General features: G+C 41.1%; 4 protein-coding genes across 5 annotated transcripts in view; 3 read left to right on the forward strand and 1 right to left on the reverse strand.

Moving 5' to 3' along the window:
- The window catches only part of tshz2 (teashirt zinc finger homeobox 2), a 129,479-nt gene extending 120,232 nt beyond the window's left edge, over positions 1-9,247 (reverse strand). Inside the window, exons 1-3 of one of the 2 annotated variants that reach the window (XR_003692993.1) lie at positions 9,123-9,247; positions 8,769-8,853; positions 6,782-6,841 (exon numbers count right to left, since the gene is read on the reverse strand). The gene's annotated coding sequence lies outside the window, so the exon portion shown is untranslated. Of the gene's footprint in view, positions 1-6,781; positions 6,842-8,768 lie in introns of both variants that reach the window. The other variant, XR_003692992.1, reaches the window with a different exon arrangement.
- A 416-nt stretch (positions 9,248-9,663) lies between these two features.
- Positions 9,664-12,997, forward strand: zfp64 (zinc finger protein 64 homolog (mouse)). Its single transcript, XM_028583162.1, has 6 exons — positions 9,664-9,918; positions 10,094-10,264; positions 10,374-10,520; positions 10,744-10,806; positions 10,909-11,160; positions 11,277-12,997. Exons 1-6 carry the CDS (start codon positions 9,897-9,899, stop codon positions 12,671-12,673), a joined length of 2,052 nt encoding a protein of 683 aa, XP_028438963.1. The 5' UTR covers positions 9,664-9,896; the 3' UTR covers positions 12,674-12,997.
- A 40,126-nt stretch (positions 12,998-53,123) lies between these two features.
- sall4 (spalt-like transcription factor 4) lies at positions 53,124-60,776 on the forward strand. Its single transcript, XM_028582491.1, has 4 exons — positions 53,124-53,294; positions 55,750-58,200; positions 58,310-58,614; positions 58,725-60,776. The coding sequence occupies exons 1-4, from the start codon at positions 53,228-53,230 to the stop codon at positions 59,166-59,168; spliced, it is 3,267 nt and encodes a 1,088-aa protein (XP_028438292.1). The 5' UTR covers positions 53,124-53,227; the 3' UTR covers positions 59,169-60,776.
- A 2,829-nt stretch (positions 60,777-63,605) lies between these two features.
- atp9a (ATPase phospholipid transporting 9A) lies at positions 63,606-107,413 on the forward strand. The gene is made up of 28 exons (XM_028583450.1): positions 63,606-63,796; positions 66,314-66,458; positions 70,961-71,074; positions 71,286-71,394; positions 72,705-72,763; positions 74,690-74,741; positions 76,120-76,214; positions 77,462-77,542; positions 78,073-78,148; positions 78,826-78,902; positions 79,299-79,459; positions 79,571-79,713; positions 81,190-81,302; positions 82,214-82,423; positions 86,363-86,524; positions 88,586-88,678; positions 88,814-88,897; positions 90,831-91,001; positions 91,895-91,993; positions 94,385-94,474; positions 94,745-94,889; positions 95,756-95,820; positions 96,789-96,944; positions 99,308-99,372; positions 99,599-99,707; positions 99,815-99,872; positions 103,352-103,555; positions 105,527-107,413. Exons 1-28 carry the CDS (start codon positions 63,729-63,731, stop codon positions 105,661-105,663), a joined length of 3,141 nt encoding a protein of 1,046 aa, XP_028439251.1. The 5' UTR covers positions 63,606-63,728; the 3' UTR covers positions 105,664-107,413.
- Positions 107,414-114,353: the final 6,940 nt, after the last annotated feature.

Here is a 114,353-nt window from a genome sequence, read left to right on the forward strand (position 1 = left end):
TCTCGTTGGCATCTTTTATCTTTTTAAGGAATTCTGACTAAAAGCTCGAAATTAGACATATTTTATACGGATTCCATGACCGAAGCAAAAAAGAACAACACTACATCTTACATCCACACTGTAGATTCTATAGTATATGAAGAGGCATTCTCTTCGTCAATAAATGCTAAGCTTCAGCAGACAAGTATCATTTCCTCAAGCAAAATGAATCCTCCCGTGTCCATCTATTCACTCACAGACATGCCATTTTGAAAATCTCTCCAAAGTGACATTACTCTAGAGATGGAAACCACTATTTCATTGAGCAGAAAATTGCTATTGAATTTGGAGCTGAATAATTGGAAGCCATGTTCCAATTCAACCCGCAGAAAAAAGGTAGAGCTATGTTTTACTGTCACACTCAAACCAATGACATTCTGAAGCTGAGCGGCACAAATGGTATGGGTATTGTTGGACGGGACATTGCTCTCCTTTGTATATGAGCCATATCAAGCAAGGAGTTGGAAGGCAATTTGGAAAAGGATGCAATTCGCTTTGATTTGATAGAAGGCCATGAATGGAGTCAAAAAAAAGAAATCAGCATTTTAAAGAAAAGATACACGCATTGAGCTGTGTAGCTACATTTGTTGCAGTTTTCAAAGCGTTGGAAATATTGGCTATACTGAAATTGAAAACAGGGCTAAATTCCTCTTTCAACGGAAAATGGAGGGAATCTTTTTCTTTGTGCAATATGTAAGTCAAATGTTTAGTCTACGTATAAAATATGTTTCCATGCATCTAAACCACTAAGCCACCATTTAAGAAAAGAATTAGTGCTCCAGTCGCTTTTTATCCGTTAGCTGTATTTCTTGTGTTGAGGTTGGTGGCACTGCCCCCCACCCCCTCTCTCTCTCTCCCTCCCTGCCCCTCCCTTCATCCAGTGATCGTTTTGTGAACCCGTTAGCCTGTCATTGGTTTAGAGACTCCAAATGACCCTGTGTTTCTGCAGAAGACTCATTCATCCCCTCCCTCTCCCTCCCCATAGCGATACTGATGACCACCAGAAAGACACACACGGACACACACACACACACACACACACACACACACACACGGACACACACGCATGGACACACGCACGGACACACGCACGGACACACGCACGGACACAGGCACTTACAGACAGGCATTAGCACATGCACGTACACACACACACACACACTGTTGGCTGCTGTGGTTAGCTGGTGTAATGTGCTTTGTTGTGTGAAGGTATCAATCAGAGGGGAGCAGATTATTAGAGTGTCTGAAAGAGATCAAACAATGTTGCCGTCTGCACCCACACATGGCTGATTTACAGGCAGGCTGATAAAGTACTGCAGCTCTCTGTCAGGGGCTACATGACGGCTCGCCGCGCTCTTAGGATAAATTATTGCAGAGGCCCGCGGTAATGTCTCTCCACCTAGCAACCAGCCGCCCCAGCCGCTGCCAGGGGAGCCCTGCCTCGTCTGCCATAATGGCACTGTGTCCGGGGTCAGCAGTTACTGTATCGTGGCAGGGTGGGAGGGATATATACACACACACACACACATATACACACGCGTGCGCGCGCTTGGATGCACCGCGCATGCGCGCCTGCACACCGTTTCCTCGTTTGTCTCTACACCTGCCATCGGAAGCAATGCCAAAAGACACTCAGGGATGACTGCAGGAGGACTGAGTGGACACCGGGGAGGCGCTGATGTCCCGCTACAATTTTGCAGTAGAGCAACATTTTGAAAAACTGACGCCAAGGTTCCAAACAAGACAGTACAGGGGTGGGGGGAGCATTATCAAAAAATAAGGCTTGGCAAACACATTATGAAAAGCCATTTGTTACACTAAGTCTGGTCTCACTTATTTGATTGGCAGAGGGGGAATTCAACAGACACATTACTTCATACTAAGTACTGCCCTTATGTCAGTATGCAGGCCTGCACAAGAACAATCACTTCCTGATTGATAAGAGCCTAATAGGCACATTTCTATATACTAGTGTCTTTATGACAAAACACAGTATCTACTTGATCCACTTACCACAACAAGGCTACACATCTGGAGCTGTGCTTTAGCAGGCAGTGACAAAGATAGATATATACTGTAGATAGATAGGTAGAAATCAAAATGAATAAGTCACCACCCAGAAGTGGATTTCACTTACAGTTGACGCATAACTATTTTATATCCTGCTGAGCTCCTGGCCCTTTATTTACTCAAAATGGCATTTGTTTTCCCCCCACTACACTGAGCAAGGTCAGAGAAAGTAGAATTCACCCAAGAAATTGGCAGGGAAGAAGAAAAAAAGGAGAGTAGAAAAACTATACTGAGATGCTAAAAGATAGATGCTGTCGATTGAGTGTAATGAATATTTTACTGAGGCTTCTTCCATTAGAGTGTTTCAACAGTATCTTTCTTTATATAAAGAAAAAAAAAGAGAAATGTTAAGAAATAAAAACAAAAACAACTTAAAAAGAACCAAAAGGTGGTCCACAGTTCAGAAACTGGCTTTGGCAAGTCGTCTGCCATTTTAGTGGCTGGGTGATCGCCTTCTCCCTGCCCCCTCCCCTGTGTTATCTCGCTCAAAGCAGTGCCATCCCTCCATTGTATTAATGCCGCTTCCCAGCAGCCCTTGCAATGACCTTTCTTTAATTAACTGCATCTTGATGAGCAGATCTACATAGAATGTGAAGGTTAATTAATGAAGTATCACTGCTTAGTCTTAAAACCATCACCTAGCGGATGACAGCCAGCCCACCACTCTCAATTTTACCCCCCGATCTCATTAGCGATGGTAGGCCAACGGACAGCTCTGCTTTGGCCAGGGGATCTCAAGTAAATTGTATCAAAGACAGGCCCTCTGATATCCTTCATATGGCCACGTAAGACCATATTCTGACTCTACACTTTGAATAATATATGAGAAATGCTCACAAATACACACACACACATTCTTGCCTCACATAATGTGTTCGTGTTTTTCTCTGAGGTATGAATCTAGTCGGCAACCGCATAAATAATTCAAATGAAGGTAAAATAATATTTCAATTAAGATCCATGTAATCTGTTTCCTGCAAACAAATACATGATGGATGGTGATGGATGATTCTTGGATTATTGCACAGTTTCATCTTGATAAGCTTTCGGTTTCCGTGTGATTTCATTTCAGGGGCGCATTTCAGCGTTGCTTATCGTTGCAATTTGGAAAGAAGATCCACATTAGCAAACATTGCCCACCTACTAAAAGTGTCTTCCTGGGGCAGTTTTAAGTTGGTAAAAAAAAAGATGGTGATCCGGGGTCTACGGTTACAGCACATTTCCCAAAAATCTGGCTGCGTTCGCGCCCGGCTTTCCGTCTATCTATAATCTATCACAGGAGAGAGGGTGATGGGAGCTATCGGTGTATGCACAGCACTTAGAGCACAGACACTAGCTGCACATGTGACGCTATCCATCACCATGGATGCTAGTTTCTGTTGCTGTTGATTGCGAGGGTTTCCCTCCTGGGTATCACGGGCCCGGGCGATGCCACCTGGGCTCATTTACCTTCCCACCTGGCCCGGACGTTGGAAAATTAAACCGCAAGTATCCAAGATTACGACAACCGGGCTGGCTTTTCTGGCTCCTTTTCATGTTTTTCCACCAAATGCTTGCTCGGGGGCGGACCTAGACCTACTCTTATCTGTAAAGTGTCCTGAGATTAGTCCTGTTGTGATTTGACACTATAAACAAAATTGAATTGCATGGTGAACGAGAGCCCCAGTCAAAAAGGGGATGATTTTAGAATTCACTCAGATGTTGCACCCAATTGAATATTGTGCCGTTCTGTCATTATCCTGCTATAAATCTGCCAGCCTGTGTGCATTGTGTGCAGTTTCACTGACACCTAACAACTTCTCTGAGTGACTGTGTGCTGCTGCAGCGTATACAAAATGTGCACGGAGATCTCCATAAGGTATCAATATTGTCTCTGTGTCCGTATTTCTCAGCACTGAGACACATGAGTGAGGTTCTCCAAGTACCTAGCCTCCTAACCCTTCTCCAAGTAATCTCGCTTTAGGTCTAAAGTCAAAGCGTTAAGGCGTGGCTCGACTTTCACCTAGCAGTGGGGGCACAAAACAACCTCCGCTAGACAGCAGAGTTTTGACAAGCGCCACGTTTTATCGTTTTTAGCAAATATCTGCAGAATGAAGAATAAATATATATGACAGCTGTGCCGCGGCCACTCTGGAATCAGCTAACCCACGAGCAAAGCTACCAGTCTCTATTTGTGTCTGTAAGCACTGCAAAGTTATTGATTCTTACCGTTTACCACTACAACCTTTTGACAGCCGACACAGCCACGTATGTAAAAGCTGACATGGCTGACTTCATGACAAGCTAACAAAGAGTGATACCCCCCCTGCTGTATCTCACTGAGGTCTGTGTATTCATCCAATAGAATAGAATAGAAGTTTCTCTTCTAGTGCTATATCTATACCTTATTTATACGACAGTGATTCCAAGGCCTCATCTATGGATCGAGTCACGAAGAAAGACATTCCATTTTGTTTCCCATCAATTGTTAAGATTTTGCCAGGGTAAACTCAATCCCTAATTGGTGTAGCTTTTTGCTACGACTGATCCGGTGTCAACGCCTTCGCTGACGACTGTCAGGTAAACTTTCCAAATAGAAGTAGTTCTCCGTCGAAGCGTTGAATCTGATTTCCCTTTCAGCACACTTCGAATGACACCCGGCTAAAAAGGCGGCACGATGCGCTTTTCCCCCCGCCGCGCACACAACGCTGCTGTCACCAAAGACAACTCGGGAGAAGCGAGTGTTTTGAGAGTTTGAAACAAAATAGCTGGTGCAGCATTTCCCCGTTTTCCGTCTGAAATGCTTGACACCAGAGGATTTACAGTGAAGTGAAGTGGGTGCTGTATGGAATGAGCTGTGGGGGCTGAGTTAGCTGCGGTGTCTGTGTGTGTGTGTGTGTGTGTGTGTGTGTGTGTGTGTGTGTGTGTGTGTGTGTGTGTGGGAGGGGGGGGTCCACACTACACTCATGCTGACAGGGATCCTCCCTGTAGCGCGTGCTTTTTTTTTTCCATTAGTTCCTTACTCACTCTCTTGCCCTCCAGACCTGCAGAGTGAGGAAGATTTAAGTGGCCAGTCAAGTGAAATCCCCAAGGTTTGGCAGGTGTGAGGTCTGGCTTCATTATCTACAGACACCTCTGTCCAATTATGAGCCTTTCTCCCTCTGTGACGATGATGATGCCGTGTGTGCATCCATGAGTGTGTCTGTAGGTGTAGGTGTAGGTGTGTGTGTGTGTGTGGGGCCTCATTGCTATCTGTCTGACTATCAAGATTCCCTCCTCCATCATGACATCATTGACAACACACATTCGCACATCAGGCGCACACATGCATGCCCATCTTTGCGTTCGGCTGCGTAGGTCTATCTAAAGCCCAGGTATTCGGCACAGGGCTCGGTTTTCCTGCTCTGTCCTACTTGGGCGTAGAAAGCAACACCTGAAACCTACTTGTGCTAGGAGGCTAACGGTCAGTTCCACAGCGAACCACGATTAGGGCTCAACTAGGTGGAAAAGCACAGAGCCGCAATAACATACACACACACACAAACCCCCCCCCACACACACACACACACACACACACACACACACACACACACAACCATCCTGTAATCAAAAGTTCCACTGGTTTTGATACATCTCCATGGCTTCTCCATTTTGCTGACCCACTGGTTCCAAAATGTCAGCTACTACAAACTGGAGCACTGCCTTATAAGCTGCTTCAAACAAGCACGGGGTCTCTTTTCTCTAGCCTGATTTTGGACACCCCCTGCTGACACGACTGCAAAGTGCAAGGCACCTGCAGTGCCTTCCTTCCAAAAGCAGACGTCACTAAAAAAATAAAAATAAAAAAACCTTAGTTTTGATAGAAAGGCACTTTTAATACGCTAATGTTTCCTAAGTAGCAATTGCATTTTACATACCTGCAGCTATGGCCACAGTAACGATTGTGCACGCTTGTGTGTCAGCAAAAACTGATTTCTTAACAATATCAAAAATGTGATCCTACATTAAAAAAAACAAATGCTACAAATGTGTCTTTATACATCAAAGCATGTTTCTTAGGCTAGAATATTCTGCTCCTAAGGATATGGCCTGCGATTGTCTCTGATGCCACATGTACCCTCCAGTCTCTGGTTAGCCTGCACTCTTCTGCAGCCCTATCATCTGCATCAGTTGGCAGATACAAAGAGCACAGCGCTGTTTTGCGTGTGAGCATGTGCGCCTTTTGTGTGTAGCACTGCTGCACTTGTGCTACACAGTGTGTGCGTGCGTGAGTGCTCTGCTGTGTGCGCGCTTGTGTACACTGTCTTTTTACATGATCAAGTGGGAGTGTTGGAGGCATGTGATGGTTCCCAGACTTTGGCTCTGTTCTATCTGATGCTGAGATGGCAGCTGTTGACCAAAGGAATTCATACATGTGTGTATAATTTGTCTTATGGTTCAAAACAAACAAGGGGCTCGGGACATCTTTTACACATTCAATTTGACATGACACAAACAAGAGGTCCCTATGTGTACTGTGGGTCTCTGAGTCGCTTGATTATAATTTCCGTGCGGTCTATAAATAGAACAGACCACAAATCTAAAGCACATAACAGTGTTTTCTCAGAAGCGTACATACACAGTATAACAAACTATCAACACACTTGAACAAATGTGGGCCGAAAGCATGTTGCAAGCGTAGCTTTGAACTCACCATTTTATTTGCCTCCTCTTAATGATAATCTCTGGGCTGGCAGCGGCGAATGAGCCTCCCCTGAATCGCAAAAAGGGGAGGAAAAAAAATGACATGAATTAATAATGAGCAAAATTACTCAAACTCGGCACACCGCGACCTGCCGCAGCACGGTGAGCGGCGGGCCCTAAGGTGACAAAGCTAGATAAATATTTTATGTCTAAATATGATTTTGGGGGTCCTGAGCCTGCTGTCTGACAATCCTGCCCAGGTTATTGCCGCACATGGATAAACCATTAAGAGAAAGAAAAGAAAGAAGGAAAAAGAAGGAGAGAGAGACTTGGAATCCGTCTGTGGCTCTTGTCTGGACAGAAGCAAGGCAGAAGCCAGCTTCTGAGGCTCGTGTCTTGCCCGTGAAGTGAGTCGACAGTGTTCTTTGGGTGCCCTCAGGTGGAAGCCTGGTATAATTGCTGTTGACAACCTACAAGTCATTGTGCAATTAAAGCATCTGCCGCTCCTGTGTGGCAGCGGGCTGTGATGCCTTGTGACAGCTCGTAGCCATTAAGCAACTGTAAGCAGCTGGCGTGCCTCGGTGGGGGGAAATAATGTGACAGAGGCACTCTCCCCCCCCCCCGTATTGTTGCCCTTGTCTCATTGGGGGAAAAGAGGAACATTACATCACTGGCCAAATTCTCGGGCATCTCAATGAATGGGAGAGGAGCAAGTCTACAAATTAAGACTTGGCACCGCAGGATGTCCAAATGATACTGTTGTTTCCGAGTACAACAAATGAAAAAAGAGCTTATTGTTTTCAAAAGACAGCGTTTCCCCCCTAACTCTGGTGACAAAACAGCCCCCAGCACGCAGTGTACTCAACCAGCTGAGGTTGGTATTGCTGCAAATTAGAGCGTAATTCACTTAGCGATTAGTCAATTGACAGGAAATTAATTGGCACTTTTTTTTTTTATCGATAAATAATTTAAGTAATTTGTCTAGATTTCTTTTTGTGGTTCTTGATATTGATATGTCAATTTTTTTTCTTCTTTTAACCTAAAAAATAACTTGCATCTTAATGAATAATAAAAATATTTTCTAGTTGCAGTCTTACTAAGAACATTTGTTAATGGTAAACATCACTGCGTCGGTGCAGTGTTTCCTCATAAATAAGGCGTAATATTGATGTGAATAAACTGCTCCCTCATAAAACCTCTTAAGCTGCAAAGTGTGAAAAGTGAAAAACGTGATTTACAATTCTTTTGATTGTACAAATGCGGTCTAGATCAAAGCACAGAGCATGCTGGTCTGTTCTGCACTACTGTGGGTTGGGATGACATAAGTCTTCCTTTAATTAACCCATCTCTGAGTCACTGAGTGAATGCGGTCTTTGATGTGCATTTAACTGTACTCTTGAGTTTGTGGAGGGATTTATGTGCGTATGATTTGCACACTCTCCGGTCAGATCAAATTATTTATTTCATTATCTCCTTTTTAAATGTCTCTCTCTCTTTCTTTCCTTTTTGGACCGAGTCATCACTTTTCAAAATGCCCTGAGAAAACATTACTTTTCTAGTAATATGACATAAACTGTTACCATACATTTATTTGAACCTATGGGGACAATCCTGACAGAATCAAATTCAAATACAGCAGTAATCAACTAGTCAGATTCGTTTGGGAAGGCCATGCATATTGTGTGTGTGTGTCTCAAGGATTTGCTGTTTCAGCAGGGAAGGAATCAGTCCTGTGCCTTTGCCATGCAGGGAAGTCAGCGTAAGGAAATTCCTGAGCTTCACAGTGGCAATCAGGCAGTTAAGGACCTGCCACTGAAAATGGAGCTGTGTGTCAGTCACTTTCATGGCTTATTCACACTAGCACGACTTCTCTTGGCATACAAAAGAGGCATTCTCATTCACTCACCCCAACAACCCAGTAAATTGCCCTTACTTGAATGATGGTAGAATATATATAGTTAAGTGTCCTACAGAAATTGCTACATCTGAAAGCTTACCTTCTCACACGAGAAATATTCTTTTACTCGGTACCACAGAAAGGGCTAGGGCTATTTTCTGAAATGTGCCAACGTTGCAGCCACTCTGTAAACAATATAACAGCTAACGTTAGCAAGCTAACAGTGGACTTTTACACCAACTTCGGTTAGTATGTTATTTATATGGTTCAACAAACGAATAGTTTTAGTAGCCTGTTCTTGGTAAGCTAGGCCATTGTGGGCCTTTGCATTTGACTTCCAATACGACAGGTGGCGGTAACTTTAACTTAACGGTATTACTACTTTTTAGAAACGAAGAAAAGACGGTAATAACATGGGTAAGGTAATAGAGAAGATTCTTAAAATGTCTCTCACTCCGAGCCGAATGTTGTTTACATCTTAAAGTTTTATATAAGTAGGAATTCTGTACTTTTTAAAATAAATAAATAACATTTTCAAAGGGGAAAAATCGTCCAGTGGTGGAACAACAATGATAATGCTGCGTTCAGGTGCTCCTAAATATACCCAATACTCCAGTGTATTTTACTGAAGATTTTTTTTTTTGCACAATTAAGACCAGAAGACAGCTTATGATGTACCGGCAGAAAACAGAGGGAGAAACACCAGGCTTACAGTTGGTGTTTTGATTAGATGACTTTGCAAATGACAAATATATACTTGACAAATTAAAAAATATATATATAAATTCTAGCATCAATAGTTATTGTAAAAAAATATATCTATTGTTAAAATACATTATTTTATTAAAAAATCATCGCGTAACCAAAATTTAACCACTTTTATCGTGATATTGTCCATGCTCAGAAGTGGTAAATAAGATTTTCCCCATCGTTTTAAAAGCATCATGTGACGTCACCCGGACAAACGCATGCTTATCCCTCTGCCGTAAACCCGACGTAGCATGACGTAAACCCGATTTATATCCGTGTTGTCAAGAGAAGTAAAACTGTTAATGAATAATGCCGTTTATATGCTATACCGCGGTAGAGTTCGTGTTTGAAATGTGATAATAGTCGTGCCTGGCTGCGTCTCCAGTCGAGCCGGTGCAGTTTAACAACATGGTGGACGTCGTGTAGGCTTTTTGAGGAGCCAGAAGATGAGTTGATCCCCAGCAAAACAAGCTCGAAAATGGCAACATACAACGCCGAAGGTAAAGAAAAAAACAGTTGTCAAGAAGATCCCGAGCTAGACTAGATATCTCTAACATCCCAGTCGTGGTTTTGCGTCGTAATATTGCAGTAATCCTGTGTGCCAGATTCATATACGTGCATCATACAAGTCATGGGTCCCTGTTTTGTGCTTTCTGCCTTCTGATGTCGGTGCAGGACAGTCTGTTGTGGTGGAGGTGAGCCCAGACATCCACATCTGTGGCTTCTGTAAGCAGCAGTATAATCATTTTGAGATCTTTCTCGCCCATAAGCAAAATGGATGCTCCCTAGCGACCTCTGACCCCCCATCCACCACTGCAGCAGCCACGCTCACAGGTCAGATGAATGGTAAATGCACTTTTGGTTTTTGCTGTAAATAATTTGCATGCAGTCTTGATTTACAGTCTGCGCGTCTCCTGCACTCACAGCCTGTCCCGGTCTTGTTCTGCTCCTTCAGATTCCGCCACCGAGTTTGTTTTCGAGGAAACCTACCAGACCTGTGTTATGAGAGGTGTCAAAAAGATCCTGACCAAAGCGCAGAAAACACCTTCCAAAAAATTAAAACCTTCCTTGACTTCAAAGAGACACAGCTGCTGTTTCTCAGGTGGGTGCCTCTCGCCGTTTACAACTGTAACACATTCCTTCTTTTCGGCTGCCCGAGCAGGGGGAAAAAAAACAGAACTTCCTGCCAAGTCCCATGTCATTAGCTTTTTTATTTTTTATTTCTTTAGGACACTTTTAGATACATTTTCCACAAGCACACAGCCTACACACACACACACACACACACACACACACCTTGTAAAAGCATTACTGTTGATCTGCAGGTTGCACTTTTAAGACGCAGTATGGCCAAAAAGACATGGAGCGGCATCTCAAAACCCACACCGGTATGTCACAGCCTTGCAAGTTGATTCCCTGTTGCTTAAGCCCTTCAGAATCCGATATGGACGTGTATTTTTATTTTATTTGTTTTTTCACTCGCCATCCAGGTGAGAAGCCATTTGAATGCGAGTTGTGCCACAAGCGCTTCAGTCGCCGGGACAAGCTCAACATGCACAGCCGCTCGCACACGGGGGAGAAGCCGCACAAGTGTAAACACTGTCCCTACGCGGCGGCCGACAGCAGCAGTTTGAAGAAGCACCTGCGTATCCACTTTGACGAACGGCCGTTTAAATGCCAGATCTGTCCGTACGCCAGCCGCAACTCCAGCCAGCTCACCGTCCACCTCCGCTCGCACACTGGTAGGTAGTCAGAAATCCAGAATGGTCCATCGACCGTGGGATGATTATGTTTTTGTGCATTGAGAATCATTTTTTTTTTTTTTTTTATCCTGTCATTTATTTAATTTCCTTCCAAGGGGATGCACCTTTCCAGTGCCAGCTATGTGACGCAAAGTTCAAAATCAACTCGGACCTGAAGAGGCACGTCCGGATTCACTCCGGCGAGAAGCCCTACAAGTGTGACTTTTGTGAGTACCGCTGCGCCATGAAGGGCAACCTGAAATCTCACGTTCAGATCAAACACAGCACGGAGAACTCCTTCCGCTGCGAGCACTGTGATTTCCAGTGTGCCAGCAAGAATGCCCTGCGGCAACACGCGCGAGAACACCAGCCCACGCAGGCCATCCAGTGTTCCGAGTGCACTTACTCCTGCGCCAGCAAGGGGGCGCTCAAAGTCCACGAGAGGATCCACTCGGAGGAGCGCCCTTTCAAATGTGACTTCTGCAACTTTGCCTCCAAGCAGCGCAGCAACCTCGTCATCCACAAAAAGAAGTGCCACTCGGATAGGCCTGAGAAGAAGGGCGGCAGAGGTGGAGGGACAAGCGGAGGAGGAGGGGACTCTCCGAAGCCTGTCGCCTCCAGATTTCGGGCCAAACTCGAAGCGGCTCGAGCGTTCTGCTGTGACTCGTGCGACGCTTCCTTTGTGAGGGAAGACTCCCTGCGGAGCCACAGGAAGCAGCACAGAGACACTCAGAACACGCTGCAGCTCCAGCTCTCCGCCCCGGCCGATGCCGTCGGCTTGGTCGCAGCGTCGCAGAGCAGCGCCCAGCTGGAAGTTCCTATCTCGGCCGACTCGATGGCTCCTTACAGCAGCGCGCAGCTCAAAATCATCGTCTCTCACCCTCTGGGCCAGGAGAACCGCTTAATCCCAGCTGGTGTGGATGGTCAGCACAAGACCAACATGGTCCTGTTAAGCCCGGAGAACCAGGACATGGTAGTCAACTCCATGATCCAACAGGTCAACCTGCTGGCGCCCATGCAAGCCCTCGGGTCGTCCCAGACGGCAGAAGGTCCTCTCGAACCCCAGACGGTCCTGTTGACGCAGCTCGGCCCCGGCGACGGCAACAACCCGCTCCACCAGGCCCTGCTAGGGACGGCCGTAAGCGCTCAGGACCCCGGCAGGGGCTCGCAGACTTTCATCACGACCTGCTCCGAGCTGGGGGGCCTCAACGCCCTGATCCAGGAGGGTGGCACGGAGGTGACAGTGGTGACGGAAGGGAACGCCGCCATGTTGGCGCCCGCGCCCGGCATGGCGTGCGGCCCCTCGGAGGACATGTCCAAACCAGCAGGGACAGTGATGGTGGTGGAGAGCGCCTTGCCCTGTGAGGAAAGTGCCTTGCTGGTGCCAAATATCAGCCTGGGCAGCCAGAATGTGGTCATCCACGCCGTTCCACTGATAGTGTCCACTCAGCAACAGCTCTCTCCTCACACACTCTACTCCGATACACACACACTGGAAGGCATCCCGCAGTGAGTGGAGGCCTCGGCGGCTTTTTCTGAACATAGAAAGACTGTTAACTGCATCATGGGTAGGGTTGGGTATCGTTTGGGTTTTGTTTGTTTACGATCCCGGTAGCCCGGTGGACACCAGACCCTTCTCAGCTGGGTCTGGGGAAGGTTCATTCACAGCCCATTTCCAAAGGGGCGTCCCCAACGGCAACGCTTGAATGCCTCTGGGCACAATTGGATAGACCTAAAAACCAATCCGAGCGATGAAGGAGATGACGCTATCGTCATCGTGTAAAGCCCGCCTCAACGGTTGTGATTGGTGCCTCGATTTGGAAAAGTTCGTCAGGGTTTTCCCAGGCTACCGTACCGGTGATAAAATGATACTTTTAAAACGGTCCCGGTGCCTTAACCGATGAAGAAAAAAAAAAAAAAAAAAAAAAAAAAAAGAGCACAAAACAACAGTTGGTGAAGTTAAAGAATGGCTTGTTTATTGCTAAGGCCGTATGGTCACATTTCAGTGATGTATTTAAAATGTAATAACAGTAACTTATAACAATAACTAATTTCACCAATCAAATGCTGTTATACGACAAAAAGAAGAGCCACTAGATGGTAGAAGGGTATTTTACAACAACATTGAATGAACCGTGATCTTACAAAGTGCAGTTGAAGGCACCATTAAGTCCCATAGGTGTAGTTTCTCTGACAGTGTCTGGTGTCTCTAAGGTCAGCTAGTCTCCTCTGTGTCTTTAGCTGCAGACTGTTGGACTTCCCGGTGTTGGAATCCTTTCGACTGAAATACAGCCACACGTAAGACCGTTTAAATAAAAACTAAAGCCATCAAGAAAAACAAAAACTAAACTGAAACCGTATTGCCAAGGTTAAAAAAACTAATCAAAATGAATCATTTCAGTTTATAGTTTTTCGCGGAAACCGAACGGAGTTGACATTGACGATCCAGGAGATGGGGCGGTGCTGTGATCTCTTCACATCGGACACTGAAGTAGCACAAAGTTGAAACAATGAACATCAAGGCTATTCCTATACAGCACCCACCATGTATTCTGTATGTATATGTAGCTACATACTTCTGAGACATTATACCAGGACCTAAGAAATCAATATCAAAACTACAACTGAATCATTCTGAAAAATTGAAACTAAACTAAAACTAGCAAACGCACTCTGAAAACTAAGACTAGACTAAAATTAAACTGAAAATTCTAAACTATTATTACCTTGCAACACATGCAGTAATGCTTCTGGTGCCTGTAACCATAGGCGTGGTTATAATAATGCAAACTTGGCTTCAAGTGTTTGTTGTTGAGTTTTTGTCACCTTTTTTAAATAATTTTTTTTCGACATTTATCACATTTTTGCCTCTTTTTATAAAAAAAAAAAAAAAAAAAAAAAAAACTATCCCTGGATAGTTGGAGATCTCAACCCACCCAATGTTAAAACCAAAGTTAGGCCCTTGCCTATAACGTCCGTTTCAGAGCACCAGAAAGCAGTGCAGGCATTTAAGAGGCACCGGGATGAGGCACCAAAACTTGCGTTAGGTCGTTAGGTCCGGTAGGTACCGGACCAGTGGTTTAGGATGGCACCGGGCTTCGGTACCCAACCCTCAATCATTTTTTTCTTTGCTAGTAAGAACTCTTTGGCCTAAAGGTTACCAATGTGCAGGCCATTAACAGTAACTGCTTTTTGCTTCTAGCAATTTAATCATTAACCACTGAAGTAATAATACTGTTGACTTTGTTTGTGTTTTCAGATTCTCAAATAATGAATTGTTGTCGTAGCGCAATAGTTTAATCCAGAAGGTCGTCATGTTTTAACACTGAATAACTTTTGAATATGAAAGTTAATGATTTGGGGACACCATTTCACATTCTCCTATTTTCAAGGATCAATATTGGAAGCATTCAAATGAACCTTGTATTAAATGTAACTATTTAATTAAAATCGGGTTACTTTTCAGGCAACATCTATTTCTTTCAGGCATTTTTAGGCCTTTATTTTTCACAGGACAGACGAAGACATGAAAGGGGAGGGAGAGAGAGGGGGGAATGACATGCAGCAAAGGGCCGCAGGTCGGAGTCGAACCGTCGGCCGCCGCGTCGAGGAGTAAACCTCTACATATGTGCGCCAGGTCTACCAACTGAGCTAACCCGGCCAGCAGGCAACATCTTTACAAGAAACAAATGGGACACAAACTTGAAATTGAATGAACGTCTTTGTGAAATGGACTTCTCCAGTTTGTCCAGTAGGTGGCAGCAGAGTGATAGGCATGACGGGTGAAGTTCTGAGTCTGAAATTGTGGAGTTTTGCCGTGTTGTATTGATTCTACATATTCTGTATATGTAGCTTTTTTTTTTTTTTCATTTTGAAGTTGTCCTCCTGAATCCAGGAAGTCGATGTCCTTTGTAGAAAACATTAGACTGCATATTAAGGTTTTAAGTTTCCAAAAGCCAAGTTGCTCTCCCAATAGATTTTTCAATAAAGTGGCTGTTTTGCTTTGTGGCCATCTATTATTGTGGCCTTTTTTACACTCAAGACTTCAGCACTTATTTGCAGAGAGCCAAGGCCGCAGCTGACTAGGAGTCTCCTACGAACACACGGCCATTGATTTCTTTCTAATGGCTCTGCTGAATGCAGAGCCATTAGAGTTTTCACCTCGCAGTTCAATTTGTGTTGCAAAAAGTGGAACTGTCTTCTGCCGTAAAAGGAAATGGCATCCTAGCAAATATAAAGGCCATACCGTGTTGTTGCCGTGCATTAAGATGGTGGGATGTGTTGTATATAGTTTGATTGTTGGTTTCTTCTGTTCCATACAGAAGAGGATTAGGCCCACATGTGAAAAATGTATTTGAAATTTGACTTTTTCACCTCCAGAATTCTGACTCAGAACTCAAATACGTGTTTCACATGTGGCCCTAATCCTTTTTTGTAGTTCAATTTATTGCCTGTGATTGCCGGGACATTTTTAATTCATACATAACTGTTATAATAATAATAATAATAATAATAATATGTATAGTTTATTAATCCCGCAATAGGAAATTACATGTTTTCACTCTGTTATTACACACAGGCCTGAATTACACACACATGCTCAGTACCTATACATGCACTAATGGAGAGATGTCAGAGTGAGGGGGGGGGGCTGCCCATGGAAAGGCGCCCCAAGCAGTCGGTACCTTGCTCAGGAGCACCTTGGCAGTGCCCAGGAGGTGAACTAGCACCTCTCCAGCTACCAGTCCACAACCCAACTCCCTACCGACTGAGCTACTGCCACTATCGGTGGTCATGTTTACTTAAGTACCGTAGTACAATTTAGAGATACTTTTCATGAGTACTACCGTTTTATGCCATTAACACTTCTACTTATTGTACTTTTTACAACATGTACCTGACAGCTATGGCTACTAGTTGCTACTAGTTACAGATTAAAGGACTAGTTTGGCATTTTGAGAAATGCTTGCCGAGAGTCAGATGAGAAAATAGATAGTGGTATCAATCTTCCCATCTAACCCATGTAAGAAATGTCAAACTCTTCCTTTAGGATTTAACATACAAAACCTGTGATCACTATAAAATGGATTAGACCACGCAAACTATTTTAAGTGGTTCAAATAAGCTCCCTTTTGCCTAACTTCAACATTAGAATACTGCTTACATATCAATGTCAAATAGTAATCCAGTGATGTAATCCTGCTTAGGGATGCAACTAACGATTATTTTCATCCTCGATTATTTCCTTGATTAATTGATTAGTTGTTTGGTCTATGAAAAAAAAAAACGTCCTCAAATGTCTTGTTTAGTCCACATTTCAAATATATTCAATTTACCGTCACAGAAGAGAGAAGAAACTAGAACATTTTCCCGTTTAACAAGCTGAAATAAGAGAATTCTTAAGTTTTTTTTTTCATAAAAAATTACTCAAACCGATGAATTGATTATCAAAGTAGATGCTGATTAATGTAATTGTTGACAATCCATTAATCTTTGCAGCTCTAATTCTGCTGCACACTTTTAAATGTATACTTTAAGTAGCCTACATTCTGCTGATAATACTTTAGTACCTATACTTCAGTGCATTTTGAACGCAGGACCTTTACTTGTGATGGAGCATTCATCAATAGTCATGTTTTACTTCTTCCACCACTGAACTGAATGACGATTGATTGCGATCTATCAGCAATTCAAATCCTAACTGATAAATGAGCACGTCCCCCCCCCCCCCCTTTAGAAGAGACACATGGGAGATCTAACATTTGAAGTGACTCCCTACAAGTCAAAGTAAACACTGCCAATTAATAACTAGCAACCCCTTCACAACTTCAAGGAGCACAAAGCAAGTGAAGAATAGTGAAAAAGTGGAAGCCATTCATAAAGAGCAGCGTGTTGTGATTGGTTGCTGGGTCTGGACTCTCGCGGTGTCAGTATACCTGCACTCGAGGCGCCCATTTACATTCTAATCCCAGCAGTGATCCGGGGTGTCGGTGCCGACCCTTTCACAAACAGATTGGGTGTGATTCCAGGAAGCCGAGGCTTGTCGCCTGATCTTCAGGTGGAATTGCAAAAGAGCTCCTGACGTTCCATTATGTATGAAGATGAGCGTTGTGTGGGAGAGAAGAAGAAGAAGAAAAAGAAGAAGTGCTCTCCGGTGGATCTCTTTGATCTGTTCTAACACACTTCCAGGCCCTAATCCTGAGCACCCTTGAGGAGGAGAGCCCCCCTTTTCATATGTGTGTGTTTGGTGGGCTTTTGGTCGAATAACGAATGGCACCTTATTTTCAAGAATTGGCTTTGAAAATTGAAAATGGGAAACTACCTCCATTCTATTATGAAAACTTTTTTCTTTGGTTAACAGTAGGGCTGTTCGATTATGGAAAGAATTATTATTACAATGTTTTTGGTCAATATTGAAATAGGGGATTATTTAACGCAATTACTCATTGACTATAAAATAATGGCTGTTCTTGATTACATTGTTCTTGTGACTGTTAGGAGCCCAAAATGGAAATGGCGACAATACTTGGATTCATTGCACAGCCCTAGTCAGACGTTATCTCGTTCAGAAAAGGCACAGCAGGGGTTTTTAACTGACTTTTTGAAACTGTATTTAGGGCCCTTCTTCTCAGGTCCTTCCTTCCTGTGTTTGAGATGTCAGCCTTTGAATGGGGTGGGGTCATAAACATCTCCCCGAAAAAAAGCAATTTCCACTCCCAGCTGCTTCAAGAAATGGTAAATTGGGATGCATTCCTCCTGGAAATAAACAGATCCGGAGAGGAGACAGGTGGAAGAAAGACAACAAGCCGAACCAGAGAGCAACACATGAGCGCTGGCCATTGGTGGAACGTAAAGAAGTACATTTCCTCCAGTACTGTACTTCAGTACAAATGTTGAGGTACTTGTACTTTACTTGGAGTCTTTTCTTTTCATGCCACTTTCTACTTCTACTCCGCTACATTTCAGAGAGAAATATTGCACTTTTTACTCCACTACATTCATCTGACAGCTTTAGTTACTTTACACATTAAGATCTTTGCACATGAAACACATGTAGTTTATATTATGATGTTTTATTATGAATGAAACTAGCAATATAACAATATAACTCAACAACATAACGGCCTACAAGTCCAGCTGAAATGATTAGACCATCAAACACAACTGGTTGGATCCTTTCCAGTCTCTAAAATGGGAGGATTTTTCTGCATTGAGTACTTTTACTTTTAATACTTTAAGTACATTTTCCTGATGATACACACTTTTACTTGTAAGAGTATTTTTTACAGTGTGGTATTAGTACTTTTACTTAAGTAAAAGCTCTGAATACTTCTTCAACCGCTGGTGTTGGCAGAGCAGGACAGGCATAGGCGTATTTTACAACCCCTCCCACACACACACACACACACACACACACACACAATAATCAAAACTGGCCAGTGCAACCCACATCAAAAACCTATTATAATTCCCTATACATACAGTACAGGCCAAAAGTTTGGACACACCTTCTCATTCAATGCGTTTCCTTTTTATTTTCATGACTATTTACATTGTAGATTCTCACTGAAGGCATCAAAACTATGAATGAACACATATGGAATTATGTACTTAACAAAAAGTGTGAAATAACTGGAAACGTGTCTTATATTTTAGATTCTTCAAAGTAGCCACCCTTTGCTTTTTTTTATTAATAAGGGAAAAACTTCCACTAATGAACCCTGACAAAGCACACCTGTGAAGGTAAAACCATTCCAGGTGACTACCTCATGAAGCTCATTGAGAGAACACCAAGGGTTTGCAGAGTTATCAAAAAAAGCAAAGGGTGGCTACTTTTGAAGAATCTAAAATATAAGACATGTTTTCAGTTATTTCACACTTTTTTGTTAAGTACATAATTCCATATGTGTTCATTCATAATTTTGATGCCTTCAGTGAGAATCTACAATGTAAATAGTCATGAAAATAAAGAAACACATTAAATGAGAAGGTGTGTCCAAACTTTTGGCCTGTACTGTAAATGAAGACATTTGCACCATAAAATAATGAAGAAAAGGCACAAATTGTTGCGGAAAAATCCACCAGAATGCAGAAATCAAAGTGTTTGAAGTGAAGATTTCAACCCCCACCCCACCCCACCCCCCCCCCCCCCCCACCCCCCCCCCCCCACCCCCACCCAAAGTAACGCTTGAGGACAGGCGCTTAAAATAGTTTGAAAATCTCAAAGAACTTGAATGAATTTCGTGTTCTGGTATAAATGGTTCAGACAGCCACTGAGTGCAAACACTGCGCTCCTCCCGGTACAATCTGTCACTTCAACAATACATTTCTGACCTTTGCTTTGTTTGTGCACAATTTGCTGTCCCATCAGTAAACAGCACTGAACGCCTTAATGAAATTAACCGATTGGTGAAGTATTGATATGGATTTGTTTTCCCAACGCAGGCATCTTATTCACTGTGACACTATTGACGTCTTAAGTGAGTTTTGATGTCTCAGTACACTGGAGGCTTTTATCTTGTCTCTGTCCCATTCTCTCTCTCTCTCTCTCTCTCTCTCTCTCTCTCTCTTTTTGTCTGCGGGATAGAAATACAACGCGGTAGAGCTAATTGATCAGCTTTTTACAGAAAAAAAGACACTTCAATCCGCCTTTCTGAACGCCATGTGATTATTCGCCAAGACATTATTAGGCTATTGTCCTGGAATCAATAGGTTGATTCCAGGACTTTAGTTTGTAAGAGCCTTTGTGGGTGGTCCTATGTTTTTATTTTTAATATTCCTTTTCTTCATGCACAATTTAAAGTGATTTTTCTGCCCAAAGCTAGACATTCATTTCTCTCAGGGCTCCTTTCACATTTTCTAAAAGCTTTTGTCACCTTATTTGTGCGGTATTCATTTGGCATTTGAGTGTTTAGGGTGTTGTTTCTGTCTTTTTTTTTTTTTTTTTTTTTTTGTCTAGCCCAGGTTGTCAGGAAGCATTACCCTGAGAGGCTTTTGCTGTTGTTGCTTTAAGATTAAAAGCAGCGGTTTTAAAAAAGCAGTCCTCAGGCGGCAGAAAAAAGATAAGTCTAATTTTGAGCCAATAGGCACGGCTGGAGGGAGAGCGCGCCAAAAGCCCATAAAAAAAACAGTCCTTTAAAATGGACAAAGGCTATCCTACACTATACAGTATCCTCCTGCTCTCCACAACACAGAGCCGGATGCCTTTTTTTTATAACAACGTCCTTTATAATGATGTGGGTTTCACTATTTAGCAATGAGCGCTGAGTGTGAATCTCGTGAATGCAAATAAGCAGCTATCAGCTTTTGTGGTTCAGCAACAAAGACATGCGGCCATTGTTTCCCCCTGCCTCTGTTTCTGTGCCACTAACCCCAAACAAATGAATGTTTGCATGGTTTGGACCCGTGCAAAACATGCATTGGCGCTGGAACAATCGATCGATTTTTTTTTTTTTTTTCTTTTATTCCATATTTTTTTGTGGTATGCAAAGTCGCTGCTGGGGGGGGGGGGACACTGGGCTAGGTGTGTTAGCCTTGGGCCATCAGGTTTGGCTCTGCCGGGATGATTTTTTTTTTTATGCTCCGGTTTGTGACAGCCTCTGATCGTTGTCACATGTCAGCATGTTGCTTTGTGTTTTCTCTCTATCCGCATTCTCATAGTTTGCAGTGCAGGACGGCCAGTGTTTGTGTGCTCCCGCACTTTGTTTTCATTGCAGAGAGATTCCATTGTTCTTAAGCATTCAATAATTTAATGTAATAGTAAACCTGATATACTAATACATATAAATGGCCCTGCTCGTTGCTTTATTTTATTTCCAGGCAAAAATAAAAGTGTGAAAAGCAGCTGTTGGGATCCACAGTTCAAAACCCTTTACTTTTAAATAAATACGTGTGTGTTATCTCAGTCACAGTGGCCAGTGTTAGAATAGTGTTCCCAATTAAACAAACCTATTTACAACTTTTTTTTTGGAAATACCTCTGGTTTCAACAGATGGCTTTAAACAAGCCAAATATTTTCTTTGTTCACACATGCCTTATCCTAAGAAAACAAACATGTTGGAAATCTGATCTTTACAGACACAAGCCATTGTTGTGTGTGTGTGTGTGTGTGCGTGTCTGTGTGTGTGTGTGTGTGTGTGTGTGCGCGCTTAAGTCTGTGTTTACCTTTCCTGCTTTCAAAGCCCTTAATGCGCACAGATACCGCTGCTGCCAAATTCATTCTTATGCAATCTGAAAACATCAAACTAATCCAGCGTATAGGATGCGGAGCAATTAGAATAGCAGTGGGAGTTCAGTACTAGTAGCTACAATCCAAATGTAGCATGTTTACAGGAAAATTCATATAAAGTATATATATATATTTTTTATCATATTTGTTTCCAGCAAGTCACAAACCTTGTGAGAAAATCCTTTGTATGCATGTCAAAGATAAATACATATTTTAAACTTCATAACTGTGGGTTGCCATGTTTTTTTTTACATCCTTCATTAGACATTGTGAACAGAGAGATATTCAGCGGGTCATGGGTATTCTTGTCCTGCTATTCAATATTCAGTGTGTACAAAAAAAAATCTTAAATTACAGTATTTCAAATCTTAAATTACAGTATTTCAAATCTTAAATTACAGTATTTCAAATCTTAAATGACATATGAAAAAAGTAAATTACATATATAACATAAAGTATATAAACTTAATAAATGAATAATGACATAAATATGTCGATGTAACTCATTCAGTGGCTACAGAAAGTCATTCTTCAAAATATGTGTGTACAGTGCGCGTTCACTTTTTTTGTTTGTCATAAGGGTTTATGTATCAATGTTTTTTTTTTTTGGGGGGTTGTGTAAGTATGAGATTGGTCATGTAACTCAAAGGTTTATTACTACATCTGAACCAGTGTAGTCTACGTGATACGCAGGTATACGCAGTATACCCACTAAGAAAGCTCCAGGATTTCCATATACCCACTTATAAATGCCCAATGACACGGAACAGCATATTCTCCATTATATTTTAAATATATTTTGAATTGTCATGTGCGTTTTTCTTCTTCGCATAGGCTAAATAAAGGTATTTCCACTATAAATTGGTGCATAAAAGTGTATCCGAATACAGGAAATGAAGTCGTTGATGCTCAAAACTTCCCTAAGGGAGGACACCCTGACTCCCCCACTATGATATGCCTCCCCCCTACCTTCCCCAATATACAGTACAGTATACCAACTACAATACATTAGACTACACCACTGATCTGAATTTAGTGATAATGTCTTTAGGCATCATTGCTATAGAGCACATGTGTCAAATCCGGCCCCTCTCAAATTTAGATTCCCGCCCGCATATCAATTTAGCTTCACAATAACAATTTGGCTCGCCTAGTTGTGCGCCAAACCAAAGACACATGAAACTAATTGGGCAACACTCAAAGCAGAGTTTGGCAGATTTGCCGACTTTGAGAAGAGAAACGTTCAGGCTGTGAAACAGGTTGCTGTGAGTTGACTGTACTGTCTGGTAGCAACTTTTAAAAAATGTAATCCTAGTTTTCGCTCGATTTGCTAAATTCTATGATGGCTAAGGAACTTCTATGCTGTCTTTTTAGGGCTTTATGTGGACCAAACTGTAAGTGAGGGGGGCAAACTATTTGACCTTTTTGAAACAAAAGCAAAGAGATTCTCACTTTCCAGTGTGTGCAGCCTTGTTAGAACCACATCTGTCTCCAGCTGTGGTTTGGCTGTATATCTGTTTGATTACCGGTGATGACTCACACCCAGGAAACGGTCTTGTTTTCATTTAGATATGGCGTGGTGTTTCTCAGCAATGGAGAAGTGACTAGAGAGGGTTTGGTGATGGGGGGCAGAGAGAGCAGATAAGATTAAGATGCTTTTTTCAAGTTTGACTATTTGCAGAACTTAAGCCTCCTGTTGTCCTCGGCTCAAATTTGACCTATTTTCAAAAAAAGGTAATATATCAGTAATTTGGGGGGTTTGATCAAATTTTCAACAACAAAAAGCAACGCGGATGGTTCTCTACAACGCTCTTCACAAGTAAAATAAAGGATCAGTTCGCTACTTTCATTGAATTGGTGTGTTTTATTTCATCTTAATAGCATTTGGAAAAGGAAAAAAAAGAAAGTGACAAAGGTGTTCGGAGAAAGCATCAAAAACGCAAGAGAAATCCCACAAAAATGTCAAAAGGCGCAGAAAAGAAATTGACAAAAACATCAGAAAAAGTGACAAAAAATGTTGGATAAAAGTGACAAAAATGTTGACTCAGAAAAAACTAAAGTTGCACGGTCGACGGGAAGACAACACAAGGGTTAAGGTTGTAAAATAAGTCACTTCTACTTATTTCTATACCGGGTAAAAAAAAACAAAACAACTAATGCCTCTATTCCTGTCGGTGCTCATTCTTTTTCTTTTTATGACCCCCTTAAATGAAGTTCTCTTACCGCCACCATAATGTCCACCCAACCCCATGATCTAAGTCACGGCCTGTCCATATTTGCTGTTTGGTTGACCCCATAAGGGCACGAACCCTGGCTGATCCTTCATCTGAGGACAAAGCTTATGTTTGCTGTGACATCATAAATGCCTGTGCAGAGAAAACAATGGCTGATGAATTCAGGGAACAGTGGACAGCAGAGACACACAGTGGACAGGAGAGACACACAGAGACGCAGCCCGAAAAAAACGGTGTCATGGAAAGGTTTTTTTTTAAGACGAGGAGCTACACCTTGGTCAAACACACACTGAGTGCTCCCAAAATGAAGGGGAAGCTGCAATCTGAAGGGATTGAATTGCGGGCGGTGGTTGTGGAGACAGTGACAGGGAGGGACTGGGTATCGCTGGGATTAGGGCTGGGGGGGGGGATCATATGCTTTTGTCCCGATGCAGTTCTTTCACGATACATGGGTGTTGATATGTTTGTATCGCGATTTTCATTGATTGCGATTCTAGGAGGATTGTGATTCGATAGCATTGAGAATTGCCATTTTTTCCCCCCTATCTTTAACAAAAGAAAAGTTGAATAATCCACTTCTATAGACAATATGTTAAAAATTCTTTTTTTTTTTTTAGGGGGGGGGTTGAGATCTCTTTTGAGCAAAATTGAAATTTTGAGCGTCAAACACTTCATTTCCTGCATTCATGGTGAATTTTTCGGCAACAATTTGTGCCTTTTCGGCATCAATTTATGGTGCAAATGTCTTGATTTATGTATATTATTTTTTTTTTCGGGGGAGGGGAGTGGCACTGGACAGTTTTCTTTATTGAGGGGTTGTAACCACCCCCTGTAAATTTCAGCTATGGGATATGATGTAGTCGCCGTTAACATATTTCGGTCAATTACTGGTAAAATAAATAAATAAAATATTAATTCTAGGGAAAAGAAACCATTTTAAAACTTGTCACAAAACAAATCATGATACATACGATTTTCGATTCCCCCCCCATTAATAAGATAAGTTTAGATAAGATAGACTTTATTAATAGTAAGCTCAAAAGAAAAGAAAAATTATCAGAATAACACAAATACACATTAAGTAGACATAGGAGAAAAAAATATACATAAAGTATAAGAAATATTAAAAATAGAATTAGTTCTAATAATAATAGTATTAAAACAAACATATTTACAAAATAAACACCCTTACAGACAGTATATAAACACAGATACACAGATGAGTAAGGTGCGGATGAATAGAAATGACATATTGCACAGGTGGAGAACAGAGTAATACATAAATACATATTATTAAGCTATTATGCCCTAGCTGGGATCATCAGATTATGACACTGAATGTTGAGATGTTGGAGGCAGTCAGAGATGAACATGGGGGGCTCTGCTCCTTGCTGGAAGAAAGACACTTTGTTTTTATAGGCTTCCTGGAATGTGTCAAGGACCGTGGACATCTGCTTTATTAGCATAAGGGGTTCCAGCCACCCCCCAGCTATGAATCTGCTGGTGGTCTGATAATGTGTGTCTTATAGTGATATCTGTAAATACAGACTGTGTGAAGGACTGACACCATGTCATGAATGGGAGAGTCCTAATGAAAGCGTTTGAACCTGGGGACTGGAACACAGGAAGTGAGCTTCGGTTACTCGGTTGGGCCACACCAGAGATTAGCACTATATGCTGCGACGTTTTTTAGTCGGGCTCTCCCGGAGCTTATTGGTGTGAAAATTCCTCAGAAGCATTGTCAGAGTCGTTCATTACAGATGCATCCCACCCATGCACTCATACTGGCTCATGGATTACCATTTTCTTTGTTAGGCTAATTGCATTATTGGGGCTTTTCTTCTTTTCTTTTTTCTTTAAATCAAGCAGGGGGTATATGGGCCTATGTATGAATGGATGTATGGATGGATGTATGAATGGATGTATGTATGAATGTATGTGCAGTCACTTATTAATGAACTGTATTTTCTTCAAATGGATATGAAATCGTTTCTCTTGACATATTTGAAGATTTGAATGACTCGTGCTTAGAAGTGATAGAACATTTGTTGCCGGATGTCTTTTTTTTTTTTTTTTTTTTTGTATTAGCAATTCTAAAATAAATCATCTCCAACTCTTCCCTAATTAGAGTTCTTCCCCTCCCACCCCCCGGTTCCTGGCTGACCCACAACAACAAAGCCCCACCCGGGGTATTTCCTGTTCATGCCAGATGATCAGTGGTGGAATGTAACTAAGTACATTTACTCCAGTACTGCACATAAGTACTAATTTGAGGTACTGTATTTGAGTCTTTTTCTTTTCAGGCCACTTTCTACTTCTCCTCCGCTACATTTCAGACAGAAATATTGTACTTTGTACTCCACTACATTCAACTGGCAGCTTTAGTTACTTTGCAAATAAGTTTTTTGCACACAAAACACGTTTTTATAAAATACCATATAAATTAAACTAACCAACAATATAAGGGCCTACAAGTGCAGCTGGAATGGTTAGACCTTTAAACACACAACTGTTTGGATCCTTTCCACTTTCTAAAATATGAAGATTTTTCTGCATCGAGTATTTTTACTTTAATACTTTAAGTACATTTTCCTGATGATACTAACATACTTTTACTTAAGTAGCATTTCCAATGCAGGACTTTATCTTGTAACAGAGTATTTGCACAGTGTGGAATTAGTACTTTTACTTAAGTAAAGGATCTGAATACTTCTTCCACCTCTGCAGATGATACATTAGTTTATGAATGAATGAATGGTACCTTTTTTTTTTTTTTTTTTTTTTTTTTAAAGCCCAGTGATAAAGATCGCATGACAAAGTCTCTTCAGACAGATATCATCTATTAAATAGACCAGGCCCGTGTAAGCTGACACCTTTTAGGGAATGCACTCAATCAGGCCTATTGTTTCTGCTCACATACAGTTCCCTCCGTGAGATAAGCGTGGCCTGGCCACTGAGATAACAACAATGCCTTAAAAGCATGGATGAGACGTTCACTGTCAACACCTCGGGTCCGTAAGACTCCGGCTCAGATTTAATGTGCCAGGTCAGCTCAGAGTGGAAAGAAAATGATTCTAATTACCAGCGTATATGGAAAGTTATATTGCGGTGGTGGCTCCGCAGTAAGCCATTGTTTGTAATATCCCATTATCCCTGACTAATATGCAGCCCATGAGTCAGGATGTAATGAGGTCAGTCGGTGCCTGTGCTGTGATTCACGCAGCAGTTTGACGAGGGCAGCTTGTGAATGGGCTGCATAAATATTATGGCGCGGAGGATGTGAGTCAGGACAGAGAGGATCCAGCTCATTGGGCCATTATTGGAGTTGAAAGGAAGGAGAGGAAGTTGGTTTGAAGATTTGTCACCAGCAGATCTCTCTGTTTTAGGAAGGGGGGGCGGGCTCTGCACAGCTCAGGAATGTGAAGAAAACAAAAACCCTGGGTGTTAGGAGGCTTTTAATAAAAAAAAAAAAGTAGTAAGTAATTACAAAATCACGGTTTTTCCTCACAGCTAATGGTTGTAATCGGCCCCCAGTGGACTTCTTTAGCAAGTTTTGTCTTCAAGCTTTTTTGATTGTTATGTTCTTATGATGTGCTCTAGCTTTTTTTGACATTTTAGACACATATATGGTAATAATAATAGTCCAAAATGATGTGCAATTGCTTTTTTTTTATTGAAAAATCTAACATTTTCTCTGAGGGAGGACCCCTTAACCTGAAAATGATTGACGAGGAAACTTATTTTTAATCTCATATTAATTCCACTTTATATATTGCATCATTGCAACTGAATGAAAAGCATTATATCTGTATAAAGCCTGTTGTTCGAGTTGTTCTCAAAACGCGCTGCATGTATGTCTTGAACGACTGCTTTCAGACGTCTCAGAGCAACAGGTAAATCAGAAACTGACTACAGTCTCTTTGGTTTTGGTTTTCTGTCCCCTGCTCTGGTTCAAACTTTCAAACTCAATATTTCACTTTGTTGACACTCCTGCTAAAAGTTCATTTGGAGGCAGTTGTCCCGCTCAGACACTCATCACCGACGGTGGGAGGCTGATATATCCATCTGCGCCAGCGAAGGGGAGCTAATCCTTGACAACTGTGCCCCTTTGGCACCATATCCGTTGCACTGCTGGTTGTGTGATACAATGGACTCCCCTCCTTTGTGCTTGAAATTGTTTTAATTAGCCCCACGGTGGGGGTTGGGGCTGCAAACATAAGACTGAGTCAATGGGATTGACAAAATCACAGGGGCATGATACTACAGGCTTGGAGATGACAGACAGGCGTTTAAAACAGACCATCTGTCATAAAATGGAGAAAAGTGACAGATCTAGAATCAGCTAAGGCTTTGAAAGCCCAATGAATCATTTGCATCAGCCTTGGGCCCCAGCTAAAAATACAGCTATCAAAAAGAATGTGAAAAACTTTATAAGACTCTCAGGAACACTTTTTCACTTTCATTTTATATTTATCCTTTACCATTTTTCTGTACCATTTGGTTTTGCCTTACTGGAATCTGGAATGTATTTATTGTATTCTATATAGGCCTGTCACAATAACACATTTTGCTGGACGATAAATTATCCCAGTAATTATTGCGATAAACGATAATATTGTCGTTCTGAGACCATTTTCATCTAATACAATGATAATGGCATAATAATGCAGGTACACCTTTTCAAAGCTCAATAAACTTTTATTTCTAAAGAATATTTAACATTGGAACTGGAAGACATTTTAAATATCCACAATAAATGAACAAAACAACCAAAAACAATAAATAAAATGGACTCTCAGTCTCTGTCAACAAAAAAATGCACTGGAATAAAAACCAAACACAATCAAAAACAATAAATAAAATGGAAATTTTTCCGGCCGCAATAATTTCCATTTAAAAATGATCCAGCTCATTTTTATTTATCATGCGATTAATTGATTTATTGCATATTGTGACAGGCCTAATTCTATATATTCCTTATCTTTTCTCTTTTGTACATATTGCACCGTGGGTCACAGGGAAACATATTTGTGATTCCTCTGTATGTCTGGCACATATTGCAGAATTGACAATAAAGTTGACTTGACTTGAACTTTGGGAACTCCTAAATTTGGATCCATAAAGGTGTTTAAACATGTATCAGCGTATGTCTTGAGAGTCTGATTATCCTGAACTTTAAATAAGTGATTAACCTAATAGAGGATGTGAATGCTTCAGAAATACTCTTGCAGTGTGAACATCCCGCATGGAATGTAATGAATATTTCTTGAGTGAAAAACCTGCTGCAAAACACACAACAAGACAATGAGCCACGGAACTCATTTTCCTCGAATGTGACTTTCAGCGCTTATTGGAAACTGATGAACCTGTTCTGCTTGCTGGCCCATGGCTCACCACACAAACGCCATGTAGGCGGTTGTTGTGTGTGAACATGCACGTGTAAGGTCCCATAATAAGCCACATGCACTTGCTTGTCCCGTCATCAGCATGGACCACTGGGACGTCCCAGCCAGCCAGCCAGCCAGTCAGCCAGCCAGCCCTTTTACGCCATCCAAGAGGATCATGGGACCTTTTAAAACACCACTATAATCCAATATCCATGTCTGGTGCACAGGTCACCTTCTATTGGGAAGTTCATACAAGGAATCTCATTAGCAGCAGTTTTGAATACGGGGGAGGAACAGCTGTAATTTAGAGCAGTGGCTCCCAACCTTTTTGGGCTGATTTTTTTTCCATACAACTGAACTGTCAATATTTAGGTTGGTTTGGTCAGCAATCATACTACTACTACCAATACTGCTACTACTACTACTACTACTACTACTTGGGAGTGAAGCTGAATGTTCTGAAATGTGCATCCATTGTCTGATTTACCTGATTGTCTAAACTTTGTGTTTGTTATCTGTTGTAATTTAAATGTTATTGTGAATGTTATTAAAATGTAATTTGCTGAATATGCATGCTGTGCATTCGGCCCCATTGAAAATGAGGGTCTCCCTCAGTGGGCCCCCGAGTTTTAAATAAGTTTGAAATGAAATGAAATTGCAAAGTCATGTATAAACATTTGAATTTGAACAATGTAAACTGTTCAGTCAGTAGTTTCAGCTGACTGTTTGAACCGTTAGGTCAGTGCTTTTAGCGAACCATTTCAGCCAATTATCCATTACTTTAGCTATTTATTCCTTTAAGCTACCTGTTTAACATTCCTGTGTTCAGGTGTAACAGCTAATATATTCTTTACATTCAGTCATAATTTCTATTTCTTCAAATTAGTTGAACTGCTCCACAATTTTTCTAAGTAACCCCTGGCCCTAGCAGAAGTACCCCCAGGGCTACAAGTACCACCGGTTGGGGAATCACTGATTTAGAGCAATGGCTGTCAGACAACAACAGAGTAACTCTCTATGGGTGAAACATAGTTTGGCCTTTTTATGTAAATGCTAATACCCCCTTCCAAATTCAGCTCTCTCAAGTCAAACACACCCATCCCCCTCGAGTTCTCCTCCCACCGCTGGCCCATGGGAGGAGGGGTGCTGGAGAGAGAGAGAGAGAGAGAGAGAGAGAGAGAGAGATCCCAAACCATCTGAATCCCTTTTAACTAAATGAGTGGTCAGACAGGAGTAAGGGGCAATTATTCCACCACGATGCATTCCTTTTTCAAAAGAGGATACCACACATGGAATGCAAGCTGTGTTATGGACACTGAATGTTACATCCTCCAACCGCTCACGCCAACAACAAAAAACTAGAGCCGTGCATCAGGAGCTAGCAAAACAGGTGCTTGATTACATGCAAATGCTTCCGCAACAAAATATGTCTAATCTGCAAATGAACATGCACAGGGATTCAAAAAGCATCCCCAAACTCTGCCGAGTGCATTCACAAATCTATTGCATGGGTTCATTTACAATCAGGAAAACATATTTAACGGATTTTCGGTGTCGACGTGGATGCACATCATGTAGCTTAACGTAGGTCAGGTACGACACTTTGTACATTTTCCAAAACATGATAGTTGCCAAGGAAGAAAATCCTCCTGTAGAGCTTACGTCCTCAGTTCTATCTAATTGTTCTCCAACTGTCTTCCTCATTCTGAAACCAGAATAGCAAATTAAAAAAACACATTTTCACTTTCGCCATCTAAAAAGAGACAAAAACAAAATTGGCCGATTTTTACTATTTTCAAGTATAGGTAGGGGAAATAATCTGACGTTGACAGCATTACTAATGTTGAAACCTATTTTAGTTCTACAACGCTGGAGCAGGGTTCACAGAAGGAGTGTTTAGGTGCTCACAAAGGCATTAAGTGCTGCATGCACAGTGGGAAACAAAATATGTGTGGAGGGGGGGGGGACTGCTTACATGTAAATGCTTCCACAGTATGCTCAGTGTGGTAATTTACTCTACACTCACTAAAGGCTAATTTATCAAGCAGCCAAGTGGATGGACAGTATTTAAAGGTGTAAACATTGTCATCGTCTGCAAATTTACACGCACAAGAATTCCAAAAACATCACCAAACTGAATGCTGCTGCCCGAATGCATTCATAGATCTCTTTCATGGGTTCGTTTAATAATCGGAAAAACACATTTAACCTATTTTTGTTGTGGATGTTTGGATGTGCGTCATGCAGGTTAATGTAGGTTATATATATAGGCTACGACACTTTGTACATTTTCACCGGAGCTGAACCAAATGGTGTCCTCGAGATTATATTATCTGTTGCTTATGTTTTAGGTCACTTTCCCGCCACTATACAAACACCTACAAACACAGGCGTAATGACGAAAAATACTGCTGTGGGACGTTTGAATGGAGAAGCCTACAATTAACAAAGATTAATAACGGTGTTTGCTGCTCCCCCAGGCAAGAAGTTCTGCCAGGGAGGAGAAAAAAAAGTGTTTGTTTATTTTAACCCTTCATAGTCATGCTGATTATAAGAAACTGGAGACGTTGCATTCTTGTCTGCGTGGAATTTGAAGTGTCCACCCCCCCCCCTCCCCCCTTCTTCATTAGTTCATTGAAAATGGAACAAAAGAGGGCGTGTTGGTTTTTATAAAACAAAATGGTGAAGACATCGCACAATGTATTTTCTACATGTTATATCAATGCATATTGCCATTTTTTGAATAAATAAATAAATGAATGAATGACTAAATAAATGCTTAATTTTTGAACATGTAAAAAAACAAATACAATAAAAGCTTAAACAACAATAACAAAAAACACCACATTATCTTCACGTGTCCGAAAAGGAAAAGGAAGAAGCACAAGCTTGTTTAATCCTGCCTCTTTTCCCACTTTAATTATAACCATCATGCATGGCTTCATATTTATATCATACCCTATAATATATATATATATATATATATATATATATATATGTATATATATTTTAAGATTTTTCTTGTGGCAATTTTAGGCCTTTCTTTGTATAGGACAGCTAAGCCTTGAAAGGGGAGAGAGAGGGGGAATGGAGTCGAACCTGCGGCCGCTGCATCGAGGAGTGAACCTCTATATATGGGCGCTCGTTCTACCAGGTGAGCTAACCGGGCGCCCTCATATCCTATTTTTTTAACATATCTATCATTATAATTGTTAACATTATCTTTAATCTTTATAATCCTATTATTCACTTTTTAAAAATTTGTTATTATTTGGCTGATTTTTTATTTGCTCAAATTCATAAATCCCTTTCTTTCACTGTAACTGCCTTTAAGACGAAGTTATACACACTGTTTTATGAGCAAAGATTTTAGTGTTGTGAGGCCTCACTCCCCCATCCACCCCCCCAACCTGTAGCCTGTGCAGTATTGATTGCTCCTGCGAGCTCCACGCTCTACAGTGGTGTTTAATGGAGCTCATCGTCCCCTACCAATTCTCTCACCATTTCCTCTGAAACTGGACACTCGTGTCCATGTTTCATCCAACAGCACCTTTCTTAGGAAGCGACTGGAGCATGCAGTGAGAGCTTTAACACTTCTCTTTAAAAAAAAAAAAAGAGTTTAAGACAATGAGCGCAAGACAAATTTCCAGCGGAGCAGCTGTGCGGGGGGAAAAACCCCTTTGGCTTTGTCCGATCCTTCCCACAGTGGCATAGGGGCTGTCATACGCTGAGCATTTGTTTGACTGTCTCAGATAGGGTTTTTGAATGCATGTGGGGTGGAACCAAACACATTCTTATGTGTGTGAAAGTCACAGGGTGCAAAGACAGATGTAGCGTTGCTCCACTCCTGTTCTCCCGCCTCGTCTCCGGTATGACTTCACTGGGCCAGAATCAGCTGGGCTGTGGTATTTGAAAATCATTTTCCAGATGATTTTGTCATGCGAGCGCCTATTTCTTTTTACCCACGTACAGGTTTATGTTGATGAAGCAACCATTTGACATTTTGTGAAACATGTTTATTCACTTTCTTGCTGAAAGTTTGATGAGAAAATCAATACCATTTTCATGTCTGTACAGTAAATAAGAAGCCTTTATGCTAAAACCAGGGGTGGAGCCAGATGTTGTAAACAATCGGGGCTCAGGCCCAAACCTGGGGGGGGGTCTTGGGTCGTGCTCCCCTGGGGAGAGTTTTTATTCCATTTATGGCAGCTGTTTGCACTATTTTTTAAGCCATTTGATAAGAGAATACATAGTTACCATAGAATACCATAGTTGCCAAGGAAGAAAATCCGGTAACACTTTACTTGAAGGTATCTACATAAGAGTGACATGACACTGTCATGACACAGTCATGACACATGAACCCTAACTCTAACCCTAACGATAACCATAACTTGTCATGACAAAAACCGAATGACGCTTACTAAAAGAAGCGTTATGTCATAAATGTTTATGATTTGTTTATAATGTCCATGACATGTTCATGACAGTGTAACCGAAAATCCTCCTGTAGAGCCAGCGTCCTATTTTGTTATTTTATTATGGAATTGTTCTCCAACTGTCTTCATTCTGAAACCAGAATACAACAAATTGAGAGGATGACTTATTTTCACTGCCACCTAGAGAGAGGCAAACATTGTCTGATGTTACTATTTTCAAGTATAGGTGGGGTTAGTCTATATCCAATGACGTTCCACTTCCGGGATTTTCACCCAAATTGTCAAACAATTACACGGATGGTTCCATACAAAGCTCCTTGCGAGTTAAATGAAGGATCAGTTCACTGCTAAAATGAATTTGGGTGTTTTTCTTTTCCAAAAATAACCGGTTTAAATGGTTTCAAAACAGTATGAAACTAAACTTTGACAAAACACAAAAAATTTATATCATTTCATATAAATGAGGTTTCTTGACCATGACTTCGAAAAACAATTAGTGTAAAAGTTGTGGTAATACATTGGTGTGAGTGGTGTTTACAGTATACTGATGGTAGTGTAAAAAAACACCAACCAAAAAGTGATAAAAAAGCGTAAAAAAGCGCAAAAAAGCGCAAAAAATGTGTTCAATTTGACCCGGGAGGACAACACAAAGGTTAAAAGATCATGGTGTGTCAAGGCCTTAACTTACAGTAAGACATCAATAAGCGTTATTCCCAAAATGTCAAACTTAACTCCAAATTGCGGACATATTCACCACTTGAACGTTTAAAAGAAAAGACATTAGTTAGAATGTTGTCTGTATCTGAATCCTAACTTCCCAGCGTCTGTGTCGTGTTATCAGGCAGATTCTCTGCCCTGACACACAGACAGCAGCCAGCCAAACCTGTCTGTGTGATAAGGCCAAGCCGAGCCTTTCATCCTCTGGACGCTGGGACAGAGACACAGACAGGTCAGGGTTAATGACGGGCTGTCAATGCACCTTTAATGTACTACGTGTTGAGTAAAGGCCGTTTATGGATAATGGTTTTGAAAGGGAAAAAAAAAGCCAAATCTGATACATGAAAGGATTTTGAAGATCAAATAAAAAAAAAAAAAAAAAACTACAAGCTGTAGTTACACGGTCGGCTGTATGATTGAGAGGGTTTTGTGAAGAAAAAAAAGTCTTTTGGATTTATGATGAATTCATCTCCCATCATACATCAGCACAAAGGTGAGTTCATATTCCATATCTGTGCAACCTAGCTCCCGTCTCTCTCCCCACACGGTAACATTTCCTTTGGATCGGTCTGACTGTAACGGAATACTTGTTAAAAAAGAGAAGAATGCGCTTTAATTTGTCAAGGGGATCTGAGCTGACAACTTTAGTAAAGTCCACTATAACAACCTTCCAGGGCCCCTGACCTAGGGAGGGAGTGACCCCTGACCTTATTTGGGCCTCTTTTATGAGGACTTTTTTTTTGGCTCCGGCCAGATGGCTAAAATATCAAAGGGGTTTTTTTTTTTTATGAGAAAAATCTGCAGGCGGGAGCAGAGTAGTATATTTATCTCATTGTGTGGAGGGCGAAGCGATTGTAACTTCCGGCTAGATGGGTTGAGAAAGAATTGGCTACACAGAAGGGGTGTGTGTGTGTGTGTGTGTGTGTGTGTGTGTGTGTGTGTGTGTGTGTGTGCCACCACAGCTGGACATCTGAAGAGTTGTCAGTTAGCCTCTTTTTCATGAATCATACACAGGTAGATGTGTTGACCTCCATATTTCCCATCTTCTAATGTCTACCGCTTCATATTCAAACACGTTTGTGCTCACAAACACTTTGACCAAGTGATATGATTGCCAGATTTTTTTTGTAGAATGATTTGGATTGCCTGTCCTCAAATCAATTCTCTTGGCGTCTCCATCTCCAGCCAACGCTAACAGCAGCAGCACACAAAGAAAAAAGAAAAAAAGATATTGATTTAAATGTCTTTGCAGCGCCAAAGCAGCTGCTTGTCAATAGGGGCAACCAGACAGTAGAATTAAACAAACAGCTTAGTTTGTTGAATAAGACTGCTGTTCTTCTATTTAAAAAAAAAAAAAAAAAAAAAAAACTGGGAGTTTTTTTTTTTTACAGGTAATGTAAAACCAGTCTACGAAAAGACTTTCAAAATGCTACCCTGTAAACTGATGCGACAGTTGGCCCAAATCGCAGATGAGTGCAAATCAGTGGAATTTGCGCGTTTGAGGAAAAAAAGGGAAGAGTTGTGTGTCCCAGGGTCACTATAACTCGCTCTGCTCACATCACTCATGTGGCGTCTTTATGAGCGATGGGCTGTTTTGTTGGATTAGGTTTCTGGGGAAGCATTTAGGGGCCGGCCTGTTTGCGGAGCAATACAGGATCCGGATTCAAGATCCCGCTCAATGTTAGATGTGGCGTTTTGATATGCACATAATCCAGCGCGCATTTCTGTATGTGTATTTTGCATGAATCTGACTGGATAGAATGATAGAAATGCCACTATATTTGTGCCCCTGGTGAAAAAAAAAAAAAAAAGAATAACCCATAACCCTCTCTCAGCAGGAAGTGGGTGCCTTCTTATACACACATGAATAGTCACACAGCTGTTGTAAGCATTACCTGCTTGTTGTTCTCTGCAGACACCAAATCAGCTGCTCCCTCTGAGCCTACACATCATACGTCTTCTGACCTCTGCATGAACAGGAGCAAGATAATTTCCAGACATGTAATCCGCCTGAGAGGAAAAAGGGGGATACACAGGAGGTTGAAAGTCCTTCCGCTAATGTATGTCAAAGAATTCAAAGGAATCCTACCTCTTTTTTTCTTTTCTTTTTACATTAGGGTACCAAAAAATGACAATTACAATAATAATACGACATGCATGTATAGCACTTTTCAAAACAGATGTTACAAAGGGCTTTACGAGACAATAACAACAGATAAATGAGGCAATAGTGAAAGTAATGATTAAAACAGAACAGCATATAGCAATAATAGAATAGAAATTGTAATACAAGGCAATAGAAACACGTTTGTAAACATAAATGTGTATAAATATATGCATACACACAAATAGGTTGTATGAAACATATACCCATACAAGCATGCTCTGTACTCATGCTTCGCCACACATATAGATAGACACATAACTATGGGATATTATCAAAATGTCATCCCGTGATGTTGCCTTGATGTCAAGATATTGTGTTTTTGGTATTCATAAGCTTCCAAAATGATTCCCAGAGAAAGCCAATCAATCATTAGTGAACATTTGCAGCTTTTCAAATAATACCTAAGCCTCCATAACTAGGGTAACCCAAGCTGTCGCCGGGCCGGGTTGTTTTAATGTGGCCATTCCTTCCTCCTGATTGCACTCAGAGGTCGAGCGAGATCTGAAGTCACTGGAAGCAGTTAAAATAATAGGAGCTGACCATGTGTTTGAGGTTATACGAAGGGGAGGCACTGCTCCCCTTCACACAGGGCCAAAACAGCCAGGCTGCAGTGGTAAACGGTTACTTCAACATCATCACAACCTGGAGAATATGACGATAAAACATCAGCTGCGAGGGAACGTCACGATTCGTCGTAGTTGTTCAGCGGGAGCGTGACTGATTTTGTGACTTGTTTTGAGTGTTTTTTTCTTGATTTACAATATAAAAAAATCAACACTATGTCTGTTCATGCCTGATTTGATTCGCTATCTTAGACACTGAGGACCATCAGTAGACCACAGAAGGTCCTATTCCATTCTCAAGCCATATTTAAAATGACTTTTGCTGAACACCTGAGCTAAGTATAAGATTACAGCAAAGTAACTTAAAGCAGGCTAAAAGAAAACAAGTTTAAACTGAAGTGTACACCAACAGAAAATACGCAAACTAACAATACAAAAAAAAAAAAAAATATATATATATATATATATATATATATATATATATATATATCTCAATTGGTAATTCATGCTGTGGTGTGTACATTTCCTAAAGTCTGTACACACTTGCCTGTTGGCCGTGGCTCAGCACATGTACGCACACATGCACACACTCGCCTGCTTTCAGAAATACTAAGCCACACACATGTACATACACTCCACACATGTCTCCTCCCATTTTCATTCACAAAGAGAAGCGTGGTGAGAGTCTGGGAGGGGGGAGCATTAAAGCTCGCCCAAAATGTGTCACTGAAAGAGCCCACCAGGCATCTGCTGTGTGCTGCGGAGAAAGCCACCTATCAGCGATACTTGAAACAAAATGGTTATCATAAAGATGCTTATCAGCGGGTTTACGAGTGCTTTTGCTCCATGCCGTTTTGACTTCACAGTTTGATTTTGTGTGTCTTGCAAATGAGCTAGAACCAGAATTATGAGGTGGGGGGGATCCTTCACCTTTTTTTTTTTCCTTCTGTGTCACTGTTAAATCTCCTGAAGTTTGGAACACAAAGACCCCTGAGCGCCGGGCCAGCCCACCCTGCAGATGGCCGGAGGATCAGAGGCTGTCAGCACGCTTAAACGAGCCAAGAGTCGAGGCCTCAGCCCTGCGGGGGAGGACAGGGCATGAATGGGCTATTTCCACTAACCTCTATAGCCCCCCACTGGGCATTTGTACTATGATTTGTGGCAAATTTGTTTAATCAATATGGATGTGGGGGTTTGGGTTCCCTCCTAGGACAGAAGCCTTTAATCCCCCCCCTTTTTTTTGTTGTCTTGCCTGTAAATGCACCAGTCGTCACTATGTGTTAGGAAAACTCAGAGTTTAACTTTTGGTTTGTGTCTGTATGAGTACAAAAGTGAGCTGACACATATCTAAAGAGGGAATTGCTGGAATTGTTGGGTCTTTGTAAATGATAGAGTGTGGTCTAGACCTACTCTATCTGTAAAGTGTCTCGAGATAACTCTTGTTATGATTTGATACTATAAATAAAATTGAATTGAACTGAATTGACAGTTGGTGATCGGGAGAGGATCCGCCAAACGGCACAGGGGAATCAGACAAGTAATAAGTAATACAAGTTTTTTACAAAAACTATTGCATGTGTGTCCGGTAAGGGGGTCTTTCCAGGACCCTCCTCTGTTGCTCCTCCTGATGTTTTTTTTTTTGTTTTGTGTGTGTGTGTGTGTGTGTGTGTGTGTGTGTGTGTGTGTGTGTGTGTGTGTGTCTGTGTCTGTGTCTGTGTCTGTGTCTAAAAATAGAGGGTGTCACATTCTGTTCAGATTGTAAAGCCCATTTAGGCAGTTTTGTGATTTTGGCCAGTAAGAATTGACTTGACTTCCATGAATTCTTAGTTCCCTCTTTAGCTGCGCGATGACATATTTCTCAGTGGATAACACCATGAACCTTTTCATAATATTATCAACTAGGGCTGGGTTTAAAAAAAATAATCAATTTTCATTTGAATGATTCAAAATCGATTCATAAAATCCAAGAACCGATCTTTGTCCGTATCATATACAGTATACAGTATGTACGAAAAACAAGAAGACCTGAGGAATCCACCGGTACCAACTTTGGCATCCTGGATTGTCAGGAAATTTCTCGCATTTCGGCGAGGGAAAAACTGTCATGGCCAGTTTAAAAGGGATCCCTTGACCTCTGACCTCAAGATATCTGAATGAAATGTCACTCAACACTCCCTGACTGTAGAGTCTGTACAGCTGCACTTTATTGCGTAGACTGCTGTAGTGTGTTCATTTATTGCCTCGTCTGCTCTGCAGCGGTGTAGTCTTCGTGATACGCAGGTATACGTAGTATACCCACTATGAAAGCTCCAGGATTTCCATATACCCACTTAGAAATACCCAACGACACGCAACAACATATGGTGCATTCTTTTTGTCTTGTAATCGCAACTAGTAGCTCGAGTGTGACGTCACATCCGTGTCGAAAAACGAGAAACGAACTCGGGTCCTCTGAGTTCAGACGACTTGACGATTCGTATACACAACCTCGGGGGCGTTCTTTTTTGCAACTTCCGGTTCGTAACTCTGAAAATCGACTCGTATATAGACTTCGGTGGACAAAAAGAACGCACCAATACTCTCCATTATATTTTTGATATATTTTGAATTGTCATCTGTGTTTTTCTTCTTCACATGGGCTAAATAAAGGGATTTCCACTGTAAATTGGTGCATGAAAGTGTATCCCAATACAGGGAATGAAGTTGTTGATGCTCAAACCTTTTGAGATTTTCATTGACATTGTTTGTGATGTCAAAGGAAGGGTGATATACTGTAAAAAAAAAACAAATGACACGTTTGAATGTATTAGGCACCCCGGATTCCACCCTAAGCTTAAATCCTTCCTCCGTCATGTCAGGAAGCAACAGTGCTCTCTCTTTTCATCAGTGTGCGCGGTGGCTCTGCTGACCGGCAGGTGGCTTCAATCCAGTTCCACCGTGGCTGCTGTCCACGAGGAATCAAAGGACAAAAGGCACTAGAGGGGTTTCTTCTTTTTTGTATAGCTTGTGATTTACAGTTCCCATAAAGTAAACCACCCCCTCTCACTCTCTGTCTCTGTCTCTGTCTCTCACACACACACACACACACACAAACCTTTGCTCATTTTTGCCTCGTCAGAGAGGAGAGGGAGGTGTGGTCTCTTCACCTCCGCTGATTTCCTCTCGTCAGTGACTTCTAGAAAAACAGAAAAGTCCGCGTCAACTCGTCACTTCCTGAGTTTTCAACTCAAATATTCATATATCTCCACCACTGATGTCAGAAGAGAAAGAGAAGTACCGAGAGGCAGAGAACGGAGACCTTGTGATGCTGCTGCGGTGTTTATTGATGGGCATTCTGCAAACATGGCTACTTATTTCAATATTTTAACCTTTTTATTTTTTTAAAAATATGGGTTGTATATTCCATCTTATGCTATGCATTCAATGTATTCTATATCTATATTATTATTTTCTAAAATGATTACAAAGTATGTTTTATTTTTTTTTATTTTCCAGGTTATTTTTTACTTATTGTAAACGTCTTGAATGTAATGTGCTATACAAATAAAGTGTATTATTATTATTATTATTTTTTAAATTTTTTAAATTTTTTTTTTTTATTATTATTATTGTTATTATTAAGTCTCACACCACACCAACACATTTATCTTCATAGCTCACACACAAGCCCTGCTCTTGTCATTTGCTCGTTGAAATATCTTAAGTCGTAGGTGTCTCCATATGTGTGTGTGTGTGTGTGTTGTGTTGTGTTGTAGCTGCCTCTGGTTGTTCACCTGTTGTGTTTATGTCCCATTATGCGTCACCAATAAAAGCACGAAAAAAATAAAAGGCACAAGAAAGTGCTGGAAGCAGACATGTTGGACCTCTGCATAGCTCTCTGGCTGCTGTGCGCTTGTTATTCTCCACAGCCTCTCCAGCTGGACCTTTCTGGCTCTTCCTCTGGAATTGTTTGCCATTATAAACCATGCACAGCACATAAGAACTTTTGTCACGCACTTTTTTTTTTTTTTTTTTTTTTTTTTAACCCAATTGAGTTGAATAACTTTAACGGCCCCTCCCTTTTCTCTTTTCTTCTTCTTCTACTTCCCGTTAGAACAGTGCTACCGGAGAGAGCTTATGCGCATCCCAGTTCCTGCACAGATGTTGGCAGAATTCCTAATTTCATTCTCCTTCTCTCAGCCTGTCAGTTTTGAAAGGGGGAAGCAGGACAGAAAATAATCGGCAGAACATCCCATAAGTCTGAATGGGGGGGGGGCAGCAGATGTGGGTGTGGAGTGGGTTGCCACTGAGGCCCATCTGACTATTGTTCAGCACAGAAGCCATTTCTGTGGTTGCTATAACAACCGTAATACACTCTTGTCCACGTCCCTGCGCTCATGGTAGTATATGAGCTCTGATTCTTTAACAAACTCAAACATGCCTTTTGAATATCCAAGACCGCAAGATGTCTTTTGGGAGATTTGTCTCGGGGGGGGGAAAACCTCTTCAAGCTTCATATTTAAAGAAAAAAATCCAAATGTTTACCTGATTTGGACATCAGACATCACAGGGCCCAAGAAGCCGACATGTTTTCAACAAGGCCATGGTGATATGGGACTCGTCTTACAGGGGAATGTGAGCAGGTTGGACGTGCCAGGGGAGTGAGGATTGTTGACTACAGTAGGCAGAGGGTGTGGGGATTTGTTGACTACAGTAGGCAGAGGGTGTGGGGATTTGTTGACTACAGTAGGCAGAGGGTGTGGGGATTTGTTGACTACAGTAGGCAGAGGGTGTGGGGATTTAAGAGTTCTCCTTCAGGGGCCACAGAAGGCAGTCATTACCTCTGAGGTCCGCGGCTGTCTTTGTCCACAGCCGCTGTAAACCTACATTGAAGAGGCCGGAACAACCCACCAGGTGCTGTATAAGTCTCTGAGCCCCATGAGGACCGACCACATTCACTGCCAAGTACTTTACACAGCGTCTTTCTTTTGTATTCCAGGAGGTTTTCACACTTCAATGCCCAAGGGCACTTTTCAGAGCTTTTTTTTTTATTTTGCTTATGCTAAATGAACCCTTCACAATTTGCATTATTTGAATCATTAGGTCCTTATTCTAGGCGTACCTTCCGTAAGTACCGTCTGTAATATCTGTTGCCACTTCTGCCACTGACAAGTGTTACTAAACTAAAAGTTTTTATCAGAAATACAAAGATGACAATGTGTTTAGGTCACGGAACATGGGCAATATACATTTTTGTTTTTAATTTTCTGCCCATTTTGACATTTTTGTTTGTGCGTGTAAATCAACATGACCTCAATATTTTTATTTTTTTCATTTTATTGGTTTATTTAATAGGGACCATGCATATTTATGAACATTGTTGCATAAAAAACACCATGTAAATATGCCAGAATTAGTAAAAATTGTGTGTGTGCATGTGTGTGTGTGTGTTTGTGTGTGTGTGAGTGAGATGGTGGGTGTGTCAGCATGAGATCATGTTAACGCGGGCGTGTTTCAATCATCAATGTTTCATCAGCGCCATACTTTACGCTGGTCACTTTGCCATCTGGCTGCGCCTTTCCACAAAACTGACAATAACACAATCAATGTATCTATCTCCAAATTGAATTATTTGACTCTTGTTTGGCCAATATAATTCACAAGAAATGACGTGCAGTTTATGTTTAGGTAAGTCTCTATAGTCAGAATCAGAATCAGATTTATTTCCAAGTAAATTTGTACTTGCAAGGAATTTGCCTTGGTGTCTTAGATTAGATTAGATTAGATTCAATTTTAATGTCATTGTGCAGGGTACAAGTACAAAGACAGCGAAATGCAGTTTGTGTCCAACCAGAAGTGCAAAAAAAAAAGCAGAAAAGTGCAATGCGATGTACAAGTATAGACAGGTGGTGCATAGGCAGGGCAAGAAATATGTTGCAGTGTTATGAGAGCAGAATAAATATGGCAATGTAATCGGAACAGTGTATGAACAACATGTACAGATATGTGCAATGATATTGATATGAATTGAATGAATGAATGATAATGATGTTGATATTAGGTGCACACAGTAAACAATACTAACACAAAAAAGGACTAAACAATAAAGCAAAGCGCCGCTACAGTCAAGAACACGAATACAGAATAAGAAAAGAAAAAGGATTGTCCCAAAAGTGAAACATGCATACATTTCGTCTTTGTTTTTCGCGCTGATGCGTGATTCACTCTCTCCTTTTTGGCTTTGAATGGATTTCAGCCGAAATTAACACTTTGAAATGACAAAAGCAGGAGTGGGCACTGTGTTGCTGTATAACTGCTGCATTCTCATAAGCTAATTAGAAGTGAGAAAGGACTGAGATCCTGCAGGCCTTCTGCTCAGCACTTCCCACCCTGTAAAATGTTTATGACCCCAGCCCAGATTGCATCTGAGATTTGAAGGATTGACCCCCTGTTGACTCACAGCTTGATGGTGACTGCCGAGCTCTCCCTATCTCTTTGTTTATTGTGTCTCAAATTCTTCAAGTTTGACCTCTTCATCCCCAAAACTACAATTCATCTTGCACATATATATATATATATATATATATATATATATATATATATATGTGTGTGTGTGTGTGTGTGTGTAAATTAATAGCAGGATGTGACATATTCTGTTCTTAAAACCTCCCTGAAAGTGCCATTGATTGGTTTTATTTCATTTATTGTTATTTCTTGTAATTCTGTATGGATGTATGTATTATACCTGCTGCTGTAACACAGTTTGGGATTAATAGAGTCCATCTATCTATCTATCTATCTATCTATCTATCTATCTATCTATCTATCTATCTAGCTCTCAGCTCTGCAGGCTAGTTATTAAACAGACTCATCATCCATTTCTTCTTCTTGGCTGGGAGGCTCATTGGGAGAGAAAGTGAGAAGTGGACACAGCGGGGTTCTTTTCATACAGTGGGTCCTTGTTGACCCCCAACACTCTATTGTTTATTGATGGAGGAGCTTGTCATAGTCATGCAGTAACAAAAGCCTGACTATTGGTGTGTTTACCTCTGCACAGGAACCACTGGGCAATTCTCCATTAAATTACAGCCATGTGTGGGCCACTGATCTCTCCCCTCACCCGCCCGCCCCCTGCACACACTCACACACTCACTCATTCACTCATTCGCATGCACGCACGCACAAAACACAACCACACACATATATGCACCCACACAGAGCCCACACTCAGTAATGAGCAGGATATTACACTGTTACCGTCACTATAAACCAAGACCTTAACTTTTTTTCTTTTTCTTTTATCACCTGTAAGGAAATGTTGGGGGAACGCAAATCAACAGTGTTTACAAAAATCTTGACAAGAATTCTTATCCAAAACTAAAATTTGACTTGAGAATCTATGACCAGAGCAGAAGTTGTTTGTGGAATGCTGTGGCTCATCATTTCATCCAGCCCCCCAACACCCAACCTCCCAGTCAACAGTGGGGGACAAATAAGCAGCCATCTTGTTGTCTCCGGTTTAAAGACAGAGTCTTTTATACTTCCTGTTTCACCCAGGTGTTACCACTATTTCTGGTTGAACTCTTAACATGCAAATTGGACTTCTTGTCGTATATAGTGTTGCAGTCACGTTTTGTATTCAAAGATCCCCTACAGACATGTTTTAAGACAACTATATATAAAAACACTCTGTTTTGGATAATAACTACTTTCACATTGCCAGTAGATGAATATGCCTTCTGCTTTTTTTTTGGTGTGTCTTGTAGACGTCACCAACGTGCCAGAAAACAGGGTTAGTAAACAGCAGAAAGCAGCAGCGAGGCTACTGACAATGTCATGGCGGTTGCTTCTTTTTTTTTTTTTTAAATATCCGTTACTTATTCAGTCTCTCTTTCAATGGGGGGAAAAATGCGAAATGTGTGTCTGTGGTGGCAACGAGTCACAGAAGTTACAGACGGAGATGACACGCATCATAGCATCACGCCGAAAAAAGGGGGGCAGAAATTAGCGTGTCCACCCGGGTGCGATATTACAAATCCCACTACGGCCACGCCAAGACCCGCCCTTCAATAGCATTTATTGGCCAGGCGTCCATGCTTACCGCAAGGTAACGTAACCCCATTTGTACAGGTCCTATCCCCTGACCAATCGACTATCCTAACCTTAACCACTCGAGGTCAAATGCCTGACCCCAACCAATCGAGCTGCTTCGTAGGGCGGGTCTTGGCGTGGCCATAGTGGGATTCGTAATTTCGCCACACTGGTGTCATGTTTCCATCACTGCTGATCGGAGCCGGAGCCAATAAATACTTCGGATTCCGACTGCCGATTGTAACTTTTCCCACTGCGGACAAAAGCCAGATGTTAGTGGGTGTAAGTGGGGTTTTTTGGGGGCAGTGTAAAAGTTTTTCTACACATACACACACGGACACAAACACAGAAAATCTGCAATCTATGAATATGAAAATATCTTTTTGTTTCTCTACTGAAAAGTCCGCTGGAGTTCAAGTTTCCACATCCCACTTATGGAAGTAGCATCTTGGCTTCCAAACCGGTTGTGATGTCACAAAATCATGTTCACATTTTAAACTCAAAGTGCTCCACCTTAAATCGATAAATGTGGAAAAAAAACTGCTTTTCGTTGTCAAACTCTGCACTTACATCCTTCTGCACAGTAAAGCTCAAACATCCAAGTGAAGAAAAAAATTGCACATTTTTGAATGGAAGGGGAGCTTTAAAAACTCAATTTATTACAGAAAATCCACTATAATGCTACTACTACTACTACTACTACTACTACTATTACTACTACCTATCCAGTTAATCAGTAGATATAGAGTATGTGGCATGCAGTATGACTCATATAGGTAATGCTTTTCAAAAGAGCTGCATTCAATGGTGGAAAACAACAATATTGGTAGACAAACATCCAATACCTTTCACCTCAGTGCCCTCAGTCTGTATTCTAGGCTGAGGTTACCCAACAAAAGAACTAAATACATGTGTTCATGAAAAGGAGGACATTTGAAAGGGTGTTTGCTGATCAATAATGAAAACAGTCTGACACTATAGTGATTGCCGTGAGCCTCTATACTTGTATTTGCTAGATAATGCCATGTTTAGATGATTGCACAGTGAAAAAAAACACAGGCCGGCAGGGAAAATTACTGCACGGTCTTAACAGAGCTATCATAGAAAAAAAAAGTCGCATTGATCGGCTACAAGCAGAGCGCGTGTTGCGATGTGACTAATATGAGCGGAAAACAAAAACAGGATCTAGGTAACAACCAAAAGGTCACCGGGACTGTTTTCATTTTATGCTTGCCTATCATCGGCATTACTTACCCTTTCCATGGGAATCAAGTGTTGCATGAAAAGAACAAACTTTCCCCCTTTGTCCTTTGTGTGAGTTTAATGACGTTATTTATGACTACAAGGGAGGAAATGTTTTAAGGGGCACCTGAAGAAAAACCAACAGAGGATAAAATAATAAAACAGGATATAGGAAATAAGCAGAAATCCTGGTGTCAGTGAGCGAGAAACTGGTCAACCATTAAAAGACTATTTGTGGCGTCCCCCCACTGTGGAAGAGAGCGTCTCTGAAATGGTGAGAAATGAGGCGCCTGGCTGTGTTTTCAGGTCCTTTTGTAGGAAAAAAATGCGGTGTTTTCATTGTGTTTCTCCACAAGGCAGTTCATTATTTGCAATCTAGCGCTTGTCAAGTGTGTGATTCAATGCAGGGAGCGCAGGATTGTAGTGAAATGTCATCATGCATGTTGAAAGGTTATGACAAGTTGAGAAGTGTTTTTTTCCTGGTTACTTTCCACCATAAACTACTTGAATCCAAGTATTTGTGTTCAGCGTTGGGGAAGTCACTTTTTTTTTTTTTTTTTTGAGTCCAAATTTAAAACTGAAATTGGCATAGTGACGTTTTAGTCACTTTTTTCCAAGTTTTTTGTCACTTTTTCCGATGTTTTTGTTCTTTTTTTACCACTTTTTTTAAATCTTTTTTTTTTTTTTACATTTTGTCAATTTTTTCAGTGTTCTTGTATAATTTTTTTTTCTCCAACATGCTATAAAGTTGAATAAAACACCCAAATTCAATGAAAGTAGTGAACTGATCATTTATTTTACGGAGCCAATAAATTTTTTTGACAATGTGGTTGAAAGAAACCCAAATTTTCTGATATAGAAACTTTTTGAAAATGGGTCAAATTTGACCCAACAACCGGGCGCCCGGATAGCTCAGTTGGTAGAGCGGGCGCCCATATGTAGAGGTTTACTCCTTGAAGCAGTGGACCCGGGTTTGATTCCAACCTGCGGACCTTTGCTGTATGTCATTCGTTCTCTCTCTCTCCCCTTTCATGTCTTCAGCTGTCCTGTAAAAATAAAAATGCCCCAAAAAATAATCTTTAAAAAAACGACAACATTTGACCCAAGGACAACAAAGGGGTTAACAGGGATTCAATATAACTTGAATGAGCACAACCACCGAAACAAATCATAAGGCGTGATTTGATCGGCCGGTGCAAATTCAGAAAACCAATCAAAAACAACGCTTAAAATGTGAGCGCGTACTGCCAAATGAATATAGAGGTATAGAGACAGCTGATCCTTGACTGGGTCCCAACAAACAACAAACCCCTGACCCATAGCTGTTCAGAAATATGCCAAAAATTTTTTTATTTTTTGCATGTCCAAAAAGATGCAAAGCAACAGAATGGAGGTTATATTCCACATAATGAGCTTTTGACCAAAAAGCTATATATTCAGATGTTACCCCTTTGTGATCACCAACATTTTGATTAGTAACTGTAATTTAACTACATATTTTTTTTCTCGGTAACTGTAACGGATTACAAATACATTTCATTTGTCATGTAACGATAACTCCCAAACACGGTTTGTGACAACTATGGATACCCAGCTTTTAAGACTAGTTTATTGTGTCTGGTATGGTTTCTCCACCCAAAACAAAGTCAACAAACATAGTACAGAAAATTCTCAAAAACACATCTATTCCTTCTCTCTCATTGAGGCTAGAATATGCAAAGATGTTATATTTCACAAGTTGAACTGCTGGACACAAATACTTTTGCATACTGGACCATGATTGGCTTACAAGATAGAAATGATATCCCGGGGCGACCTCCCAGGAAGAGCGTGCACCCGGTGTAGGCTGAGGCCTTTGCAGTGGCCCGGGGGGGTTCGAATCCGACCTGCGGCCCTTCGCCGCGTGTCATCCCCCATCTCTCTCCGACCGTCCACTCTATCCACTGTCACTGTCAAAAAATGAAGGGAAAAGCCCCAAAAAATAAGCTAGTAACGACATCACAAAGCATGCTCGTACATCCACGTCTGATTTAAGGCAGAGGTATTCCTTCTTCAGATAAATGTGAAAACAGCCTTCTGGTTCTATTCTACACAGTGAGGGTCAAACATCCAAATGAAGTAACAATATGCAGACCAGTACTGAGTGTAGCTCGACCAAGTAAGCATGGGATTTAAAAATAAGGTTGGCTACATAAAACAGCAAAGGCACATAAATTACAAAAAATATGGATAAAATGAGGATGTGTGGACTTATTTGTGTGTGTGTGTGTGTGTGTGTGTGTGTGTGTGTGTGTGTGTGTGTGTGTGTGTGTGTGTGTGTGTGTGTGTTCTTGTTTAACTTCATTCGTGGGGTCCTAAAACCGGGAATACAGTATACTTATGGGGTCCGGACAGCTTTGTGGGGCCAAAATGCTGGACCCCCACAAGTTTAAAGGGCTGTTTGAGGGTTAAAACTTGGTTGTAGGATTAGGGATAGAATTAGGTTATGGTTAGGGTGAGGGTTAAGGTTAGGCATTTAGTTGTGATGGTTAAGGTTAGGGTAAGGGTTAGGGAATGCATTATGTCAATGACGGGTCTCCACAAAGATAGTGCCACGCACTGTGTGTGTGTGTGTGTGTGTGTGTGTGTGTGTGTGTGTGTGTGTGTGTCAGTTAGGGATTGACTTATACAGTTTTTTTAAGGTCGATACCGATTATTAGTCAATGAAACCGATAACCGATATTTGGAACTGATATGCATTCACAGGGAAAATTAAAACCTTTAAGTCAAAATTAAGATTTTGTAATGTTACAAACTTCAACACAAAACTTTGTTTAAATGCTTTAAGCAATTATTTAATAAATGAGAAACGTTCAACATACTACCCAGTAACAGAGAGTCAGATATTGTTGGGGGGGCCGGACATGAAGTCAGACTCAGTGGTGAGTGAAACTGAAACAGAGGGACAGACACAGAGCTGTAGCGGAGACAAAGAGGCCCACTTTTAAATTACTTAACCTTTTAGGTTGTCAGGCAAATAAAACGCCAATACAGATAATCTGCAAACTGCCAAAAAAAAAATCTCTAGTCTATCGCTTATGTGAGTGATTATGCGAGACAGGAAGGCCAAACAAAATCAGATTAGAACAGTTCAAATCAGTATATACACAGTTAGGGTTGGCTCATCAGAAAGGTCCTATAGCCTCTTTTCATAAAAATTGGGCTTTTTTTTTTTTTTTTTGGCACCAGTACTGATTGTCACACTGATGTGAAATCCTTCCCAACTTGGCCTGTGCCTTTCATCTTTTACTGAGTCCTAAAAAAACACATGTTCAATCCACAATTCCTGAGCTAGTGTTTGAGGGCGTAATTGTTTGTCCACTGCAAGGCCATCGTAAAGCTCGGCACATGACACGTGAGAAACTTAACGTCTCTCCATCTCGCCTCTTGCGTAAACTCCAAAGGGAATGAGTGCAAGATCAGGGTATAGAAAATACTGAATAACCATCAGATACCAATATATATACATATATATTTACTGTTGTCAGATGAATGACAGGCCACAGTATGTGTTATGGTTTCTGTGCTCACCGCGAAACACACCATGTATACATCTCTTCTCTCTAAAAAAATGGAATTGGCTGACATTGGCCAGCATAAAAGGATCACCATGGACTCCAGCAGCTGGGAAACAAGTATCCCTTTAACAAAAGGCAGAGAAAAGGTCAAGGATCTATCCTTCTATATGGTTTATTACTTTTTACAGCAGCAAGATGGATTTCTATTCTTTCACATAATCACTGTCTCCATTGATTGTGTGTGTGATAATTGATTTTTATTTTTTCAAAGAACCTATCTCTTATTATTGTTATTTTTATACAGTTTCATTTTTTTTGTGGGTATGCCATTTAGATGATATATCACTCTGGTTCCCACAACTTTTACAAGTTTTTTACAACTGCACACATTTTGGGCTGTTTAGATTGAATGTGGAGGAAACAGCGTATTCAAGCATAGCTTCTTATTGGGGCAATAAAGCGTCTAGACAGAACTCCCCTCTTTTTCACCTTCACCCAGTCCCTTAAAGGGCATTTGTTTATCTGAATATATTGGCCTGTCTTTGTCTCACACTTATGTAACACATTAGGACGCCTTTTAGACTGAATATAGAATGCTAAAAGGCCAATGTCAGAATCGGAATCAGGAGCAGAAAGGAGTTTATTGCTACAGTAGTTACCCTACGTTAAATTTGCCTTAATAGGTGCATACATGCACAAACAAAGGTAAACATTAATAAGAAATAAACAATAAAAAAACATCATGATGATGTATATCAGCTCATTTAAATGATAGGTGTAAAAATGAACTAAGCTTACCAATGACAGTCACCCCTCGCACCTCAAGTATGAATTACTTTTTGGTGTATGTAGTCAATTTATTGTCTTTGAATAAAGTGTCAACGTGTCAAAATAATCATCACAGGTTGATAAAAATGATGCCTTCAATTATTAATCTTTGGTCCATCAACAATAGTCTTCTATTGTTGTGTTCAATGCTTTTATTTTTTATGATTTTATTCTCATTTATATCAGAATTGCCCCCAAACATGTATAAATATTCACATTGTGTAGTGGTTTATTATAAAAAAAAACGGAAGAGGATTAGGGCCACATGTGAAAAAAAAATATTTTTGCTCTGACCTTTTTCTTAGAATTATGACTTTTTTCTCAAGAACTCTGAGATTAAAGTCAAAATTATGTTTCACATGTTGCCCTTATCCTCTCCTGTATATGAATATGGTTTGCTACTCTTTATTCCCTTTCATACATGATATCATTCTATTTATATCTCAGTATACCAAGAGGATTTTTCCCCCCCATTTCTCTCTTCTTTTACATCTCACGTATAATCAATTTGTATCCAAAATACATTTTGCCACAGTCCACTGATCTCAACTGACCCCTCGGTGTCCGTAAATCAGCGTTAGCAGCCTACACAGCTTGGTATGTCCTCGGTGTGTCACATTCCAAAAATAAAATTCCCTGCTTGCATAAGGTAATCTGAGAATGAAGTACAAGCAAGTCAGGTTCTATATCCTGTCCACATACTTCATATCTTCACGCTCTGATCATCTAGAAGATTAGAGGCGTGGTCTGGATTCTTTTGTAAAGCCAAATCAACATACGTGCTGTGTTATCACTGAACATGTCAGGAGCTTTACCCTCACACATTTTAAGAGAAATCACTGTGAGATTGTAGTGGTATCAGAAGATGAAGTAATGTTGGGTTATTGATTAGCTGATCAGCCATTCAGTTGTTCTATAAACCACTTTTTTTTTTATGGGGGTTGCAATAAATAGGAAGAAGGTTGTCACGACACTAGTAAAGGTCTCCTCCCCCCACCAACCCCCCACCCCCCCTTGTGTAAATGCCCTTCAGTGATGTGTAGTGAACTTCCTGGAATGTTTTGGGTACACCAACAATGCCCAAAAGGTGACTGTTAATATGGAGCAGAATCCTCCTTATTTCACAACACAACTCTTGATTTTTGACAGTGCAACTCTTAAGCCAGTATTATAAAACATTTGAAGATTAGCGGTGCCATTTGACATTTTGTCTGACATTACGAGCATATTTTGGGGTATTAGAGCTCAGCACATTGAGATGTAGGAAACACAGGACAAGCTATGAGACAAATTCAGCCTCATTAATAAATACTGCATCGCTGCAAATGGGGAAAAGAAATGCAAAAACCACCAGTGTAATGCTACTGTGCTTTTTATTGTTTGCATTAAACTTAATATCCACAGTTATTACGTGACCTCTGTCTATAATATTTAAGAATACATTTTGGAGCAGCGACACAAGTTTCTGGGCATAGCTGTACATATAAAAGTGGGGAAAAAACAACTTCCATTAACAATAACAACCACCATGAATCCCCCAAAAAAGCATGTACGTTACCTTATGCCATATTCATGTTATGCTTGGTACTATTTTTGTAACGTCTTCTGTAAACCTACATCATAAATACTTATGTCAGCCTAAAAAAAGATGTGCAAACAGAGTTGATGTGAGCGTACCCTCCATGACTGCACATTCCTGCTCTAACTTTTGACTGTATTTGGAAGAGTTTAGATGAATATTTTACCCTTACTACTAATAAACAGTGATCCCATGTTTTGGGGAATATCCAAACAAATCTATGAATGCCCCAAGTAATAGGAGAACATACAGTATAGTGATACCATATATGTGTCTGTGCGTGTGTGTGTGTGTGTGTGTGTGTGTTTGTGTGTGTGTGTGTGTATACAAGAATGATTACATTACTATCAACTGCTTTCCTTACACACAGATGCAACACATTTGCCTACAGGACATTGTAAATATAATATGTGCAAACCTACTTCAGTGATGCTGATAAAGACAAATGTGTTTGCTGTAAGTGCCATGAGTCTCTGCAGAAAAAGACCACACAAGATCAAAAACTGTACATCTATGCATTTGGAAATCAAATAAATACCACAAAGTACATAAAGTTACTATTTAATCGCATCCGGGCACATTTTATATACTATTTTTTTGAGTTGAAAGATCCACAGGTTGTACACAGACTACCAATTTAAGATGATGTTGTTTGACTGATCTTTTGGTCGCTCGTGTCTGTCGGTGACACTATTTATCTTCTTTTTTTTTTCTTTCTTTCTTTTTTTTTTCAAGAACAAGGGAGAGAGCGATGAGTTGGGTGTTATTAACCCTGCCTCCATCCCGCAGTCCGGCCACTAGCATGGCTCCTCCCGCCCCCTCCTGGCACTCCGCTCCGCTCATCAATAGGGAGTACATTTGAATAATGTGCGAGCACTTGGACCGGAGCCAATCAGCTGTCGGAGGACCGTGATAAATCGCAATGCATTATTGATAATAATAATTACGTTGACATGCGCATTTCTACTTGAGGGGGGGCTAATTTTCCAAGCCGAAGAAGTTGTCGAAGAAGCAGAGGGAAATTGTTGGCAACTCTTTGCCCCTGATGGTTGCACCATGTCGAGGCGCAAGCAAGCCAAACCGCAGCACATCAACTCCGACGAGCCCGGTGCGTTGCAAAACGGTAAGTTTACACACAAAGATACATGAGAGTTTGGTTACTCAAAAGTCTAGCTCCGCCATGCCATGTTGCAAACTATCGACATTTTATCACGAAGTTTTTTTTTGGGGGGGGGGCGGAGGGTGGGCTGCCTTTCACATCGTTCGCCCTCGCACTTTGACCCGCTGCTGTCCGTTTGAATTGACCAGGAGTCAAACTTAGCCCCATGCATGGCAAAGCTACACATTCAGAAATGATTTTTATTTTATTTTTTTTAACACAATACAGGTGTCCCGCGAGGAGCGTTTTTAAAATTCAACACTGTACGCTTTTACTTTGTTCACATAAAGACAGGTCAAACAATAAAGTGACCGGTTATTTGTAACTTTTTTTATGTGGTTTTAATGTTTAACTAATTGACCGGTTTCATCTTAAATCGATTAGCTACTTGTCCAGTAGTAGTTTCGTTAGCAACATTGAAGTCGGTGAATCCGTTTGAACTTTTTTTTTTGTGGCTACATTGAAGCGTGTGTTACTACCTGTTGATTTTTTTTTTTTTTAATACATTGTAGATTAATTTAGGAAGTTGTGTGGCAAAGTGGCTTTTATGTGTATCATTTGTCCTCTTTATATCGTTCAGATATTCCCAACTGGTCTCATTTATCATGTCACGTTTGATAGGTGGCAAATATTAGTGCGTAGATACTTTTTGACTGAATTTAGATGGGTGTTGTTACAGTTGCCATTGCTTGTGTTGTGAATGTAGGCCTACTGATTCCAATTTCTCCTTTTTTTTTTTTTTTTTTTTTTTTTTTGCTAAGAATGCTGCTGCGTATAATGTAACATACATATCCTATTTGGAAATTACTATTTTTTAGGTAGGGTTTGTTTGGCAAGTGTGCGCCAATATTGAGGTTTTTAAAAACAAAGGTACCGAACTACCAACCAACAACTGTATGAAATGTGACTCTGCAGTAAGCTGACCTAAAGGCAATAAATCCCCCCCCCCCCTCCTCCCAGTTTAATGCATGACTGTTTCCTTTCGTACATATGTGGAGAGGTGGGGGATGGAGCAGTGGCCTTTTTTTGTGGAGACTGGGTGGGGGTGCGTTTTGGTGTTGCCATATGCAAACTCCCATAGCTGCTGGTAGACCTCACCTTTTTTTTTATAATTAGGAAAGTTAACACTGTCTGTAAAAAGCCGCGGTGCATTCTGATTTTGTATATTGCCCTTTTTTGGACATCGTTGTCTAAGATATTAAACATTTAGTGAACCACACTGGCCCATGTATTGAACGTTTTAGTCTGACCTCGTGTCATGTACCCCACCAAAGGTGATCACATACAGGCCATGCGCCGTCAAGTGGTGACCTAGAGCGTTGCCTCTTTACATTTTTATATCATAATCGACGACTTTTGATTTGATCGGAATTGGTAGTTTAATGAAATGTTCTTCAGTTACACATTGTTCCTGTCTGAGTTAATTGAATTATGATAAGAGTGGCTGTACTGTAGTACACAAATGGGATGTGAGCCCTACATACTGTGTCCCCACAGATCAGAATGTAATGCAGTTAGCAACTTTTTATTTTTTTGTGACACTTCAATGCCTCCTGGTGAGCAATTAACAAGTCCCAACAGTTTCCTTAGGCAAATGCAAACAGGTGGTCTACCCCCTTTCTCTGAGGCATTAGCATTTAACAATACACCCAGTTGTGAAATGGCCTCTTGGTTAGCAGACAAATTAAAATGCCCACTTGGAGCACTCTTCAGGCTTTCACAGGCTGTGAAAATGCTTAAAGGTAATTTACATTATATTGCCCATGTTTGCATAGTAAACCTAATCTGGTTTTTCCTGTCTACTCTCTATTTAATACCAAGTGGGACATTTGATATCTGTTTATAGATATTTCTTATTGTGAAACCTAGATTCCAGTTTGATTTTTTTTTTTTTTTTTTTAGTGCTTCATGGACTTTTTCAGAAACACAGTAATTTAATGCCCATGGCTCTTTGTCTTCTGGACATTGTTCTGAGTAATGTCAAAGGTAGATGATTGCCCTCTGCTGGCCCTGAAGGCACATTCAAAGTCCTTAACAGACCAGTACAGTGATCTACAAGGAGTGGACAAAAAGACAAGAACATTTCACCAGATTATCCAGTGAATACACAAACAACTCGGCAACATGAACAAACAAAAATTCCAATCAGGGTCAAATCATCTGTCATAATGGCAACAAAAATTGAACATAAGCTCTGCAAAATCTCTTGCAAAGCTGCTGTGCTGCATTTCAAAATATTGCATGGTGGGATCTTGTTATTTATTAATGCAACTTGACTTATTTTGACACATTTATAGTATTTTGTACAGTACATTGTTAATGTCGGTTTCTATTCTAATTTTTGATTACTTGTATTGGTCAGATATTGTCATAACTGTATGAACAGCTTTAATTAAAATCTTGTATCCTCTTGTTTTAGGGATTCTTCAAGACGATCAAGCCGAGGAGACTGGAAATGATGTCAAGAGGCTCAGAATGGACGAGACCAAGGTCTGCAGCAAGTGTTGTGCCGAGTTCTTTGACGAAGCCGAATTTCTCGAGCATGAGAAAAAGTGCACTAAAAGTCAGCAAGTGGTCATCATGAAAGATAGAGATGGCAATGCAGTGCCTGAGGAATATTCACAGGGCTCTCCTGACGGCCTTATGAGTGACCAGGATGATAGCCAGTCCAGCAGTCATTCGCTATCAAATGGCAATACTGATAACCTGGAAAGAACCGAGGAAGGGTCCAGCATGAATGCAGAGGACTCGGGACAGCAGGAACCGACGGAGATGCCTGCGAGCCCTGAGATGACATTCCATCCCTCACAGAAAATGCAAGATTCAAATGTCACTCTTGAAACCATCGCAGACACTAAAGTGGCCGTCTCCCAAAATTATTCAAACAATAAGTCTCTGACCTCATCGCAGGAAGCGATACAGACCATCCCGATGATCTTGGAACAGCTGGTGTGCCTCCAGCAACAGCAGCTACAGCAAATCCAGCTCACAGAGCAGATACGAATCCAAGTAGCCATGATGACTCCACAAGGTTTCCAGTCGTCAGTAGGGGCAGTAATGGACCCTCTGAAAGCCCTCGGTGCACATCTCTCCCAACAGCTGTCTGCTGCAGCAGCTCTGATAGGAAGGAGGACCGGCAGTCAGAGCCTTTCTATGGAGACAATGAAGCAAGGCAAACTACCTCTGCCCACGAGCATCCCGACCTCTCTGCCTGGAGGACTGGGATCTATGGCCTCTAAAACAGACATTTTCAAGGGTATTCCAGATCTGGCTAGCCGTTTACCAGCACAGCTGCCCCAGTCATCAGGTGTCATGGGTTTCACGAGCACCTTCAACGGCGTCCAAGCAGGGATTGAGTCCTCCAAGAAAGTCAAGGCGAAGATGCCAAACCCCCCACCAGAAATAAAGAACGGCGAATCGTTGTACAAGCACAAGTGCAAGTACTGCGGAAAGAGCTTTGGCAATGACAGTGCTCTCCAGATTCACTTGCGCTCTCACACCGGCGAGAGGCCCTTCAAGTGTAACATTTGCGGGAACCGCTTTACAACCAAAGGAAACCTCAAAGTGCATTTCCAGAGGCACAGGGACAAGTATCCTTACATCGGCATGAACCCGCATCCTGTGCCAGAGCACCTCGACAACATCCCCACCAGCAGTGGCATTCCCTTTGGCATGTCCGTGCCCATGGACGAGTCCAACATGACCGACGCCGCGCCTATGCCCGGTCCTCCTGCTGTTAGCTTCCACCCGTCGCCCTCGCCAGGATTCAAGACATTTGACAGCTTTGCAGGGGACCAGTTTCCCCATAGACCCTCGCCGTCGACAAGTGATGGCTCCCCATCGGTTTCCTCTAATGCGTTTGGCCAAGAGACCGGAGCAGAGCCCAATCAGAAGGATACTAAAGAACTGCTTGGAGCGCTGCATCATATGAATGGTAATTCCCTCCTAGGAGAACAAAGCTCTGGAACCGCGAAACTTCAGCAGATGGTGGACGGCCTGGAAAAGAGGACCAGTGACCCAAACGAGTGCGTTATCTGCCACAGGGTGCTCAGCTGCCAGAGCTCGCTCAAAATGCATTACCGCACGCACACCGGCGAGAGGCCCTACAAGTGCAAAATCTGTGGTCGCGCCTTCTCCACCAAGGGTAACCTCAAGGCCCATTACGGAGTGCACAGGGCTAACACTCCCCTTAAAATGCAGCACTCGTGTCCCATCTGCCAGAAGAAGTTCACCAACGCCGTGGTTCTGCAGCAGCACATTCGCATGCACATGGGTGGGCAGATTCCCAACACGCCGATGCCAGAAGGCCAGTTTGACGCAGCAGAAGCGATGGAGTCCTCCCTGTCAGAGGAGAAGTCTATGGATATCAATGGTTTTGAGGCGAGCATGGAGGATCACGAGCCGGAGCCAAACTCCCAGAAGCCCGACGACCCTTCCGATTTCCTCCCGCCCGCCTCCGAGGACCAACCGCCGAAGCACGCTGCCCCCGCCGTGTTTTCCAGTCTCGACGTTTTGAAGAATCTCACCTCTGCTCTTGCACTGAAACGACAGAGTAGCACCGCTTCGGAAAGTGAGGCGACGTCCAAAGAATCGGCTCCCAGAGAGCAGGAATACCAGAATGGCCGCAGCCCGGCAGTTTCGGACTCGGCCGTGTCGTTTCACTCCTCTTCCCCGCTAAACAACAACCACAACATGAGTAGTAGCAAGTCTCCAGAGTCCGCTGCGAATGAATTCGCCCACCGTGTGCCTCAGCCAGAGTGCGACGGCGCCGCCCAAGGTGGCACGGAGTCGAGCGGAGCCCTCGACCTCACAGCTTCCAGCAGCTTCATTCCCAAAGCGATCAAAGAAGAGCCCGGCATGCCAGAATATGGTGAGTTTATTAGAAAAGTAATTTTACTTGAATCCGAAATGTATTTTCAGAGGCAGATACGTTGGATGCTTAAATCTAATTTTCCACCTCCCCTTTTTCCCCCAAACAGTTCCTGGTAACATGTCTTTCATGAGGATACCATCGAGTCTGGCAAGCCTGGAGATGAAGCTACCTCCAGAGAATCCTTTGGGCGCCCACGGTTTGTTCAGCTCCCATATGCCTCAGGGAACAGCCATGACCTCGTCCATCTCCTCCGCACCGCGACGATCAACCAAACAGCACGTGTGTTACACGTGTGGCAAGAACTTCTCATCTGCCAGCGCCTTGCAGATCCACGAGCGCACTCACACCGGGGAGAAGCCATTTGGCTGCAACATCTGCGGCCGGGCTTTCACCACCAAAGGCAATCTAAAGGTACGACATTGTTGCCGAGTAGGCAATTTTTTTTTTTTTTAAATTGATGAAGTGATGTAATATCAAGTGTCGTGATGGGATTGTAATCAACTGTGTGTCTTATCTTTTAGGTGCACATCGGCACTCACATGTGGAACAACACGTCCCGGCGCGGCCAGCGTCTGTCTCTGGATAATCCCATGGCTCTGATGGCCATGGGCCCCGAGGCGAAGATGTTGCCAGAATATTTGCAGGCCCCCAAAGAAGTGGGCGTTCCCCCGATGAACTTTGACCAGTCTGTATGGAACCAGTACGCTGCCGCCTTCAGCGGGGGCCTGACCATGAAGACCAATGAAATTTCTGTCATCCAGGGCGGTGGCATCCCACTCCCCGGGAGCCCTGCCGGCGGGCCTCTGATTGGCTCCACCGGAGGCCTGGTGAAGATGGACGGCTCCCACGCCGGTTTGCCCGCCGCCATGGCCGAAATGGAAAAGAACGGCTCCGACAGCGTACCAAAAGCTCAGTTCCCGCATTTCATGGAAGAGGGTAAAATTGCAGTTAACTCTGCTTTTTAGCCTTCAGTCAATTCACCACCTGAACTCCAGTTTTTGAATGTCTCCCTTTTTTTTTTTTTTTTTTTTGAACGAGGTACAATCAATATTCCGAAAAAAAAAACCACCTTGTTGAATCTGCTTAGGTTGGTTGACTTTTCCAGTTACTTCATTGCAGCTCTCTCCCCCTCCCCAGATCTGAAAGATTCTCAAGTGTTATTTTTTTTTTTAGTTGAACTTGATATAACTACTGTAGTTTTTATTTCATATAAATATATATATATATGCGGGTATTTTTTTTGTGACTTGTTTTGCTGTCTATCCAGAAGTTTGAATGTATACCTTACTTGAAAACCGCTTTAACTCGGACTGTCTCCTTGATACTTTTTTGAAGGATCGTGAACTTTACTAAGAAGTTTCGGGGCATGACTTTTTAAGGACACCGTGTCTCAGTGTTCAGAAATGATGGTGTAGTTAACTGCATGTATCTAGAATGACTACTTTCCCTCTCGCGTGTGTGTGTGTGTGTGTGCCATAGGTTTTATGACCTTGTACATTTTTTGTAGTGGTAAATGTCAATAGCATATCTCATTTTGAAGGGGTCTTTGATCAGACTGGCAGATTATTCCAGTGTCTTGTCCGTTACGTCATAGCACAACAGTCCAGTCGTTGGTTTCGGATAATGTAGTTTACAGAACGGGCTTTTTATCGCGGTTGCATCGGTGCTAAGGTACAGTAGGTAAATGATTTGAAACCATTTTGCCAAGTGCCTGACCTGAATTGTACAATGTTGCTGTTGTCTTTCGCTGCACCATAAGGTTGTTACGAAGGCTCTGTTAGACTGATAAATTAGTGTGTTGTAGCATATTATTTCATATTTTTCATCAGTTTACAAAAAAATCAATTTTCCTCCCCCCAACATATTCCACTTGTCAATCTGCATTGTCAAATTTAGTTGGCTGAGCTCTGAAAGCTATGCTATGCTTAATGTTCTCATGCCTGCACTTTATTTCAGGTTTTAGTTACATTTACATTTTTATTTTTTTTTATAGTAATATTTCACTGCTTTTATTGTGATGGCTGAACGGGGGAAAGGGCACATCAACAATTTTGTAACTTTTTCGTTCCTGTCAGATTTTATGTGACGCAACCATTTAGAGTAATTGTCAGACTTTTCTTGGTTATCGTATCGACTTGTAGCATGATTAATTTATTTATAATTCACCAAATGCTTGAGGTTAGGGGGTAAGTTCTACCTCGTTTTAGATTTTAGTTGTCCTTCACTCCCCCTCTACTTTCAACACAATGTTCTGTACATTTTCCGATTACATTCTTTGAGCATACGATAAAAGATTTTCTTTCTCAACCTGCTGAGTTGAACAGTAATGACTGTATCACTGGACACTTTACGCAACTCCGAATGGTCCGCGTACTTTGTAGGCCCCTGCTGTACATTCCTTATCGATATGCATTTGCCAAGTTGTGCCTTTATTTAGCAAACCATGTAAAACTGCTTTCAAGTTCACTACAATTCAAGTGATGTTGAGCCGATTTGGCCTGTTTACAATGTAAATGTTTTGTTTTTCAAAATGTTTCCTACACCTAAATATTTTCTGATTTTTGAAAAATAAAATCAGGGTGACTTTTTCAGTATTTCTTTTTCCTGTCATTACTTCACAACTAAAGCCACTGTTGCCAAACTTACTTGAGCTGATACCTGAGGATGACTGCATACAGTAAGATGGGAACTTATTTGATCGTGTAACACAAGCTACTGAAATGTAGCCCCTATGCTAATTTCTACGACAGCACAGGCAAGTTTAAATGCACATAAAATCCCTAATTTACATATGCTCACCTTCAGATGACTCAAGTGTTTTTTTTTTTTTTTTTTTTTTTCTTTCTATTGTCATGACCCACCAGTAGCCATTAATCCCTTGCCATTTTGCATCCTCAACGAACAACTATTTGCATCTACAAGTGAAGCACGCTCTTCAATCATGTATCCACAATCCATTTTTAGGTCAACTGTACAGTGACCTTATGATACAAAACTCTGCTTAAATGTCATTACAGCGCACTCCGGCTACTGCAGTAGTGGGTGCAAATGAGTTAGCAGAAATCCCTGTACTACAATAAATACAATAGTCATAATGTTCAAATTCAATTTGTGTTGTGTGTCAGACCGTTTGGTTGGATTTGATTCTGGCGTAGACGAAACAACACGGGTGTCCAAAACCCTCAACAACATCAAATTGCAAAAGACATGGATATGCAAAGGCAAATGCATGAAGCATGGTGCAGGCTAGAAACACTAAAAGGAGTGTTTGCTGCCTCAAATCATAACAAATACTGCAGTGCCTCTTCTACATTACAAATTTAATTTAAAGTTTGGGGAATGTATGATACAAATAGTACATTTTTCCACAGTAGTGTACAGACACCCATCTCTGGTCTTTCTATTTTATTTCATAACTAGTTTTTGTACCTGTTTTTAGAAGCTAAAGGATTTAGATTTAAATCTAAAAGAGACATCTGCCAATTCTAATTACATTGCAGAGTATTATACTGTGCCTACGCTGGCTTTTTGCTCAAACACCGGTATCCAACCAACACCATAAACTTAAGCCTTCCAATTGACCAACACAAATCACACTTCTGGCAGTGTTGGAAGTAGGGCTGGGCGATAGGGAGAAAATATCACGATATTCTTGACCAAATACCTCGATATTGATACTGCGGCGATATTCTAGGATTTGACAATTGGTGCTTTAACATAATGTCTTCACACTTTTTATTTTAGATAAATAATCATCAGTAATGTGGACATAATGTCTAAGTGGGGAAAAGGCAAATAATAGAACAGCTAGAAATATTGAGATACTTTGGTAAAAGTAGAATTAGGCTACTATAATCTAATACTATACTACAAATAAAAGTCTCCCATTAAAAAACCCTAGAGTGAAAGTATTTTACCAGCAAAATGTACTAAAAGTAACAGAAATAAAAGTATTTGTTATTCAGAGTGTTGCATGTATTTTATTTAATGTAGCTTGTTGGGGTGGAGGTATATACATTAATGTATGTATATATATATATATATATATATATATATATATAAGATCCTGCACACACATGGTCCACCCCCTCGAGTATTTTTACTTATTTTTCCCAGGAGTGTTTTAACATGCACAGACTGGGCTTGACTGACATCACCTCTCACCTGTATTTAATCTCTAACGATGCTTCATATTCTATACGTTGATCATACGTCTTTGCATTGTAATATTAAATACTAGTAACTAGTGTTATACCAATGTAGTGGAGTAAAGGTAGTTTATAAAGTAGCAGAAAGTGGTAATACTAAAGTAAAGTAAAAGTAGGCCGACCTAAAAAATTGTCTTGTTATTTTCCACCACTGCTCAGTACTTTCCCAAAAAACAGCACCATATAGGCCTGGAGGTAGATGGACAGGTATTTTAATATAGGTAGCACATCCCCTGATCAATATTTTGCACACCATGCACTAAACTGTACAGCATTCTCATTATAAAACACATTTGCAATAATATTTTATAGTATATATATTTTTGATAAAGCCTATATCGTAATTTTCTATTCTATGTTAATGTTCTTGACTGTTACTATGCCTTTTGTTCTAATTCCTCTTACTATGTGTATTGTATGCACCAAACACCAAGGCAACTTCCTTGTAAGTGAAAACCTACTTGGTAATACACCTTATTCTGATTCTGATTGATGTTAATTTCATATAATGACACAAAGAGTAACTGATAAGAAATGCAGGCTAACTCCCTACTAAAAATTATCACTCAAGCAACATACATCTAATATTAACTGTTGATTTGTGTCTATCCTACTGTCTACTTTATTCCCTTATAATTCCCATATTTAATGCTGTCTTTTTTAAAACTTTATCCTTGCACTGCTAGTTTTTATATAATGTCTACATTATTCTCTTATATTGTCCATATTTAATGCTGGTCTCTAGACTTTATCCTTGCACTATTGGACTTATTTGCACTGACCACCATGATCACCACTCATAGAGCACCTTAACCATGCAGACTGAATCACAGGGTCCAGTCCCTGCCCTGTCGCTGCAAGCGCCTCATCCTTATACATCCCTTAGTACATTCATGTGGACTTTTTTATTTAGTAGCTTTTCTTTTATTGTCCATATTATTCATGTGGATTGTTATTTTATCATCCTGTTTATGATGTATGTGTATGTTGTGTGTGATGTCTTTAAGCTATTGGGACCTTGAATTTCTCTTTGGGGATCAATAAAGTATCTGTCTATCTATCTATGTATCTATCTATCTATAAATACATCGTTTTTCAGTCTATTGACAACAGAAATCTAAAATCTAAAATCTAATGTTATGAAATGGGTGAGTGGCTCATGCTGAGCTAGGTGTGCTTGGTGTGGTACTGTATGTCCCAGCAGCAGTGCTAACCTGCTGACTGTGTCTGTGTGAGTGACAGCTGGGAAGCCTCCGCCCAGTACCGCGCTACAGCCAGGCTGCCTCCAGCCTCCACCCGCTACCAGGAGCTGCAGGAATGACCGATAATATCCCACTACAGCCCGTGAGACGGCCGAAAAGACACGACGGTAAACACAGAAATGGGTAAGGGAGTCATTCAGCACAGAAATAACAATGCGAAGCCATTTGTTAACGTGTTTCGCTCGTCGTCTTTTGCTAATGTCAGTGTAGCCATTAACAGTGTTTACAGGAGCGCGTCGACATTGTCTCAATAACTAGCTTAGCGGCGGCGTGTTTTAGGGCATAAAATAAGCAGTTAAGACGAAAAAAAACAACGGCTAGCAGACAAATGTATGTTGTTAAAAAACATTGAGCCATTCGTTGTAGCTTTAAAACAGCTAGCAAATAGCTCCAGAAGATATCCTTGTTCCGGGGTGCAATTGGAGCAAGTGTATGAGACGCCCATGTCAATATTTGCTCGGTAGACTGGAGCTCAGTCTGTCAAAGAGCAGACACAAACGTTATGCAGAAATGTACGTTAGGCCTTGACTTAAAAAAATTTGCAGTGTGGTAAATTCACATGCTGGCTAAACCACAGCATAGGCATATTAAGGGGCAGGCCTAATAAATGATGATGGAGAAACACGGACAGGGCACAAACAGTTCTGAAATGCAGCCACTAGTCTGATCAGGCTATCATGGTGATGTGATGTGATGTCACCTCCTGTAATAATCACAAAGACAAAAGCTCTGAACATGAGCGTCATAATGCAGAAATATTGGCCTGTAGCTATCTGCTTTATGTATTTCAGTATGTTCTGCAGTTTGCAGTATCATTACTAGTCACGCCTGATGCATCCAATTCACCTGCCCTTCTCTCTAATAAGGTAGTTAAACTCTCAGTTGCCAGTTTATTAGGTAGCTAGAACTAATGCAGTCTATTACAAAAGTGCAATGCACTGCAATACATCCTAACTTCATGAAGGATATAATGTTCAGTTTTGTATCAATGAGGGTATGCCAAATGATAGAAACACATCTCTGTGTAATGCACCACAAATGACATCCTCAAAAATTACTCTAATGTTGGGTTAAACAATGACAAAGGTTCTGTCTTGTCAAATGTGAGGATTTGCAGTTTGTTGAACAAAGCAAGACATTTAAATAAGTCAACTTGGGTTCTTGAAAATTTGAAGGCAAATTGTTCACCATTTTTAGATTTACCGTGGTATGTTGCTATTTTACACTCTGAACAACCAATTGAGGAACTATTTTGTAGTATAATCGTTAATAAAAATAAAGAGGCTTTTCCACAGAAGACATTTTGACTTGTCGTAGTAGGAAAAGCACAGGTATTACCAACACTAACAATTACTTTATTCTATTGAACTGTTACAGTGTGTGACTCAGCATGCACAAAAGCAGGAACCCGGAAATGGAAGCAGCTAAATACGATTCAGCCCTCATTCATTTTATTATTTAAACATGTGTCTTTTCCTGCTGCGACATGCCAAAATGTCTTCTGTGTAAAAGGCCATCTCTCTGTAATTGAAGCCCTAATCTACAGTAAGAATGCACTGGAGGTTAGTTGTCTCTGTGAGAGACTTCTGAGGTCTAAAAAGAGGAACATGATTATTCTACTTAATCATTTGGCAATGACAGAGCCCATTCTTGACATTGTTATTCTCCAACATATACAAGAGTGGTATCTTTAAATACAGCAACAGGAATATCTCTTCATATTTAGGCCTGATATAATCACGTTCAGTTTCTACCTGGATACAAGCGTTTTCAGAAACCCCAGCGCTAGCATATTAGTTGGAGAGGAACCTTGTGTTTTGTGTCCCATCTGCTGCAGGGTTATCACACAGCATACTAACTTAAAAAATGAAGTTAAGATGATTTTTTGGGACAGCTAGGTGACACAGGGGAGAGAGAGGGGGAAGACATGCAGGGAATTGTCACAGGTCTCACAGGACCTCTGCGAGGCATAAACCTCTCAGTATATGTGCGCCTGCTATACCACTGAACCAAACCGGCCACCTGGAAGCCAGCTTTTGAACAGTGAATATTGTCATTGCGTTTAATTACCGAGTCATCTGCCATGAAACTTTTGGTTGCTCAATGGCTTTTCTCTAAAAAGCAACCATCAAATAGAGTCTTTATAATTGTCACACCTATATTTTGTCTATAGGAAGTGTTTTACAACTTACAAGAAAAACAACAATAAAATAGCTCAATTATTGATCGCAAGGTCACTGGGCTCTTAGTTCATTGATATGGAAAGCTTTGTTTGGGTAGAGCGAAGGGAGTGGCAACCCCTTTCCAGATGAAGTTAATATTTGTCTTGTAAGGCATAATCTCTCCAAATTCCATGATCATGGCCCTTTAGCTCAGCCTAGTCGGTTCTGTGGGTTTGTAGCGGCAATAAGCAACACATTAACTAAGAGATGTGACAGGAAATTCATTAAAAATGGAGCCCGTTACCTCGACAGCTTGACAAAATGCAACACAGGGTTATGAGTCAATCTACAGAGTCTGCATTTCAAAGTAAAATAGCTTAACTGAATCAGCTAAATCCTAGATCTTTTGTCAATTTGTCATGTAACTGTCTGTTTCTCGGTATGTCTGCTATTGAACTAAATGGTGTGTTCCTCTCAGGTGCTGCCCGTGGTCGAGATGCTGTGGCATGGGGGACTTCCGTCCCCGCACCGTGTGGCTCGGCCACCCAGAAAAGAGGGAGCAGAGGTACCCAAGGAATGTCATTAACAACCAGAAGTACAACTTCTTCACCTTCCTGCCTGCGGTTAGTGTCAGTCAAAGGTCACACCCCTCCAACCTCCCTCCCTCTGACCCACCAAACCACCACCCACCTCTCTCAGCTTGGATCTGATTTCAGTGTCACTTGTCGGACACATTTTCCCATTAAGACAATCATAATCCTAAGTATCATCATTCTCACCCGTCATCTTGTACCGCCCACTTTACTAGCCACAGTGGGTGGGCATTGTAGTGTTTGACTCATTTTAAATCGCTGTGGATCAGAGGATCACATTAGGGCTGATCTGACGGTAATTTTCCAGATTACTCGATTAATAATTAGGGTTGGGTACCGAAACCCAGTTCCACTATGGAATCGGTTCCTACGCAACCGGCAAGAATCGGACCAGATTAGAACGCAAATTTCGGTTCCTCATTTCGGTTCCACTTAATGTGTCGACTGAAATATTTTCCCTCTGCCGCTCTGAATGTAAAAATCTACCATTAGCTAGCTACCGTAAATGTAGGCTACTTTTGAAATGCCATATTTTCCCTCTGGGCTCACCAAAACGGACGTAAAAACCTTTGTTTTATGTCATTTTTCAGTTTTTTATCGATTGATTTGGGAATCGGAATTGTTTTATAAGTACCGGTTCGCCATCGGAATCGTAAAAATCCAAACGGTAACCAACCATATTAATAATTTAGTATATGCATTGTCAGAAAATAATGAAATGTGCCCATTAGAACTTCCCAGAGTCCAAACTGGTGTCTATGAATCACCAATTTTGCCTGACCAACAGTTCAAAACCAAGATATTCAGTTTACAACCATACAAAACAGAGAATAGCAGAAAAATACTCACACTGAAGAAGCTGGTACCTCAATTGTTTGTCAATTTGCTTTGAAAAGTGACTCAAACAATGAATCAATTATCAAAACATTTGATTAACTTGTTTCGATCGACTAATTGGTTCAGCTCTAGATCAGATGTGTGCCTCAAATTTGAAAAATGATTTGTGTTTTTAGGCTTACTTAAGTTTAATCGCAATTTACTTTAGCCTTGTTTGCTGTCAGCCAAATGCCAAACAACTATACAGTATATTAACATTAGCCTCCGGATGCTCAGGCACAGATGCTGATCACATTTTTTTCTCTTTGACTTATGGCACAGTTTATAGTCATAGGAATGTACCAGTGTGATATGTTGGCGAGGCTTCACTTCAAATGCTAAAAGTGTAAGGAGATCATTAGTCATTCATAAATAGTGGAATTTCTCATGTTAAAATGAAGATCTCAGATAGTTTCAGTCCCATTTGGACTAACAGCAACATGGTCTCATAGCACCAATCCCATTCCCATTCTCAGAAGAATATGGCAGAGACAGATGTGACATTGGTTGGCGATTTGGCGGCAGTTAAGCTGTGTGTTTTTGACCATTGCCTTTTCCCCGGGCTGATTTACATATGCATTTGTTTTCCAGACATTCAGTTGTCTTAAGATCTTTTTTTTTTTTTTTTTTTTTTTATATGAAGTCAGACATTGAAAGTAGCTCAGATTTGTTTGGAAAGCCAAAGACAAGAGCAGAGCCTTTTTGCATTGCAAATTGTGATGTTTTTTATTGACATTGTCAAGAAGTTCTTGTCACAAGAACAGTTTGTAGTCTCTATGTTTCTGTGCGTGGTTTCATGTTCTCTGCTCTCTACTTTACGCAACAGTTTTGGAAATGATGTACAGTAGCAATGCAACAACAAAGTTGACACAAGTTTCCCCCCCGGTAGTCATCTTGCACACTGGTGGTAATGAAATTTGGCAAAGTTAAAGCATGAGTGTTAATTTTAAGAATGACACTAGTGGAGAAAATCTACTATACCATGTTTGCATATTGTTTCACATCTCTTAGGTTGTTTATAAGGCCAACGAGGACAAACAGTGTGGACAATATTGGATTTTATTCTTATTTTGAGAATATTTTTTAATTTGTCAAGTTTTTAATTCAAGGACTTTTAACCTGAAAACCTTTCTCTCATTGGACTTTTTCCAGAAAATGATTCATGATAACGGCTGCAACTAAAGATTATTTTCATTATTGATTCATTTGGAGATTATTTTCTTAATAAATCAATTGATTGTTTGGTTTACAAAGTGTCAGGAGAAAAAAAAATGCATTGCAATTTCTTGAAGCCCAGGATGTTCACAATGTTTGATTTTGATATTGTACGATATTGTAGTGTTGACTATTGGTGCTTTCACAAAATATTTACACAATGAGATTTTTGATAAATAATCACCAGTAATGTGGATATAATGACTAAGTGGGTAAAGTCAAATAACAGAACCGCTAGAACAGTCTGGTAAGTTCAGGAAATGACATCACTACTTTAAAACCAGGAAAAGACAACACTTATGCCATATTACGATATCCAAAATCTAAGACAATATCTAGTCTCCTATCACGATATCGATATAATATCGATATATTGCCCAGCTCTATGCTGCGTTATTGACTTTAGACCAGGTTTTTGTTGGTCAATGGCGCAATCACGTCCCGCTGCCTCAAGATAACAATACGCCAAGAATGCACCTGAACACACCTCCCTGTAAGACCAGCACGCCCATGGGCGCACAGATGAGAGCAGGTGCATTGCCTATGTAAATGACACGGGCACTGGACGGGAAACTGACAACTGCGTCGGTCTTAAACTAGCGAAGACACTTGCGTCGGGCTTTGCGCTGCGCTGTGCTGCGCCGGGTGCAAAATAGGGCCCTGTAATGGTTTATTAAAGTACGTTAGCTGGGATAGTGGTTTTGTCAACAGAATTGTATAGGGCTGCAAGACTGTGATTTTAATTTCATGTTAAAAAACTGGAAGGGAGCAAGTCTGCCAGAGATGGCCAATGTGTGTGAGAGGGAGAGGGTCCGTGAGTGATTAGTCGCTTTTCTGGTGTCACACTCACCGTCCGTAAAAAGTAAACCATGGCAAAACGAACCATTGACGCTTTCTCCATCGACGGCTCCTGCTGCACCACAGCCAGGCCCTTCACAGCAGCAAGAGGTAGACGAGTTAGAGTTAGAGTAGTCTCGCTTTGCCAGACCATCCACAGGGTCAGTCTGGCTAGTCCACACAGCATTCCGGGATGGGAGAAAAATGTGCTCTGGTTTATTGGCATTTCTTTAAACCAATCACAATCGTCATGCGCACCGAGCCACTGTAAAATAGCTGTGCGAGAGTAAACTCAGATTGGACAGAAAGTCTAGCTAGCTGTCTGGATTTACCTGGAGTTTAAAATTCCAACACAAAGGAAGCGAAAGGAAATGGACATCGGCGAAAATACATGCATCCGGCGGAATTTCGTGCGGCACCGGAGCAATAACCGGAAGTGGAACGTCCAGGATATAAACTAGAGTCAGAGGAGGCCGTGGTGAAAAAAGGCAAGAACACACGGTTTCCAACAGGAATGGCTGAGGGAGCTTACGTGGCTTGGATTTAGCAAAAACACCATAAACTGTATCTTCTGAACTAGATGTGGTCCACAACATGCGGGGGAAAACAAAGCACCTCCCAGTTTAACACTTTAAAGTACTCATATTATACTCATTTTCAGGTTCATCATTGTATTTAGAGGTTGTACCAGAATAGGTTGACGTGGTTTAATTTTCAAAACACCATATCTTTGTTGTACTGCACATTGCTGCAGCTCCTCTTTTCACCCTGTGTGTTGCGCTCTCAGTTTTAGCTACAGAGTGAGGCATCGCACTTCTGTACCATCTTTGTTGGGAGTCGCACATGTGCAGTAAGCACTATAGCTAGTCAGTTGCGGAGTATGAGGGCGTGCCACGCTAGCAGCTAGGCGAGCATTATAACGTGTGTTACAAAGTGACCACGTTTGTCTCTGAAGTAAAGGCTGGACTACAATAGAGCTGTTTGGAGCAGTTTGTGAACAGTGTTTTCTGTTGGAGATGGTAAGTCCCTTTGGGGTGGACTTTGGGCTTTTTCACTTTGTATACCTATAATGTGCACAAAAAAAGATATGTAACTCAATAAAGAAAAGGAAAAAAAGCATATGAGCACTTTAATGAAGCACAACAGCAGCTTAAAACATAAAATATGCCCGAGTTAAAATGGTTGAGAATGTAAAAAATTGCATTACAAGTCGATTTAAGGTGTGCGCTCCTAAATTTTCTTTCTGTGCCCCTAACATTTTCAGGTAAGGGCTGCGGTGCTCCTAGTAAAAAACATTAGTCTGGACTCGAGCCCTGTAAAGGAAACATTGTCACACATTAAATATTGACATTGTGTTAAACAAATGGTTTATGAACACCTGAAGTCATTTTAACATCAATGTTCAGATGAGTTTTCATTTACAGGTCACTAATACAGTGTTGTAACAAGGCAAAGGGAGGCCAATGGTGTCGTATAATAAAAAAAAATATATATCAAAATCAGTCATGGCCTAGCAGTAAATGTTCAGATACTGTCATATGCACAATAACTTAACTCCACACAGCAAATCATTCATTCTGTACTTCTTTGTTTTATGTTGACAGGTGCTGTTCCATCAGTTCAAGTACTTCTACAACTTGTACTTTTTGCTTTTAGCGTGCTCTCAATTTATCAATGAGCTACGCTTGGGTGCGCTCTACACCTACTGGGTCCCTCTGGTATGTGGCATTTCACTAACTTTTAATTCAGTTTAATTCAATTCAGGTCAATCAACCTAATTTCATGTGCTTTTGTGTTCATTGTATCGTACGGTTAGTTTTTTGATGAGGTATTTGATAAGGTCTTTCCCACAAAGACAACATTTTCCACACTCCTATAAAGTTGGTATGTTGTTCTCTCACTTTTTAATTCTGACATTTCACTCTGCAGGGTCTTGTTTTGGCTATTACCATCATTAGAGAGGCAGTTGAAGAAATAAGATGCTACATTCGAGACAAAGAAATGAACTCTCAGATTTACAGCAAGCTTTCGACAAGAGGTAAGGATCGGAGGCCTAGACGACAACATTGGTTATGCTTTTCGGTTGTGTTGATATCTGAACCACGTTGCTTATTTCTTCGCATCAGCGTCTTATTAATTGTAGGAGGTTTGTCCTGTTAAAACTTATTGGGGCTAGGGGAAATGGTGGGTAATTGAAAGCAGAGATGTAAAAGTGTACATAAGAGGCCTTGGTATAAAGTGCTACCAGCAATAAAAAGCAGGGGACCTCTTGTGGTTTCCATCACTTTGGCCCTTTGATGTGGCAGCTTGTTTTACCCATAAACACAATGACTGGTTGCCCCCATGATAGCGGCCCCCGTGCATATCTTGTGGTTTGTAGAAACTTTATGGTGTCACAACTTTGTGTGTTGTTTTCTAGCATAGGAAGAAACTGGTTAAAGCTGTTCCGTCTAAGTTTTGTTGATTATTAATGTCTATTTTGTCTATGAAATGTCATAAAATAGTGACAAATCCCCTTTATGATTACCCACTCCTAGAGGAGATTTATTCAAATAACTTTTTTTTTTTATTCGACCAACAGCAAAGATATTCAGTTAACTGTCATATATGACAAAGAAAAGCAGCAAATCGTCATATTTATAAAACCTGGAACCAGTGAATGTTTGGCATTTTTCGCTTGAAAAATTCAAAGCGATTAATTGACGATCCCCATAAATTGCAGGCTAATTTCCTTATGGCCGACTAATCAGTTAAATATATATATATATTCAGTATATTTTGCCACATCTTGTATCTGAGTGGTGTTCCATGATGCTGCTGTGTAATCTGTAAAATGTTTTTTTGCGCTAATGGAGCAGAGCACTTATGTGAAGTCCCTTGCAGCCTTATGCATAGCAATATTAATGTGCTTTAATGCCTTACATATGCAAAGCCCTGGGGTCACGACACGGGTCAAGGGTCGGTGATCTCTTCCAAACAATTTTGCCTGTTCATTCCAAACGGAATGAGAGGAAAAAGGCTCAACTCCCCCCAGCATTCTTTCAAACCTGCGAGGAAAATGACTTCCCCAAATTCACTGGGGTGACTGGCGAGGCATGCGGGGACAACAGTTCACCCAAAGACGTGTGCTTTTGAAGTCCCACTTTATTCAAAATACACAGGAGAACCTTGTGTTTTTCAGATATGATCTTTGAAGAAAAAAAATGGATGTAAAAGTAATTGGAATAGACGGCCCATATTTAAGTGAAAAACGCTCACATAATGTTTAGCATATGCAACCCATGGACTAAAATCCACAGTTACCAAACACTCAATTTAACTTTAAACTTTGTTTATTGTGCGTTTCAGGCACAGTGAAGGTGAAAAGCAGCGGCATTCAAGTCGGAGATCTTATAATCGTGGAAAAGGTTTGTTAAAGATTCTTTCGGCCACATCTGTGAGTGGTTTTGCTTTTCAGGACTGTCAAGTTCCCATTTATATGACAGCGAATAATGAGGGGGTTGTTAATCTTCTGTGCTCCACTGGTGACTGAGGTGAAAGGAGTTAGTAAAGATTTTGTAATCTTGTGATCAATGCTGAGCCTCAGCCTGTCAAACTCAATGCATACACAACCGATGGGAACCTAAAATGCCTTTTAATTAGATCTCAACCACAAATTCAATTAAGTGCTATTTATTGATATACTTTTTTTTTTTTTTTTTTTTCTTGAAATCCCATTTGTAGTTTGTAGTTGTTTGAGATATCTAATTTAAGTCTCCTGGGGAATCTGTTGCGTTGCTCTTCTCACAGACGGAGTGGATTCTCCCAAAGTCTTTGTGCATGAAACGTGAGATGAGAGACCTGTCTTCAGTTTCCAACTGAGGACTTCTTTTCTGAATCACTCATTTCAGAGCAGCTGAAGGAAAGGTCACACACGTTGTCCTACACGTTTCACTAAGATGACTGAGTGATTCAGAGTTATGTAGGGCTGGCTACCAAATTTGATACTTTTTAGGCACCGACCAAATTGCCTCCTTAGTATCGGAAAAATGCTTTGTCATTCAATATCAACTTTTCATACCTAAGGAGTAAAGCAGCGTCAGTAAGCCAACGAGCATGCAGCATGCTTCTACCGAGATCTAATAATGCTGCTGATTGGCTGCCTAAAGGCCTCTTTACAGTCGCCGTTCCTGACCTGTCGCGCGACAATTTGACGTCAAAATACGTATATCTCACTGGCGTGCCAGGATTTAACCAGAGGTCGTGCACCACTCTAGTTTTTGCATCAGCGCATGACAAAGTAGCACACAGTTTGCGGGCAACCGGATGCCAGGACTCTCAGAGTGACTGCAAGTCTCTCTTGTAAACTTACTGGGTTAAGAGGAGTTCTTTCATTGTGAATGAACGGCTTGATCCGACCAAGTAGGTCATTGACTCAAATGGAATCATTGACGGCAATGCTGCTGCCAGTTATGCCGTTGTTTACCTTTTTCTTCTTCTTCTAGTCCGTAGAAAGAGCAAAGTCAGTAGCCTTTCCTCATTTGCGACACCTCTGTTTAGGAGAAGACTGCAACTAGTGTCACAACCACAACTATGTATAAGTAGTTATGGCGCTCCCATGACGTCACACTGTCGTGCGACAGGTTAGGAATGGCAAGTACACTGCTTGTTTTACAATACACGTTGTAATTACATGCGGGAAAATCTACACACCGAGACGGGGCTCACGTAATAGGAGCTGAAACATAAATAAAAAGATTTGTGCCGTAATGTGCAATGTTGTAATTTCTTTAAAAAAAAAAGGATTTCATGAAATTGGTATCGAAAAAAAAGTAGCGTTCAGGAACCAGTGTTAAAGTCACGGTATTAGATATTAGTACCGGAATTTTTTGATCGATACCCCAGCCCTAGAGTTACGCGAGTTACAATTCAGAAACGTAAACTAATCAGCATAGGTTAAACCAGTAGCTGACCAAAAGCAAGCTTTGGAATTTCTAAATGAGCCTGCATTTCAAGAGTCATAATGCATCTTTATTAGACTATCGACCACTTAGCAATAAAAACATTTTTGGGAAGCTGTCCAGATGAATTGAACGGAGAATTTTTTTCTGGTGTCGTGGAGGGACCAGGTCAGGCAGAGTGTAAAACATGGCCAGGGTCCTGTTCAGGCCACACGACAGGATGATTTGCTGGAGGGCTTATTCTTTTTGACTGAGTGGCTGTTGGTAATGTGGCCCATGAAAAGCTAAAAGTCTTACTTTTCTACAGTTAAAGAGCGGAGGAGGGAGGAGGAAAAGTGCAGGATCAAGAAGTGATGTTGAAATGATGTTTTTCTTTTCTGCCTTTCTTTGTAGAACCAGCGTGTTCCTGCTGACATGATATTTTTAAGGACCTCTGAAAGAAATGGTAAACATCTGCTGGTCATTCATCCAGATCTCCACAACAGGCTGGCTGGCTGGCTGGCTGGCTGGGGAAATGACTTGTTTAAGAAAGGTGCTGAGGTGCAGGGATTAGCCCTGAGCCAGGACAGGAAGTCCTACAATGTCTAAATTGTAATTGGGTCCAGTACTAAACTATCACTCAAAGTGCAGTGCGGTGGAGAGTTTCTTACTCCATTGTAATGGCGCGAGATTGGGCACTGTAGACAAAACATTGTTCCCTCTTCATCTTTTGATGACTCATTTTGTCTTTCAAATGAGAAGATAAGGAAAAGGAAACCCAAGGGACACACCGAAATCCAATGCAAAGATCAAACAGGAGACATGAGAGGAGGATGCCTCATCTGAATAATCAAATATGGATTAGGGCATGATTTGTCAGCGATCGCACAAACTTGGCAAATTGCATTGCACTTGTTTATTTGCACATATACAAAGTACACACACACACATCCATTCAAAAATAACAACCTCATCTAAATGCCTTCACAGGGACATGTTTTATTTTGCGCTTCCAGAAACCCAATGTGACTCCGTAAAGCTAGATGCACGTTGTTGTTGTTCCGTCTTCCTGTCGGGGGAAGAAAAACAACAGCTTTGTTTTACTGGAAATGGTGCTTGGTTATCTCTCTTCCATGTGGAGGCCATTAGGTCAATTATGAAGACCCTAGGCCAGAATTGGGAGTTTTGGGCAGGATGACGCTTGCAAGCCAGTGGGAGGGGAGGGGGGGGGCTTTGTTGGATGCCTTTACTTCCATCCCAACAGTGATCTATGCTTAGTCCCGTTCACAGAAGTTGCTGCCACTCATTTGTGATTCCATGCCAAGTTGTTTGATTGCCCTTTTTCATGTATTTATTCAAACTGATATGTACTTGATATGTATATTGGGACATCAGGAGAGAAAACTAGGAACCAGCCAGAGTTGACCGTAGCCTTCAGCTTCTGTCGAAATATAAATAAGATGAGATAAAACTTTATTGTCTGTTCACACAGAAATTGTTCTTGCATCGTCTGCTCCAACAATCAACAGATAACCTAAATAAACAGAAGCATCTGAGAAACATCTGTATGGTCACCGTCCAGTAATCATCAACACACAAACACACACACACACACACCACATCCAAACATGTAATTTTATATTGGATTGTTATGATTTCAGTCCCACAATATATCACAGATCCCATGTAGTGATTTTTTTTTACAATCAATGCCACCATCACAAATAGAGATTGTGATGTCCCTCCCTCCCCCCCTTTAACTAAAAGCCTATCTGTAGTTTCCCCCTAGGGGTGAATGTGTTTCCATCTGGCATCATTGGCAGCTCTTGTCCTCTCTTTCCCAGGATCCTGTTTCCTGCGGACTGACCAGCTGGATGGAGAGACGGACTGGAAACTACGCCTCCCAGTGGCCTGCACACAGAGACTGCCAACCGCTGCTGTAAGTCATGAAACAGAACGCTGTGATTATGCCATCGCTGCACCTTGTATTTTGTAATTGCCCATGTTGACTGTGTTCTCGGAGAAGCAAGTCTTTCATTAGGACAGAGTAGTCTTTTAACTAGAGAGCCGGGTGGCCTAGTCATCAGGGAACGTCTGTCAGGCCTGTACTTTTTTGCACCTTAAGTTCCTCAGTGTTCGACCACTTTGGGTTTTTAAAAGGCAAATATCCATGATGATGCTTTTTAGATTTCAAATTGTCAGTAAGTCAATACATTTTCAGTGTGATACAGTTAAGTTCAATAAACTTAAAACTGCCCCTGTGGTAGTTTGCGCTACATTAGATGTCTCCCAAACTTCTTAGTAGTGATTTATACTTGACTTAAATTTTACGTTTGGCTTTAGTCTGCAATTGGCGGGCCTTAATTTGTAATAATTCTGACCAAAAAGTTAATAAAACTATTGTTACCAAACTAGTGTCAAGAAGAAACCTCCTTCTTATCACAGGTGGACAGCATTGCTGTTATTTGATGGCTGCCATTTGCACGCTGATATATTGGTCTAGAGCTGATTAATCAGTTAATCCATCGACAGAAAGTAATTTGGCAACTATTTTGATAATCGATTATTTGTTGAAGTATTTTTTTAAGTCAAAGTGCCAAAAAAAAAAAAAGATTGTTCCGATGAAACAAGACACATTGAGGATGTTAATTTTGGCTTTGGGAAATTGTGAAAGGCATCTTTAACAACCATTACCAAAGGATTAATTGAGATAATAATATGAGCAGATTAATCAATGATAAAAAGGATTGTTAGTTACAGCCCTGGGTCTAACTCAACCTTGAACTGCCTGGGCTGCTTCTCTGAGCCCCTGGTGACAGGATATCGTTTGGGGAAAAAAACGATACGTGCCTCAGGATAGACAAAATAGGGAAAATAAAACAACTGCCATATTTGTCACACAAGTCTGGGTCTGGGAATGTTTTTTTTTTTAAACGTGTCAAAGCAGTTTGTCTACTAATTACAGCCTTGAGCAAAGGTTCCCAATGTAAAATGCTAAACCATAGAGCAAACACTGTTGCTGCATAAACTTAAAGGATAATATAGAATAATCTGGTGTCCATGTATATTATTGGAGATAGTTACATAATGTTTGATGAGCAAGTAAGGCCAAGCTCTGCATTGTTTGTCATTATTCAATTTTTTTTCCTGGAAGTGATCCTAAACCATGTTTTTGATGTCTCACAGGACCTTCTACAAATCAGATCATATGTCTACGCAGAAGAACCAAACATCGATATCCATAACTTTATTGGAACTTTCACCAGGGTGAGTGCTTACATTACTATTCCGTTGAACCCTAAGCCCCTTTATGTTAATCGGTATGTAAAAAGCATGACGCCAGTCTTGCTTGATCGGAGATTTAAAAAAAAACTTGTACGTCCATGGTAATAATTTGAACAGCAGTCTCTCCGTTTATTTTAATTTACTAATTTCAGCTTCATGAATGAAGTACAGAAAAATACGTTGCACACCTAGAAGGTGAGACAGGTGCATTGGATGGGGACAAGCAGGTCAAAAGTTGCCAAAAAACTAGATGGTACTAGACCATCTTCAGGCAAACACATTTGTGGACAGATTTTGCCTGAAGACGCTCTACTCTATACTCTTTATATATATTTTTTTATTTTTAAGTTAGACAGAGGTTTTTTTTGCAACTTTATGACTGACTAAATAAATACCTGGGGACATAAGCCAGCAATGTTTACAAAACTTCTTTAACAAAAAGCAATTATTTGACCATTTTTTCTTTTGTCTTTGCTCATCATGTTTAATACTTGTCGTCTCAACTGTTACAGGAAGATGGAGACCCCCCAGTCAACGAAAGTCTCAGCATTGAGAACACCCTGTGGGCCAGCACCGTTGTGGCCTCCGGTAAATAACTGGGTGGTGGTGAAGCTCTGTCGATAAGGCAGCTAATACCCAGGAAGTAACCCGGACCAGCCTTTGCCCTTAGCGCACAGATGTGCACTGAAGCATCGCTTCAATCACAACTGTTGATGACTTGTCTATCCAAACCCACTCAGAAAAAAGAAAAAAGAATGGGAAATTTTTTTTCTAATGCAAATAAACAGGCAAAAAAGTGCAACATATTTGTTAGATGACAATATACAGAAAAGTACACTATGCATACTTGGGAAAGCAAAGTGTCAAATACAAACGTGTCCAAAAAAGTGTAGGAAAAAAGAGAGTTGAATGGATTGGTTATTGGTTACAAGCACTCAGCCATTACAAACACCAAAATGATGCATCCCTGGCATGTATACAACCACATGCGCTTATACACAGACATAGATAAACATACAGAAACATAGACCCACAGGAACACAGTCGCACACAGACTCAACGTATAATAACACATGTTATTCGTTAAGCAATTGGAAATATGCATCCTATAATACAAATGACATTTGTCATTTGAAAAAAAGTTTATTAATGTCAAGATTACAAGCCTGGGAAACATCGTCTTGACATATTGTGTTTTTGGTCCTTTATGATATTAACCTGAGACGGTGTTTCTTAGCTCTTTTTCTCTCCCTCCCTCCCTCCAGGCACAGTGGTAGGGGTTGTGATTTACACAGGCAAGGAGCTGCGCAGTGTCATGAACACCTCCAACCCGAGGCACAAGGTACAGTAGTGTGAACCAGAGCCCGAGGACCGACATTCCATCAGTTAGTTTGAATGAAGATGGAGCTTTTAAAAAAAAAAAATATATATATAATATAACCTTAATAAATGAATTGTGTAATTTATTTAACTTTTAATAGATTTTTAATAAGACCAGTGGTGGAAGAAGTATTCAGGTCCTTTACTTAAGTAACCCTACTCATACAACATGTAAAAAGTACAATATTTCTCTCTGAAATGTAGCGGAGTAGAAGTAGAAAGTGGCGCGAAAAGAAAAGAAGTAAAGCACAAGTACCTTAGTTACATTCCACCACTGACTAAGACCTACTGTACATATTGCACATACACAGACTATTTGTTTTTGACTCCTAATGTTTGCCTCTATTGCTCATAATAGGTGGGTTTGTTTGACTTGGAAGTGAACTGTTTGACCAAGATCCTGTTTGGGGCCCTTGTGGTGGTGTCGCTGGTCATGGTGGCCCTGCAGCACTTTGCCGGCCGTTGGTACCTCCAGATCGTTCGCTTCCTGCTGCTCTTCTCTAACATTGTGCCGATCAGGTGCCACTTAAGATTCTCTTCTTCAAAGTCATCTGCAGTGTTGCATTGGTTTTTTGTTTGTCTTTTTACAATATTTCCAATATCCTCATTTACTGTTTTTATTTGATGCAGTTTGCGTGTCAACCTGGATATGGGAAAGATGGTTTTCAGTTGGATGATTAAGAAAGACTCAAAGATCCCTGGGACGATGGTGAGGGCGAGCACCATACCTGAACAGCTTGGACGCATCTCCTACCTGCTGACTGACAAAACAGGTTAGACTGCAGCAAATAGCAGTGAAAAGCAATATGCTAACATGCTATTTAGTAGGCTAAAACAGTGTGCAAGATTTTTAAGTATGTCCGAAATATAGCATGAAACCAATAGCACGTGATTTCCATACTATTTCCGGGGAAATATTAAAGGATATGCAAACACTGGACACTGCAATACGGTAGTAACATCAACGTTCCAAACAGACAAGGAGCTCTGTAACGTATAAAATGCTTTAATTTACATTTCTACATATATTTAAATCTGTGATTTTGTCGCCTGCGATTGTCGACAGCTTAGTGCCTCCGAAAAGATACACAATACTGTTTATTTACACAAAAGTATGTTGAACGATAGTTTACATATTGAGAATGTAGTGCATACTGTAGTATGCGATTTTGGACCCAAACTAAAACAGCCACGGTGGTGTGGCCCATAGAATGACTGAGGCCAGCATGTGGAGTGCTAAAATGAGGAGTTATAGTGCTGAGGATTTGCCAAGGAAGTATCCAGTAGGACAGAGTTAAGTCATTTCCTTCCCTGGGGAGGGGGGAAGTGGGGGGTGGGGGTTGCTCTATGGTGGGGTTTCTGCTCCTGGAGACCTGCTACTTATTGGACCCTTAAATCATAAAAAAAAGCCCAAAGTCTCTCATCCATACCCACCGAGCACAACACCTCCACCAGTGCACTTCCTCAGGCGCGAGGTGTTACCCGTCAGATTTATAGCCCTAATGCCCAATAAAGTGATCAGCCATTTCCCCATCCAGAGCGCGATAAGGCCGCTGGGGTCTGCAGGTCAGGCTAATGTACGCGTGAGGCCCCTGAGGTCTTTTTGATATAGTGGCGGAAAATCCTTTTAAAGTGAGTGTGAGGATACATTGGTTGTGTGTAGCGTTGAAGGGAAGGCTTCTGGCTTCCTTGCCATTTTTTTTCTTTCTCCAGTCACCATGTGTGACATACGAACGCTTGTTTTAAGGAACTGATTATTGTTTGTAAATCCAAACCCGGGAAAGTTGTAGAAATACTTTTACAGATATTGATGCATGAAGAGCTGCCCCATTACTCGACTTATCGGTCGTTTTGGTCTTAGTCGACTATGATTTCTTTAGTCATTTTTTTTTAAATGCTTTTTCATGCTGAATGATTTATTTACAAGAAACTTACCAGCACATTTCTGGTAAAAACAAGATTTAAAGTGTTACTTTTGCGTGACTCTTTTTGGAGAAACTCAGTTTTACAGATCTGTCGATTAAGTCAACTAATTGATTTGTCGACAAAGTCACGTGTGTTAGTCGACTAAGAATTTCTTTAATTGAGGACAGCCCTAGATGCATGTGATGTTTCCAAAATTATATTGATTTAGCAAACCAAAATTCATATTGGGTGATGTCAATCAGGATGCTGGGATTCATCTTGAAATGGAACTCTTTCAATTGTAATTATTATGATTTGAATGGCAGTGGTGTAATCTTTACCAGGAACTCTTACTCTGAACGAAATGGTGTTCAGGCGCCTCCATCTTGGAACTGTGGCATATGGGATGGACTCGATGGATGAAGTACAGAGCCACGTGTTCAGCGCCTACACACAGGTAATAACCAAAAACATGCACGTTTCTACGCAGTGCTGTAAAAATGGAACAAATGCACCAACATTTAACAAACAAAAAGAATCTTGGGGAAAGGGTGAAACAAACAGACGTTTTAAGAAACGTATGAGTGTGTGATTTTTGTTTGGTTGGATGCTTCCTGACCTCAGATGACACTCTTTGTCCCCCTTGACACCAGAGGTTAGCGAAGCAGGAAACAGGATTAGCCCACAAGCAAAGCACCGACCGGACCTCTTAAATGACGCCGTCATTAACCCCTGGAACACACAGGCTTCTAAAAATAGCAAGGCCACAATGCCAAAGCAAATTGTTCATATTTACTTTACACATCTGGTTATGTTTACAGGCCACTATCACAGCAATTGTTGGAACTGCCGTTTGTGAAGCAGCTACTTATCCCAGACTAAAATCTACACATTTCTAGCTAGTAATTGCCAATTTAAAATGAGCATTTTGAATGCGTGTCTTTTAGAGCTGCAACGATTGATAGAAAATGAACTCAACTATTTTGATCATTGAGTATTCGCAAAAAAGTCAAAATGTGAGAATTTGATGCCTTTCTTTGTCATAAATGATAATAAGCTGAATAGGCCTTTGGGAAATTACACGGGACATACTCTCCACTATTTTTGGACGTTTTATTAACAGAACTAAATAAATAATTGGCTGCCCCAATAGCTGTGTGTGTTGCTGTATATCAGAGATCATGTTCATTCATTCATTCATACAGCTTGTTTATTTCGACAGTACAGATTCTACTGGCTGCAATAGCTGCCCTCTCTCAGGAAAACCTTGTCCACAATGAAAGGCTCCCCTTTGAAAAAGGTTATAACTCGTTTTAGATTCCTGCGTGCCCTTCTTTTGATCACAGTACTTTCTGTAATTGTGCTCAGCCCAGCCATGACCTTCCAGCCTCCAGGGCTCCAGCAGCCACCAAGGTCCGCAAGACCATCAGCAGCAGAGTTCACGAGGCAGTGAAGGCCATCGCCCTGGTGCACAACGTGACTCCCGTGTACGAGGCCAACGGTGTGACCGACCAGGCCGAGGCGGAGCAGCACTATGAAGACACATGCCGAGTTTACCAGGCCTCCAGCCCAGACGAGGTACCATGGCCAGCCACAGAACCGTACACACATTCCTCCACTTTCTGTGACATTCATGCTATTTCCATCCACAGGAGGGTAGACTGAGAACATTGTGTTTTTCAAAAACCCACAGGGCATGTGCTGATATGAAAACATAGTACCAATTATCTTGGCTTGAATTCTCTCAAAATGCTATTCATTTTTTAAATCCATAAAGAACTTCAGGGATTGAAAAGTTCCCATTGAGTCCAAAATAGGTTTAGCTTACAGTATTGTTAATTTCACTTTACGCTTCACTTTTTTTTATTCCGCTCATGGAAACAGACACATTTTATAACCCAACCATGAAGTATTTGTTATATAATATTACATATCAATGATCCGAAAGGAAGCTGGATGAAGACAAAACAAAATCTTATTTTACCAGCCCCTTTCTCAGATGAGACAACAAACAGAAATGGATAGACTGTCAGTTGAGAGAGAGAGAGAGAGAGAGAGAGAGAGAGAGAGAGAGAGAGAGAGAGAGAGAGAGAGAGAGAGAGAGAGAGAGAGAGAGAGAGAGAGAGAGAGAGAGAGAGAGAGAGAAACCAAGAAACTAACATAAAATAGAAACTTTCTCTTGGATGTTTGAGTTTGACTGTGCAGAATCATATGGAATCATGAATGTGCGGATACTAAAAGATTGTTTTTACATTCATCTGCTGAGGGGTTAGGGTTGGAAAGATTCTCTGAGCTCACTCTAAATCTGAGTTTACACAAGAGCATGATTAGTTTGGAAGCCAGTTGTGGTCCAGTATGCAACTTAACACAAGTGCGATGTGGAAATTTCTGGAAGCCTCCAGTGCACATCCCCTAGGAATTAGGGGTGGGGGAAAAAATCGATACAGCATAGTATCGCAATATTTTCCGTGGCAATACTGTATCGATACACAGACGCCAAGTATTGATCTTTTATTATATATGTGTTGGTCAGTCTGTCAGCTTGACAATCTCATTTTTCAGCAATACAATTGAAGTGAGATGAACAAACAGAGAAATGTATCTTTTTAGATAAAACAGATGTTGACAAAGTTTCCTTTTGGGGACATAATTTGAAATTGCCCCCAAGTAGTACCTATGTATGGGAAACACTGATTTGCATATTCATAGATTCTGGATTTTTCAATCATGATGGTAAACGCTTAGGTTTCATTTAGAGAGTTTTGAACAGCCGGACACAAATTATTATTCATAGCAGAGTATTTTTACACGTCTGAAAACGTGTCTGGAGGGAAGCTTTAAGATTTCATCTTTATCTAATCATCTGATAACATTTAATTTCAGAGAATCTTTTTGTTCAAGGTGTTTAAAAAAATGAATAATTATTTATCGTGCTGAGAAAACGTTCTCGGCGCTCTCTGTTCTTACTAAATGGGACAGAAAAATGCGGTCGACTTTGTGATGAACTCATCATTTAACTGTTGAAGTGCAGGTCACACAGTATGCTACTCAAATAGCATTAACGAAAACGGAAAGAACAATTTAAAATACATTTAAGGAATGGGGGGAGTCAAATAAAGAACTGTCACAAACCGAGGGAAATGAAATAAAATGAATTTAAAATTTAAAAGAAGCACACTGGATTTATTCATTAGAAACCGTCTGTGGAAGCATACATGTAGACTTGCACATTTCCCACATTTATTATAGAAACCGCTGCAGTATGTCCATCAGATTAAAAAATGCACACAGGAAAATACCTACATGTTGATATACGTCAACTTGACCTGTTGGGAAATGAACACTTCATCTACTTAAACATCATTTTCTCAAGGCCGACCACGGGAGGCCTGACAGGAGAACACACTTCCCATCTCGAGATGGGGAGCTCTCGTTTTTTTTGTCAGTCAAGGCCGTTATCTCGAGTGTCTTCCCTAATTTCTTACTTGAAGAACGTTCACAAGCATTCCCCATGTATGTCCTTGATCAGCATGAATTCTTTGAACATCAGGAAGAGGGCTGCAGACTTCGACTCGGATCCATTTCCTGCAGTGTAAATACGGATTTCCTTAATGTGCTCCCCAGCCCATTGCACTTATCCCCTTTTGAATTTCCTCCGTGATAGCACATTTTTATAGAGCCCAGTACATCTGCGGTGATTACAGAACTGTGGTTTATATTGTGGGAAGGAAATTGAGCCGTTTGTATTGTTTTAGGTCACACTGGATACAAATGTATAACCCTTTTTCTTTTGAGCTGCTGTGCCCCCGAAAGTTGCATTGTATCAGTTTGATACAATCAAGAGCAAGATTCAGTTTGCTTTCCTACAGCTTTCAGGAAGTCTTAATATAGATCTGGTTTTGGCTGTGAGCGCTATAGACAAAATGTCAGTTGAATTTATGGTTTTTACCAATGCAGGGCAAAACTGACATCTTACTGGTCACTTTCTAAATAGGTATGCATGCCAATGATGATAGGGTTTTTTTTTTTTATTAAAATCAAAATGAGGACTTTTTTTATGTGTAATTCACCAAAGAAAGTTGATATATCTGAATCACTTGCCTTTTCAGCAGCTCCTAAAAAAAACAAAAAGAAACGTGTCGGCCGTGTGGTGGATGTGAGTCAACTCCAACCAACTGGATACACCATTATTCAGTCCAGTTAGAAATGTGCAGCCAAGCCAGATGCTGCTATTACAAGGTGGTGCTGTTGTGGCCGACACCAGATCCAAGAATGCCCCCACAGCCAATATTTCTAGACTATGACTAAGCACAGTCTTCATATTTCCCAACCGAGATGACAAACGTAACGGTAGTCAGAGCTTTTCTGACGTTAAAGTGCTCCTGGCCGGGCATTGTCAGGCTACATGCTCATGTATTTCCAAAATAAGAAATTTCGCAAACCACAAAACCTGTGGTTTTAAAATCAGAGGTGGAATGTGCCAATCTTTGTTGTTTCTCTCTCATCTGTGTCCATTTGGCCGCAGTGCTATTAGACCAGTCAGAAGATGAATGATGAATCGTAATCTGGCTAATGTCGGCTCCCCTCTTTTTCTTCCCCGCACAGACTCCCACGCGCTAACACACATTGTATTCATGGATGTTGTCTGTTTGTGTCCTTCAGAAAGGAATCGAGCAAAAAATCTCGGGTTCAGAAATGGACATTTCCTCCAGTTTATCAATCAATAGTCTTGAGTGCTGAAAATGTTTGAGCTATTGATTAAGACTAAATGGTTACTGTGCTCCCGGGCATCCTACTCACTCCAAAGTGCCCTTCACTGTTTGGTAATTCAAGTAATGGCACAATCAAGTTGACATAATGGCTTTACCATATAATTTTTTATTTATACACATAATCATCAATAAAAGATGTGATGGAGAGATGCAAAAAAAAGTCTGGGCACTCTCCAATGCATAGTTTGCATTACCTATTTTAAATAGAAAGGAAAAACTAAAATAGTAAGAAAGAAAGAGAAAGAAAAGCCAAAAACTAATATTTCAACTAATATCAGATCAACACAGTACAAATGCAAAAAGTCAAATATTTGTTAGTTATTATTACATGGGTTGTTTACAAAGACATTCCATAGGGATAACATTGCACAAAGCAAGCCGTTAACAGCTTTCTTAAATTGTACAGGTGTTGGCTTTAAAACAATCTGATGGCAAAGCGTTCCATATCACTGAACCTCTGTAATTTAAACCAAATTGAAGTTGAGATGTTCCGGTGATCGATAGCAGACCTGAGTTTGTAGTTATTTTGGAGTGGCATGTTATGAAGTCTGTAACAAAAAGATAGAGTTGATTATAGAATGAAGGACGTATCTTGTTCAAGGAGCTGTTTGGCTCTCACTTGCTGTGTTTACCTCAGCGATGATTAGGTTTTTATAAAGTGTTAGATAGATCTTGCAGCTTGACCATCTCTAAATTTGAATGAGCGCCCACAGCCTTTTCAATGCAAATGTAAATGTGTTGATAGGTGTCGCTGGTGCAGTGGACGGAGAGTGTCGGTCTGACACTGGTAGGAAGAGACCAGTCCTCCATGCAGCTGCGGACCCCTACTGGACAAATCCTGAACTTCACCATCCTGCAGATATTCCCCTTCACCTATGAGAGCAAGAGGATGGGCATCATAGTGCGAGTAAGTGCCAGATCATTGTGATGATCATTGTTCTCTTTCTGTCAAGTTGAAATGCACGAGCTGTGGTGGCGCATTGTGCTTTGCTATGTGCTTGATGTTTTATTATGTTAAAGATCACTTTGAATGATTTTAACTAATATTAATGTAGAAAAACAAAGATTGGAAGATTTGGGAGGGTCCATATTCATTATAGGAGGGCTTAAATTGTGATATATATATATATATATATATATATATATATATATATATATATATATATATATATATATATATATATATATATATATATATATATATATATGTGTATATATGTATATGTTTTGCCTGCCATTATTTTTTTTAAAGATAATTTTTTTGGGGCTTTTCCACCTTTTAATGGCTAGGACAGCTAGGTGAGAAAGAGGAGAGAGAGGGGGGAAGACACGCAGGAAATCGTCACAGGTCAGAGTCGAACCCTGGACCTCTGCGTCGAGGCACAAACCTCTCAGTATATGTGCGCCCGCTCCACCAACCGAGCCAACCCAGCCACTTTGCCTGCCATTTTAAGTCCTAGGTGCAGCACTCGAGCCGTGTTTGGCAGCACCTAAGCTGAATGAATGTGATGCGGCAAAAAAGCACCAACAACTTTGAAAACAGCATCAAACTATCTAAGATTTTTCTCAGATCTAATGATTGTAGTTGGACGTCTTTAACAAGTATCAAAAGTAATGAAAAGTAGCCCTCTGGTGTGGCCAACAGCTGCATTAAGTACTGCAGTACATCTCCTCCTGATGTACTACATCAGACTGGCCAGTTCTTGCGGTTTTTTTTTTTATCATCCTGTACCTGTCCCACAGGTGTGATATTCGGACGATCCTATGCAGGTGTTGTTACACGTGGTCTGGCACTGCGAGGACGATCAGCTGTGCTTCCTGTCTCCCTGTAACACTGTCTTAGACGTCTCACAGTAGGGACAATGCAATGTATCTGCTGTCCTCATGCCTCCTCGCACCATGCCCAAGGCACGTTCACGCAGATTAACAGGGACCCTGGGCGTCTTTCTTTTGGTGTTTTTCAGAGTCTGTGGAAAGGTCTCTTTACTTTACCTAATTTTCTTATAACATAATATAATATGACCTTAATTGCCTACCGCCCTTAAGCTTTTATTGTCTTTTCGACCGTTCAACAGGTGCATGTTCATTCATTGTTTATGGTTCATTAAACAAGCATGGAAAACATTAGTTTAAACCCTTTACAATGAAGATCTCTAAAGTTATTTCGATTTCCACAAAAGTATCTTTAAAATACAGTGTCCTGAAAAAGAGTTTATATATATAATGTGTGTACAGTATATATACTGTGTGTGTGTGTGTGTGTATGTATGTATGTATGTATGTATGTATATATATATATATATATATATATATATATATATATATATATATATATATATATATATAATATAATGTGTGTACAGTGTACAGTATATATACTGTGTATGTATGTATGTATGTATGTGTATATATATATATATATATCCGATGATGAAGTAAGTTAATTAAGGACGGGGTCAGGGACCCACTCAAGATCAACATCACTGTGCTTCAAAGAAATTGAATTGATTTCCTAGTTTGACCAATTGCTTGTTGTCCTGTGCTTGTTGCTAAGAGAGCGAATTTGGACTTGACACTTTCTTCAACAAGACAAACAAAAGAAAACCAGATTAATATTAAACCTGTGAAAAACCTCACCTTCTAACCTCTGACTAAGTCTAATGACTAACTTTATTGTTGTTGGCGAGGCTAGAACTCAGGAAGCCTGGGATCGTTAAACTTCCTTGCGATAATATTTGCAAACGCTTTTCGAAAGCCCCTTGTGAATACCAAAAATAAGTTGTTGTTTTTTTTTTATTTCTAGGCAACGCAAAATCATCAAATAATGCATGTGCACCTTGGCTCACGTAGGTCTGGACTGGAAATCCTGTCTGAGTGAAACAAACCGGGGTGTTTTATGTAAGATGCATCAGATTTTTCTGTCCTATTTTTGTCTGAATTAATAAACTGGGGATACATTGTTTTCCAGGATGAGTCTACAGGAGAAATCACATTCTACATGAAGGGTGCTGATGTGGTGATGGCAGCTATCGTCCAGTACAACGACTGGCTGGAAGAGGAGGTGGGTTTCCTTCTTTTTCACAAGACCTGATGAAGAGACGTAGCAACAGTGATTTAATACCCCTTATAAATACCTGGCAGACTAGTAGAATTTGTAACCTGCTGAATCCAGATGTTGCTGGCTCTGTTTTTTTAGTGCGGGAACATGGCGAGGGAAGGCCTGAGGGTCCTCGTGGTCTCAAAGAAGTCCCTGACAGAGGAGCAGTATCAGGATTTTGAGGTAAGCGCCGTCTCATGAAATGAAAGCACAGCGACCTGAGGCTCCACTAAGGGACTGGGTCTCGGATTCATCCTAGAAGAAGACAATACTTAGACACTTATAGTCTATCTCGGTTTTGTTTAATAAAGCCGTTATAGCTGGTATCACAGCAATATCATCTGTTGGTTAGATGTTTTTTTTTTTTTTTTATTTAATCTTCTGTGATCTGCTGCAGCCTTATTAGAGACGTTCCGATGCCGATACCATTATCGGAAAAGCCACAGATACCGCCTAAAACGCTGGTAACGGTATCAGCAATTAGTGGAGTTTATGCACCGATCGGATACCACGTAATTTAGCCCTGAAGAAAATCTACTTTTAAAGTAGTTCATTTATGTTCTTTTTCTTTTATGACTGACTGTCAAACTGGATAACAAAAGAAAGTTCTGTGGCGTTCATTGTTTGTGTTTGTTCATGTTTCACAAAGAGTTTAACCTGAGCCAGGCCAAACCACAATGATAGAAATCATATCACATCCATACAGTATATCATACAGGGATAGTAGTATACAGCTGTTAAAACATAATACGATGTATAACACACTGGTGTCGGATCAGTACTCCGTATCGGCCGATACACAAGTTCAGGTATCGTAATCGATATCGGGAAGTAAAAAACTGGTACCATGGACCATCTCTAACCCTTATGTTGATCTTTGAGGTCCTCTGATGAAAACTTTAGGTGATAGAACCTTTGAACCAGTCAATCCTAGACTGTGGAATTATTTTTTTGGGTCTTTTCCCTTTATTTGATAGTGACAGTGTATAGACAGGAAAGGTGGGGGAGAGATGGGGCATGCCACGCAGCAAAGGGCCGCGGGTCGGATTCGAACCCGGCCGCTGCAAAGGACTCAGCCTACATGTAGCGCACGCTCTTCCTGGGTGAGCTAGAGGTTGCCCTGTGTTGATGTTTTTATAAAGCAGCTAAAGACCCATCTTTTTATTCAGGCACTCGATTAGCCACATTGTTGACTGTATTACTATGTATTTTTCTGTTCCTTGCCTTTGTGATTTATTGTGATTTATTTTTTTTCAATGGGTTTTAATGTATTCATTTCTTTGTCTCTGTCTGTGATAAGTGCTATATAAATAAAATAAACTAGACATCTCTTATGGTCAAATTACACTCAAAATACACACAAATGCAGTTTTATGCAGACCTGTTTGGTATCTCTAAATGTCAAAGTGCGTTGCTGGCTAATCAGACTAAACTCTGACCTCCCCCCATCCCTCCAGTCCATGCACCCCACCCTCCCACGCACACACCCCACTCATTGTCTGAGCAGGGCAGGGCTGTGTCCCCTGCAGCCTTCAGCCCCCAGGCCCATAACTGAAGTGTATAATTGTGTGTGTGTGAGCAGAGCTGGTGGGCAGCAGTGAGTCACCGACTGAGTCACACACAGAGTTTGTGTTCCTGTATGAGTCACACTCAAATAGTTTTTGCTTTATCTCACTCACACATGCCCTGGAGCTGGAAGGCTGGAGATGGGCGTTAACCAGTTGATCATGTCTGCTCTGTATTTGTATAGCTTTCTGAAACATTAGTAGCTTGAAGGGCTGCTCGCAGGCAAACACCTGAAAGTTTATATTTAAATTTTGATATCTAATATGGAAGTTTGCTGTGCATGTTGAATGGCATGTATTCATTCTGCACACAGTTCAATCTAGGTTGCAAAAAGGAATCTTCATGTATGCACCCTGTGTGAACCATCCCTGTTCCAGTTTTTTTATTTTTTTTATTTATTCTTTTCTCTAGGTTTGTCATGACTTCCATTTTTCTCCTTCTAATCCCTGGCTGTTTTTCTTCTTTACTCTTGCAGTGGTTCTGCTTTATTTATTCAAATTTTTGTATCTTCTCCCACTCAAAATATTCCCGTCCCTGTCCTGCTCCCCAGGCCCGGTACGTCCAGGCCAAGCTCAGCGTCCATGACCGCTCTCTGAAGGTGGCCACAGTGATTGAGAGTCTGGAGATGGAGATGGAGCTGCTGTGTCTGACTGGGGTGGAGGACCAGCTCCAGACAGATGTGAGGCCAACCCTGGAGATCCTCCGCAACGCAGGCATCAAGGTCTGGGGGGGTGGGAGCAGAACTCATAGTTCACAGTAGCAACAAACTAAGAAAACAAAACAAAGAGACAAGACTAGTACATGTGTTTTTCATATCTGCCTACATGAATAGGCCTCATCCAAGGGCCTCCCTTAAGTATAAATACCAAGGTTATAGTGAATTAAATTGAAATATGAAGGACATCTTTAAGTGGTTTTGGTTGGCACACATCCGTTGGTTGATATGAAATATTTCACCACATTTAAATGGAAATGAGCATTTGGTTTTGTGCAAGGGAAACAGAAAGCAGTCACTGTGGTAAAAGTTGGGCTGATAGTTGGGTCACCTTCTTAATAAGGGTTGGTTTGAGTTATCGGTCTGTGGGTTTCTGCCTCCAACCACAGCACAGTGAATGAAATTTAATTTCAGCTGCTCACAGCATTTAAAACAGTATATTATTCAAAAAATTCAATAGCTGTATCCTCACAGAAAATGTGTTCCTGTAACTCTTGATAAACTACAGAACATGCTGCCAACCATCTTCATAGGGACTATTTCTTCCGTAGAAAGTAGTTCCATTGAAAACTAGTTTTTAAATGCTGTGAGCAGCAGAAATATATTGTATTCATCTGAGTGGAGGTTCAATGTAATCTGATGACTAAAAAGGACATTTGACACAGGACTAATGCAAAAATGAAAATAGCTGACAAAATGAAGAGAGAACCCATTTTAACTAAAGGTTGACTAAAATGTAAGGACTTCTCGTCGACTAAAATTGGACTAAAACACTGTGAGTTGTGTTGAGTTTGAGGGTAAAAATGACTAAAATGTGAGTAAGAACTAGTCTAAATCTAAAACGGCTTCCAAATGTAACACTGTCCTCCGCTACATGTTACTCTCTGGTTTCTGTGTAGGTTTGGATGCTGACAGGAGACAAGCTTGAAACGGCCACATGCACCGCTAAGAACGCCCATCTGATCACCCGCAACCAGGACATCCATATCTTCAGACCCGTAAGTGCAGGACAGGGATCCCTCTTCCTCTTACATGGATATGAAGAGGGTGATTGTTGTTTTTTAGTTCTGCGGGGTTCATCCCAGTTCAAGGCAGCATTGACAGCTTCCTGACTCCCTCGACCCGCGGGCATCCATCCTCTGCGCGACCAAGGCCCATTAGCTTAGTGGTCACACAGCCCCACACAGTTACGCATGCAGGCCGAGCCAGCATACACAGCTGAATAAATCAGCTCCCACCAGCCAAAGCGTCCAAGCCTCTGTCAATGAGAACAAACAGGCCTTCGCTCAAACACAGAGCTGAGAAACCAGCTGAACCACTCCCGGAGGGATCACGCAGAGGGCTCACTTCCTAATTTGTTTTGCAGGTTTCGGGCTCTTTTTCTCCGGCTTTGATAGTCCCCCTTTAGCCTTCCCCTGTGGAAGCGCGCCAGAGCAGAAGGAGCGCCTGCCATATAGGAAGGTTACAACTTGCGCACAACCGCGGTTACTGGAAGAGAATAACAATGGTTGGCACGGCTTGAAAACCACTGTCCCAGCGGACGGGGCGGGCGGGAGCGGGGGGGGAGTGCTGACTGGGCCTGCAACACATACATCTGGATTAGTTTCCTGGTGGCCACCGATGGCCTGATCTGGATTGATGTATGAATAGTCAGCAGCTGAAGGATATTCATACCAGAGCAGGACTCTGTTGACAGATTAACACCGTGCCTTGTCAGGGCTGAATTCTGGAGACTTTTTAAGTCTATATTTGAACCTGACACAATTTGTTAGGAACCCTTGCTTTTATAGTACACTATATTTTCCTCACTTCCACATATGTAAACAACACTTAATAAACATTTCATAAATGGTTTATAACTCACTCTAGTTATACACAGATCTAAGGACATTTTAAGTGTTTATAAATGTATTTAAATCATAGACTGTAAAAAAAATAAGATTTCAACATTTATATACATATATGTAATTGTTTTTTTTATTTTTTTTTATTTCTAACCATCAACAGCATGTTGTAAAAACAAAATAAAAATAAAAAACACAAACGTAGACAACTCAATCAGAATTTAACAAACAATATCATATTATTAAAAAAACTAAAAGTAATTTTATGTCATGCAATAACTTCCACAACATACAACAATACACTTACATTACCATTTATTCCTATGTTTAGGTCTTTTCCTTTCTATATTGGTCAAGTATTGTTTTCTTTCTTGAATCTATTTTTGAACTGTATAATGTTATGGCTCTGTTTGATTTCATTGTTCCATTCCATGAGGTCACCCCACAAACTGAAATACACATGCTTTAAACATATATCACTTTTCCTATGAAGACATATTTGATATTGTTACAACTTGGTATTACTATATACTCTATATTACTATATTCATATCTGCTTATGCACCAGCCTCCACTTACAGGTGCCCAAAGCAGGCGTTATAGTTGTTGATAAATGAAATTAATAAACACTAATATTTGCTTACAACTGATGATTATATCACATTATAGATTTACAAAATTCTGTTATTCAAATTCTCCAGGCAAATGCTAATCATACACTCACAGAAGTTCTGCTTGTTTTACACATCAAGAATATTTGTTCCGATGTAATGCATATAAACGGGCCGTAGTTCATTATATTGAATATCAATTTGATTGATTTTATTTGTGATTTTGCCTACATTTCCCATATATTGATAATAAGGATTCACTGACTTAGATAACGGAAAGACGTTAACCGTTATTACATTATAATTAATTATAAATAATTCAATTTTCTGTTCTTTTGAGCTAAACCTTTAAATGAGGTTGATGCAATGTAACAACGCTAGTATAATTATAAGTATATAATGACAATATAATTGAAATATGCACATACTTCATGTATTAACGTCTCCATACCTACCGTGAATCATTTTGTGACTTTGTGGGGAAAAAACAAACCGCGGCAAAGGCATTAGTAAAATCTATATAAAAATAGAGAAACATTTAAAATTACATATAGTTACTTTAAGATGAATTGTCTTTCAGTTAAAGTCCCAGTCTCATGTTAATCCTAATGAGTTCCATGCATTGAATCACGGTGCGCAGATCAGAATCGCTATTGGGAGAGAAATTAGTCTGATCGCTGCTCAGTTTAATATTGCGATGTTTATTTCAGTCATATCATCCAGCTTTATCAGTTATTTATTTAGTGCGTTGGATATTTTCGCAGGTATTTGGTTTGCTCTAACGTTTGCCTGTCATTGCAGCTGGAGTGGAACAGGCTGCCATTCTTAAAAGCTACCGGTCTGATAACAATCAGGATGCCAAGGCTGACAGGTTATCACCCTTGATAGGTTTTTGTTGTGTGTGCTTTACACATGTGGTTTACCATTGCCATAGGTGACAACACGAGGGGAAGCCCACCTGGAGCTCAACGCTTTCAGGAGGAAACACGACTGCGCGCTCGTGATATCAGGAGACTCGCTTGAGGTAAACTCTGAATGCATGTGTGTGCGTCTAACTCCCCCTCCCGCTGACTTCTCTCTCATTATGAAACGCTGTGAAACTATGAATTGTTTGCTGTGTGATGCATGATAATATTGGTGCCACGGAAGCATCTCTGGAAGTGGTATCTGTGGTTTGAGTCACTTTCTAAAAAGCGTTAAACTGTAAGTCGAAGTCTTTGAGATCCCCAGCTGAGATCAGTTATATGCGGCGGCCTAAGGTGCTCACCTGTCCGTTCTGGTCGCTCTCTTGCAGGTCTGTCTGAAATACTACGAGTACGAGTTCATGGAGCTCGCATGCCAGTGTCCCGCTGTGGTTTGCTGCCGGTGTACCCCCACTCAGAAGGCTCAGATAGTCCGACTGCTGCAAGAGCGCACAGGAAAACTCACCTGCGCCGTAGGTGAGTCGAAAATAGAAACTGTCCAACATCTTTTTCACAGGGGGATTAAGTTGTATGGCTTTCAGCTTGATCTTTTTTCTTTTTTAACTGTTTTTTTTTTTTTTTTTACATTTAACAAACTTCTTTCCCTTTCTCCACATCCTCCTCGAAATATATTTATCTGTTGCAGCCACAAACATCTGTCACTCACTTCTACTCATTTTACCAGCACTCACAGTATGAGCATTGATAAAATGCCCCAATTAAGCAGAGCCCATTTAAATGTGAATTAATGCTAATACTATGCATCACTTGATGCTGATGACACAGCAATGCTCGGGATCGGTCCCAAAACGTCACAGTTAGAGAGGAAATGCCGTAAACATATTCTTTGTAAATCTTTACAATCATTCCCCGAAAGAAGCGAGCAGGCCTGCCTTTTATTTTTTTGGGATTATTTTTTGGGCATTTTCAGCCTTCATTTTTGACAGGACAGCTGAAGACATGAAAGGGGAGAGAGAAGGGGGAATGACATCCAGCAAAGGGATGCAGGTTGGAGTCGAACCCGCAGCCGCTGCATCGAGGAATAAACCTCTATGTATAGGCGCCCGCTCTACCAACTGAGCTATCTGGGCGCCCCCAAGCAGGCCTGCCTTGTTGCACCATCCACATTTTCTTAAAAACATACCACGTGTAGCTTGAAACTTTTACATTTTTGTTTTTACATGTTATTTTCCTGTCTGTGTCTGCAGTTCTGATCTCTTAATCGAGCCAAATTAAGGGAGCATCTTGTGAAATACATACACACAATACTCTCACTAACAGTCTGTATTGGTGAGTCACTGATGTGAATCCTGACACCTCTGTGGCTTTTATTTTTCTCTTAGGGGATGGAGGAAACGATGTCAGCATGATCCAGGAAGCCGACTGTGGCGTGGGAGTGGAGGGAAAAGTAAGAGTCTCTCCGTCTCATCGCCTCTCACATTTTTGTGCCGCTCTCACAGATTTTTTACTTTGCGTTTCCTGTCAAGATCTCTCTCACGCCCAGAGACATGTAGAGAGACATGCACGACCGATGATTCCTCTTTATGAGGATCCATTGTCTGAGTAGAGGAAACAAAGATGACAGGATGCTTTTGTGCTTAAGTAAAAGTAAGAGTTTCTGGTCAGCCCGTCTCTTCTTCTTCTCATGGTTCTCTCTGTAAATTCTCCACCAAGATGGCTAGTTTGCTCAGACATGGACCTCACACATGTCAGCAGTGGTTCTTGGAGTAAATTTTAATTCGATTTTTGTTCGCCTTTTTTGGGAAATTCACTGATTCCCTTTCTTGCTAAGAGTTAGTTGTTGGTCGAAGATAGCAGCCAGTTATCTTAGCTTAGCATAAAGATTGCTTGGGTCTATGCAAGGGTAACACAATCTGCCTACCCCCCTACTTGTGGCGCTCTTGCTCAGACCACACCTATCTTCTAAATCAGCCTTCATTTTGATCTCAACTACACACCTGTAAGACTGCTTCTTGCACGGTTGTGACGCTATCGTGGTGATAAAATCTGGCCACAGACCGTTAAATACCAAGCACAGTACTTATAACCGTCTCTGTGGTTGTCGCCGCTACTGTAGGTATGGTCACGACCATATTCTGCCATGATGGCACACACACAATCAGACTCACAAGGTGAAAACAACAGCAGCATCGCTGCTGCGGAAATTTGAATTTCAAATTGCATATTCAAAGTTTTGAGAGTGCCATGTCTGCAGGGAGTATTTGTCCACCATTTGTCTGATTTTTGTGTTTCCATAAAGCCGAGCTGTATATCTGTCATTGTGTGGTCATAATAAGAACAAAAAGGCCTACTTTCAGGTCAGCCCAGATGTGTCGCTGCTTGACCTCACTGCCCTGTGTGCTGTGTGTTTGACAGGAAGGAAAGCAGGCCTCGCTGGCCGCTGACTTCTCCGTGACTCAGTTCAAACATTTAGGTCGTCTCCTCATGGTCCACGGGCGGAACAGCTATAAAAGGTCTGCAGCCCTCAGCCAGTTTGTCATCCACAGGAGCCTGTGCATCAGCACCATGCAGGTAGAGTGCAACTGAAACATGGTATTTGGTTATGTGGTTCATCATTCAATTGAATTCAAATGTATTTCTAGTGTCAAATCCAAACAGGAGTTATCTCAGGATACTGTACTTTACAGATATAGAGTAGGTCTAGACCACATTCTATAATTTACAAAGACCCAGCCAAATTTTGCAGGTCAGTTTTTAAATTGACGTAGAGTAAACAAAACGGATGTTCTTTTCACTGAATAGGATGCATTACTATAAATATAGATGATATAGTCCAGAGTCTGAATTAACAGTAAATACTACATTCATACGAGGCAAAATGAGGATTGAGATTTGATTTGATTGCATCAAATTACTTTTTCTGTTCTGTATAAACCATGTTTGTTTCTAAGATATCAAAACTTAGATGCTTCAATCACTTGTAATAGTAATCTAAACTACTCTAACAGACACTCACTTACACAGTGCAGTGTAACATTTTGAACATTTTGAAATTTCAAACCTGGGAAATAATCTTAAAATGAAGTGAAATGCTTACAAACACATTGATGTCAGTGATGTTGCATTGATATAGTGATCTGTACAGTACATTTAGTAACAGTGAAATGTGTGCTAATATGAGATGGCTGTATACTGAAGACTGGGCATGTCATTTAGTGTTTTGCTCCTCGTATGTAAAGACAGCATGTCGTGTTTAAAAGGGGGGAATTTAGCAAGTCAGTTTGACGGGGAACTGAAGCCGTTATCTCTGCTCTCTTCAAAGCCACCAGACTCCTTTTGACAAAAACATAATTTACATTTCTCCACATCCTCCTCGAAATATATTTATCTGTTGCAGCCAACAGTCATTTTACCTCAAACTAACCCTTTAAAGGAACACACGACTTATTGGGAATTTAGCTTATTCCCTGTAACCCCCAGATTAAGACAAGTCGATACATACCCTTCTCATCTCCGTGCGTGCTGTAACGCTGCCTCCAGCATTAGCTTAGCCCAGCACAGATCCTGCAGGTAACTGGTTCCAGTAATCCTACTGCTCCAAATTGTGACAAAATAACTCCAACATGTTCCTATTTACATGTTGTGATTTGTAGAGTCACAGCGTGTACAAAAAACAATGTAACATGAGACACAGCCATCTTCTAACAGTAAACAAACCTGGAACTATATTCTCAGACAGGCTTGTTGCGAGCATATCACTCTGCCCAAGTACTATATTCTTCCACCTGAGAATATAGTTCCCGGTTTGTTTACAGTTAGAAGACGGCTGTGTCTCATGTTACGTTGTTTTTTGTACACGCTGTGACTCTACAAATCACAACATGTAAATAGGAACATGTTGGCGTTATTTTGTCACTTATTCGGAGCAGTAGGATTACTGGAACCATTCACCTGCATGTTCTGTGCTGGCCTGATAAAGCTGGAGCCGTCAGACAGCATTACAGCACGCACAGAGATGATAAGGGTATGTATCGACTTGCCTTACTCTGGGGGTTACGGTGAATAAGCTAAATTCCCAATAAGTCGGCGTGTTCCTTTTAAAACAAAAAAAAACTGGGCGTGTGCCAACCGCCAACTGCTATAGGTAATACTCTGATTATGGCTGAGTTCCTCCTACAACCCCACTTCAAAAAACTCTGAACTATCCCTTTAAAGTTTGGGCAGGGAGATATGGGTGGTGTTTATCCACAACACCTAACATCTAAATGTGAGTGGGGAATTATGGGGTTTGGAGGCAGTGAGAAGGCTCAGGGGTGGTCATGGAAGGGTGGGGTGCATGATGACTCAGAGGAGTCGGCTTGTAGTGCCCTTCTGAGCCGGCCCCCACACACACACACACACACACCCAACATTGTCCCCAGTCCAGTTCCCATGTCCCAGTCCGACCTCAGCCCCCGCCATGCAGGGACATCCCATGACTCACTGCATCGTGGACTTTGGGGTTTTAGGGAGGCCGTCCTCCACATGTCTCGCATTAACACCAACCACAGCCGCAGCTGTGACCGGTCTGGTACAGGCCCGCCAGGATGGCAGGCTGACTAGTATCAGGTTAATATGGGTAACAGTCATATGTTCAAGACACGTGCTAGAATTAGTCAGTGAAGTTTCATTTTCTTCGGCAGTAGCACTGCAATAGAAATATTATTGAGGTGTTGCATTTCATGTGTGGGATTTAGCCCTTGGTTAGTCAAAGTGTGGTTGCCCTGTGATTTGTGTGGCCAGATTCATGCTGTCTCTTTCATTTCCTGTCATTTCTCTGATGTAAATTGACTTTTGAAAGTGATGCTCCTGATTTTTGTAATCTGTTATGCCATTTGAGTATTGAGATGAAAAGAAGACTGACTGACTTTGTCTTCATTTTTGTGTTTCCCTAGGCGGTCTTCTCCTCTGTTTTCTACTTTGCTTCAGTCCCACTCTACCAAGGATTCCTGATTATTGGGTGAGATACACACTTTGTATGGCTATGACTTATCAAGTGAGCATTTGGCTGCCTCGTCTCCCTGGCATTTCCTCTGTGTTAAAGCACTGTTGAAATGTGAGAAGGGGAAAATATGAAAGGCTTGATGCAATTCACTGCTGAGTCCAACCATGAAATGTGCCATTTTATCTGGATATAATAATATAATATTCCTCACACTGAGGACACATGCATTTGTCTGTTTCAGCTACTCCACTATCTACACCATGTTCCCTGTCTTCTCCCTGGTGTTGGACAAAGATGTTAAATCAGAGGTTGCCATGTTATACCCAGAATTGTACAAAGATCTCTTGAAGGTATTTAATGAATTATAACACACTACCTGCCACAGTGCAGCCAAATATAACACATAGAAGCATATATGGAAAGTGGTAAATATGATGTGTTGTCTTTCTTTCCACAGGGCCGACCGCTATCTTTCAAGACTTTTCTAATATGGGTCCTAATAAGTATCTATCAAGGTGAGGAAGAGTTTGCACAAACTGCAGATAATCACAGTCAATAACTGCAGCCATTGGAGGGAGATACACTCATAACCAAAATAAATCACAGTATATGGTGTTGCGCACACAGTGCTAACATACTGAATCATAGAGGCATCCCTTAACTGTACAGTACATGTATACAAAGAGCCAGCAGTCATTATATTGGAGCATTCAAACAGTATTTCAGACCACTTGGCTGTCAAGGCATCGGATCAGGCACCAGTGTAAAGATTGGACAGACAAACAAATCAAACCCTACAAACAAGGAAGGTATCTTACTCCGCTTCGTGACACTGACACATAGGGCTGGGTACCAAACTTCTGTACTCTATGAGGCACTGACCGAATTGCCTCCAAAGTATTGAAGAATGCCTTGAAATTCAATACCATATTTCACTACCTAAGGACTAAGGGCCCTATTTTAACAATCTAAGCGCAAAGTCAAATCCACTTTTGCTAGTTTGACGGCGAAAAAAATTGCCCGTGCACTGGGGGCATGGTTCAAAAGGGTTGTACTTAGTGTCTTCATTAATTCATAGGTTGTTTTGGGCGTAACATGCAATAAACCAATCAGAGATCATCTCCCATTCTCTTTAAAAGCCAGGAGCGTTTGTACCTTGGCGCATTGCTATTATGATGGCGGATTTGCACCGTAATATTTGTATTTATAATCTTCTGCATGTTTGTGTGCTGCTGTGCTTCTCTGTGTGTGTGTAACAAGCATAGTATGCGCACGCTGTGCATGTGCCTAGGCGCACTTTTACTAATTAGCTGTTAAAATAACAATGACATGCTGCGTTATTACTTTAGACCAGGTTTTTGTTGGTTAATGGTGCGGTCACTTTCCATTGCCTCAAGATAGCAATAAGCCAAGAATGCACCTGAACACACCTGAACAGACCAGCACGCCCATGGGTGCACAGATGGGCGCAGGTGCATTTACTATTTAAACGACGCGGGCGCTGGATGGGAAATTGACAACTGCGATGGTCTTAAACTAGCAAAGACACTTGTGTTGGGCTTTGCGCTGCGCCGGGTGCAGGATAGGGCCCTAAATCTCATCAGCGTCAGTCAGCCAATAAGCATGCAGAATGCTTCTACCAAGGTCTAATAATGCTGGTGATTGGCTGTCTGACGTTACACGTTGATGAGGCATGCAGGAAAAACGCTACGTTAATCACAGAAACGAGGCTCACAGGTGTTGTATTTTCAGAGGCTTGACTACAGTGTGCTTCACATAGTTGTAAAGGAGCATAATTCAAAATGTAATTTATTTTTCTTTAAATTAATTTGATAAAGTTGATAGCGAAAAAATTATCGTTCAGAAACTGGTATCGAATTCCAGGTACCGAAACGATACCCAGCCCTAGTGACACATTACTCTTTAACAGACCACACACTTTCTTCTTAATTTCTAGAGGAGTTTATTTATGTGTGAGAAGAACTTTGTTGACCTCACCTTCCAGCATGGGCCATTTACAGTGAAAAAGTGTTGGCACAGTGGTTAGCACTGTCTTCTCACAGTAATGCCGTTTTTCCATTACATGGTACCTGCTCTACTCTACTCTGCTCAGCTCAACTCGGCCGCGGTGCCCCGTCCTCCATTTTCCATTGCAGATTTAGTACCTGGTCGTCATAGCGACGCCGCAGGAAACTGCCGTGACCTAACGCGACACACACACACAGAACGTCGAAGGTGTGTTGTTCTCCGACCAGTCCGTAGTCTGCAGGTTTTCACGTCACCTTTTGGCATACTAAGCTATGTTCCAAAACCTTGTGTCTATTATTGTAAAAACATAAATGTTGAATTGAATTGGCTGGTGTTTAGATACTGTATATTTTTGTCATGGAGCCCGGTTTCCAAAACGACAGCTCTGTGCGTTGGTATTGCCTATTTGTTCAAGGAGATTAAATACTTTCACATACAAGACTTCTTCCATGAGATCAGTTCACTATAACCTGGTTGCAAACAAGGAACCATTTAATCTGGGGGAAAAGTGGAGTATGATCCTGTGTGGGGACCTTGATCATTTTTTGAAAACAAAGAAAAAGTGAATCACATTCTTTATGAGGCCACAAATGCACAAATTCAGTTAAAGGTAGTCAATAACTGAATACATCAGTAAATATGTTTGCAAGTTATTGAAATGGAGGCAAAAAAAACAAACAGACCTTTTGATTTTTGTACTTTTACCGCCAATCATGATAAAATACATTGAAACCTCATTCGTTTTAATCCTCTGTGTTTTTCAGCACCTTTTTGTAATTTTTTTGTCTGGGCACTAGAACCGGTTCAAACTTGGAAAAATACAAAATTACAGAATTGTGTCTTCATTGGAATCATTTCGAATCTGATCATCGGTTCCAAATTTAAAACGCGTAAGTTTTGGTTTCCGAAGCGGCCGCCGTACTCCTAGGCGCTTGCTGCATTGCAGCCATGGAGCACAGTAAGCGGCGCTCTAAAGTGTGGCTTTATTTTACGATGAAAAAGCCTGGTAACTGTAAAACTGTAAATCACCATTGAACAAAATAAAATTGTCCTATCTGTGAAATAAGCATGTGACCCGTTTCAACTCCACCCCTCAAAGAATCGAGAATAGATGAGAAGCGGAATCGAAAGGAAGATTCGGAATCAGAATTGTTAAAATCAAAACGATGCCCAACCCTATTTGGCACAAAATGAATTATTTATCTATTCCCTATTTCCCCCTATGCCACATTTCCCATTCCCCTCATGCTCATATGATAATAGGATAGCCTATGTCCAGGGATTGGTCCAGGGTATTTGGGTCTGTTTAACATGAGTTCAAAAATATTTGTAGCTAAACACACTGCGCACCAGCCTTTTCAGCTCGCTACTTAGCTGCAGCTAACTTTCATCAAGCTAGTGGATGTGATGTTAATCATCCAGACCTTGTACTACAGTATAAACTCGAGCAGCTGCTTAAGCTGTTTAGCTGGCAAAATAACACAACAACAAATGAAGCTGATGAAAGTTAGCTGCAGCTAAGTAGCTAGTTGAAAAGGCTGGTGCTCACTGCTCAGTGTGTTTAACTACTTGTGTGTTTTTCAGGTACACACTCACACCCCAGACCAATCTCTGCTCTGGACACGCCCATTCCATTATCATAGAGCAAGAGGACCATGGGAAATGTTGCTTGAGGAAAAAAAAGGAGATAAAATATGGAAAAATATTAAGTTTTAATTCATGTCATTAACTGATTGGAGGAAACTTGTAAAAGTTTCTTATATTTTTGACTCTTATGGTAACTGTTTCCTGCCTTTCGTCGTTTTATTCGTCTATAGTTCTGATCCTGCAGGATAGCATTTCTATCACTTTTACGCTCACTCTTTTTCAGACCAAATGTTTGTGGATTACTGAATTGAATGTTGCCTTCAATTATTGTGAAGCATTGGTCTCGTTCTCAGGTTGTGCCCTCTTTTAAACTCCACAGGGAGCATCATCATGTACGGGGCATTGCTGCTCTTCGAATCCGAGTTTGTCCACATCGTTGCCATTTCCTTCACCTCTCTGATCCTGACGGAGCTGCTGATGGTGGCCCTCACCATCCAGACGTGGCACTGGCTCATGATAGTGGGCGAGCTCCTGAGCTTGGCCTGCTACGTCGCCTCGCTCGTCTTCCTGCACGAGTTCATTGGTGAGCGAGCACAAACACGCGCACATAAACTCATCTTTCACCCACACAGGAGGTGACTCTGAGCCTGTTGCAGTGCTATTTCATTGAGACAAGAAAACAAACGCAGCCCGCATTCATTTCACTGTAGCCTGATTGATGTTATTGTGCTTTTGCCGACCTTGAAATAGTGCGTCAGCATTCAGCAGTGCTGTGGACCTGCTTATTCATATTATGCCTCTGGGGGGCAGTTAGCTGCGGTATGCTGGATATGAGGAAGGCTAAAGGTGAGCGCATTGGCAGCGTGTCCTCATGTGGACGCAGCTCAGGCATGCCGTAGTATCAAAGGAAATGCCAACAGTCCTGTTAGTTTCCTGCAGGCTGATACGCTTCATGTGTTTATCTCAGTAAAGGTGTGTGTGGTAGAAACAGTGGCCACAATGAATACTCACCTTAGCGTTTGATAGAAAGACTCATGGACATTACAAGACTGAAACATAGGGCGTACTCACACTGGGCCCAGTTGCCTTCAACCGTGCCCGAGCATGATTGTCCCCTTGCCTCCCCGCTGGCCTGCACTCACACTGCAATAAAACATTTAGGGCCAGAGCACGCTCACGTCATTGCATAGCGGGACTCGCCGACTACAACACCCATTCATCTGTAAGGTGAGAACCAGACCCGGGCACGTTTAGCTGATGCGTACCGTGCCCGAGACCAACCGTACTGTGCCCTGGCCCACGGTATTGGGCACGGTATGGCATGCCCAGGCACGGTATGGAGTGATCACACTAGTCAAACTAACCAGACTTTTGGGGTCAGACAGTTTAACTGGGCCAAGCGTGAGTATTCCCATAAACAACTTTTAGAGCAGATGGTTGGTGCTTGTATTACTCTATACAGCTTGCATGTTACAGACAGGCTATTGGACAAACAAAAATAAGCTAATTTTAGTTGTGCCATATTAAGACTTCTGACATATACAATACCCTAACCAAGAGCTTTTCAAGCCTTTATTTTCAGCTTTATGTGGGGTGTGGAGTTGTATTTTCAGCCTACAACCTCGACCACTGAGGATCATGACTGGCATATGTGGTCGAGTGTACCCTTTTTTTAGGACACTTTTCCTCCCTCTTGAAGTCAGCCTGGAATAGATTTTGAAGGCTATTCTTCTGTTGCATGTGCAGATCACACAGTTAATTGGACATTTTACAACCTTTTTGTTTATTTGCCGTTGTTTGTTTGAAACCGTGGGCTTTTCCCAATTCCCAAATTTGTACCTCCTCGACTCACCTCGGCGCTCTTCCTCGACTCCTCAGGTCGGATCTCCTGTGGGCGGGACTAAGACGCGAGGAGAGGAATCGGGGATGCACAAACTGGGAAATGGGAAAGGCCCTGTATCGGTTCATTTTTCTGAGGGAGGTGTATGCCAGTGTTTTAAAGTCAACGAAAAGTTAGTTATTGCAGTTTGGACGATCAACAGTTGGAGCTGAACATACACACGTTCCACCAAAACAAGCTCCTTCCCGATGGCTATTTTGCAGCGGCACAGTGGCTCCGTCCGGCGCTTAGCACCGCCCAAGACGATTGTGATTGGTTTAAAAGAAACGCCAATAAACTGGAGCGTGTTTCTCTCCCATCCCGGAATGCTGTGTGTACCAGCCAGACCTTCCCCCGCAGCGCTGTCGAGGAAGGTCTGGCAATACAAGACCTCTCCATGGCAACATTATACTTCCTGTTCTTTCTTTACAGCCCCCAAAAGCAACAGGTTGGGCAGTAGTCTCTATTTTGTTTGAGGGGTGTCCGCAGTGTCATAAAGAACCTTTACATGACTTGTTCTATTTAACAAGATATTGATACATGATAAAACTGTTGACTCTTAAAAAAAAAAAAAAAAAAAACTTTTTCCACTAAGAACTGTTAAATGATGCTAGGTAATTTATTTGTCTGTATCCTCCAACCCCATGCTGATCTTTGCCTCTTCGTCCACGCCAGACGTATACTTCATCACCACGGTATCGTTCCTGTGGAAGGTGACTGTCATCACGCTGGTGAGCTGCCTACCTCTTTACATCCTCAAGTACCTCCGCAGACGCTTCTCCCCGCCCAGCTACTCCAAGCTGACCACTTAAAAGACTGCGAAGGATACTGTTGGGGAAACAGAAAGGCGCCCCTGTCTTCGTCCAGCAGAGCCTGCGCTTTGACCCAGGAGTCAAACATGGATTCATCCCCTTTTTAATTTGTTGTGAAAAGTAACACGCGGAAACGCGAAAGATGGGGACAACTTAGTCAGGGACAGGTCGCTTACTGAGAGGGAGAGTTTGTGTTTAACAGCAGCGTTGCTTGCTACACGTGTTTGATGCAAAGACTAACCGATGATTTCTCTCCGTGGAGAAAACACCTGCAGTGAATTGTAGGTTGGTAGTTAGTTAAACCGAGCATAAAAAGCGTCCTGAACAGAAAATGTAAATATGTAATGTATAAAACATGCTGCTATTTAGCCTAGTATGTGATCAATTAAGGGACAGAATCAGTTCAGCAAATTATGCAGATCCGGTTTGTTTTATAATGTCTCAAATTCATATCAAGGGAAGTAACTGGAAAAGTTGGATGTCTCTCTTACTCGGAGCTGTACCGTAGATGTGTCATTTGGGATGGAAATACATTTTCTCCAGTTCCATCTGAAATTAGTCAAAGCGTTAACATTGTTAGACCCTGAAATAGACGTAGCATTCTCACTCAGGACTTGATTCACATTCTCCTCAAACTGATTTCAAAAATGGAGTTTAAGAATTACAGTATATGGTGAAAAAAATAAAAATAAAAGTTTACTGGCTAGAGTAGACTTTGCATAAAACACACGTCTGCAAGTTTGTGTATTTGTTTGTGCGTCACGGCGATGGTCCATCCCGACACAGCGGACGTGGTGTGGTGGTTTATTTTTAGCATGACCCCGTGGTGTCTGGTATTAAATCCGTCTTTGTTTTCTTGCTACGGACCTCGAGAGGTTGTTAGTGTTTGTGGAGCGCGGTCAAAACAGCCACAAAAGGAGTGTCGGTTTATTTGGAGTCGAAAACCTTCTGCCCGGGGCTCCCCGACAGCCCCTCACGCGGCTGCTCGGCAGTCCAGCACCCAGGCCACGCTTTTTCACCCAGCATTGCATGATGACTCACTGTACCAGTGACCTAAAGCCATAAGTGAAAACCTTCTGCGACCCGAGTTCAGCTGTCCCCTTCCCTTTCATGTGGTCTAATCCAGGGGCCCCCTCATTGCTCACTTCTGCTATAACCTCCACAGTTCAGCTGGGATAGAAGAAAAAAAGGGATCAAATCTCCTCTCAGTGAAAATCCAATGTGAACATTGTCGATAAGCAGTACCGCACGTTGAGAGAAAGAACAGATATGATAACCACAGCTCATATTTCAATTCGCTGGTGGAGATACTGTAAATAATCACCAACTAACAGAATAACATGGCTACACTCTTTCTCTCACTTATTTCAAATGACTTTGAAAAAGGATTTCAATTTAGTTGTAAAACTTGAATTAACTTTTCTTATACAACTTGATTAACCTTAATGTGTCAAACCAGGTGTCCTAAGTAATTATTTCTCTCCTATGTTCAACTCCGTTGTTAATCCCTACTGAATTCAGTACGCAGTTTGCACAGAATTTTGTTTTGTACAACCGATCAATTCTATTTTTTATGTTGTAATAGAATCGCAAAAACATTAGGCTAAAATGATTTAGTTGCTTGTTTTTTATTATTATTTATTAACGTATTATTTTATGGTGTTGATTGCACTGAAATGGGCAAAACAAAAAGGGAGAATTGCGTTGATGTCAATGTTGTGATGATGATTAATAAATCTTGTGTTTTCTATTCTTGTGATGTTTTTTCATCTTCTATACATAACAATTTAACGGGACTTCATGTCCCGAACAGCTCAAAGCCTGAGACGGTGGGCCTCCCCTCAGACAACACTTGGAAAAAGGCGTCTTTTAAAAAAGAATATTTTTCTTATTGTCAACAAATCTCCACCAAAATGTGTTTTTCTGTCTCAGTACTTTTCAATTTTCCTACCCTGTCTGTAGCGCTGGGGGCCAAGCCCATTCGTTGAAGAGGAAACTCTTCAGAGCAGGTTACAAATATATACTTTAATTTATTAAAAACATTACTCAAACAGAAGCAAATAGTGCATGTGTTGTGGACTTTTTTCACCTGCGGAGTTATCCACATTTGGTGATCTAGGGAGTGTTTGGGCCAGCAGGACGGTGTACGTTGGATTGAGTAAGTAAAGTACAGTGTGTGTGAAGAAGGAACATGTCACCCAATGCAACAGAGAGGCTCATTGTGTTTGAGTTTGTGGGGAAAAAAAAAAATCTAAGAATAAGATGTATCAGGCTTTGGATATGAATGCAATATTTTTTTCAATACATTGTTGGGTTTGGCCTTTTCATGGGATTCATTTATATACCCATGTCATTTGTATTATGAGATTTTTGAGGATTTTGACATCATTTGGTGAAACAACCACAACGTGTAATAATGGAACTTAATGTGGCTTAATAACTTTTTAATGAATTATAAAAGTGGAGCCAGTTAAGCTTATTGGGGCCTAACATGGCTTTGTGGCCTCAAACTAAATCCCAATGAAATGAAAAGGTGCCCCAGTAATGTGGGCGTACTACTGCTGCCATGAGAATAGCAAGTAAAAAAAATAAAAATTAATCTTTTTGTGAATGAAGTAAACCGCTGTACTTTTCTTTTTCCAGAACTTTCCCCATACATGGAAATTGAAATGAATTTGTAGTGAAACTATCATCTACTTTGGTATGCAAAAGCAATTGTAGTTATTATGGTTGTGTTCCATTTCAGTGCAGTTTGTGGTGATGATGATGATGATGATGATGAGGTGTGAGTTACACAGAACATACTGTAGTGTTCAGGCAGATGGAGGATCCTGGGTGTTTTGGCCCTCTCTCACCAGACGAGGGAGTCCCTGATGCCTGGACATGCTGTTGGGTTTTCACTCTCCACTCTCGGTCAAATCCTAAATGTCTCAGGTAATCCACAATCTCACACTTTGACATTAAACATAATCAGGAAAAAAAAAATCTTAAATAACACAAAATAGTATGTGACTTCATTAGAAAGGAAATAACTCTTTATTAAATCACTAAAAGTTATAACTCCACTAAAAGTTATAACTCCACAGAAAACACGTCTGTTTTTCTTTGAAGTCAATGTCCATGCTTAATTTGAGTTATATGAAGGAACTTTGTTAATTACCCACGGAGGTTACAAGTTATAAAAGTGTCCAAGTTTACCCAGAGATGGTTAAAGTTGGACTAGAATCTCAGTCGTAAAATATTTTCCTTTTTTCAACATGCAGCCAAGCACCTCGGTACTGCATGTTCAGATTAAAACTACAGTGCATGTCCAACTTTTTTTTTTGTTCTTGTTCCATTGCCTAAATGCGTAAGTTATACCATTAAAAGAAACCATTTAACTTAATCAGGCCCATGAAAACTTGAAATTCCACTCCAGAATCAACAGAGCTGCCTGCTAACCTTAACATTCGTGGTCTTTCCGCTTCTCTTAAAGCCAGAGCCTCCGCTGGACCACTGCCAAATCCACAATCCAATCACAGTCAAAGTAAGTTTTGAAATTTACTTTGCATTTTACAAGGTTGGGATTTTCAGCCTTTAAAAAAAAAATAAATAAATAAATAAAAGAGGCAGCTTACAGCTGTTGCGTAACATATATCCAGGCTAATTATCACAAGGTCAGTGCATTTTATCTTTGGCACTTCAAGACAGGAATTTGTTTCCAGCTTGGAAACATCTTACACACTGCTGCCAGTGAAACAGAGGCAGAGACTAGCATGAATGCTACAGAGTATACCACAAACTGTCCCAGGGTCCTCACTGCAGCACTTAATACTAATGATGGCGTGGAAGAAGTATTCAGATCCTTTACTTAGGTAAACATACCAATACCACACTGTAAAAATACTCTGTTACAAGTAAAAGTCCTGCATTGAAAATGTTACTTAAGTAAAAGTATGTAAGTATCTTCAAGGAAATGCACCTAAAGTATTCGATGCAGAAAAACCCTCCCATTTTAGAAAGTGGAAAGGATCCGAAATGGTCGAATCATTTCAGCTGGACCTTGGTAGTTTAAATTATAATAAAACATTGTATTTTGTAAAATACATGTTTTGTATGCAAAACTAATTTGGAAAGTAACTAAAGCGGTCAGATGAATGTAGAGGAGTAAAATGTACAATATTTCTCTCTGAAATGTAGTGGTGTACGAGGAGAAAGTGGCGTGAAAAGAAAAAAACTCAAGTAAAGCACAAGCACCTTAACATTTGTACTTAAGTACAGTACTTCAATAACTTCAGTAACTTCAGTTACATTCCACCACTGCATGGAACCATGTGGGATCCATATCCAACCTAAAGTGGGCACACCAACGGCCCGTTTCCTGAAGAGAACGCTGAACTCCTGCTGCACAGTTTGGGCCCCCCCGAGGTCAGCTGAGCTCCCTGTGCCACATGTGATTGGATTAAAAAGCCCTAATGGAGAGAATTTGCTTGGAAAATAAGTCACAGATTTTTTATTACACCTCCTATCATGGGAAAAATGTCTCCAGCAGCAGGAGCTGGTTGCTGGAGAAAATGCGGGGAAAATAAAGCAAATCATACGCATATATTCTTTACATGTCCAGTAATAAAGAGCTTTTGGGAAGCGGTAGAAAAGGCCATGAAAGAAATTATAGATATTACAGAATCTCTGACGTTAAAAATTGTTTAGGTATTAACATACAATGTAAGATAAAAGCGAAGGATCTAAATATTTTATTTTTAATATGCTACGTCTTACTGCACTGAAACAACTGACAAGGACATGGAAACAACCAAAAGCACCAGAATTACAGTATATCTATGGTATAACACAATAGAACAAGTATTAGAAATGGAAAAGCTCACTTTCATAGCTAGTAATAGCTTAGAAAAGTGGAAGAAAATATATCCCAAACACATATTAGATAAAATAACGAAGTATTTCAATGGCTTGATATAGGTTGTAGTGCATACACAAGCACACACGCACGTACGCACATTCACATACAGTAACGTCTTTTTTTTTTATTATATTGTTTCTTGTTTTATTTTTCTAGTTTTGTTTGTTTCTTTATGGTTTCTTTTTGTGTTATTAAATAATATAAGACTGTAAAAAATTGAAGTGCAAAAGGAAAAAATATGTAACAACATGTGATTGGATATGAAAAGCACTACAATAAAGTAATAAAAAAAAAAGCCCTAATGAACTAACTCACAATAAGTCTAATTTGCATAATGCTCCTAGCTGTTTTGGAATAACAGAAACCCTGCGATGGATTACATCAAATAATGAACAATCTATTGCAGATGAAGTGTTTACTACACCCTGTTATGGCTCTGTGTAAACACTGGATTTTGGCAATGACAGGCCCCTCACAGAAACATTGCAAAGCATGAACAACATACCCTCCTCTGGCACTATTTATAGCTGTGTGGGCCTGGAATGCTTTGATTAGTCTTAGCACCCATGACTGTTAAAGAAGGGCTGCAGATGTGTTTCCCTGCCTCTTCCCCCGTGATCGCCAATGACACTGGGTAACGCTTCGCAAAACAACTGAACAAAACCGCCCAAAACCTCTTTTCAGACCGACTGGATTAAAAACCTTTTTAACTGGTGCAAACGAGTGATTAATTGCGATCGTCGAGGCTGACCTACAGTCAGTTGTCACGAATGAAGTGGCAACGGACAGAGATGGAGCTCTTCTTTCACCTGAATGCGTTTGTTCCACTTAGTTTTGACTACCTACGATTGACTTTTGTGCGTTCAAATTGTGCTGATAATAGACACAGAGAGTTATCAGTTGAAGTTATGAAATACCGTAGGATGGAATTGGAAACCTGGACAAGATAGACAATTGTGTCGTCGAGGGTGGGGTGTCAAAAGGGAAAAATCCACGAGCCGGTCTCCCCCCCCCCAACTTTTCCATGGAAATTATTTCTACAAACGTTCACGTATCGATCAGAATCCTGTTACATAACAAGGCGGTTTTGTGGATGTATGCAGTTTCCGTGTTGATGGAACATATTAGTTCATTCATACGATTCAGAGAAGGAAGGAAAATGTTTTCCAGGGATCTCAAGTTGTGGCAGGAAGGGAAAAAAAACATTCCTTATTGCACAATGACATGCCAGCACTGCCCCGACTGAAACCCTGTCAGCAGCGCTCTCTTCAGCTACAGCGCTTCTTTCCTAAACATCTATTGATGTTTAGGAAACACAGCCAGCATTTCATTATGCCGCTTTATGTATCACGCCTCCTTTAAGGGACCTGTGTGTAGGTTTTAGACGGATCTATTGCCAAAATATTGAATATAATATTCATGGTTATGTTTTCATTAGTGTATAATCACGTGAAACTAAGAATGGTCTTTTCGTTAGCTTTGAATGAGCCCTTCATATGTAAATATGGAGCGGGTCAGTCACTACCCAATCCGTACTGGAAACCTGAATTGTATAGGTACTATTCCCTGACCAATGGGCTATCTTGACTTGAACCATTCAAGGCCAATGCCTAACCTCAACCATCTACGCACATGCGTAAATAAAATTGGGTTTCTGGAACGGATCAGACACAACAGGAGGTGCATCTCGCTTCCCTTATTTGATATCGCCTCGATCCTCGCTTGAACCGGAAGTTGTTCTGGCCCTCCTTCGCGAAGGCCGTCTCAAAGCTGGTATTCCTGCCCTGGGGATGGAGGATGGAGGAGGGATCGCTGAGGAGCTATAAGCGAGGAGGGATCTCTGAGGAGCTATGAGCGAGGATCACACGAGAGCAGCGTTCCTGGAAGCCGTGCAGCTAATGGGGTTGCTAACTCCGCCCATGCCTTGTGGAGGAGCCTGGGACGCAATTTAAGGGAAGGGAGATGCACCTACGGCCCTCTTCCTCAGAGTCCGCCGTGTTGCACGGCCATGTTTCTACAGTAGGCCCGAACGGACAAACTAAACACCAGTTATAGAGAGAGCCTTTCACATTTTTTTTTTTTTTTTTACGTTACCTGAAGGCCATTGTAACTTCTCCTACACGCTTGGAAAGGGAGGGGTGGCAGGGAGGGGTATTCAGTTGGTTGCAATCTGCAACCTCACAGCTTTTATTAAAGTCTCCCTCCACTCAAAAATGTGTTTTGCTTATTGTTACTTCACTTGGATATTTAACCTTCAAAGAAGTAGGAGACTAGCCTGGATACGAGATGGATCCGCAAGATCAAACTGTCAAACTCGGCACTGCTGATCAAAATGAATCAAGATTATATAACTGATTGTTACCAGCCCCTGGCGACTCTGAATGGGATAAGGAGTATATACAATTAATGATTGCTTAACTCCAAATATTATCACGACTTTAAAAGTTAAATCAGAGGTCATGCAAAGGAGGAAAGTACAATGTCCCCGGGCATGTAAGAGAGCAGATCAAAAGACCCAAACGAAGGCAAAAAGTCCATGCTTCCCTTTGCCCCCTGAATTTCCTTAGAAAGATTTCCATGAGACACGATACAATGTACCATTTCCATATCAAAGTTCCACTGCTTGGATTTAAAAGCTCAATCACACATGTTATACTTGGAAAACTGCAACGAGGCAGTGCCCTAACCCAGACAACTCTACCTCAATGAGCTGTTTTTACTATACAGTGATGGAAAATACTGCATGAACTTGGAAAAATTGGGCTCTCTGAAGAAAAAAAAAGAAAGAAAGACGGAAGTGCAAACTCGGCCGTCTGGACACAGGCGTTTTTCCTTTCTGAAGCGAGTGCCATATTAATTTACTCATTCATAATTTGAGTTGCGTAAGAGTTCCGTAACAGTGGAGGAATTTACATCTGGTAGACAAGGCAGCTGGTTACCCCCAAAACGGAAGGCTATATGGCCACTGTCGTTTAAAAAACTCATTGCAGTCACCTTGTTCCCCCAACGGTCTAGCATAGGCTCCCTCACTCAGACTAATCCATGTCTCAATCCCAAACAGATCCTCTGATTACCCCCCCTCTCTCAAGTACACACATTTTCCTATGAATGGCCTTGGGTTGGACATGACTGATGTAAGCATGGGAGCATTCGCTGAGGCTATGCAGAAGACTCGGCACATGAAATATAGTGAAGATGTTTTGCTCTAGGTTGAGATCAAATAAATGATGTTAACTGGATTTGTATTAATTCTATGTCAGGGACGCAGGAAGCCTGTCAGAGCTGGGGGGGCGCTGAGAGAGTCTATATAATGATGTCATACTAAATGCTGGCCGACATTGGTCTTTTTTTGTATAAAATCCAAGGGCTGAAATGATTTTTAACAGTTATAAACCACAATTCTAGAACGTTTTACAGACAGCAAACTTAAACACCAACAAATGTTTGTCATAGCAGCCACATTGGCTACATAGGCCAGAACTCAGAGTCTGTTTAAAGATTGTCAAACTAATACTCCAGATAGACCACTAGATTTATTTTCTAATCAGGAGCTATAACCAAATCCCATTGTAAAAATGTTAATACTAGTGTCCGGCAGTATGTTTTCTATCTGTAATAGCTGACTGGATTAAACCATCTCCAGTGGTCTGTGTGACCTGATGTCTTTTGTTACTTTCATTCAGTTTGGTGCAGCAGCCCCGAAGCACCCCTGCTTCCTGCTGTGTTACGTTAAGTATTAGCTGCCTGCGTGAAGTATATGATATATTTTATATCAAAGTTAGACATTTTG

This window comes from Perca flavescens, chromosome 7 (assembly GCF_004354835.1).
Source record: "Perca flavescens isolate YP-PL-M2 chromosome 7, PFLA_1.0, whole genome shotgun sequence".
Lineage (NCBI taxonomy): Eukaryota > Metazoa > Chordata > Actinopteri > Perciformes > Percidae > Perca > Perca flavescens.

What these genes read in the sequence shown, in the direction of transcription:
- zfp64 (XM_028583162.1), top strand. Translation starts at nt 9,897, where the DNA reads ATGGCAACATACAACGCCGAAG. An exon ending in GCATCTCAAAACCCACACCG is followed by an intron (nt 10,807 to 10,908) that starts GTATGTCACAGC and finishes CTCGCCATCCAG; the next exon opens with GTGAGAAGCCATTTGAATGC. An exon ending in CCACCTCCGCTCGCACACTG is followed by an intron (nt 11,161 to 11,276) that starts GTAGGTAGTCAG and finishes TTTCCTTCCAAG; the next exon opens with GGGATGCACCTTTCCAGTGC.
- sall4 (XM_028582491.1), top strand. Translation starts at nt 53,228, where the DNA reads ATGTCGAGGCGCAAGCAAGCCAAACCGCAGCACATCAACTCCGACGAG. An exon ending in GCCCGGTGCGTTGCAAAACG is followed by an intron (nt 53,295 to 55,749) that starts GTAAGTTTACAC and finishes CTCTTGTTTTAG; the next exon opens with GGATTCTTCAAGACGATCAA. An exon ending in CCACCAAAGGCAATCTAAAG is followed by an intron (nt 58,615 to 58,724) that starts GTACGACATTGT and finishes CTTATCTTTTAG; the next exon opens with GTGCACATCGGCACTCACAT.
- atp9a (XM_028583450.1), top strand. Translation starts at nt 63,729, where the DNA reads ATGACCGATAATATCCCACTACAGCCCGTGAGACGGCCGAAAAGACAC. An exon ending in CCTCCAACCCGAGGCACAAG is followed by an intron (nt 78,903 to 79,298) that starts GTACAGTAGTGT and finishes TGCTCATAATAG; the next exon opens with GTGGGTTTGTTTGACTTGGA. An exon ending in AGGCCTCCAGCCCAGACGAG is followed by an intron (nt 82,424 to 86,362) that starts GTACCATGGCCA and finishes ATGTGTTGATAG; the next exon opens with GTGTCGCTGGTGCAGTGGAC.